Here is a 144179-nt window from a genome sequence, read left to right as displayed (position 1 = left end):
CCATTCATAGTTTCAGAACATGTATAAGGAAAATAAGCCGCTTTCTATATTTTGCTGTTCAAGTGGTCTTAAATCCAATTCAAGGTGCTAAAAGGGTATTGACCTGCAGATGCCCTATATAATGGACAGGGAACTGTCCTTTGCTATATCACTACGCAGCTATGATAGTGTCCTAATTGTAAGCTAGGTAGGTACTTTGATTAATTCCCGAGGGGAACTTCTTTTGTTACAGCAGCAATACAGCACACAAGCAATAAAATAAGAATAGAAGTAAGAAATAAAGTATGAATAGCATTTAGCTGAATTATACATCCATAAATGTATCTGACAAATACATATTTATGTAACAAATTTACATATTATGTAATAAATACACATTTATGCAACAGATTTACATATTACACAATTATATACAGTATGGACATAGTTATACACAAGTGAATAATATAATACTAATAAGTAATAGGTGAGCCAGTCCGTGTGGGGTGGTGGGGGTGGTTAGCTCAGGGAGGCATTGCAGAGTCTGATGGCTGTGGGCAGGAAGGACCTCCTGTGGTGCACCGGGGCAGAATGAGCCTGGTGCTGAACGTGCTCCTGGCCAGAGTGTGATGGAGTGGATGAGAGGCGTTGTCCATGATGGTCAGCAGTTTGGACAACATTCTCCTCTCAGCCACCACACTCACAGGCTCCAGGCTGGTCCCCAGGACAGACCACCACCACACTCACAGGCTCCAGGCTGGTCCCCAGGACAGACCACCACCACACTCACAGGCTCCAGGCTGGTCCCCAGGACAGACCACCACCACACTCACAGGCTCCAGGCTGGTCCCCAGGACAGACCACCACCACACTCACAGGCTCCAGGCTGGTCCCCAGGACAGACCACCACCACACTCACAGGCTCCAGGCTGGTCCCCAGGACAGACCACCACCACACTCACAGGCTCCAGGCTGGTCCCCAGGACAGACCACCACCACACTCACAGGCTCCAGGCTGGTCCCCAGGACAGACCACCACCGCACTCACAGGCTCCAGGCTGGTCCCCAGGACAGACCACCACCGCACTCACAGGCTCCAGGCTGGTCCCCAGGACAGACCACCACCGCACTCACAGTCTCCAGGCTGGTCCCCAGGACAGACCACCACCACACTCACAGGCTCCAGGCTGGTCCCCAGGACAGACCACTCACACAGGCTCCAGGCTGGTCCCCAGGACAGACCACCACCACACTCACAGGCTCCAGGCTGGTCCCCAGGACAGACCACCACACTCACAGGCTCCAAGCTGGTCCCCAGGACAGACCACCAGACTCACAGGCTCCAGGCTGGTCCCCAGCTATCAGTGGATATCTGCTGTGATTGAGTCCTCACCGTCCTCATCATCGTAAAGTCGCCTTTGAAGCATGATGTTCGATTATAACAAACTAGTTGTGTGGCTTAGCCTTCCCAAATGTTGAGGGTCGTTTTTTAGAATTTAATACATAGAATTGGGAACGTTACATTCAATTTCATTCAGACTGCCTGGCACTAATCGCCACCATTTTCCCCTGGAGCTTCCACAGGAGGAGGGGGGTGGGAGGAGCGAGCTGCGCACTGAGTATGTTCTGTTTTGGCCCGCGCAGAGTGTGCGCGCCCTCCTCGGAGCCCCGCCTCCAGCGCGTGCGCGAAGAGTATGCCAGAAGCTTTAGAGCCCACTTTACACTGTTTACACAGCCTGTGATGCTTGTTAAAGCCGTGATCATTGTGGGATTATTACACCTGAGAGACAGACAGACCTGGACTCTGTACTGCACTCACTGTCATTGGCTGCTGCTATAATCGTATACGGTTATTGTTAATTTATTTTTGTCTTGAGATGACAAGTTTTGCACTGTGTTTCGAAGTGATAATAATAATAATTTCTCATGTCATCAGTGATGTCATCAGTGATGATGTCATCAGTGATGTCATCAGTCTGAGAGAGGGAGAGACATTATATTTGCCACAACACACTGGCTCTCATGCTATATTGCTTAATTATAAAACGGCTCTCTCAAATCAAGCAATCTGTTTGGTTCACAGCCATTGTATAAATCCAATAACCCACTCCAATAACCCATGGCCATGGGTTATTGGTTGCCATGGCAACTCTCTTACTAAAAGCCTTTGGTTACCTCAAAAAAAACAAATGGCGGAGACAGCTGTCAGATCCTTGTGAATCGATCTTCGCTTATAACTTTACTAATACTTCGCAGAAAATTATGTTTTGTACAAGAATAGACGCGGGCTAATGTCTTCTTTGCAAAAAAAAGGCTGTTAACCCCGCATTTAACCCCGTAACGTTAGTTGGTGTCGGGCTTTGCAGAAAGCACTCAGCTTCTCAGCAAGCGCCAGGATTGGCCAATGTCAACTTCAGTCTCCAGAACGATCCAATCAAATCACCCGCACGTTCTTGCGGTCCCGCCTTACAGTAGTGTTTCAACTGACTCTATCAGAATGCCATGCCAGTCGGACTTATAGTATTGTAACAGCCCGCTCCCGGGACTGTTAAGTGAGGAGGAGAAGAGGCAATACTTGGTACAGTCTTTATTCACGGTTCACACTCATAGCCCCTAGCTACACACACACAGCTCCTAGCTACACACACGTCCAGTCGGCTTCCTCGTATCTTCAGACTGGCTCCCCACCCGAGACCGGAAGTCCCCTACACACTGGCTGGTCCACTGCCTTCACGTAACGTCGTAATCGCCACCGACATGTCAAACTCTGGGTCGCTACAGTATTATTATTATTATTATTATATTATCATACTTGGAAACCGTTTTATAAAAGCAATATAGCACTCGAGCAGCGTGTGTTGTGGCATATATCCCGCTGCTCAGCATTTATATATATATATTTATTTTTTTGCATTTTTCCCCCCAAATCCGTGGCGGGCCAAAACAAACAGAGCCAAGTTTGGCCCGCGGGCCCCAAATTGGTCACCACTGCTATAAAGTGTTTGCGGCGGGGCAGGCGGTCAGACAGTATGGCATTAGCATTGTAGCTTGTAGCATAGCATTACAGTATATGACATCTTATATCGTTATCTGCAAGCTCTTTTTGCATTCTGTCTCTACAGGTCTGGCAGTGGATTACTTCAACGAGCGTCTGTACTGGGCCGACGCTAAACTCTCGGTCATCGGTAGCGTTCGTCTGGACGGCTCCGATCCCGTCATCGCCGTCTCCGGCCTCAAAAACAGTTGAGTTCTCTCCACGCTTGTGTCTGGGATCTGTTATAGGGTTTGAAAACATGATTTGGGACATGGATGTTAACACTTTCCCTGTGTTTATCTTTTCTCCTCTTTCATTTCATTTATTTAATGTGACTCATTGACCATGATCACATGGTATGGAGCACAAACAAAACATACAAAAACAATAGGCTACAATGGCACAAGGCATGGCTGCATATGTCATTTGAACAGAGGCAGGACATTCTTCAAAAAAGCACCTAATTTACACATTACTTTTTGTCTGTCTGATTGTAGTAGTAAGATCAGTTTAAACATAGATGGACAAGTTAAATAATATCTGGGTAAATATAACTCTCTGAAATTCAAAATAATTGCATTCTTGCATTCAAACAAAACATGATACTCGTCTCCCACACAGTTGTCACTACAGAGGTTACAGATCCTCATACTTCTATGCAGTCCTTTATATCTACCAACAACCTTGGGGATTCTGGTGTTATTAACCCTGAAGTTACAGATTGCATGTCTATGCCTTTGGTTTACATACAGCAGATAATTTTCCAGTTTGAGTTATTTTTTTAATTCTACGTACAAGTCACATGATTTCATGCTTCTGAGCTCACTTTGCCATTTCTGCATAAACTGATCCTTAAGACTTTGCTCAACAATTGTAGCTTCAACCAGTCAATCTCACACAGCTCACGCGAGATCAGGGTTTTCCCACAGAGCCGGCTGCTATTGGTCCGTGATCGGCGAGCTGCGCGATCACTGGACAGGCCACCTGTCAATCACTCCCAAACAGTGTTGGGACTAACGCGTTATTAAGTAACGCGTTACAGTAACTAAGTTACTTTTTGCGGTAACGAGTACTGTAACAAATTACTTCATCAGTAACGTAACGTACTTACAATTATTGCGGTTTAAACAGGCTCGTTACTCTTACTTCACAATTCTGTGCGGGACCTACAGCAGCGAGGGTAGAGAGGAAAATGCCTGGAGTCTGACGGCGGTCTGATGAGGAAGTAGGCTAATCGTGCGGCACTTCTATACTTTCTAATGTTACTGGACCAAATTCTGATAGTGAAATGGGTCATTTTGCGCGAGCTGTGTTGTGTACGGTAGCGGTGTTCACTTCACACAGCTCTGCGAGTCAGCAGCATGGAGCCCTCTCCTCCTCGCTTCTCTCAGGCTGTCTGTCACCAGTGCCCTGCTGCACCCAGGCAAGCACAGCACTCGTCTCTCACTCACAGATTCCCCTCGCGTTGGAGGGTGTTCACGGTGTGTTTTGCGTTGTCATGAAATGGCAAAAAAAATGCCTGCAAGTCTGCTGCCTTTTGGAGATGAACTGCTATTAAAGGCAGCCGCGACGAGCGGCTGCTTTGGGGCTCTGCTCTGTCCCTATCTGCAGGCAGCGCTGGGCTCTGCTGCTGAGTGTCACTCCGCTGTTACCCACAGTGTTTATGTTGTTCAGCAGCCAGGATATTATAGACTACTACTTATACAATTGTTAATTATACACTGCCAAAAGTGTACTGGCTACTTTTTGAAGGCAATAATAAATATGCCTCAATGCCTAAATGTTGTGTTTTCTTGTTCCACTACTTTTCGTCATAGTGATAATGGGTACAATGATCAAATTTGACAGTTGTGTTGTCCCACACTGTGCTACAGCAACCCCAAAATAATGTGTCTGCATTACTAAGAGAATTGAGTTAAAAAAAAGTAACTCAAAAGTAACTTTCCTAGTAACTAGTTACCTGGAAAGTAACGAGTAACTTAAAGTAACTGAGTTACTTTTCAGAGCAGTAACTAGTAACTGTAACTAAGTTACTAATGTAAAGTAACACTGCTCCCAAAACAGTATTTTTTTATCGGTTATTTAGGTTGAGTTACATAGAAATTCACCCCAAAATTGTCTTTTGAACCAGGCTGTAAACATGTTTATTTCTACTAAAAACTCCTGGGGCTGGCTCCCTTTTGGGCAAAATGTGCCCTTGGGTCTCATTGGCTGCTGTTCTTTACTTGCAGGCACTGCCTCCATAGTCATCCAGTGCTCCTGCTGCTGTTACTGGCACTGCTGGTGGTCGGCGCCATCTTGTGGTACAAGCGGAGAATGCGTACGTAAGTAGCTGTTTCAGAGGCCAACAACAAGCTGTTCACTTGAACTGTCTCCTCCATTTCTGGTCCGTTCCTCACACCTGTACTATCTAGCTTCTCTCTTTTTCTCTGACCTCTCATCTCCCATGGATAACTAACCGCTTATTTCCTGTCTCCCAGGTCTCTATGGACGGGCAAATCTCGTTCTCAACGCTTGTGGTAACTTTATAGAGTTACATACATGTAATGTCATTCACCTGTTGGTCCTATGACCCCCCAGATCCCGCCCCCTCCCTTCCCTAATATCCAGTCAGATTGGCCATGCTGTCTGTCAGTCCATGTGTCCATGCTGCTGGTCAGTGTAGAACCTGTCTGTTTGTGGTCCTTGCCTGCCATCTCCTGTTTGCCTCCCTCAGGGTTTCCCACCCAGCAACGCAGGGGTCTGTTGACTATGGAATATGGAATCTCTTTTCTGGTGATGCAAAGTCAATTGAACTGTTTTGCCCCCTCTCCCTCTCCATACTCTCCCCTGTTTACACTGACTACGTTTACATGCACACAATATTCCACTATTATTCGGAAAATGACAATATTCTGAATTTGATAAGGGTCATGTAAACAGCATATTGCAGTTGCATTTTCCGAATTTGCCCTTTTTCAGAATTTAGCATTTTCCGATTAAGACATCTGGGTTAATCCAGTATTATTCTGGTTTTCGGAGGATTATTTGATCATGTATACAGCACATTCGGAATATGCATCTCAATCAGGGTTTTTACCACAGTTTGCGACGCATGTTGCCTGTTTGTGGTCAACTGATGTGTGCTAGAAAGAGCTAGAACAAGCGATATAATCATAATAATCCATCATCTCTGGCATGCCAAAAGAAAAGCACACATTTCTGATCGGGAGGAGATGAGAAACATCGTTTTAAAGAGAGAGATATTTAAAGAGAGAGTAGTGCCCACGGAAGTCCACAATGCTTGCGAGCCTGCGAGGTAATAACGTAGGCTACTACTAGCCTACTTTTTAGGAAAGACTTGGATGCGCAACACCAAACTTTTCAGCAGCAAGCTCCTGAAATGGACCAAGAAGTGATGCTCGTAAGAATTAGGGATGGGCATCGAATTTCGAATTTTCGAATAATCGTTGTTATTATCAAGGTCGACTTTTATTATTGAAATTCGAAATTCGAAATTCGAAAAAAAAAAAATTGAGTGAAATGTTGCATTGTCTCCCCTGATTCTAAGTATAGTCAAATCGCTTGGTTTGAGCAAGTAAAACAATTTTTATAAGCATTTTAAGCAAGGTTTATGGAAAAATGAATGGCGGATGAAATCCCATGAAGAGGGAGAGGGGGTGACTTTGGCACCCCTTTGGCACTCAGACCTGAGCCTACTAAATATTTAATGAACCACTCATGATTGTCAAAACTGTTTTTTATTTTCGAAAATGTCAATGTCATGTAACATGTTCTTTACTTCAGTGGTGCAATGCTTGTTTGAGCTAAAAATCCACAGCAGAAGCTTTTTATATTAATTAATAAAGCCGTAGACTTAGAATCAGGGAAGACAATGCAACATTTCACTCACAAAAAAAAAAAAAAAAAAAAAAAATTTTTTACATTTTTTATTTTATTTTCGAATTTCGAATTAAATTCGAATTTGGCCAGCGAATTTCGAATAGTGTTTTTGCTAGAAATGCCCATCCCTAGTAAGAATAGTGCTGCTCTGTTTATTCTCAACAGAAAAACTCTGCGGCTCCGCCTACCTGCTTCTCTCTCTCTCCCCCCCCTCCCTCACGTGTCGGGGAGGGCGAGCTACGGCTGCATGTAAACGGGAACAAATAGTGGATTATTCATTTAGTCGGAATATTGTCATTTTCCGAATATGGGCAAAAAGCGGAATATTGTGTGCATGTAAACGTAGTGTGGAGTCTCGGCAGCTTACCCCCCAGCAGGTGAGCGGGGGAGGACGACCAGCCACCACAGTGACATCAGAGCCTGGGGTTCCCAACAGAGACGCTGTTTGGGCCGCGTCATCAATGAGAGGTATTTCCTAGATGTTGGCCCTTGCTGCTTCTTTGGTTGTCTGGAGGGGCAGAACTGTCTTCACAAAGCTGGCTCTGGATCGGAGCCTCCGTGGGGGTCCTACATGGCCATGTAAGGGGTGTCTAGTGTCTGTCTCCTGTGTTCTCCGTTCATCTTGAGCGATACCCAGTCGTCTGATGTGCGGAGGAGAGATGCCGGCTGGCGCATACAGGCACAGGACAGGTGTTGTCTTGACGCAGCCCGTGATGATGCGGCAGGTGTCATTCAAGGCTGTGTCCACCAGTTTGGTATGACGTGATCGGCTCCAGCATGAGCAGGCATACTCTGCTGTAGAGAAGCACAGGGCCATGGCAGTTGCACAGATTGTTGGTGGATCCGCGCCCCACTTGGAGTTCACTAGATTGCGTAATAATAATAATAATAATAAGTGTATGAAAGAGCGTCTATCTTGAAAGTGTGTGTATGAGGGGAATATATGTACAGTAGGCTATATATGGATATACAGTTATAGGCAGTTATTGTTATAGGCAGTATTAGGCTATAGTTATTTACATGTTTAAATAAGCTACATGTATAAACAATTCAGTCAGGTATTGCACAGTTATTAACGTGTCTAAATAAGCATCATGGATAATCAATAAGGTCAGGTATTGCACAGTTATTAACGTGTATAAATATCATAAGCTACATGTGTAAACAATCAGGTCAGGTATTGCACAGTTATTTGTGTATAAATAAGCTACATGTGTAAAAATCAGGTCAATCAGGGGAGGGTTATATACACAGGGGTAGGTGATACAGGTTACTGCACATTGGGTGTTCAAGCTTGCAGGTGTCTACAGTGATCAGAGTGAAGTCAAGTGATTCCAGTGTTTGCAAAAGTGTTCAAGTGAAGATTTTAAGTGTGAGGGGCCCTTTACACGAGGACAGTTTCTGGAAGAAATGACACAATAGCGTTTCCTTCACACCTTTTCCTTCACACCTTCTCCCTGTTTACATGAGCGCTGTTGAATTTTTAAAACACCGTAATGTACATGCCAGGTCACTGTGGCAGTGTGATGGTCAACGGGGCGTTGCTCGTCGCTCCAGAACTTGGAGAGTGCCGGGTCAGCCTATAAATACTTCCGCGACTTCCTTTTAAAGCAGCTACGAGCAAGATTTTCGATTGTTATTAAACAGTATAATTATAATATTGATGCATCACACCTTACCTATAATAGTAGCTGAGACCAAAGCCGTGTGAATCGGAGATTGCTCTCTTGATGATTATAGAGTCTGTGTCTGTCTACTAACCTCGCGTCACCAGGCTCTCTCTCTCCATCTGTATACCGGCGGGCCAGATAAACCCGGAAGTGAAACTAAATGGTTTACGGCAGCTGCCTGCCTTCAACCATTTCGCTCTGCCTAGCAACAGACCATAAACACGGAGAACGCCATGCAGGGGCTTGCTCTCTCGTTATATTCTAACAGTTTGTTTGGAAGTAATTTTGTCCACCTCCTCCTCCTCCTCCTCCTCAGTTTCTGGTAGCAGCAAAGCAGTTTATCCCTCCTCAGGTTCCAATTAACCACGGGGTGGTGCATGGGGGAACGGGCACTGCACTAGTTTGTATTGAATAGAAGAAGATCTGGGTTGTTAGCAGGAGCAGCGATAGCCACCATGGCTGAACAGACAAAGAAAAGAGCGCCACCTACAGAAACTCAAACTGCATCAACAGAAAATCCCAGGGAAAAGATGTTACACTGTTTGATTGGCAGGTGAAGTGCAGCAGCGCAGAAACACCACAGCAGTGAATGCTTAGCAACAAAGATGGAGACAAAAAAACAAACTCACAGATTAGAAATTAAAATGCTTCATGTGTGTATAGATTAGAACAAACTCAAAATGAGTCTTCATGTGTGTATAGATTAGAACAAACTCAAAATGAGTCTTCATGTGTGTATAGATTAGAACAAACTCAAAATGAGTCGTGGGCTTGTGTCTGATGACAAGTTGGGTCCCAATGAACTGGAATGAAAGAATCAGCACCTTCTCCCGCTCACAGGTCATCATGTCTCTCCCTGCAGGCTGCGTCTGTCCCCCAGCCCGCCCCCCAGCAGAGTGACAGGAAGTGGCTCCTCCTCCTCAGGGACACATTCTGGTACGGTCCACTGCAGCGCTCAGAGTTCCTCCGCCAAGAGGTGCCGCGTCCCCGACATGCATCACCCAGCAGGCCTCGGCCAGCGGACGCGTCACTGCGGACGAGGTGGACCAGGAGGGGAAATACGTCCGGCTCAGCAACAAATCAGATGAGGTGAGAGGAGGAATATGGTGGGGGGGCAAAGGTGTTTGAGACATCTAGGTTTAAAAAATTATTTATTCAAGTTTTGTGGTAGAACACTTGCTTTGTTTCCCAGTAATAAACACTGTTTGCCCTTGAGCAGCTCCTTGCTGCAGTCTGAATGTACCTGGGAGCAGGTACATTGATTACAGCTCCACTAGGTGAGATGTTCATGTCAAAATACATCCGTCTTATCAGCCTAAGGCCGACTTCAGATACAATCCGTCAAGATGTATACAGTGGTGTCGTCTACGTGATACGCAGGTATACGCCGTATACACACTGCGAAATGACTCAGATTTGCATATGCGCACTGGGAAATGCGCTATGATACGTATCGTTTTCAATTTCCATTCATAAAATTCACCCTGTGCGCTCTACGTGCACAGGGTGATGCACACTCTGTGTGTTACCCTACGTTCACACACAGCACCCAAGCCTTGCCTTTACCCACGCTTTTAAATAGGCGTCCTTTTTAGTCAATGAGGCTGTGTACACGGCTATTTTCAAGCCGACTAGGCGCGTGAAGGCAGACTTTTTCTGTCAAGCCATGAAAGAAAACGCAACAATAGGGTATTATAAGGGTTCGATTTTGGGACCTAAGTTATTTATACTTTATTTAAATGATATTTGTACAGTATCTAATACGGTACTTTGAAATGTGTTACATTTGCTGATGATACTAATTTATTTTGTTCAGGGGAGGACATGAAGGAATTATTGTTAACAGTAGAAAGGGAATTGATCATGTTAAAGAAATGGTTTGATAGGAATAAGTTGTCACTAAATGAAAACAAAACAAAATTTATGGTGTTTGGTGGTGTTATGGTTGATTCTGAAATTAAGTTGAATCTAAATGGAGCTGAAATTGAACGAGTATATGAAACTAAATTCTTGGGTGTAATTATAGATCATAAACTCTGTTGGAAGCCACATATAGAATATATTAAAAGTAAACTAGCTAAATCTGTTGGTATTCTGTACAAAACTAGGGATCTGCTGAATAAGAAATGTTTGCATATATTGTATTTTTCACTTATAGTGCCATATATGTCATACTGTGTTCTGTTGAGGTCTGGGGTAATGTATATAAAACAAATATAGATCCTATTATTAACCTACAAAAAAGAGCTATTAGAATAATAAATAAAGTTGGTTACCTCGAATCAACCAATCCACTATTCATAAGGTCCTGCACCTTAAAATTCGTAGATATTGTGTATATAAAAACTTTAGAAATTGTTTTCCGTGTTAGGAGCAAAAGCCTTCCAGTTTGTATTCAACATTTTTTGAAATTAAGAGAAGGAAATTATAATTTAAGAGGGTTATGCATTTTTAAAACGGTCAAAGCGAGAATTAATGTCAAATCTCGATGTGTTTCAGTTTTGGGAGTTAAACTATGGAATAGCCTTTGTGATGATTTGAAATTGTGTACATCATTGTTGAGGTTTAAAAAAGCCTTAAAAAGTAAAATAATTCAGGATTATAATTTACAGTAAATTCTGTCTTTCTTTCTATTCTTTATTTTGCTGCAGATATTCTGGGTTTTTCTAATGGATTATACAGGATAGGCAAAAAATAAGCCTGGGTTTCAGCCTATTCCTTTTTTCGGTCATTGATTGTATAAATTGTATTTGTGTGAAATGGTCTGATATGTACATGTATGATGATGTTCTCTTGCTGTATATTCACACAAATTGTTACATTTTGTTTGTGGTTCATTATAACCTATGACCGAAAATAAACCATTCATTCATTCATATCCGTGGGAAATGGCAAAGTCAACTGAATTTCAAAATAAAATGGTGTTACAGCGTTGAGCAGAGAGAGAGAGAGAGATTGACGGGTGGCTATCACGTTCTCCCCAACAACAACAACAAAAAAATGGGTCGAATCTCCGCTCACTTCCGGGGGGGGGGGGGGGGGGGGGGGGGTTGTCAGAGTCAGTGTCAGAGTCAGTATACCCTCTGAAAAAAGGTAGACTACACCACTGGATGTATAGTATACTATAGTATAGTATACTATAGTGTATACTATACACTGTATAGTATACTATAGTATAGTAGGGCTGTCACTTTTTATTCGAAATTCGAATTTAACTTTGAATGTGGGGGAGGAGGGGCATGTTCGAATATAATTTGCCATGTTTGTTTTTTTTTATTATTATTATTTTTTTTTAATTAACCAAAATTAACCAACTGCTGCTTGCTGGTAATGTTAATCCCATGTCAGAAAAAGTCTCCAGATTTGTCGCGTTAGTCTCTTCTGAGAAAGATTGTCTCCAGGGTCTGAAAAGTTGTCTGGAGTTGGATGCAGCCAAGTTTGTGAGGCAGTGTTGTGACTGTGAGCGTCCAAGCTAACACAGCAGCGGAGAGGAGCTGACTGACTGGACCATGAGGACAGCTGAGGATTTTTTTTAAATATTTTATATTATATTATATATATTTATACGATGTAACCGGCAGGCGCGGACTGCATAATCGGGCATGTCGGGCCGATGCCCTGTGGCCTGGCCTGCAAATTATTATTATTATTATTTTTTTTTTAATTAACCAAAAAACTTTGAATATATTCGAACATTTTGCGGGCAATTCGAAGTTCGTTTGAACTTTATTTGGGGAAAAAGTGACAGCCCTATAGTATAGTATAGTACAGTACATTACAGTATAGTATAGTATAGTATAGTAATAGTGCAGTACAGTACAGTATAGTACAGTATAGTATAGTATAGTACAGTATAGTACAGTACATTACAGTGTAGTATAGTATAATACAGTATATAGTACAGTACAGTATAGTATAGTATAGTACAGTACATTACAGTGTAGTACAGTATAGTACAGTGCAGTACAGTATAGTATAGTACAGTATAGTACAGTATAGTATAGTACAGTATAGTACAGTATAGTATATTATAGTATAGTATAGTACAGTATAGTACAGTACAGTATAGTACAGTACAGTATAGTATAGTATAGACGGTTTTAACTTGACAACAAAAACATTCTAAATTGAACCCCCGCTCACTTCCTGTTGCAGTGTTTGCTATGGATATAAAAGAAAAAAAAACATTCAAGTGCAGGACTGACCATTCCGTGAAGACCGTCTAGTTAATAACCAGCCATTCTTGATTGATTGAATTGAATTTCCTCCAACTCTGTTGCTGTCACTCAAGGTAATGAGGTCCCAGCTGACCCACAAGTGGCTGTGGACCAGGTGGACGTTTTAAACCCTAGCCCTCTACTTTCTGCTGGGCCACGGACTCCGTTCAGAGGTAAAAGCACCTTCATTCCCCCCAACAAGAGAAATGCATCAATAGATACATACTGCAGACTAGTGGAGAAGGATGTTTCCCTCCTTCTAGGTAAAAAGAGGGAATACAAGGTGGCTAACAACCTAACAAAGGAGCAAAGAATGGAACTAAAGCTGTTAAAAGATGACAAGTCTGTGGTGATCCAGAGTGCGGATAAGGGTGGAGCAATTGTCATCATGGATCGCTCAGCGTATGACAGTGAAATTCAAAGACAATTAGGTAATACCACTTTTTACAGAAAACTAAGTCAAAACCCTACATTGGATTTTAAACGACGCATCAGAAATAAATTGGATCAGCTCCTCGAGATGGGGGAAATTACCAAACCAGAACATGCATTTATGGTGGTAGACTTTCCTGTTACACCGGTGCTGTACACCCTCCCCAAGATTCATAAATCTTACACTGATATACCTGCTGGCCGCCCTATTGTAGCCGCCATCGGCGGTCTAACAGAACACATTTCAGCATTTGTTGATCATTTCCTCCAACCTCTTGTCATCTCTCTTCCATCCTATGTTAAAGACTCTATGGAGTTCATTAAGATGATTCAATCCATTCAGCTACCAGACGGAGACTCCTTTGTTACCATGGACATTGAATCTCTCTACACAAACGTACCTTTTGAAGGGGGATTACAGGCTGCAGAGTTTTTCTTAAATAAAAGGACTGACTGCACCCCCAGTACTGAATGTATTGTAGACCTTTTTGAAATTGTGCTCACCTCTAACTTCTTTTTGTCTGGCTCTGACTTTTACCACCAGGTGTCAGGCACGAGCATGGGGGCTAAAATGGCTCCTAGCTTTGCCTCCTTATACTGTGGACTCATGGAACACAGCGGGGATATCCACCCCTGTGGATCGATCATGCATATGATTTGGCCATAAAAAAGACACGCTCTGACCTTTTAAAAAAAAGTGTAAAAAAACAGATGAAATTCTCTGTCACATGTGTCATCCAATACTCGGTCCACTCTACTGCTCTCAGATCCATTTTTAAAAAACACTGGCACATATTGAAGTCCGACCCTGAACTCTCTTCTATTTTTAAGTACTCGCCGCTCTTTGTAAACAGGAAAGGGAAAAACATCAGGGATCTTGTGGTCCGTGCAGATTCCAGTCCAATGAGAGGACCCAGTGGTTTTACACAGACATTGTTGCACCCCCTCCCCAATGGCAACTACCGTTGTGGCAGCTGTGCACAATGCAACAACACTGTAAAAACCTACTCTTTCTCCCATCCCCACACAGGTAGGACGTATCCCATCAAGAGTGTTATCACATGTGCTTCCACACATGTGATCTACATGATCACTTGCCCGTGTGGACTGAGCTACATTGGGAAAACAACTAGAAAACTGAAACAAAGAATAAGTGAGCACAAAAGCACAATACGGAGAAATGACCGGGATTATCCCATCTCGGTCCATTTCAATGACACTCACCATGACATTTCTACGTTGCGCTTCTGTGGTGTGGAGCAGGTCACCTTGCCACCTCGAGGCGGTGACCATGACAAACTGCTAAAACAAAGAGAATCTTTCTGGATCCACACGTTACAAACATTGGCACCAAAAGGACTGAATGATGAACTGCTATTTAACATGTTCCTGTGATCCCTGTTTACATTGTATTTTCTATTTTTCTACTATATATTTTAAATATTTTCCATTCCTCCTCAAGGAGCCAAGGAGCTTAAACCTTACATGTGTGGGCTGGGCACAGAACAGTCAGGTTTTTTCATCATAATCCCTGCCTACTGTGTCCTTTTCCACACGTGTATGAAATACTATGGATTATTTAGAGAAGTCTCTGTGTTCTCCCCTAAATTTATCATCTATTTATCTCTTGTTATTATTCATTTTTTTCGCTTGGTTACTGTGAAGCTCACTCTGTGTATAGACTATCTGCGTGCAGGTTCCCCCTTTAATTTTTCACTGCGGGGTCCCTGTTTCCCAGGATTTAATTGAAGACAGTCTGGCCTAAACTAACCACTGTACCATTATGCCTTTTTGTCTATTTATTATCATTGTCTTTCTGTCTAATTCCCTGTGAAGCTTCACCTTGTTGATTCACACACTGAAGTGTATTTGTAAAATGTTTATTTGTACAGATCACTCGATCAGTGTTGTACCTTTTAGGTAATTGACTCGTCTTGTCAGAGCTGAACGCCAGTCTCCGTGGGGAGCTTGGATTGGCTACAACGAAACTGCCAGCCCCTATTTAAGATGGTTTTCTCACCTCTGTTAAATGTTTGTTTGAAAAAGGTTGGTGACCGAAACGTCACAGTAAAACAAATTTGATTGCAACTTCACAGTGTGCGGGACTTTTTTTCACTTATTACGGACTTTTTTGTCTTTGCCCGACGCACCTGGCCTGAAAGATGTGCGGAGTTTCTCTTCAAAACGACTCATGGAACATGACATCATTTTTAATGAGCATCGCAACCTACATCTACCCTTCATCAGCAACTGGAAGACACATCATTTTTAATGAGCATCGCAACCTACATCTACCCTTCATCAGCAACTGGAAGACACATCATTTTTAATGAGCATCGCAACCTACATCTACCCTTCATCAGCAACTGGAAGAGGTATATTGATGACATTTTCTTTGTGTGGAAAGGATCTGAAACACAATACAAACATAATACAATAATAATTTTATCAATACCAACAGTCGTCATCTGAAATTCACAATGGAATATGACAGGCATAAGATTAACTTTTTAGACATTCTTGTATACAGAGATGCTAATAATCTGGGGTCCAACCTATACCGTAAAAGTACGGACAGAAACTCCATTCTGCATGGACACTCTTTCCATCCAATTCCACTCAAAAGAAGTCTGCCCATCTCTCAGTTCAACCGCATTCGCCGTATCTGTAGCTCTGATGATGATTTTCAAGCCCAGGCTGCTGACCTAGAAACTCGTTTCCAACAGAGACAGTATAAACATCAATGGGTCACACATGCACGTCACCGGTTTGAAAATGTATCACAAGCAGAGTGTCTCAGCCACACCAGATCCAGAACATCTGAATCTAGAGTTAACTGTATAATCCAGTATTCACCCCTTGGCAGGGAATTTCAATCTATTATTCAAAAATACTGGCACATTATAGAATCTGATCCAGCTCTCAAGTCCCTTGACACACCACCTCGGATCGTCTATAAGAGACCACCTAACTTAAGAAACCTGCTTGTGAGAGCCTACCTCCCACCTCCTACCCAGCCCCACTTTTTACAGTCTATCCCTCACGGTAACTACAGATGCGGCAACTGCACACAGTGTAACTTTACACACAAAGCCACCACTTTTACTCATCCACGTACGGGAAAGCCCTTTAACATCAAAGGAGTGATAACATGTAAAAGTAATAATGTCATCTATATGCTCAAATGTCCATGTGACCTCGCCTACATAGGCAAAACCACCAGACCACTTAAGACCAGAATCTCAGAACACAGATCCAACATCCGTAACAATGACATCAGAAGCCCAGTGGCTGTCCACTTCACACAAGCTTCTCACAATGTTTCTTCTCTTAGATATTCTGGCATTGAACTTGTTAAACACCCTGTACGTGGAGGTGACATCAACTCTCTACTACTTAAAAGAGAGGCCTTTTGGATTTTCACCCTGGACACTCGAGCCCCAAAAGGGCTGAATGAAGATTTTGACTTGCGGCCATTTTTGTAGTCATTTGTAGTCCTTTTGCAGGTGTGCTTGTAGGTGTGCTTTTGTGCTTTTGTGTGTGCTAATCTCATTATGTCCACATTGTAATGAATATTGCTCTGTCTAGTATCTCTGTCCTGTGTCATTTTCTTCACAGCTGTGGTATCGTCATATACTTTTTTACTACTACCACAATTTCAAAGTAGTAGAGACCACCTTGTAATAGTTCACATCACACTTTCTTCTTAAATATTACATTTCATTATGACGGTTTATACCTGATAACCCCAGTTTATGTGATATTCAAGTTGTTCTGAAAACTTCCATTATTGTCCTTTGAGACAATTATGTTTTGATATTGCCATTTGATTATGTGAACAAGTGCACTGTATGTTTAATTATATGTATCACATGATGTGTCAGGTGACCCCTGCGAGGGTACTTAAGGGGTGTGTCTCTACACTACATTTATGTCTGAGGAAGGGCTTTGCCCGAAATGTCACTTTTTTGTGGTCAAATAAATATTTGGGAGCAGCTGCCAGTGTGCGGACTCTATTTTTATTACTTATTTGCACTTCGGTCCTGCACCTGGTTTTAACCCTTCACTGGATGTGCGTGCCTTTTTTGTACTTTTTAGTCCACATAGGAGAAATACAATTTAATTGTTCAGTCTGTGGTAAAGCTTTTGGTCTTAAGGGACACATGAAGAAACACATGATAATAGTCCACACAGGTGAGAAACAATTTCATTGCTTAGTCTGTGGTAAAGCTTTTGGTTTAAAAACAAGCTTGAAAACACACATGATAGTCCACACAGGAGAGTAAATATTCAATTGCTATCTGTGGTGGAGGGAGGATTTGAATGTCAATGAGTCACCTGAATGTGAAACCAAGACCTTAGACATTTGTGTGTAATATAGTATAAGACAGGGGTTCCCAAACTTTTCAGACCAAGTACCACTATATGTACCCAACCAAATTTCCCAGGGACCACTTCCACTGCATTTTTGTTTGTTGCTGATTTGGTTTGGGCAAACACACACCTGCCAACATTAAGCTGTGAAAAAGAGGACCCCTTTGAAAATGTTTCTCCCCCCCCTCACAAAAATGTAGCCTAAATCTGGAGTGTACTTTAACCACCTTCCTGACAAGCTGGCATGACATGGTTGATTGATACCAACTGATGCTTTAGGTCTTCTAGTTTCATACACCAGTTTGGGAACTATTGACTTAGGGTGCAGAGAGCGCTAGTATCTGGGTCTGCAGGAGTGTTTTGACGTGTGCAGTTACAAATTAAAAAACGGCATAGTGTCCAATTTATTATTAAATAATAATAGTGATAGCCACTAACACGCATTTTGAGTTTTGAGTCAAAAGGGTGAGACAGGGTTTTGAGTTGGAAAAAACTTCACGTCTCAGGAAACGAAGGTTTAAATTAAAGATTAAAGAATAACATTGCCACTGTATCATTCTCTGTATCTTCTGTTTGTTTTTTGACTTGAAAAAAGTAATACAAGTTTTACTACATGTCCATCTTTGTATTTGATGTCACTCAACAGCTGTTTGGTTAATATAGTGTATGAAATACATTGCTGTCATTTGCACCAGAAATTAATTGGGACACTATAGTGGTAACAATTGATCTTTAAAGGGTGATTGCGATGGCCCAGGGATCAGCCAGGAGATCATGTGTTTGGTCGTGTGTGTGTGTGTGTGAGAGAGAGAGTGAGTGAGTTTAGTGTTATCATCAGTGATTTATGACATCACTGGTGACATCACTAGGTGACGTTTGTATCCCTGGGTTCATCTTAGACTTTAAAATGAACCCAGGGATACAAACGTCACCGTTGGGGGGGATCTTTGATGAGGGTCAATTTTTACAGTAACTAATGCAGCTTTATATACAGTAAGGACACGAGCTTTCATCAATAAAGTATGTTTTCTTTAAAGGGGCCCTATTATGCATTTCTTAATTTTGTATATGTTGTTACAATCTTGGATGGTCATATTAAACATAGGCTAAGCTTCAAATAAATAGATGAAAGTGTTTTAATGTTACCCCCATGAACCCCCCCCCCCTCCCCCATGAACTCTCGTAGACGAGAGCACATGGATTTGTGCGAGAGCATAGTTCTAGTGACGTCACTATCGCTGTACCCACTAGTGTTGCCAGATGGCAAATGTTGAATTATCGTACCAGAGGTTCAAAATTATCGTTTTTGGAGTGAAATTATCGTACGCCCCCAACCCCAGCGCGGGGGGACTGCGGCTGATCACAGGCTACTTTTTGGACTTGGCATGATTTTTCAACACTGTGATCTCAGCCTGCGTTGCAACAACAACAAAACACCCTGCACGTATTGGCAGCAAATATGTTGTTTGAAGAGATGATTGTATAAACAGATAGAGTGATAGACGTAGGATTTGTCTAAGTGTCACAAAATGATGAAATGATCGTACATTTGGGGGATTTTGGGATTATTGATCGTACAGAGGTCGAAATTATCGTACAAATACGATAATTATCGTACGTCTGGCAACGCTGTACCCAGCCCGGGCCCGCGGCGCGCGCCCTGCCCCTCCCTTCCCTGTTCTGACATTCCAGTACACTGCTGCCGACAGTAAACGCTGCTTTGCTGCTACTTTCCACTCGTCTCGGCCCTATCTGCCTTTCACGTTCTTTGTGTTTATCTGAGTATCTAGTAGTTCCTGATAAAAGTCCTGGTTAAAAGTTGTAGCGGTAAGCAGTTTAAAGTCAGTGAGTTTCTTCAGTCTCTTGGTGCTGGCTTTGTGCTGCCTGTGTGCTCGGATGTGTTATGCTAGGCTAGTTGTTAGCCTAGCCTAGCCTAGCGTACTCCTGTCTACTTTTCGTCATGCGAAGCAGACGTATTTTTGTTTGCCTTTCCAAAACAACAAAGTTCCAGACATCTTTAGTAACTTACTTAACTGAGGTTCGTGGGTAGTGTTGTTAGTTGTTCATGGTTAGACAGTATTAGTTTAGTTATTATTAGTTCTTGTCTCAGCATGCTAGGCTAGGAAATTTCAACAACGGGACAGTTAGCTAGCTAACGTTACTGGCTGCTTGTTCAGGTAAAAGTTAACTCCTTTTTTATGCTGTTCATTTGTCACATTTTGATTGAGTAACTAACCATAGTTGTGCTGACTAGGGTTAAAAGCTTTTCTGACTGCCCCGATACTGTCCTGTATGGAGAGAAGATGGTAGGCTACATTATGTCGAACTCCATTCAACAAATCTGGCAGTTTTATGTGACCGTGCTTCTCATAGAACATGGCTGGGGACCTCTAATGTAATCGTTAGGGCTCACTGGACAATTCGGCACAATGAGATTCACCATCTTAATCTAAATAAGAAGATTATGAGAATAACAGGTGGAACTATTCTAAAGGTTGACATCTTGTTTAAATGAGTGCTATTTTGATCATATATATGCCAAATTGATAAGATTTTTGAATAGGTTTTAGCAAGACCACCTCTCCATAAAAGAGAAGGAATCAGGGCAGACTTGCATATACATACAATTACAAACCTTTATAGAAACTTAACCCATTGATACCTGATGCAGCATTTGCGTGTATATCCCTCATTTGTGTGTGTATCCCTTTAAGACCGCGAACCGCGTTAACGCGGTTCGCGGTCTTAAAGGGATACACACACACTCAATTCCTGAATGCCTATGAGATCATCATTGTGTTATTTGATCCCATAGACACTCAACAATTGTCCCAAGATAGCCTGATATTGCTGTTTGACACACTTCAGATTAGACCAAAATACATAGAAAGGTCTGTCGAATGCCATTTATTTGTTTCTGACTCTAGGAAAGTGAGAAAAACAGTCAGCCTCCCCTGAAACTGTTTGGAACCCCCCTGGGGAGGCCTGCCTCCCTCTTTGAAAACCTCTCCCTTAAATAATCATCCTCTCTTTGAAATTCTCAGTCCTCTCCTGCTGCAGGTGAAGAGTCTCAAAGAAGACCTTCAGAAAGGTACATGAATTATGGTCTGACATCGTATGTATTTCACAGTGTGTTTGTCATGTACTGTACAAGCGATTAGATGAGACTAGATTATATAAAACTTTCATGATCTCTGCAGTGCTGAAATCGATTAGTCGACTGATAGGAAATTGTAATTTTGATAATCGATTCATCATTTTAGTCATTTATCATGTAAAAATACCAAACATTTGCAGGTTACAGCTTAACAAATGCTAAAATGTGCTGCTTTCCTCTGTTTCATATCCGTATGAAATTGATAATTTTGGGCTCTTGTGAAACTTCTGATGGGCAGTTGTCATTTTATTTTCAATACTACCGTATGTTTATTGGCTTTTGTTCATTTGAATAAACCGAACATCCACATTGAAAAAAACTAAAATAAAACCCTCCCTGCAATGACCAATAATATTCTCGGTACAAAGAGATGCTTAACATAATATCAAATACAGGTACCGTAAATTCCGGACTATAAGCCGCACCTTTTTTCCCGTTTTTTGGCCTTTTTTGGCCCCTGCGGCTTATATAACGGTGCGGCTTATCTATGGATTTTTTCAAAAAAAAAAAAAAAAAAATCTCTTTTTTAGCACTCTTTCTAACTATAAATCCTATATAACTATAATAAGTTTTAATTTCCTCTCTTGCCCTCTTTTCACCACACTGTATGACACTGTGTGCACTGTAAAAAACAACACAGGTGGTGTTGTGTTATGTTGTTTTGTTGAAATGTTAATAAATGGGAGCTTCCTCTACAATCCCCTCTGTGCATGAACCCTTACATATGGTAATTAAACATTAAAACACAAAAAAAAAAAAACATTAAAACACCCGCGGCTTATAGTCCGGTGTGGCTTATATAAGAAAAAAATAGTCAACTTTGAAGGTGCGGCTTATACACCGGTGCGGCTTATAGTCCGGAATTTACGGTACATGAAACACAATAAATTATATAAACAAGTAGACAAATTTAAACAGGAGTGAAAAAAAGAAAAAATCTGTCATCATCCTATGCTTTCCCCTCATTCACAACCATCTTGCTCTAGCTATAATGCAAATTACAAGTTACTTTCCATTAGGCCAGGCATGTTAGTCCAGGCATTTTACGCAAATATGTGGGTCAACCTCACACTAATTGCAACAAAACCAAACTCAACTGATTTTGTATCCTCAATATGTCCTCAATGAAGGAAAAAAAGTGTTAAGGAAATGTATGAAGGGAAAGTTTTGAAAATGACCTAAATATGATGGAAGCCTATGGAAGCCTTTTTTTTTTTTTTTTAATGTGCCATAAATCTCATCACTTATATCCTGTATGTGTTTTTTGCTTCAAGGAGGAAAAAAAAAAAAAAAATGTTAAAAAAATAAATAAAAAACGTTTTTGGTAGCATCATATGGGTAATTTTCAAAAATTTCCCTTCATACATTTCCTTAACACTTTTTTTCCTTCATTGAGGACATATTGAGGATACAAAATCAGTTGAGTTTGGTTTTGTTGCAATTAGTGTGAGGTCAAGTGACATTTTTACTGGACTATGTCCAAAGCCCGACCCGGGGGCCAATTGCGGACCGATTTTAAGTGGCCCTCGGCTTGGCTCTCAAAATCTACTGTAAATAATAATATAATAATACTATGTGGCCCTCCACACAGTATTAACAAGCAAGTTCAATTTGCATTTTCTGTTCACCTAACGATGACAGCACTATCATACAGTCTGTAGACAAGCACCAAGTAGGACCAACACAGGCACAACTAATGTTTTCAGATGGTAAACAAAATCCTTAAGAGTACAGAGTACACATGCAGTGAAATAAGGTGGCAATTTCTTCAATGCACTTAATCCAACTGTCAGTTTATTAGGATTAAAAAGGTGTCATTTGACCGGCGTAATATAAATCCTGAGCTCTATTTATACTGTAACAGTATAAATAGAGCACCTCTGGTGTTTCTAGTCTGGGTTTTGGGCCTGAAGGCATGTATCCTTCCAGAGATCATGTATCCTCCCAGAGCTTTCTAGCTGAAGATCCTTCTCTTATGCAGATAGACAAGAAAGGGAGTTGTCTTTAGAACCTGCTAGTAATATATCACAACATTTTTACAGGCAGTTGTCATTTGTGACATTTTATAGAATAAATTGAATAATCGAGGGGCCGAAGTGTTCAATATGAGAAATATGCATTGTGGCTATTTACATGGTCAGATATGGAGCTGGCGGTGACATAACAAACATTTATCATATCGCTGTTGTCATGTGAAAACCGTGTATCTCCAATTTTGGTTGATTTTCCATCTGCTGTGCCATCGGTAGAATATACAAATATTGCCGTTGCCCTTCACTAAGAATATCTAACTGATGGATATTTTCTCCTAATCTAGAGACAATCAGCGTGGACCAGACAGTGGCACAGGCCTTCAAGCTGCAGGCGTACCAGGATGTCATTGTGAACATCGTGGACCCTAAGGTAAATCTTCCCTAAGGTAAATTCTCTCTGCAGCAGCTCTTAGCGGCCTTTCTGCAATTAATTCTCTATGGTAAGGACACGCTAAGCGCTAAGCTCATCTTTCAAGGAACACACCGGGCGTTTAAGCGTTCTTGGCGGCTCGTGTTTTTTGATGGAGCGCTCTGGGCATATCAAGCTGAAAAAAGTTGAACATTTGGAGGAAAAGCACGCTGCTTGTCAGTCACTCCTCCTACCTCTTCTCCTGCCAGGGGGATCTTCAACCTCCGCTGCTGCCAGAATTGCCAATAATCTGGCTTTCATGTTTACAGTGCGAATAATCAACAACATGAAACAGACGAAACTAGCTGGCTACCATCCGTGTGATCGTTGCGTCCTGAACTGTACTGCACGCGACTGCAGGGAAAAACAAAACGAAGCACAAAAAAGCTCAGTGCGCTGTGTTTTGTGTGCAATGGAGGCGCTCTCCACATTATTTCCAACACGTTCACATGCGTTGTGTGTACTAATCTTACACCCCATTTACCAGTGTTTTTTAAATGTGACCTGTATCCGGATAAGTTATCTGGATAATGGTGGCATTTAAAAAACAGTTGTAAATGGGGTGTAAAAGATCTGAACACAATGTGAGCCAGGCTACCTCCCCCAATGTGGTCAGGAAGATCTGATCACATCCTGAACACGATGCATTTACACCAGAGGCCTGTACTACAAAGCAAGATTAGTGGTTTAGCGAGGTAACTTCAGGTTTAAACCTGGTTTAGCCATACTACAAAGCAAGTTAACTTCTTACCAGTGTTGGGAACGTTACTTTAAAAAAGTAATTAGTTATAGTTACTCACTACTTGTTCCAAAAAGTAACTGAGTTAGTAACTGAATTACTCTATAATAAAAGTAACTAGTTACCAGGGAAAGTAACTATTTGCGTTATCTCCACCTTGAAAATGCCAAATTTTCATGGATTGCTGCAAACCTGAGGGTACCCTCACGGGCCCCTCGGGCCGACCAAAACGGGCCGAGGCCGGGCTTGTTTTTTATTTATTTTTAATTAATAGGTCCGGGGTCGGGCCGTTTCAATAATTCAATTAAATAATGTTGTATTAGCGTACTCGCTTGTTTTTACACAGCGGAGCAGTCAGACAAAGAGGAGGAGAGGTGCACAGACACTCCCATAGCCACACACAGACCCTGTCCGTCCATGTACAGCGAGCGGACAGCTCCCGAACACACAGAGAGAGAGAGAGAGAGTCAGAGAGACAGACAGAGAGAGGCTGCGCAGGACGGCCGCGCGGCGACGCAGCACGCGGAACAGAGAGGGAGAGAGATGTGTCATTATATCGTAATATTGGCTTCGGGCCTCGCAACGGGCTGGATCGGGCACGGGTCTGCATGTCACGGGCCGGGGAGGGCTCGGGCCGAAATTTCAGCCCCGCGCAGCTCTCTACTCCGGACTCGCCATTTCTGCTGCTTCCTCGAATCTGTTTGGTGTGTCTGTGTGTGTGTGTCGCCCGTGTCCTGACTCCTGGCTCGTGTGTAACACTGGCTCCGATTGGCTACCATGAAACACATGACTCTGCCTTAGCCAATCATAATCGTTTATCTCGTTATAACCCACCCGGTCTCCTCACTTGACAACACTAGTGTAGGCTACGGGTAGTTTACTCAATCATTTCATAGTAACGCACCGCATTTAGCGTTCAGTAACGATAACGGCGTTGTAACGACGGAAACAGTAATTAGTTAGATTACCCCGTTACTGAAAAAATAACGGCGTTACCTAACGCCGTTCTTTTAAACGGCGTTATTCCAAACACTGCTTCTTACCAACATATATTTCCATAGCAACTTATGCTTCACACTTAACCTGGTCCGCAGCAGGTTAAGTTGCAAGGATAAGATTAGACCTTAGATACACCGCCCACGAACCAATCAAATCAGCAGTTTGGAAAAATGGCCAACCCCTTTCTGGACGAGTTTCCCATCAAGGAAGGAGCACGAATTGTAATGTTGAATTAATCAAGGACTAAAGCCTTGCACTTGTTGCAGGCTACATTTTAATTAAGCCCTACTTACCACTTTGGAATATGTTTTTATATATTCATTTTCGTGCTCTCAAGTAGCCTAGATACGTTGTTTGACCCCGCCGATCGATTGCAGCTGAATAGTGAGTGGAGAAATATCACTAAACCGGCATAAAAAGGTTACATAAACGTCTCCAAAGCGCACAGTGCCGTGTGCACAACGGAGCTGAGACTGACGTTGGGTTGGAATTTAAATGGTCATAGCCTACATGCTAGAATAGCCTACTACATCTAAGCAATTTAATATGGGATGACCTGCACACAGGCGATCCCATATTAAGATGATTCATATCTAGGCTACTCCTGCATTTTGCAGCTGCAACTGTGTTGCTTTTGGCCTGTATGATGTGATTGAACTTCATATTTCCAGCATCATTATATGAAATATGGAGATATGCGACTCTGCTGACAATAGCCTATAGCCTATATGTGACCACGAAATAGGCTATTTTTTATAAATGAAATCTATGCCCGCACGTACCGTGTCAATTCAGTTCAGAAGCATTTTTTATTTTATTATCGTTCTTTTTTTTATTGATTAGCCTATAGGAATTATTCAGTCAGTGCGACTAAACACATCATGAGATCATTATTATTCATTGAGCCTAAATGGTTTATACATACGGATTTTGGACTGAGATAGATTACTATTATTAGGTAGAAACCGCTCTTCAAAGAAATTACTGGTGTGGATAAAAGTGGTCACTTTAGACAGTCATTCGGGAACAGACTAATAATATCCAATGCAGATTTTTATTTGCGGATTCATTCAATGAGGAAATAGGCATGTCTGGCGCTTTGGTGGCGAAATCAAGCAAGCTGAATAACTTATGCATTTAGACAATCTGCAAATTTTTGCCAGCCCTCCTTTCGCCGCTTATTATGTGCAACAGTGTTGCCCTTTGTTTTTATTAGATGTTTAAAAACCTCATATTTCATGAATATGAGCGTTTGCTCCTCAAGCGAGAAATATGCGGCTCTGCTGCTGCTACTGCTTCTGTCAGACGCAGCCGATGACGTGTTTGGCGTCTCCATGTTGTGATTGGTCAGACGTTGGAGAGAACGCCCTTTTTATGTGCACGAGCTCATGTGCACGGGCATTTTCATGTGCACGAGCTCGAGGCTCGATTAGAAAAACCTGGTTCCACTAAACTAGTGGCAAACGAGGTTCGTAGTACAAGTTAACTACAATCGAGCTGATCTGGTTTAGACAAACCAGATCAAGGGACAGATCCTGGATCTTCTTATAGAACATTCGTAGTACAGGCCCCAGATAACATCCAGATAACTTCTCCGGATACAGGTCACATTTAAAAAGCAGGTGTAAATGGGGTGTTATAGTGTGTTTTCCTCACAGGATGTAACGCTGGACCTCGTGGAGCTGACCTTCAAAGACCAGTATATCAGCAGGGGTGACATGTGGAGGCTTAAGAAGAGTCTGGTGAGGCATAATGTGTGTTTAACATACCTGCATATAATATGGAATAGCTTGTAGATGTGAGCTTTTCACTTGTATATTGTTTATTACAGGTGAGCACCTGTGCTTATGTGACCCAGAAGGTGGAGTTTGTAGCATTATCAAGCATATTATGTACAATGTACATTGTGTTTACGTCAAGGCATTTACACTAGTGACATGAAGTAGGTGTACACTGGGGAATATGTTAACATGTATCTCTACAGTTTTTCTATGATCAGCAAGCACCCAACTGATAGTATGTGTAAATTAAACAAAAGGCAAATGTGCAATTTTTAGTGCTGAAGTTAGGGGGAAAAGAAGTTGCTTTGCTGAAGAAGGCCGTTAGGCTGAAACGTCCGTGTGTGTGCTGTACCTGGTGTTAAGCTGGAATAAACCAAACGAAAGGACATTTTTGTGTGCTGGCTCTCTCTCTCCTAACAAGAGGGCACGAACCTGCGACCCTCGTGTTGGTAGGCAGGGAATCTACCGCTACACTATCCAACCCTTAAAAAAGTCTTAATCGCCATTTGATGATGTACAACATTTTGTAGCTAGTGTGCTGATTGTGTTAAATGAACATAATATGGGGCAGTGGTGGCCCAATGGTTAGAGAAGCGAGCTTGTGACCGGAAGGTCGTCTGTTCAATCCCCAGGACCGGCAGGATAAATCTGGGTGGGGAAAGTGAAAAGGCAGCGCTTGCCCCTCCCTCATTACCACCACTGAGGTGCCCTTGAGCAAGGCCCTTAACCCCAACCGCTCCAGTGGAGCTGCTCAGTGGCCAGCAGATCAGACTGTGGTTGTACTGGTCAGCTTCCAGGTATGAATGTGTGTGTGAATGTGAACAGGGCACTCTGAAAAAGAGAGCATTGCTCTCAGTGAGACTCCCCCTGTATAAATAAAGGTAAAAAAAATATATACAGTATATATATCATCTTATATCGATCGCAGACCCCTGATTTGAATCGAAATCGTACTGTGGCAGACTTTGTGATATCAGCAAATATGGTTATCCAAAGAATCTATATAATATCGTATCGTGATGAAACTTGTGATTTACACCCCTATCGCTTTGAGCTCTTAAAATATATGGAAAAGGACTTAAAGAAGCTATTAAAAGGTATTGGATTTAACTTGATCATTCCTGCATATACCCTGGTCAGGTTCACTTGGATCTAGTGAACAGGGCATTGTGTTCCGTTAGATGTTGACCTTTTTGTGTGCAGGGTGGTGGCTCAGAACGAGAGGCAAGACGAGTGGACCACATTACTGGTTACTGTCAAGAAGCTCTTCATCCAGTATCCCATCCTGGTGCGGCTGAAAGAAGCAGCTAGTCATGTGACCTGACAAATGGGGCTGAGCTGGGATCATGTGACTTTAGTAACGGAATCCTTGCGTTTGTGAATTTATTTTGCCGACAGATGGCTTCCCCTCCGGTCACAACTCCACCGCTGCTCAAGGAAATTACCTGGAGGCCATTAACCTTTCCTTCAATGGTTAGTGCTCTTTTTTCCTCCTGATTAAACTTTTTTTAATTGCTTTTTAGCGTTTAAAACATATTACAATACTTACAGACAATAAGGAGATTTGACAAAGCAAAACAAAAGAAAACAAACAAAAGAGAGACAAAAAATGTAATAAAGAAAGAAAGAAAAATAGAAAAATGCACGTTCTTCTTGACAGTATATATCATGAAATAAACAATATTACATGACAGTTAAAGCAGTGGTTCTCAATGTGAGATCCATGGACCACCAGGGGTCCAAAAGAGGCTCCCACGGGGTCCCCAGCAGAATGGTGAACAGTCAAGCCTCTCCACTACTGTACCTCCACATCAATTAGATAATTATGTTATTATATTTATAGAGCATTATTTTATAATATTATAATATGATTTATTATAGAGCATTGGCCGCCCCGATCACAGCCCTAGTGCTATCCCTCCATTCACAACACAGACAGTCATGGGACTACAGGTAGCATCATGTTAAACAATACAAACTCTTCTCAGACCTGGCCTCATGAAATCACCATCAGCCCAACGTGGACCATTTTGGTGGTCCTTGATATAAAAACGAAGTTGAGAACCACTGGATTGGACAATGCACAGAGACCAGGCATGTACAGAGTATATGAGTATCAGTTGTCATTAGGTATGCGTCATCGGTATCAGCCAACGACATTGGCTAGTGCTCTAAACTCCGCAGCAGCACTCTTAACAGTCTCTTTCCTGTGTTACTAAAACCAAAATGCTCCAATTCACCACCTCTTCCACAGTTTTCGACAAGCACTACATCAACCGCAACTTTGACCGCACTGGCCAGATGTCTGTGGTCATCACGCCGGGGGTGGGCGTGTTCGAAGTGGACCGTCTGCTCATGATTCTCACCAAACAGCGCATGATCGACAACGGTGAGCCAACGATACAAAATAAATAACACTTTGAGTCAACGGATACAGCTATCATGAAACATATCGTCTCAAATGCTTTCCCCTTGTCAGGTATTGGAGTAGACTTGGTGTGTATGGGCGAGCAGCCACTGCATGCAGTACCACTATTAAAGGTAAGATATTCAGGAGACCCGTCACTCCGGTTGTATTCGGCGGTACGTCGTCTTTGCCTGCTGACTGATGATGTCTCCCTTGCGCTCTGCAGCTGCACAACAGGACGGTGCGGGGAGACTCTCGTGCCGGGGATGACTACAACCTGCCGCACTGGATCAACCACAGGCAAGACAACACGCTTGATGGGAACACAGGATTGATAGAGTTGAATCTAAAATGATGTGTAAAGGTGGAATTGCCCATCACGGGGGAAAAGCTCCGTTCATTTCCACACACCAGCTTCATTTTCCTTGAATTAAACATAGCTAAAAGCTGTTGTGTGGTGGGGCTGCGCAGACAATAAATGTAAAAAAATCGCCAGTTAAAGTTTTTTTGTACTCCCGAGGAAAACAAGAAAGCCATTGAGAATTGGCAAGAAGAAAAATGTGGATGTTGCTGTCAATGAAGTAAGTTGGAGTGTTCATCTACCGTATATACGATCTTTTTGTGCAACACCCGACCATGCACGTGACATAGGAGAACGCCAGGATTGGACGGGAGTTTGTGTTTCCCCCCCTTTTGGCTTCTGAATGATGACGCGTTACGCAGTGTCTCTATGGCCTTATTCAGGTAATCAGATTAAGCTAATCGGTATTGTCTTAATCGGGTTAATATGGAAATATTGCAGTACATGTAAACTTAGTCAATGTTTTGTTTTTATTTCTAGCTTCATGCGGAACGATTCAAGAGCAACAAAGACCACAGTAAGATCCCACTGTTTGTCTCTGGGCTCCTTTTGACTTTCTCCAAGCGTTCACCAGGTCATGATGTTCCATCATGTGTCCCCAAACCTCCTCTCTCTCCATGATCTGTTCCAGCTCTCTGTGCTCCAAAGGACTCTGAGAACAGCCTCCCCATACAGGTGGACTACGAGAACAGCCTCCCCATACAGGTGGACTACGAGAACAGCCTCCCCATACAGGTGGACTACGAGAACAGCCTCCCCATACAGGTGGACTACGACGCCCACGGCGCTCAGGTGTTCCGGCTTCCCGGTCCGTCGCGAGCTCAGAGGAGCACCAACTTCAGGTTTGTGACCAAAATCGCACCAAACGCCACACTTGTCCTATATATAGGTATCTATATATATATATATATATATATATATATATATATGTGTATATATATAGAGATATCTATAGATCTTTTGGACTCGTGAGACCTGACCGTGTGACTCATCTGTCAGGATTGGCTGCGACAAAGAGGGGAGCGGATGGAAGAGCTGGGGCTCGGCGGAGGCATCGGGGCGTTGCCCCCCGTTCACTGCGGCGGTCCTGACGAACAGCGCAGCCTGGCCTCCAACGACAGCCTGGGCCCCGTCTCCAACATCCTGCTGATCCCCCGCATGCCTCCCGCCCAGTATGAAGTCAGCAGCTCCCTGGGCTACACCAGCACCAGAGGTGATCCTCCACAGCTGGGCTTGTGTTGTCACTTACTGACTCTCACTCTTTCTCTGTCACTTTGGCTCTTCTGCAGTAGTATATTTAAGCAACGTAGGGTTAGTACCTTACACACTAGCAGCTAACAACACAGGCTAGCGTTTGTTGTCGTGGTCTCCCTGGTTTAGCTAGCAAGTTTGGTTGTCACAATTGATTAGCTTGTAAAACGCAGTTTTCTCAGCAACTGAGCCGGAAACAGATTTCACCATTGAAATCAGCATGAGTGTACATACATGTTGGTCAGCTAGTGTTTCAGTCACAGATAGGGCTTTCACACCGGCAGGGCTCCGTGCCGGTTCCGGTTCCAGAACCCTAATCTGAACTGGCCGGCGCGTTCAGACCGAAAAAATAATTGGTTCGGAACCTGAAAAGTTGGTTCTCAGCGGAACCAAAAAATAGTTGGTTTTCCTTGGGAACCGTGACATCATCAGTGGGCGTGTCTCATTCTAGGCTGTGAAAACGAGCAGGAAGGAGAAGAAGGCGGTGACAACACAGAGAAAAATCATTTGCAGTGGTCTGCTGAGGAAACCAAATGTTTAGTGGCGATTTGGGCATCTACCGAATCTCAAGAAAAGCTAGAAAGCAGTACAAGAAAGAGCAAGTCATATGCTGAACTTGCAGAAGAGAGGGCCAAGGCTGGGTTCACTCGAACGCCAGACCAAATAATTAATAAACTTAAAAAAATAAAAATAAACTGAAGAAGGACTACCGAATAATGTCCTCCCACTTTGGTTCCGCTTAAACTGGTGTGAACACGGGCTGGTTCGCCAGAAAGCACCAAGGTTCTGAGACTCCAGAACGGAGCCAGAGCCAGAACCAGAACCGTGTCTGTCTGAAAGCGCTATCAGTGGTGTTTTTGAGAAATCATTGTCACATGATGATGTGAAGAGGGTAGAAGCCACATCAACGAACTTGATGTGTGCAGCACTGCTTGATGTGTGCAGCACTGCTTGCTGTCTGCAGCACTGCTTGATGTGTGCAGCACTGCTTGATGTGTGCAGCACTGCTTGCTGTCTGCAGCACTGCTTGATGTCTGCAGCACTGCTTGATGTGTGCAGCACTGCTTTATGTCTGCAGCACTGCTTTATGTCTGCAGCACTGCTTGATGTCTGCAGCACTGCTTGATGTCTGCAGCACTGCTGTATGTCTGCAGCACTGCTTGATGTCTGCAGCACTGCTTGATGTCTGCAGCACTGCTTGATGTGTGCAGCACTGCTTTCATGTGTGCAGCACTGCTTGATGTGTGCAGCACTGCTTGATGTCTGCAGCACTGCTTGATGTCTGCAGCACTGCTTTATGTCTGCAGCACTGCTTTATGTGTGCAGCACTGCTTTATGTGTGCAGCACTGCTTTATGTGTGCAGCACTGCTTGATGTGTACAGCACTGCTTGATGTGTACAGCACTGCTTGATGTCTGCAGCACTGCTTTATGTCTGCAGCACTGCTTTATGTCTGCAGCACTGCTTGATGTCTGCAGCACTGCTTGATGTGTGCAGCACTGCTTGATGTGTGCAGCACTGCTTGATGTCTGCAGCACTGCTTGATGTGTGCAGCACTGCTTGATGTCTGCAGCACTGCTTGATGTCTGCAGCACTGCTTGATGTCTGCAGCACTGCTTGATGTGTGCAGCACTGCTTGATGTGTGCAGCACTGCTTGATGTCTGCAGCACTGCTTGATGTCTGCAGCACTGCTTGATGTGTGTAGAGCTGTCACGATTCCTCGAGTACCTCGAATAACTCGAATAATTAAATTGATCGAGGCCAAAATGATTCGCCTCGACACGCATCTGAGTAATAGAAGAGAGTGGGTAAAATAGAAATTCCGACGGAACCTTAAGGCAACACGTCAGAGCGCATTACGTCAGTCCGTCACTCTACCTGAAACGTCAACAAACGGGAGCAGCCGAAAATGTGGCTACACTTTTCCAAGATAGACTCAGACAACACTGGTTGCAACATTTGTGATGTGAATTGCAAAACTGGCCAGGGAAACACCTCAAACTTGAGGAAGCATGGTCAAACACAAGATATATTTACAGTAGCTAAATGCTGAAGACTGTAACGTATTACTAGATAGGCTGAGGGTGAATGAAGCAGGCAGCGCACCGCAGCTAATGTTAGCAGCACCTCCTCGGCTGTAACGTTGAGAGAGGCATCGACTAACATCAGATAACGTTATTTAATTAGCTAGCGTTAGCTGGATAAGTTGTTTCACTGCAGTTGTAGTTGTTAGATAACGGGGCTTTTCACTGTCTTCACAACGACTGCAAAACAGAGATCGCTAACGTTAACGTTAGCTGCAGTAATTGTCAAGGGTTCAACATAACGTATTTCCTCAGCCTGTATAGTAGCTATCAACATGAAATAAAAAGCATTTGACAGCTTAAACCCGTGGCTTTTTATTTGGAAGGGTTACATTTGCCGTAATCTTTATTAACATGTCTTAAAATGCATTAGAATCTTTTTATTTTTATTTTTTGGGGTTAAGATTTTTAAGATTTTTTTTAATGAACATTAGAGCAAATATAATACGAAAAGCCAAAGGGTTAAGCTCTCAAATGCTTTTTATTTTATGTTTCTATGTACTACAGAGCCTGAGATATGAAGGCTTTAGTGAATACCGACCGCTCTCTCTGAGAAGTTTGGACCGTTTTCTGTGAGAAATACAAAGCTCAACCTAACATTAACGTTAGCGGCTAATTTAACAGCATTTTGTGTGTGTGTGTGTGTGTGTGTGTGTGTGTGATCACACTAGCCTGTTGGTGTGTGAGAGAGTGAGTGTGTGTGAGAGAGAAAGAGTGTGTGTGTCATGCAGCTGTAAGGTAAATGAAGGATGTAAACTAGCTAGTAAGCCATTCATTCATATTATTTAACGGTTGCTGTACACTGGAAGAACTCAAACGTCAGGTTGAAAAGATGAATGGTGCCACTGCCAGTTCTATGCCATTTAAAAATCAAAATGTTGTTTTTTCTAAGAAAGAAACTAATGTAGTTGTTTATTTGAAGAGATTTATCTTATTTTTTGGTGTATATTTACGATAAGCCTTTGAAAACACAAAAAAGGGTTCTTATCCGATTACTCGATTAATCGATGGATTATTCGGTAGAATACTCGATTACTAAAAGAATCGATAGTTGCAGCTCTAGATGTGTGCAGCACTGCTTTATGTGTGCAGCACTGCTTGATGTCTGCAGCACTGCTTGATGTCTGCAGCACTGCTTGATGTGTGCAGCACTGCTTGATGTCTGCAGCACTGCTTGATGTGTGCAGCACTGCTTTATGTGTGCAGCACTGCTTGATGTCTGCAGCACTGCTTGATGTCTGCAGCACTGCTTGATGTGTGCAGCACTGCTTGATGTCTGCAGCACTGCTTGATGTGTGCAGCACTGCTTGATGTGTGCAGCACTGCTTGATGTCTGCAGCACTGCTTGATGTCTGCAGCACTGCTTTATGTGTGCAGCACTGCTTGATGTCTGCAGCACTGCTTGATGTCTGCAGCACTGCTTGATGTCTGCAGCACTGCTTGATGTGTGCAGCACTGCTTGATGTCTGCAGCACTGCTTGATGTCTGCAGCACTGCTTTATGTGTGCAGCACTGCTTGATGTCTGCAGCACTGCTTGATGTGTGCAGCACTGCTTGATGTCTGCACTGCAGCACTGCTTGATGTCTGCAGCACTGCTTGATGTCTGCAGCACTGCTTTATTTCTGCAGCACTGCTTGATGTGTGCAGCACTGCTTGATGTGTGCAGCACTGCTTGATGTCTGCAGCACTGCTTAATGTGTGCAGCACTGCTTGATGTGTACAGCATTGCTTGATGTGTACAGCACTGCTTGATGTCTGCAGCACTGCTTGATCTCTGCAGCACTGCTTTATGTCTGCAGCACTGCTTGATGTGTGTTGATGTCTGCAGCACTGCTTGATGTGTGCAGCACTGCTTGCTGTCTGCAGCACTGCTTGATGTGTGCAGCACTGCTTGATGTCTGCAGCACTGCTTTGTCTGCAGCCCCGCTTGATGTGTGCAGCACTGCTTGATGTCTGCAGCACTGCTTTGTCTGCAGCCCCGCTTGATGTGTGCAGCACTGCTTGATGTGTGCAGCACAGCTTGATGTGTGCAGCACTGCTTGATGTCTGCAGCACTGCTTGATGTGTGCAGCACTGCTTGATGTCTGCAGCACTGCTTGATGTGTGCAGCACTGCTTGATGTCTGCAGCACTGCTTGATGTCTGCAGCACTGCTTGATGTCTGCAGCACTGCTTGATGTCTGCAGCACTGCTTTATGTGTGCAGCACTGCTTGATGTCTGCAGCACTGCTTGATGTCTGCAGCACTGCTTTATGTCTGCAGCACTGCTTGATGTGTGCAGCACTGCTTGATGTGTGCAGCACTGCTTGCTGTGTGCAGCACTGCTTGATGTGTGCAGCACTGCTTGATGTGTGCAGCACTGCTTGATGTGTACAGCATTGCTTGATGTCTGCAGCACTGCTTGATGTCTGCAGCACTGCTTTATGTCTGCAGCACTGCTTGATGTCTGCAGCACTGCTTGATGTGTGTTGATGTCTGCAGCACTGCTTGATGTGTGCAGCACTGCTTGATGTGTGCAGCACTGCTTGCTGTCTGCAGCACTGCTTGATGTGTGCAGCACTGCTTGATGTCTGCAGCACTGCTTTGTCTGCAGCCCCGCTTGATGTGTGCAGCACTGCTTGATGTGTGCAGCACTGCTTGCTGTCTGCAGCACTGCTTGATGTGTGCAGCACTGCTTTGTCTGCAGCCCCGCTTGATGTGTGCAGCACTGCTTGATGTCTGCAGCACTGCTTGATGTGTGCAGCACTGCTTGCTGTCTGCAGCACTGCTTCATGTCGGCAGCACTGCTTGATGTGTGCAGCACTGCTTGATGTGTGCAGCACTGCTTGATGTCTGCAGCACTGCTTGAACACCCTTCTCAGACGTAGAGAATTGTGCAAAGCAGAGCCGGCTCTGATGAACCAATCGGATTGCTTGATTTATTTCATTTTCTTTCTCCATCCCATTCATCCACCCTCTGTCACTCCATCCTCTTGGTTGTCAGAATTGCTGGAGAAGATGATGGAGTCTCAGCGAGACTCTAGCGCCCCCGGCAGGTTCACGGTGGGAAGTGCTGAGTCCACGCTGCACATCCGGCCCGGAGGTTACACCCCTCAGAGGGCCCTTATAAACCCCTTCGCCCCATCCAGGATGCCCATGAAGCTCACCTCCAACCACCGCCGCTGGATGCACACCTTCCCTGTCGGTGAGACACGCACACACACACACACACACACACGCACACACACACACACACACGCACACACACACACGCACACACACACACACTAACGTGTGTGGGCCTCAGGTGAGGGTTGCTCCCCACTGAGCCTGCCCCGGATGATAGGTGAAGTGTACCCTTTCACACATGAGGCATGTTGCTTTCACACATGAGTAGCACCTCCGCAGAGTTTGTAAAGTAGAGAGGGGGCGGGGGTGGGGGAATTTGGGCATGACCACACAATGGGGAGTTGTGAAAACTAAAAATACATAATGGGCGATAACTGCCTAACATTCACGGCATATAATCGTTTGCACATAACGTTAGTAATTAATTAAACAACCCTACAACTCACGCCCAGATGCATCGATTTCCTCGAGTCGCAAGCACTACAAACAAAACACGTCTTTGCTATGTTCAGTCCTAAAATGCATCAAACCTACTAGAATTATACAGAATACAGGAAGCTAGACGTTTTTACCTTCAAAATAAAATAAATGTTGTATTACTTAGTAACAAAAAATCAGAATGTCGACTCACTACGGGTTAAAATTGACTTTTCGAAAGGAGCAGATATTCTTCCAGTTTATCTCCGTTCTGTATCTTTCGAAACACACACAAAAAAACATTACACGTGCATTTACTTTATTTAATTGCCATTATTGCGAAGGTTATACCCGGAAGTTTTCGTTTTATACTGCCTGACTTGACGCTACTTGGAATTTGCGGTTCTGCCATTGAATCTTCACAAACGCTGTGTAAACGTTAAATCAAAGGCATGGACGCAACCAGATCCAGATACCCTACCTAGCGATGTCCAATACTGGGAAGCGGGACGACCCTCGCGTCCAAAAATGCTTATTAAATGTGTGTGCTGTGCGAAGCAGACAGTGAGTGTTCATCGGCCCCCTTACTGTGTGTGTGTGTGTGTGTGTGTGTGTGTGTGTGTGTGTGTGTGTGTGTGTGTGTGTGTGTGTGTGTGTGTGTGTGTGTTAGGTACCCGTGTGAATCGGCCCAGATCCAGTACACCTACAGCCTGTGCCCTCCACACTCGGACACCCACTTCCTGTCCTGCTGGGTGGAGTTTGGCCACGAGAGACTGGAGGAGTACCTGTACAAGTGGAACTACCTGGACCAGTACATCTGCTCTGCTGGCTCAGAGGACTTCAGGTGGACACACACACACACGTGCACACACACACACACACACACACACACACACACACACACACACACACACACACTCACACACACACACTCACATTCTCTCTCTCTCTCTCTCTCTCTCTTAGCCTGCTTATCTGGTAATCACATAGTCAGAGAGGGAGATGGCCCAACTGCGAGTCGTTTCCTGTATCTGTGCCACGTGATTCTTTTTTTAGGAGACCAGCGACAGCAGGTCCTCCTGAGTATTTTTCACAAGCCACACATCTTCCGAACATTCTGACACTAAAATGGCATTTTTCAGACAGGGAAATGAGGAGAAAATGAACTTTGTTGGAGACCTGTCTCTGTCTCAGTAGCACACACCAGATCTGGCAACAGTAGCTCCTGCTGGATCTTGTAGGGGGTTTAGCAGCAAAATAATGCACAAGCATTAGTCGCTTTCACACACAGATCGAGATCCAGATCAATATTGCAGTTCAGAAGGCCCGCACCGCCAGCTACCTTGCCACAGAAATTGCTTTCACACAAGACCAAGCAGCCCTGCTATATTTCCACCTCGGAGTGCGTTTTCAGATAGCATCCAGCCATCCACCCCTCCCGGTTTGAAACGAGGGTGAACGACGGCCGCTGAGTTTCATTATTATAATTAATCAAAGTCCGACAAATTAAAATGATGCTGGTCACCAACTAAACCAACCAAAACATCGGCATGTAGCCTACACACAGCAGCTCTCAACAGCTGCTCTAAGAGAAAAGATGACAGTCGACAGCTCACCCAAATATGCCGACAATGCAGAAACTGGGAATCATTTAAAGTGTTCTCCAAGACAAGGTAAGCTACCGAAACATCTTCATATTCCACCTGCATTATTATGAGAGGACGTAGGCTACTGCGTGTGGATGCATGAATAGCCTATATTCTGGGGAGTTGAAGATCATTTTGCAGCTGTCCATAAAGCAGGCTGCAGATGGATTTCTCTGTGCGCACCTATTGCGAGAGAGATTATTCTTATAACCGAGGAGTCTATTTAACGCACAACAGGTGAGACAGACTGCAGATATGCTTTGGTTATCTTACTTCTGATAGTAGGCTGTTCCGTGTCGCGGCTCATACCTTTCAGGTGGAGGCGGAGTGGAGGGTGATAACGGCGCTATACGGATACGGATCACACTGACTTGGAATAAACCGCTGGTTTATTGTGTGGCAACAAACCACATTGACAGCTGATTGACAGGCTGACAGCTGACATGAAGTGAAGTCTGTACTACCGGTATGGAGCTCGCATTAGGAGCACGCTGATAGGCTTAGCTTGTAAACAGCTACGGTGGCTCGTAGTGGACAAACATCATGACATTGCGTAACGTTATAGCCCCCACATGTCCGTCAATTCGTGTGCCTGTTGATGAGCGATTTAAACAGAGCGACAGAGGGATTCCAAAGGGTTGAATCAAGCGACAGAGAGAAAAATAAATATCTCGGTGTGAACACAGCTTTAGGAGACAGGAAGTGTATAACATTTCGTAATGGGTCATCTGGTTGGTGTATTGAGTATCTTTGACATAAGCCGACGCTGTGTTCAGAATGGTTCACTCATTCGCTCACTCACTTCCCCATGTAGTGTTGATCAAATAGTGAACTATATACTGTAGGGAACCATCAAACAAGTTTTGGACACTACCTCACTCTTTTCCTTCGGTAAACATGACAGCATTGCATTGTGGTAGATGGGAGGAATTGTAGGCTACATTCTCTGTTCACTAGAAATTGCTCTGCATTGTGTTTTTTTTTTTACAGTGGACTATATTCACCTTATTCACCACGCCCACTTTTTCTCTCTTCCGCGTTAGACGCAATTGTATTTGTTCTTCCGGTTCAGCGCTAGTTGGCGGCCAATTTCAAAACAAAACGTCACTATAATAATGAATGAAGTTTGGCAACATTCAGAATTAAGCTACACTGCGGCCAACTTCAGTTACATGTTCATAGCGTTACTGCTGCGAGGAACCGATGGCTGTAAGGTTAGTTACAAAAGCACGTCGACAGTGTTTTCTCACTGCCAGTAGCCTAACTACAGTAGGGTTTGACAGATAGCTAGTCCGACCGGTGTCAGCGCTCCCGGTCCTCGCTGCTTGTTAAATATTTCTAAATAGGCGTTATTCTGATAAACTGGTCACATATATGTTACGTTCTCACCCGAAAAATATTAAAACATTAAAACTGTTCTTTTTTTTTTGCTTGAAAACAGCTTTTTGGCAAGTCTAAAAATGACTAGGGTAGGCGTAATTTACTTCCATGTCTAAAACCGGAAAGACAATTACAAAATGACGTCATGCAGAAGTGTCCTTGAATGGGCAAAGAATAAGGTGAATACATACATAGTGAATTAAATGAACAGTTGAGAATTCGGACACTAGTACAAAATGGCTAACACACTATATAGTCCACTATTTCTCTAATAGGGACCGGTTTTGAACAGGGCTAGTCTTTTAAAATGAGCCTTTTCATTTCCTGCTTGCCAAGTTTGATGGACTCTCTGAAGTTCTGGAGGACTCGCTTCCTGCTGCTGCCGGCTGGAGGGGCGACGCCACCGCTCCGACAGGATCATCAGAGTCAGTCTGTACACAGCGAGACATGTGGCCGCCCGAGTCAACTCTGCTCCAGTGCCAAGTCTCAAGTCTAAATGTAGAGCAGCAAGTCAAGTCACAGGGTACCCACGGGGTCTTACAAGTATTAAAAAGGCATTGAATTTAATATTGTAAAAATAAGGCCTTAAAAATATTGGATTTTGTTTACAAAGTATTGACAAAGAATTACATTTTGAAAGATGTATTTGGGATGAACAGAAATCCTCCCCGGGATGAAGAGGATTTTTTTTACTTCATTTTTTCCATTTGGAAAATGTCACCTGAGCAGACAGTCAGTGTGCACATCACTGGCAAACGGTGTGCGTTTTCTGAGAGCAGCAAGTGTGCACTCCGGAGTGTTCGGCTTGTTGATTCCTCGCCTGACTGCACTCGGCTACTCGTCTATTTTCAAGCCAAGCAGGTAGAGGTACTGGCTTCAAAACGAGCCTTTTGATAAAGCTATGTTAGCCTCATTGCTAATGTTAGCTTTCAGTTAAGTTATGACAGTTTGCTAACAGACTTGCTGTATCTGCACAGTTCTTGAGGGGTGTGTGGCTGCAGGCCTCCTCCGCTCTCAGGCCAGCTCACCTCAGGTCTCTTCTTCTTCAGTTATTTTGAACTCCCAGTAACGTTACCTCACACTCAAGGCCGCATTGCAGCGTTGTGGGACATTTCTCCCATATTCCCCGTTGCTTTCAACACACAAGTGCCAATATGATTGTGAATGATGGAGGCTATTTAGTGCTGTTTTTTGACTCTCTGTCTCTCTCTCCCTGTTTTCCCCCCACATCAGAAAGGCACGCCGATGAAGGGACTGCAGGTCACTAGTCCTCTGCCCCAGTATCCTCCAGAGCCTGTAGCGCCCCCGGCAGGCAAGAAGGGCACCTCCGCTTTATCAACCTTCCTGGAGCTGGAGCAGAACCAGAAGTGAGTTTGATTTTATTTTATTTTATTTTATTAATTCATGCTTGCAGTGAAGCCAGGGCCCCACTGAAAAACTGCAGAACTTTACAAATCACACAATTACTAGATTTAAAAAGATAGGCTACATACAAAAAACAATTACAGGGTTAAGAATATTTCAGGGCAGGGCAGCAAGGACAGGTAGCAGTCATGGCATTGCTGTTATTTGTGCGGCCAACTAAAGAGTCTCATTATATAGTCGAACTGCAGTATGCAGAGTTGAGTTTCTCAGCCTGTTGGTCTCTTGGCCTTGGGTTCAGCCAGCTTGTGCTGGTTCCTCAGTGTCTTGGCAGTGCAGCTGCCTCGTGTTGGAGGTAGCAGGTCATGCAGAGGGTGTTGTTCATCGTGCATGTCCCTGACCAGCTTCACTGCAGCCTCCTCCCTCCTGGTTTGGAGTGATGGTAAGGGTTGTGAGATGTTACCAGCTCTCCTTCTGATAATTTTACAGGCACGTGTCTGGACTCGCTCTAGCTCTGCCTGTTGTTTTTTTAGAGCATCCCACCAAGAGCACTGAGCTGTATTCCAGACACGGCCTGATGAGAGTGGTGTAGATGGTGATAAGATCGTCTGCTGGTAATCCGTGTCTCGCCATGACGGTGAGATAATGCAGCCGCTTGGAGGCAGTTTTTATTGCCTTCTCAATGTGAAGATCTCCAGTCATTTTTTGGTCAAGGTGGTATCCCAGATACTTTGTTGTTTACACAACAGGTACCTCCTGTCCCCCCAGCATCAGCGGGGGGGGGGGGGGGGGGGGGGGTTTGTGGTGGGTCCCGTGCAAAACATATCCGCAGCTCTACTGACTTTTTCGCATTCAGCATCATTTTGTTCTTTGCTGCCCACTCGTCCAGCCTTTGTGCCTCCAGTCGCATTGATGTGTCTGACATGATGTTGGATATGGGGATTGCTCTCGACAACCCGATGTCATCTGCATATCCAACATCAAGAGTGTCCTCAAACACAGCATCCCGGGTGGACATATAGAGGAGGAAGACATATGGGGAAGCTACCCCCCCTTGTGGCACGCCAGATGTAACTTCAATCCAGTTGCAAATAATCCAGCATGTTGTTCCATGAATCCCAGTCTGACTAGGAATACTTTGGTGCTGTAACGATCTGCTTCCCATCCAGGACTCTGGAGGAGCAGCAGCAGCAGCAGCAGCAGCAGCAGCAGGGGAAGACCTTAGTAGCTACCACCGACACTTCCAATGTCAGCACAGCTCCCACTTATGTGGACAGTCCCCGCAAGGTGAGTGTGTTTTCTGTGTGTGTGTGTCTGTGTGTGTGTGTGTGTGTGTGTGTGTGTGTGTGTGTGTGTGTGTGTGTGTGTGTGTGTGTGTGTGTGTGTCTGTCAATGACCTACAGTTTTTGGTGAAAAGTGGTGTTGTGTTCAGTGGTGATTGATTGCAGATAGAATAGTTGTTTGGTTTTGCTCTTGCTTTTGGGGTTAAGGTTTTGCAGACACATGAATGTATCTACGTTGATGTCATTTTATTGGCCAAAGGAAGCGTTGCACACTCTGGCTCCGTATGCATTTCTTTTCATGTGAAGTTCCGGCCCTCCAGCCTTCTTCAAGATCAACAGTACTGTAGTACCACAACAGGTACTGGGGATATAGAGAGCCAAAGTGAAACGTCACTTCCTGCTTTCTCCCTGTACCAGCGATGCGAAAAATATGAATGGCGGTGGACGGAGAATAAGGTTACTTTTTTGATCCCGTTTGAATCGTGCCACAGGGTGCCAACGCTAATTTTGTCAATTTAAAACGTAACTTTGCATGTCAAGAAAGTTGCAGTTTGTCGCTTCTCTTCATTGTATATGGATCATAGCGATGCACGGATGACATTAACATTGCTGTTATGGTCGTTAGGCTGTTATGGTCGATAACCGATATTTACCGATGTCGATATGATCTCTATAGGACGAATCAGCGTGACGTCACTTGACACACAGAAATGCGGAACCCCGCGGCGGATAATAGTATGAGTTGTGCCAAACAAACGTTAATATCTCAAAAAATATACATCACATCGCTTATATTTTGACATTCTGAGTGAGAGCAGAATTAGCTCAAGAGTTTGATGTATAATATATGCATGTCATGTTAAAGTTGTGTGAACTGTCGCAGTTTTTAAAATGTAAACAGAGTCAAGCCGGCTAGAGTCAGACACTCACGCCTCGCGCCACTTGGGCTCCATAGGGTTCCATTGCCGTTGCCACCCAGTGACACGGTTTGTTTACCAAAATACTGCTCGGCTGATCCCTCGTATAAAAAACACATTTTTACAATAATAAAATTTGGTACATAGTGAAAAACACATGTAAACACTGAATTTGAAAAAGTAATGCATTTATTTATTTCCAAAACATTTGAAAAAGTCCATAAATCATAGATTTACTGCATTGTTTCCTCTCCATGTGAAAATGTTGGCTGATACCGATAACTGACTAACATCTGCCGATACTGATATGATCGCCGATATATCGTGCATCCCTAATGGATCATATCCTATATGTTTTGCAGTCTTCTGCTGATACCTGCAGCGCGGAGCGGCATCCAACCCTCTTGCATACTCACTTTCCTCCATTCTCCATAGTAGCTCTGGGAGAGCTGCCCCCCAGTGATGTCATCGGCGTCACCGAATCCTGTGGTTGCAAACAACCTATAGGCTAGGCCAGATCATAGTCACACATCTGATGGTGTTACTGGTTAGATAATAGGCTCGTTTGAGATGAGCAAGTTCTGCGCAGATTCGACCAGCGCCTTGCTTGGCCCGTTGCATGATGGTTAGAAAAGTTGTCCGACTTGCTCCGCCTCCCCGACTGCGTGCAGCCACGGGACTCTCGTGAGAGAGAGGGGGGCGCAGGTTTGGAGCGAGAAGAAGAAGGCCAAAACGTCACATTAAAAGAAATGCATAATGGTGGCAGAGTGTGCGACGCTTCTTTTGACTCAAGTCTGCTTCCGCTGATCAGCACCTCACTGCAGCGTTTAGTGTGCGTTACTTTTCCTCTGATGTCATTTGATCTGCAACATGATTGGTGTCTGCTGGTATTTGGGGCTTTGCTTCCACCTGCTGTGTTTCCCCGTGTGTCTGCTCTCTCTCTCTCTCTCTCTCTCTCTCTCTCTCTCTCTCTCTCTCTCTCTCTCTCTCTCTCTCTCTCTCTGTCGCTGGGCTTTGGGTGTTTCATCTTGGCATCAACTCTTCCTGTTTGCTGACAGGACCCTGCCTTCATTTTGGATTTTATATATTGTTTAACGTGCTTCCTTACCATAGAGAATGAATTGTAGAAAGGCGCTGGCAGCTCAAATAAGGGCATTGTGTCTACACGGCCGCTAACACAGTAAAGTTGAGACTTCGTTCCATTGTGCTCCCCAAAATCAGCCCCCAACGACCCTGAGATTCAAGAGTCTCATGCTCTACAGACTGAAGCTTCTGGCATACTCTTCGCGCACGCGCTGGAGGCGGGGCTCAGAGGAGGGCGCGCGCACTCTGCGCGGGCCAAAACAGAACATACTCAGTGCGCAGCTCCAGGCTCCAGGCAGTCTGAATGAAATTGAATGTAACGTTCCCAATTCTATGTATTAAATTATAAAAAACGACCCCTCCACATTTGGGAAGGCTAAGCCACACAACTAGTTCGTTATAATCGAACAGCATGCTTTGAAGGCGACTTTACGACGGTGAGGACTCAATCACAGCAGATATCCGCTGATAGCCTACCACGAGATCTCAGGCACAGGCAGCAAAACCGACGCGCTGATAGAAAAATCTCCATGGACGCGCTGCGCTGCGCTCAGGCCTCGCCCCCCGACACGCCCCGTGCGATGTCGTCATAATCGCCGTGCGCCCTATGCGCTTGGCTGGGCGCAAAGAGTATGCCAGAAGCTTGAGCTAGCCGGGCTGCCTTGAGTTCTTTACAGTGCACTATATGTGCCTGCCTGCAACCCCTCCCCCTCCCCCACGGTCCATTCTTAGTCAATGACTGCGTTTACATGGACTTGAGTATCCCGGTTACTGTCGGGGTTTTGGAGTATCCCGTTTTTGTGTTTGCGCATGTAAACATCATATCCCGGTTTCAGAAAGCGGGATAAGCCCTTATCCCGGTTTTGAGAAAGCCGGTTATGCGAGGTGGAGTACTCCGAAAGAACCCGGGATACTGTTGCATGTATACACCTTATCCTGCTTTCTGACCGCAGCAGACTTCCTGCGCAGGCACGGCTTCAGTTCAGTTCATCTCCAAAAGGCAGCAGACTTGCAGGCATTTCCCCCCCCCCTCCATTTCATGACCAAACAACGCGAAACACACCGTGAACACCCTCCAACGCGAGGGGCTACCGTACACAACACAGCTTGCGCAAAATGACCCGTTTCACTATCAGAATTTCGTCCAGTATAAAGTATAGAAGTGCCGCACGATTAGGCTACTTCCTCATCAGACCGCCGTCAGACTCCAGGCATTTTCCTCTCTAACCTCGCTGCTGTCGGTCCCGCACATACCTCGTTTTACCTGGAAATACTCACGCGCAAATGTCAGTGCAATTCGACTTAAAAGTCTCACTTCTGAAGCGATGAGGAAAGAGTTTTGCCGAGTTTTGTATTTCGGTGATGAAAGAATTAAATGCTTGGCAGCTTAGATCAGAGTCCTGCGCGGGTCTGATTTTCAAGACCCGGTTCCGCCCGGCCCCGCGACGTGCAGTACCGACCCCGCTCCGCGAACCCGCACATATGATCAATCAGTACCGCAACCCACCCCGCCCCGCAGACATGAGACCCGCCCCCCGACCCAGAACCGCATATATATAATAACCGTTAATCTGCAGTGCAAACATTTTGTAGTGAACCAAACGAAACTGCCACCGTTTCACACGAGAGGCGAACAGCAGTCTTTCTGGCCGAGACTCGTCAGCTGATGTACGTTAATTAGCTTTTAGCAGCTGCTAGCTCACTAACCAGCTGGATAGCTCTGCTATCAGACACACAGACAGTTACAGCAAGCAAAGTGACTTACCAGCTATTTCCAATATGTCCGGTATAATCCATACTGCCTTTATGATTGCTGTTGGAGGAACGTAAATCCACGTTGGGATGAGACCTCTCCACTTTCACGCTATCCATCCATGACATGTTCTTGCCTGTTGCTATGAAAACAGCCAGTGTGTATGTTTGACTGGAAGCTAACGTTAGCCTACTATATTATCTGTCCGACTCGTATTGTCTCCAATCAATCACCTTGACCGCAGCTGAGTTTTGAATGTTTTGTGCAGTCCATATAGCGTCACACATTGCACAGTATGCGCATACTTGAAACGATGCCGGTTATGTAAACAAACTGCGAAAACGTGGTCAGAAACTTTTCTCCTGTTCGAGTCAGACCAGCTGCCAGACACCCCCCCTGCCAGACACACCCCCCCTGCCAGACACACCCCCTGCCTCCATCTGAGTGCAACAGAAAAACATACAAGGCTCATACGTTGTCGTTGTTCCACCCGCCGCCCGTCCGCATTTATTAATTTTTACCCGCCGCCCGACCCACCAATTTACAGAAGTGTATTTTTTACCCGCCCCCCGCGGTTTTTTGCGGGTACCCGGCGGGGCCCCGCGGAACCCCGACCCGGTGCAGGACTCTGGCTTAGATAGGAGAAAGCATCAAAATGCTGCCCTATTCAAGTCTGTAGTATACAGACTACAGGACGAAGGTGTTGTGACTCAAATTAAAGCCAAAGCCGCGCGCTGCGTGCAAACAGGGACACTCCACCATGAAGACGGAATCCAAGGGAATCCCACGTCTTTGCCCAAAAAAGGTGAATGACGTCACGTCACACGCACCCAATATAAGCAAATAATAATAATAATAATGACCCCGGTTTGTATTGTAACGATCACAGGCGCCTGCGCAAATAGCATGCAGTGATCAATAACCAGGATACTACTACTTATCATGTATACAGGGATATGAGTAACCTGCTTTCTCTCTCTTCCATGTAAACGCCATATCCCGAATATGATCAAAACCAGGATAAGCCTCATAACCGGGATACTCAAGTCCATGTAAACGCAGTCAATGAGGGTAGTCAGTGTATCAGGCTCCAACACTGGGTGCAGCAGGGGGCTGTGTGAAAAGCATGCATCAGTCTTCAGTGAGAGAGTACAGGGTGATGCTTCTTTAAGGGGATGCAACCTGACGTCATGCTGCAGCTGCCAATCACCTGGACACACACACACACACACACACACACACACACACACACACTGCTCTGTCTGTTTCACTCTCGTCTCTTCTTATCCTCTCTCTCTCTCTCTCTCAAAAGTCGTGGCTTATGTGACAGGTGTCAAGGGTCAGAGGGTACACTGTCACACGCTTTTTGGTTGATGATGGTTCTGAAATGTCTTGTTGAGGATGGGCCAGAAAGTGAGTTTTGAAATCCAGAAATGTAAATTGATTTCATCCACCCAGGCAGTGGTTAGAGGAGGCCATGAGAGAAAATGAGCCTGGATCGTGTTTCATCTTCCTGGTTGGCACCAAGAGTGACCTGCTGGTGAGTGTATGGATGATTTTTGATCACTTGCAATGAATGTTACCAGTTTTTTATATTTTCGTTTGAGCAGATTCTATCATTTTCTGCTTTGACCTCATTGTCTTCTCCTTCAGCTCTCAGAGGAACGGCACATGACAGAGAAAGACGCCATCAGGATGGCAACAGAGATGCAGGCAGAGTTTTGGGCTGTATCGGCCAAATCAGGTATGCTCACTCTCTTTAAGTCTCATAATTAAGTTACATTAAATTAAGTTAGGGAAGGGGGGGGGGGGTGCTTTAATCAAAGTCTGACAAGTTAAAATCTCCCAGACAAGAAGTCCAGTGAAATTATTTCCCTCTAAACACAATTTGAATTGTGATAGGCTCAAATTAAATTTCCACACATCTCCTTCTTTTAAATAGCCTAAGTGAATATTTTTATGATGTGTATGTTATATAGCATACCTGGTCATTATGCGGCCCATCGGGTATAAATAAGCATATACCACGGCCTGTCCTGATCTATTGCTTAATTATAAGAATGCCACCTTTTTGTCCATAATTGTTTTATGGGGTATTTTCATACTAATCAAACATGAGCCCAAAATGTTAATTCATACAAATGTTTAACCTGCACCACGCTCTTTAACTTTTATTGATTACAATGCATCGTGGTTGTATCAAATCATGAACCCAATATCGGAGATCAAATCAAACATATTTCCCTCTTAGGGGAGAATGTGCAGGAGTTTTTCTTCAGAGTGGCAGCTTTGGCCTTTGAGGACTCCATACTGAAGGACATGGAGGGAGGAGTCACACCCACCAGCATTGGACAAGGAAACGGTATCAGTAAGGAATCACCTTCATCTCATAACAAGCAGAGATGTTTGCCACACTAGTGTGGTCCATGAGTTCTCACATCATGACACACACCACCAGTCAAAGGTTTGGATGTTTTCTGTGAGTTCTGTTCCAAACTGTTGCACTAGAAGTTATAAATCAGAAAGACTACATACACTGTCGCCTAGGTGACGTCACTTTCTCTACCGGCAACGCTGAAGACCCGGCGACATGCCACGAGCTTCCACGAGCTATGTAGTTTTTATACGAAACTAACCCCTACGTTTCAGTTTGACCACAAACTGCGACTTTCTTGACATGTAAAGTTATGCTTTAAATTAGTTCAATGATGTTCATCATGTCTTCATTTATAAATAGACGTTTGTGTTTTCTTGTGATCAGACATAGAAAACACAAACGTCTATGCTTTAAATTGATTGATTGATTGATTGATTGATTGATTGATTAGTTTATTTGGTCATATTGTTCCAGAAATCAATAATCAATACAAGAATTTTCATGTGGATCAAACAGGAGAGGGGGTTGTATCATTTTTTAGTGGTCTGTACAGACCATTGGTCAGTACCACTAGGGGGTGCTAAAGCGAATGGTCCGGACCAGTTGGTGTGGTCCGTCACTGTACCACAGACCACTAGTGTGGTCTGTCACGTGGTCCGTCAGTGTTCCTTCTCCTCTTAATGCATCGCAGTCAGCGTACAGACGCTCTGACCATGGTCCGGACCATCAGTGTGTGGTCAGTCAGGTGGTCAGTGTGGTCTGTCACGTGGTCGGTCAGCGTTCCTTCTCGCCACAATGCATCAGTCAGCGTACAGACGCTCTGACCATGGTCCGGACCACCAGTGTGTGGTCAGTCAGGTGGTCAGTGTGGTCTGTCACGTGGTCGGTCAGCGTTCCTTCTCGTCACAATGCATCAGTCAGCGTACAGACACTCTGACCATGGTCCGGACCATCAGTGTGTGGTCAGTCAGGTGGTCAGTGTGGTTTGTCACGTGGTCGGTCAGCGTTCCTTCTCGTCACAATGCATCAGTCAGCGTACAGACGCTCTGACCATGGTCCGGACCATCAGTGTGTGGTCAGTCAGGTGGTCAGTGTGGTCTGTCACGTGGTCGGTCAGCGTTCCTTCTCGTCACAATGCATCAGTCAGCGTACAGACGCTCTGACCATGGTCCGGACCACCAGTGTGTGGTCGGTCAGGTGGTCTGTCACGTAGGCTACGTGGTCCGTCAGTGTTAATTCTCCTCTTAATGCATTGCAGTCAGCGTACAGACGCTCTGACCATGGTCCGGACCACCAGTGTGTGGTCAGTCAGCTGGTCAGTGTGGTCTGTCACGTGGTCCGTCAGTGTTCCTTCTCGTCACAATGCATCAGTCAGCGTACAGACGCTCTGACCATGGTCCGGACCACCAGTGTGTGGTCGGTCAGGTGGTCTGTCACGTAGGCTACGTGGTCCGTCAGTGTTAATTCTCCTCTTAATGCATTGCAGTCAGCGTACAGACGCTCTGACCATGGTCCGGACCACCAGTGTGTGGTCAGTCAGCTGGTCAGTGTGGTCTGTCACGTGGTCCGTCAGTGTTCCTTCTCGTCACAATGCATCAGTCAGCGTACAGACGCTCTGACCATGGTCCGGACCACCAGTGTGTGGTCGGTCAGGTGGTCTGTCACGTAGGCTACGTGGTCCGTCAGTGTTCCTTCTCCTCTTAATGCATCAGTCAGCGTACAGACGCTCTGACCATGGTCCGGCCGTGGTCGGTCAGGTGGTCAGTCAGTGTGGTCTGTCACGTAGGCTACGTGGTCTGTCAGTGTTCCTTCTCCTCTATGTGTGGTCGGTCATGTGGTCTGTCACACGTGGTCCATCACGACAAATCCCCCCCAATATTTAAGCCTGATAAAATGTGCCCCCCCCAATAAATTGATGTACAAAAATGAGAAAACAGAGATTTACTGCGCGATACAGCTGTTCGTGGCATTACCGCGGAGCCAGCGCTCCTAGGGGAGAGCAGAGCAAGGAACTAACCATTCTACTAACACGGAAATCGATGTAAGGGGTATATATACCACTCCCATAACATGTGTGTATCACTCATAGTCTATTTTTAATTTATCTTCATTGAATGTTTCAAAACTGCATGTTTAAATAAGAATAGACTAATTATTATTTCCACCCACCACTCATTTATTTTGGTTAGTTACTTTCATGTAAAAAGTTTGGAATGAACAAGCGGGGAGAAATATGCAAATGTATTTGTCCAATGTGGTCTAATGACATTGCTCTCTGTCAGAACTTGTTTGGATGTCCTTGTTGGTCTTGTTAGTTATGCCACCACTCTGTGTGTCTGATTAGGGGCAGTTCATTCATTCATACTGTGAGCTGCTGTGCTTTTGTTGATGGCTATTGAAAATTGAAAATATTGGAAATGAAATGGCTAAACTTAAATCTTGGTTTGATGAAAATAAGTTATCGTTAAATTTGAAAAAACTAAGTTCATGGTTTTTGCTAATAAAAGAAAGGATGAAGTCTCACTATCTATTGATGGAGTTAACATTGAGCAAGTTTCTGAGTTTAGGTTTTTGGGAGTTACAATGGATGAAAAATGTACATGGAAATCCCATATATCATTATGTTAAAAAAAAAGGTGTCAAAGAATATTTTTATTTTGAACAAAGCTAATGTGTTAGATTGTAACACAATGAGAATGTTGTACTGTTCACTTATACTGCCCTATTTTAGTTATTGTGTTGAAGTGTGGGTAGCTCATATATAAGCAATATAATGCCATTGTTTTTATTACAGAAAAGAGCAGTTAGAATCATTCACAAAGTTGAATTTAGAGAACATACTAATAGTTTATTTATTAAGTTAGGGTTATTGAAACTTAATGAGATAATAGAACTGCAGACATTATTAGTTATATGTTTAAAGCCAAAAATAGGGTATTGCCAGAGAACATGCAAAAATTGTTTGTTTACCTCAGAAGATGAAAGTCACAGGAGGAGGTTTGATTTTAAGCATCAAGCTACTCGGACCACTTTAAAACAAATGTGTAATTCTGTTATTGGTGTAAAACTTTGGAATTCTCAACAGAAGGACCTAATGGGTTGTACAAGTATTTTTCAGTTAAAAAAGTTTTTATAAAGAGAGACAAATTAGACATTATGCACTTGAAACTTAATTGGATGTTAGTTTTATTTGATTTAAGCTTGCAATCTTTTTTTTCTTTTATAGGTTATTTTTGTTTATGTTGTTGTAATCACGGTGTTGATGGTGTAGGTATCTGTAAATGACAGACCATTTAAGATTCTTTGTGTTCAAATAAGGGGCAGATACAAAATAAATTATATTCTTCTTTCTGCTCCTTTTCAGTCATGAAAAGCATTGATTTCAAACATGTATTTTGATGTATTGTGTGACCAAATTTATATTGTACTATTGTGCATTTTCATGACAGGAACAAATAAAAAAATGAAATGAAATGAAAACTAATTACCGGTAGTTCAGTTAGTTAAACCAACTTCTCTTCAAAAGTACTTTGAATACTTCTCAATTGACTGCATAAAGTAATTTTACACTTGAAATGATTGGCTACAGATTCCAAACAGCCGACAGTGGTGAGAGTGTTGCTAGCCGACATGTCAAAGGCTTTTGACAGAGTGGACCATGCTAAGCTGCTACAACACCTGGTCGACATGAATCTGTGCCCAAGACTCCTGGCCTGGTTACACAGCTGCACCACAGGAAGGAGCCAGAGGGTAAAGGCCAACGACACCTATAGCTCCTGGACAGAGGTAATGTCTGGTGTGCCGCAAGGAGGGGTGGCCTCCCCATACAGTACTTATTCCTCCTGTACATGTCAATCCGAAAAACAGCCTTCAGCGACACTCTGGACACTGGGTATGCTGATGGTATGGCCGGTCTTTCCCGGGCCATACCACTGACCAACATCTACAGCGACAGGTCAATGGAGATGGAGGCCAAGCAGCTGGATGACTGGGCTGCAGATAACATGGAGCTGAATGGAAAGAAGTCTGTGGAGATGAGAATTTGTTTCTCCAAAAACCCTCTGCAGCTGCCCCCTCTCTTCCTGGGAGGACAGGAGGTTCCCATCGTCACCACAACCAAATATCTTGGTTTCCACCTGGACAATGACCTCAGCGGCAACACTCAAGTGGAACAGTCAGTCAAGAAAGCTTCAAAAAGGTTACACTTCCTGACTGTGCTAGCCAGGCAAGGCCTACCCTGTGAAGATCTGGTGACCATCTATACCACCCAGGCCTTGTCTGGAATATGGAGGAGTCCTAGTGGGATGCAACAAAAAACAGACAGCACAACTGGAGAGAGTGCAAAGGAGAGCCATCAAAATCATCTCCAGAGGCAATCTGATTCAGCCTCAACTCCCATCCCTACAAAGCAGGAGAGAAGAGGCAGCAATAAAACTGGTCAAGGACATGATGAACACACATCACCCACTGCACGACCTGCTCCCACAGGACAGAGCCAGCTGCACTGGCCGGACACTGCGGAGTGGCAGACAGCTCATGACCTTCTTGGCCAGGACAAAACGCCTGAGAACAGCAACCCTGCCCACTCCTGTGAGACTCTTTAACACTCAGTCTTAAGAGACTCTTATGTCTGTGTTTGATGTATTATTGTGTTTCTATGTCCTGAAAATGTGACCTGTGACCTGTGATATGTAATCTATTTTTATAATCTATTTTCTTGTTTTTAGCTAGATCTTAACAGTTCTGTGTGTAAATTCTGCTTTTATTCAGTGAATACTGTGAGCAAGAATCAAATAAACTCAAACTCAAACTCAAATCAACCCCCCCCCCCCCCTTTTTTTTTTTTTTTACCCAAATGCATTCTGGAAATAAAGGTGTATGCTACTGTTCTTTCTTTTGTTCAATTCTTTCGGATGTTTTTAAAGGTCCATTTTCATGTACAAGATTTTCCATTTCCTGTTCGTCATTAGTGCTAAGATGTGTAAGGGAAATTAATTTATGCTGCTGTAAGGCCTTGGACCATGGCATATAACATATATCCATATAATATATATGGAAATAACAGGGAAGCATCTGTGGAAGTCTTGTTTTCATTCAATAAAACTGCCTTAAAAATCTAACTCAGAGTGGGATACTTACAACACCAATATCCTTTTGATCATAAATTGATCATAAATTACCATTATATTGGTTGATAAGCCTATGATACATATAATCTCAACAGACAACAAAGTATAGAGAGTGATTTCCATAACAACAACTGGCATGTATTTGGCTCATAGTCATAAGGATGTCTTTTGCTTTAACTTGTGTGTTCTGTATGTAGCTTAAATAATCAAACATCAAAGCTTAATATTGTCATATCACAGCAGTCATATAGCCTAATAATCTATATAATTATATTTGATGATTCACTATTTTTTATTTATTATTATTATTATTATTATTATTATTATTATTATTATTATTATTATTATTATTATTATTATTGTAACAGACTGTTCTGTATGTTATTGTGTACTCTTATTGTGAAGTCCGGAAGAGGAAGTGGACAGTTGGTTCACTCTCTGTATCTCTCTCGCCCCTGACCAAGTAAATGAGTGGCTGCAGCTCCCAACAACAAGCGGACTCATTTCTTCACCATAAACAATATATAAAGAACCCAAAACGCTCGGTTACATTTGTAATATCGAGTGGACGTTTACATTGAGGCCATCGGCCATTGTTGATGACGTTTCACTGTGCGACACTCAGTTACTCCATGTCAGAAATAAAGATGGATGCATGTCGTATACCAGTCAAACTTATGTCTGTTTATTAGACAATTATATGTCAATAGAACAGTAAACATTACATTATTATTATTATATTGATATTATTAATTTAGTAACGTTACTTAGTAACGTTAGTAAATGCCCAACAATGATGGTCATTGACGCATGCATTTAGACGAGAAGGAACACGGACCACGTAGGCTACGTGACAGACCACAGGCACACATGACGGACCACACATCAAGACAAGTGGTCGTGTACACTGACTGACGATGCCTGACGACAAAGAACACGAACGGACCACGTAGCCTACGTGACTGACCACACAACCAGCTGACCGACCACACACTGATGGTCCGGACCATGGTCAGAGCGTCTGTACGCTGACTGACGATGCATTATGAACACTGACGGACCACGTACTAGCGTACGTGACAGACCACACAACCAGCTGACCGACCACACACTGATGGTCCGGACCATGGTCAGAGCGTCTGTACGCTGACTGATGCATTGTGACGAGAAGGAACGCTGACCGACCACGTGACAGACCACACTGACCACCTGACTGACCACACACTGATGGTCCGGACCATGGTCAGAGCGTCTGTACGCTGACTGATGCATTGTGACGAGAAGGAACGCTGACCGACCACGTGACAGACCACACTGACCACCTGACTGACCACACACTGATGGTCCGGACCATGGTCAGAGCGTCTGTACGCTGACTGCGATGCATTAAGAGGAGAAGGAACACTGACGGACCACGTGACAGACCACACTAGTGGTCTGTGGTACAGTGACGGACCACACCAACTGGTCCGGACCATTCGCTTTAGCACCCCCTAGTGGTACTGACCAATGGTCTGTACAGACCACTAAAAAATGATACAACCCCTGCTGTCAAACAGGACCAAAAGGTGTAGACTGAAGCCGGGGCTTATTATGTCTACCCTTTTAACACAGTCTCAAAAAGCCTTTGTAGTGCAAAAGAAAATATTTAGAGAATGAAAGAAACGAAATAAAGAAAAATTAAAAATTAAATAAAAAATGTTACTCAAACTGGCGTTGTCTCGGCTAAGAAGCATCGAAATTCCATAATATATAATGTTATATAGATATAAACATATATCTATATACATATATATATATATATATAATATGGCTATACCACTGTTTTATATTTATCTATAATCTTGCATTTATACATATTTTTGAAAGTCTTAAGTGAGTTGCACAGTTTCATTTCATCATCAAAATTGTTCCACAGGTTCACCCCTTTTACTGAGATGCATCTCTGTTTCACATTCGTTCTTGTTTTTGTTTTCATAAACATAGATGTTAAATCGCATCTGTTGTAAATTGACAAGATTAACGTTGGCACCCCGTGGCACAATTCAAAAAAGTCAACGTTATTCTCCGTCCACCGCCATTCATAATTTTTTCAGCGCTGGTACAGGGAGAAAGCAGGAAGTGACGTTTCACTTTGGCTCTCTCTTGTGCTAGTGGCATTCTCTTCATCTCATGAGACCTTCAATCATATTAAATATAATCAAGTAAGCCGAATCTCAAGAACTCTTACTTGAATTTATTCTCTATCGATGATGTGAAGTGTGATGATCTTTGTGGCTGTTTGTGTCACCAGGATCGGATCGGGCCAACCCGGAGCAGACCGCTGCCAAAGACACCAGCAGAAACTGCTGCTGATGAGAAGACTGTTACTGTGAGCTTCGGCTGTGGAAAATAAAGTGTCTGACCATCTAGAACTGTATTGTCATGTGCCTTTCCCCATCACCTTTATTAACTCATAAAAAAACTGCCATGTATTGTGGAGATATGTATTATTAGGGTTCAACCAATAGGAGCTTCTGAAAGCCGACACAACATCGATATTTTTGTATTGAACCTTTTTTATGCCCCCCCCCCCTCAAAAACCTTCAACATATGCAGTGTTTGGTCAATCGTTATATTCTTGTCAAGGTGAAAAAGCCTCTGAAATAATCCATGTTGTTGCATACTTGTGTGGGATCTGAATCGGGTCAGGTTCATGTCTTCCCATAGACAACCAGTGTAGTATTGATCACTTCTACACGTGGAATCTGTATTCCAGGGGTCCACGACTGTGGGCCTCTCCTCAGATGCCCTCCCCCATCACAATGATGTTATTTGATCCCATGGCCAGTTGGCCACTCAGCAATTGAGTCAAGATAGCCTGGTATTGCTGTTGACATACTTCAGATACACCCAATAGCCTATATAAAAAAAGTCTGTCTGAAGGCATATATTTGTTCCCCAAAACTACTGTATCTTTGAACTATCTCTTTAATCAAATCACACACATTTAGGCTATTCTATGTGACCTTTGATAAGTTACCGTATGTAATAACTAATGTCATATATTTTTCACTGCCATTCACTGAGTCTTCCTGAAACTGCTTGGAGCCCCGTGGGGAGGAGGCCCGCCTCCCACTTTGAAAAGCCCTGATGGAATCAATCAAACTGCATCATATAATCATATCAGAGGTGGAGCACACTGACTGGACCAGATCCCATTTGTAATAACAAGTCTAGTCTAAGCTCAATATATTGATGTAATAGTGTGTGATAGAGAAAATTTACATCACATTAGCCTTTATTTGGACAATCACTAGTTATTAATATATTCATATACATTTCCATTTTAGTTACATATAGTTATGACACAGACATACTTCATATTTAGATGACCTGTGTACATACACAGATAGACATCATATTTGGATAACCTGTGTACATACACAGACAGATGTATTTAGATAACTTGTACCTTGCATTTGCAGCTCCTCTCTATCGCACACTGTGCCACGGTGCCCTCTACAGGGCCAGAATAACAGATTGGTTGAGTCTACACTACAGAGTAGCCTTCAAGTGTACGTCAAGACTGATGTAATCTGATGTGTGTCCTATATCTTTGACTTTCTGTTCAATGTATGTAAGCCTGTGTATCCATCCGTGAATATACAAGAGTGCATCTCTTGGCCAAGATCTATGTTAAATACATCATATCAGACGACTTCTTCTGACTCCTGGCTCCATTTCATTTCAACTGGTTTTCTTCAAGTGGTTCACTGTTTACCTTTTGGCTGTGGAATTTCATTCTCTAACAGTGTGCATGTTATATATTTGAATCTTTCATTGATTACTTTCATGATAGTATGTGTTTGTTTATACAGTATTGTTTATTCTGTGGAATTTTGTCTCGCCCATTCATATGGGTTGATTTAGCTCCTCATACTATAAAGGTGGCATAAAGGATTATACTGTATGTATGAGTTTGAATCATACTGTACATGTTTGTCTCCGAGTAAGAAAAGTTTAAAGTCTATATGCTGCTCAAAGTATAAACTGGACAGAGAAATATAACATAATTACTTTTTTTTAATCAACACATTATGATGTAATGGAGCAGATATAGAGCTGATAATAGCCTACATTCATGACATCAGTATTTTTTGTCAATAAAACATTTTATTGTTTAATAAAGTCATTTTTATCATGGGACTTCAAGCTGTCTGAGCTGTTCTGATTCCAGCCATGCAAGACTCATAACCGTTATAATTATTACCTCCATCATGGATAAGGACTCCGTCTATCTAGCCAAAGACTAAATAAATATGAAGATAATTCACATCTTATTCTGGCCTATTAAAACCCTCTCTGCTAGCCTGGAACGATGGACAGTTTCAATTGGAATATGGATGGATAGTGAGCAGCTGTACATCCAAGAACGAATATAGAGAGCCAAAGTCGACGTCACTTCATGCTTCACCATGTGCACGGTAGATTTTTTTTTGATCAGTTTTTTTCCCTAGTGAAATGTTCTATGGTCTCTCTTGATTCCAAATATAGCCTAGCTGAATCGTTTGCCCAAGCAAAACTATTTTATAAGCATTTTACGAAATGTAGATGGAAAAAAGAATGGCGGATAAAATCTCTTGGTGAGTATATGCCTAAACCGAAAGTGGGCGTAAATAAACGTACAGCCTGGTGCCGCCAGGTTATCGTAATCAAAGCGATATTTGGCTACAACCCCCTGCTGCTTTTTGGTTGGCTGATTATAAAGCGCAATTGAACATGCTGCTTCCTAATTGGCTAACGCAGATTCAAACGACAGGCGGCACAGCCAGTAGGCACCTGGTTGGCACCTATGTGGCACCGGGTATGCTTGGCACAAGTTGACGTCAGAGCAGTGAGGAGAGTTAACGTTAGATGACCAGGCTACGTTCGGCAACTTGCGTGACTGACTGCTAACACAATTCTGCAAGCGAGACAAACTGCTAAGTGTAAATACTTAGTTTTTTTCCTTTAACCGCGGCGAAGTAAGTTTGATTTTAGGTCCGTGTTCACCCGGTGTTAGCGAACTAAATAATAACTTCGACCGAAGTGTGGAGAGATGGAGACTGGAGTGGACTGCCCGGCCGGTCGCCGCAGTAAGTAGCGGTTAATCAACTCAAACACATTAAAATACACATAACTGAATGTACCCACAATTCAAAATGTTCAGTTAAGTGGGTTTGATGAAGGATATGGTGCACATCAGCTAGGTTTGATTACAGTGAACAAGGCCATCTTTGCAGCCCGCCTGGCCCCGGCGGGTCCGCGGCCATTGGCGCTAACGTTAACGTTAAGGTGTAATGTAGCTTCTGCTCAGCTAGCATCTGCTAACTCCCTGCTTTTATCACTTCCAGAGTTCAGGAGGTTCTTCCAGCCGAAGGTCTCGGTGAACCTGGAGGAAGAGACCGTCTTCACCCCACCACCAACCTTCAAACTGACCGTGAGTAGGCTGCTGACTCAGCGATATTTTACATCTTTAAATTGAAACGTTAGCAGAGGTTAGCTAAACTCTTTCTTACAGGCTAGCATAGCATGATGTAGATAATGTAAAATACAACCGTGGTTGTTTGATAACCACGGTTAAGCCGGACCCCAGTTCCAATTTGACAAACTGGGGTTCGGGGACCGCCACGGGTCCTGGAGGGAGTTCCAGGGGGTCCCCAGCAAAATGATGAATTCAACTTCACCATTTTATTTACAACAAGTTAACACACTAGAAGAATGACTAGGACATTTTTGTTATCTCTCTATCTAAATAGAGATCGTTTCCTCCAAATCAAAGAATACAAATACAATTAATAGTATTGTAGCTACTTTCATTGGGTTTTTTTTCTTTTTTTTTTTAACTTAATTTTTATTTGGTTTACATCAACATTGTACATCATTGTATTCCTTCGATTACAGTTGTTTACTTTTTCCTTTTCCTTTTCCAGCAGTGTGCTTATTGTACACATTATCAATGTATATACACTCATAGCTTTGTAATGACAATAATAATGACCATCAAAACTGAAAACAAACAAATAAAAAATAATAAACCTCCACTCCATCATATACATATGTCCAGCAGCGCTTCATAGATAGGGAGAGCAAGAGAGAGAGAAGAGAGAAATTTACTTCGGGGGAACTAGTGATTGTATGTAGGGGAGAGTGGGGTGAGTTGTGCCAGTGGGGAAGTTGTGCCACCCCTTGTATCTAGAAAACCATAGAAGAAATTGGTCATTTGACCACACATTTTCGAAGAGGCATCCATTTTACTCACTCTGCAAAGAAGGGAGGCAGATGGCACAAGAGCTAAGCACATTTAAGTTCAAAAAACTGTTTTTTGCCTCTCAAAGTAAATTTTTTATGATCAAGGTTTATTTATTGTTGTGTCTGAACAATTATAGACAAGCTTGAAAACATTTCACACATGTGTTAGTGTTTTAGTAAGCTACAATATGAGGCTATACTGTTAGCATGATGTTAGCTCCAAACCAGCTATATAATACAAGTTTGTTAAAATGGTGGGGATGGGGTGATTTGTGCCAAAAGGCCTGGGTTAAGTTGTGCCAGTGCAGTTGCAGTTGATTTAGTGAAATTTTATTTCATTTTGTTCTTAAATGTTTAAATAGACCTTGTTGAAGAAGATTGCAGTATTGGCAAGTGTAGCCTGGCTCTGTGATAGTTGATTTTGTTCATTTTGAACATCATTTTTATTTCTGAAAATGTTAAATATGTAGGTCAACTGCTGCTACCGTTTAGCCTTGTTTAACCCTGTTATAGTACACTGGACTTTAGTGTTATCTTTATTTTGTCTTGCTTTGATATAGCATTACAGTATATGAGATGAAAATGTTCTGTTTTACTTCAGTAATCAATGGCACAATTTACCCCAACGTATTCTCTCCAAAGGCACAACTTACCCCGCACCGGGGGCAAGTTGTGCCAAGAGACCACTTTTTTAAGAATAGCCATATTTTTTTAACAGTTTATTTAAGATCCAAAGGGAGTGTTCCCAGTGGTGCACAACATCCTGAAATATATTTACATATTGTGGTTGGAGGCATTACTGTCATGCCCTCACTTTAAAGACACCTCAAGTAAAAAGTGGCACAACTCACCCCACTCTCCCCTATGTATGTATGTGATATCTATCAGAAATGTGTAAGAGAATGGAAATTAGACTAGGGGGGCGTACAGCATTGGGTAGTCATTGCATTATTAGAGTCATGACAGGCCCCCATCTTTTAACAAAAATTGGTTTCTGAAGCCTTAGTGTGTAAGTGATTTGCTCCATCTGGTAAATATCCCACACTTTTTGAATCCATATATTGTATGTGGGGGGATCTGGTTTCAGCCATCTTATAGTAATACACTTTAAGGCCATGTACTTTATTTTGAGTGATTTTCATTTATTTAGGCCAAATTAACTTTGTATGGCCTCATAGGCTACTATGCATGTAAGTGGAAAGGCTTTATTGTGAGGAAGACTAGGTGAAATGTAAAAAGTAGTAATGGAGTGGACTTGTTTGTCATTACTGTTGTTTTTCCTCATCAGAGACGGGCTGTGGTCCCCTCCGTCAGCTCCTCTGGGCCCCCTAGGCAGGCCATGAAGAGACGCAGTGATGAGTCCTTTGCTGACCAACCTGCTAAGAAAAAAGCTCTCAAAAGCCAGGTAGAGATCACACACACACACACATTTTAATTTCTTTATTGGATTTTCGATTAGAGACATTAATCGTATCAAAACCCAATAGTAGCAAGAGTCAATGCAATACAATACAAGATCATGCTCACAATGTTATCTGTAGGCTATAGACATAGGCAGATCAAAAAAGAAACATTAGACTAAGACTATGGGTATAAGTGACAGCGTCTTTTCCAAATGAAATGACTGCCAATGATGGCAGACACAGAGCAGTACTTGGCCAACTGTTTTGCAGCTTTTTTTGCCAGTCCAGCAAGTTGGAGTCATCGCATACACATTTTATCCACGTCAAATCCACGATACGGTCGTGGCGTGCCGTATACAGTCCCTTGAAAGCGGGGCAGCTGTTCATAATGTGAGCAACTGATTCCGGTTGTTGATTATTGTGCAGTAGACAGTGTGAATCGTGTTGTGATGGGTACCAGAGGGCAAGGTTGTATTTGGTGGGCAGAAGAAAAGTAGTAATGGAGTGGACTTGTTTGTCATTGCTGTTGTTTTTCCTCATCAGAGACAAGCTGTGTGCTCCTCCGTCAGCTCCTCTGGGCCCCCTAGGCAGGCCATGAAGAGACGCAGTGATGAGTCCTTTGCTGACCAACCTGCTAAGAAAAAAGCTCTCAAAAGCCAGGTAGAGATCACACACACACACACACACACACACACACACACACACACACACACACACACACACACACACACACACACACACACACACACACACACACACACACACAGAGGTACTGAAAGCAGGTAGAGAACCACAGTGCAGGGTGGTCACCACCAGCAGAGCAAGATGGAGGCAGTCCCCTGCAGGAAATAGGCCACGTCCATCACTGGGGAAAGCTCTCCATTCACCTCCATACACACCAGCGTCATTTTCCTTGAATTAAACATGGCTAAAAGCAGTTGTGTGGTGGGCTGCGCAGACAACAAATGTAAAAAATCACCAATTAAAGTTTTTTTTTTACACTCCTGAGCAAAACAGGAAAGCCATTGAGAAGAAACATGTGGATCTAGGCTGCAAGGAGAGAGGACTGAGCCAGTTCCTCTATAAAACAGATGAGTTGTGTTCATGTGTGATGAGTTTCAGGATATTTTGCTCTGTATTGACTGCCAGTAGGCTACAAGGTGCAAAAGTCACGTGAAATCTCACTGAATTGTTATCTAACATATCAGAGTTAATTTAGCATCAATCCATACAATCAGTCAGTCACACTAGTCTGAAAAGCATATTGCATTTCAGATGTTTAAATATGAAGTCAAATTAATATCAGGATATTATCTTGCTGGTGAAAATGTCAAAGTATTTCACGTCAGGCCACTGTGTGGGATCATTTATATCCAGCTTTATTGGAGTAACAATAATGAAATTGGACAGTTTGTTTTGTCAATGTACCTTCTCCTCTCTGTGGGAGGCAGTGTGCTGAAATCATTCTTTGACACATTTGTCTGCTTGAAAACAGGATAAACCTCGTCAGACTACTGTCCATATCTGTTCATATTTCCACGGCAGCTTTTACCTTTGACAAGCCATCCAGGTTTCCCCAATGGTGGGCGTGGCTTTCAAACTGACGTGCTCTGCAGTGTCTCTATATACAGTAGTGTGTGTGTGTGTGTGTGTGTGTGTGTGTGTGTGTGTGTGTGTGTGTGTGTGTGTGTGTGTGTGTGTGTGTGTGTGTGTTAGGGCTGGGCGATTTTGCCTAAAAATAAAATTGACGATTTTTTCTCTCAAAACCCGATTTTCGATTTCGATTTCGATTTTTTTGTAAAACTACAAAAGACACAGAATTATTTCAAATATGTTGTTTTTATTTCAAAGATTAGCAAACAAATGCATTTCCCTATTGGGAATAAAAGTGCAAACCTGGCTTAAGGCTGGTTTCACACCGACGACCCAAGCCTTGCCTTGCCTCAACCCACGCCTACGCCGAGCTGGGCGTGAACCTGTTACACGCTTTTGCGATCACACCGCACGCCTTTTGCACGCCGAACCTGGAGCCGAGTCACAAGCGCCTCTCCTCTCTCCCGACTGTATTTTTTCACGTGTTGTCCAGAATTGTCATGGGTAGCCTCTAGGTAAAATAAATCGGATATATTTAATGTTATATTGATGCTGGATATGTATAACCAGGTCTGACTATAGTCGGACATTTTAGAGAGGTGATCTTGCAAGAATATGTGCTGGCAGCCTGGCACAACAACATTGTCCATCTTGCTTCTTCGGTCGCTATTCTCTCTCATGAAGATTTGTTTGCCGACAGGGAGAAAGCCCCACGTGATAGCCACCCGTCAATCTCTCTCTCGCTCTCTCTCTCTGCTCAATACTGTTGTAGAAACTCCATTTTATTTTGAAATTCAGTTGACTTTGCCAGTTCCCACGGATATTGTCGCGTTTTTCTTTCATGGCTTGACAGAAAAGCCTGCCTGCACGCGCCTTGTCGGCGTGAAAATAGAACTCTCGCCTATTCGATAAAATCGGCAAGGCACAGGCAAGGCGTGGGTACACGCAGGGTTCACGCTCAGGCGCCCGGTGTACACAGCCTCGTTGACTAAAACGGACGCCTATTAAAAAGCGTGGGTAAAGGCAAGGCATAGGCAAGGCGTGGGTCGTCGGTGTGAAACCAGCCTAAGGCAAAGATCAATCCCCCTTGGGATTAATAAAGTGACAATTAATGTTTACCATCTGTCTTTGCTCCGTGCTATCTTCTTGTAAACTCAGAGGACCCCTGCTCTTGACCAAACAACGATGAATCCCTTGCGATTATTAAAGTGAGAACCTCACTTTCACCAAACTTCACTTAAAAATAAATAACAGGTTCTGCTTGATTAAACAAAGATGAAGTTCCCTATTTTGGGAATAAAGTGACAACCTTAACTGTCTTTCACCAAACTTAGCTTTTAAAAAATAAATAAAAGGTTTCTCTATCCTCTTGATCAAACAAAGATGAATGAATAAAGTGCAAAACTTTTTGTAAAATAAGTAAAGCTTGGAAAAATGCATTGTATCCCTGAGGCAAAAAACACTTTTGCAAACAAAATGAAACACGTTAGTTGCATCATGCTAACAAAATTATACATGAGAGGTAGAGGTGCTTCTGTAATGTCACTCACTCTTACATTGTTTCAGTCAGTCAGTCACATTGTTTCAGTCAGTCAGTCAGTCACATTGTTTTCAGTCAGTCAGTCAGTCAGTCAGTCACAATGTTTCAGACAGTCACTCATCACATTTGCAAGTTTTTTGCAAGGAACACGAGCCTGTCTACGGAATCTGGCTTGAGGGATGCCCTGTGGCATGTTACAATGTTCCCTCCAACACTAGCCACGAGCCTCTCTGACGCGGCACTCGTAGCAGGGATTGAGAGGTATTTCTTGGCTAGCTTGCTGAGCCTTGGGAAGTTTTCTTCGTGTTTCTTCCACCACTGAAGTGGATCAGCATCCTCGCTTACCTCAGGGATCAACAGGTAGGTTGCCAGCTCAGTTTTAATTTGGTCTGTCTCTGACAGGGAGGAAATGGGCACTTGCTTTTTCTGGAAGAAGCTTGCCAAGCTCCTCCTCTTTTTCGGCGCAGGGCCAGGCTGAGCTGCTGCTGCTTCTTCTTCTTCTTCCTCCTCCTCCTCCTGGCGCACCTGCACAGCTGGGCCAGGCTGTGCTGTGGTGTTGTCAGTGGCCAGAGACAGCAGCTCTGTGACAGCTCTCTTCTTAATGTGTTCCACCTTGTCATTGTCAATGTACGTCGTGCGGAACCTGGGATCCATAAGTGAGGCCATGTCCAAGAGTGCATCTTTGACAGGCTCACTGTATTTTTCAAGCATGTACCTCAGAATGTTTCCTTTGATTGTTTTTGTGAGCTCAGTGTCATCGTTGTCTGGCTTGAGGAGAGTGCTTCTGAACATGCTGAGTGTTGGTTTGATGAAAGAGACTGTCACGTAATTTTCCCCAGACAGAGCATCAGTGAAATCTTGCAGTGGTTTAACAGCTTTATTCACCGACTCTAAAACCTCAAGGTCTTGCCAGGAGGGCACGAGGTGCCTGCATTTCTTGTCTGACCCCAGGACACGTGCTATGGCTTTCTCTTGTTCTAGGACACGTTCTATCATCTGTTGCCTGGATCCCCACCTCGTTGTGGACTCTGTGATGAGCTGATGAACGGGTAGACCGAGCTCAGTCTGTATTGCAGTCAGATCTCTTCTTCTTTTCCAACTATATGAAAAAGAACTGACAACCTTCTTACACACCCCGATGGCACGATCAACCCGTGGGTCCTTCACACCGTTTTCTGTATAAAAAGAAATATAGAAGAAACAGACAACACTGTGACATCACATGGACTACAGTCACATAAGAGGCTAGGCTATTTCCAGAGTCCAGATGTCTATTTTTGTTTTAAATTTTGTTTCACCTTTCAAAATGTTGATGCATAAAAGGACACACACACACACACACACACACACACACACACACACACACACTTTTATGTTATACTATTATATATGCTGTAATGTAGCATGTAACTATGCATGTGTGCATTTTGAGGAAATATGTATCTTTGATTGAAATGAAATACAAATATTTTTATACAAGTCTTAAAATCACCTTTTTCATACTAGTAGTAATAATTTAAGTAAGTAGGCTAAGTAATTAAGAATGTTGGTTATTGCTTGATTGCTTCATTAATCTAGCAATCAGTAAGTTATTTTTAAAGCACTACAGTTCAGATGCAGCTATGCATTGCCATTTTAGACACTTACCGATGGCGTTGTGCAGTTTGTGCCCAAAGCACTGTAGGTTGGGCCATTCATTCAGTTGCAGAGCCTTTATGATATTGGAGCCGCTGTCTGTTGTCATGCAAACGAGACGGTCTTCACTCAGGTTCCAGGACTCAAGTGCTTCACTCAACGCCTGGGCGATATCTTCGCCTTTGTGGTCATCTGGGAAGTAAGAGGTTTGTAGGCAGATGCTTTCCAGATTCCATTCGTCAGTGATAAAATGCGCTGTCAAACTCATGTATGGCTCCATAGTCCGGCTGGACCACATGTCCGTCGTAGCAGAGTAGAATGGCACATCCTCCAGCTGCTTTGTCACTCGTTTACGTGTATCGTTGTACATACGGGGCAAAACAACTTCACCAAAATGTTTTCGGCTTGGTAGCATGTAGCGGGAGTCTAACACTTTCAGCATGTGTTTGAACCCAGTCTTCTCAACAGTATATATCGGGACCATGTCTTTTGCAATGTGAAACGCCACCGCATCCGTAATCATTTTCCACTTCGCTTCTGTCTTGGCATATGGGACACCACGTGAAAATGAAGCCGCTAGCGTTACCTGCTTCGGAGCTGGTGGTGGTGTAGCCGGGTTACCGTGTGCAGCCCGCTGTGCAACACACTGCTCTCACTCCGGTGTGTGGTTTTTCTGTAGGTGTTGAAATAAGTTGGTCGTGTTGCTGTCTTTAACAGCCACGGCTTTCAGACACACTTTACAGCGGGGAGTAGTTTGATCTTCATCCGAAACTTCAAAGCCGTACCATTTCCACACAACTGACTTGCTTTTGCCCTTTTTAAGAACAAAATCCTCGCTTCCTTTAGCGAACGCGGACATGTTTACATTTCTTTTCACGTGTGTCTGGAGAGGGGTAGAGAGCTCTCGGGCCGAAGGAGGGGCGGACTGACGAGGAAGTTACTACGGCAGCCCGGAGACATGAGAGCCGTACCGTAATTACCCTAGTTAAAGTGAAAATCGATTTTACGATTTTCATTTTTTTAACATCGTCCTAACTAATTAATTCGATTACGATTCAAAATCGATTAATCGCACAGCCCTAGTGTGTGTGTCATATACCATAACATGGTATGTGTGGAGAACAGCTGCCAGATCCTCCTTACAGTGTTTTTGATTGCTTTGTTTTGAATTGTTCTTCCTAACAGTCTAGGGGTGCGGATCCTGTACATAGGGGGAAAGCTACAGCAGCTGGTCACAGCAAAGCTGTCCTTGGAGAGCTGACCAACTGCCCACGCAGAGCAGTTAAGGCAAAGGTAAAGCTATGAAGCAACATGCTTTGTGTTGAACTAGCTGACAATAGACCCTTCTCACGGGGGCCATTTTGTGTCGAGAAGCCAGGGTAAACACAGGTGCAAGCAAAACACTAATGAGGGTTTCCAACTTCCATGATTGTGAGAAGGGTCTATATGCCTGACTTGCTGGTCGCTGCACGAGCAGCACCTCCTCTGGTCGATCGGGGGCGCCTGTTCAGGGCGGAGGGGAACTGGTGGGAATAGCGTGATCCTCCCACGTGCCATGTCCTGCCAGTGAAGCTCCCCGCTGTCAGGTGAAAAGAAGCGGCTGCTAACTGCTTCCCCTCGTCTCGGAGGAAGCATGTGTGTGTCTATGGCTCTCCCCAGATCGGCAGAGGGTGTGGGGCAGCAACCGGGGCAGCAGGGGGAATTGGCCAAGTACAATTGGGGAGAAAATAGGGGAGAAATCAGAAATAATAATATATAAAAAAACAAACAGTATGCCTGACTCTGAGTGAACTTTGTTCCTTCAGAAGACTGGACCAGTCAAAGAAGACCCGCTCCCCGCTGTGACAGATGTGTCCATGACAGAGGAGGAGGAAATGATGTGCCAGGCTTTCTCAGAGACGCGCCCCATTGAGGACATTGACGAGTGCGATGCCGACTTTCCAGAGCTCTGCTCGGAGTATGTCAAAGACATCTATGCCTATTTGCACCTCATTGAGGTAATACTCTGCTTTTGATTGATTGATTGCTTGATTAATATAATAATTAACTAAAATTATTTAAAAAAAAATATATATAATCTAATACCACCCTGATTAGTCTATTTTGAGCTGCCATGCTCGAGTGTGTATTTTCTATGACAAGTGGTTCTGTCTCACTCTCCACAGGCTCAGCAGGCTGTGCGAGCAGAGTACATGAAGGGCTACAAAATCACTCCACACATGCGAGCTCGTACAGTTGATTGGATGGTCCGTGTCCACTCCCGCTCCCCACTCGTTCAGGAGACGTTGTATCTCTCAATCGCCATTTTTGATCGTTTTCTACAGGTACAAACTTGTTTTAAAATGTTTTCTTTTTTTCATCTTCTGTGAACTAGCAGTAGCAGCTAGCTAACGCTCTTCTTATTATGTGCTGCAGGTCCAGGAGGTGCCTCGTAGCGAGCTGCAGCTTGTCGGGGTGACGGCCTTGTGGCTCGCCTCAAAGTACGAGGAGAACTGGAGTCCGGAGCTTGCAGAATTTGCCAGCAGCACGGGCAATAGATTCACAACGGCCCAGATTCTCAAGATGGAGCAGGGGATTTTGAGGAAACTCAATTTTGACCTGGGACGCCCTCTGCCACTGGACTTTCTTAGGCGGGCTTCAAAGGTTGCAAGCGTGAGTACATATATATATATGCCAACCACCATAAATATATATTTTGTCTCCTGTCTTCATGTAGTTGATGTCATCAAGGCAATTAAAGTGACTGTCTTCTGTATGTCTAGTCCTTTTTAGAGACAGAGAGGGTGGCAGAGTACCTCCTGGAGTTAACTCTGATGGACTACAACATGGTGCAGTACCATCCCTCTGAGGTCGCTGCAGCTTCCCTCTGCCTCTCCCAGCTGCTCCTTGATGGCCTTTCATGGGTGAGAAGTCTATATAGGCCTACAGATGGATTCAAAGGTTGAGTTATGAGTTCAGAAGGTAAATGACAGGACTGATCTCTCCTCTCTTGTTGTGTTGCAGACTCCTCTACAGCAGCACTTCTCCAACTATGACGAGGCCCACCTCAAGCCAGTCATGCAGCTCATTGCAAAAAATGTGGTGACTGTGAACGAGGGAAAAACAAAGTTCCTGGTGAGTTGGTTTCCAACAGTGCAACAGTCTCAATAAGATGACGTGTTGTTTTTAGCATGAGCTAATAATGTCTCAATACTATTATTATTATGAATTTCCCCAAGGGGATAAATAAAGGATAACTTAACTTAACTTAACTTATAAGATGACGTGTTGTTTTTAGCATGAGCTAATAACACCTTGTGTTTCCCTCCAGTCTGTCAAGAACAAATATGCCAGCAGCAAGCTGATGAACATCAGCCTCCATCCTGAGCTCAACAGTAAAGTCATCAAGAAGATGGCTGCTCCTCTGATGGACAATCCCTTGAGTTCAGCTCAGGACAGAGCCAATCAGATGACGGCAGACGCGGAGAGATTCACAGCGGCTGAGTGGATTCCGAGAGAGGAGACACGACCTCTGAGGGTGACGCTGAAGAAAGGAGAGACACAACCTGTGAGGGTGACGCTGAAGAAAGGAGAGACACAACCTCTGAGGGTGACGCTGAAGAAAGGAGAGACACAACCTCTGAGGGTGACGCTGAAGAAAGAGGAGACCCAACCTGTGAGGGTGACGCTGAAGAAAGAGGAGACCCAACCTGTGAGGGTGACGCTGAAGGAGTCTGCAGAGAACCAGGAGACGGCTCGGCCATTTCACTTTGCCAATGACGGAGAGCGCGAGGCTTTCTTCCAGAGAATCAGAGCCAGAAAAGCCAAACGCAGCAGTTTTTCAAGATCCTCACATCCTCACAAAATCCTCACATTTCCTCGCAGAGCTGGTAGGCAGACCCAGCTGGATGTGTGCATGTCATGTGAGCTGGTAGGCAGACCCAGCTGGATGTGTGCATGTCATGTGAAGCACGAAGGTGTACACTTCATATGTATATTACACTAAAATGTAGACATATATATATATACATGTATGTATATATATATATACACATGTATGTATATATATATAGACAAACCTTTTTGTTAAACTTTTTTTTTATTGAAGGAAATGTATACTACACCCATATATGTACTGTGAAGTAGGAAGCAAAAAGGAAGAAGATATGCTCTTGCCATGTTGTTAGAGTGACTTCACCTGTGTACTTTAATGTGCTGCTAAAAACTGCTGTATAACAGTAAGAGTTACAGGTTAGAGTGACTTCACCTGTGTACTTTAATGTCCCATTTAAAACTGCTGTATAACAGTAAGAGTTACAGGTTAGAGTGACTTCACCTGTGTACTTTAATGTCCCATTTAAAACTGCTGTATAACAGTAAGAGTTACAGGTTAGAGTGACTTCACCTGTGTACTTTAATGTGCTGATAAAAACCGCTGTATAATAGTAAGAGTTACAGGTTAGAGTGACTTCACCTGTGTACTTTAATGTGCTGATAAAAACCGCTGTATAATAGTAAGAGTTACAGGTTAGAGTGACTTCACCTGTGTACTTTAATGTCCCATTTAAAACTGCTGTATAACAGTAAGAGTTACAGGTTAGAGTGACTTCACCTGTGTACTTTAATGTGCTGATAAAAACTGCTGTATAACAGTAAGAGTTACAGGTTAGAGTGACTTCACCTGTGTACTTTAATGTGCTGATAAAAACTGATGTATAACAGTAAGAGGTACAGCTTAGAGTGACTTCACCTGTGTACTTTAATGTGCTGATAAAAACTGCTGTATAACAGTAAGAGTTACAGGTTAGAGTGACTTCACCTGTGTACTTTAATGTGATGATAAAAACTGCTGTATAACAGTAAGAGGTACAGCTTAGAGTGACTTCACCTGTGTACTTTAATGTGCTGATAAAAACTGCTGTATAACAGTAAGAGTTACAGGTTAGAGTGACTTCACCTGTGTACTTTAATGTGATGATAAAAACTGCTGTATAACAGTAAGAGTTACAGGTTAGAGTGACTTCACCTGTGTACTTTAATGTGATGATAAAAACTGCAGTATAACAGTAAGAGGTACAGGTTAGAGTGACTTCACCTGTGTACTTTAATGTGCTGATAAAAACCGCTGTATAATAGTAAGAGTTACAGCTTAGAGTGACTTCACCTGTGTACTTTAATGTGCTGATAAAAACTGCTGTATAACAGTAAGAGGTACAGGTTAGAGTGACTTCACCTGTGTACTTTAATGTGCTGATAAAAACTGCTGTATAACAGTAAGAGGTACAGGTTAGAGTGACTTCACCTGTGTACTTGAATGTGATGATAAAAACTGCAGTATAACAGTAAGAGGTACAGGTTAGAGTGACTTCACCTGTGTACTTTAATGTGATGATAAAAACTGCTGTATAACAGTAAGAGTTACAGGTTAGAGTGACTTCACCTGTGTACTTTAATGTGATGATAAAAACTGCTGTATAACAGTAAGAGTTACAGGTTAGAGTGACTTCACCTGTGTACTTTAATGTGATGATAAAAACTGCTGTATAACAGTAAGAGTTACAGGTTAGAGTGACTTCACCTGTGTACTTTAATGTGATGATAAAAACTGCTGTATAACAGTAAGAGTTACAGGTTAGAGTGACTTCACCTGTGTACTTTAATGTGCTGATAAAAACTGCTGTATAACAGTAAGAGTTACAGGTTAGAGTGACTTCACCTGTGTACTTTAATGTGCTGATAAAAACTGCTGTATAACAGTAAGAGTTACAGGTTAGAGTGACTTCACCTGTGTACTTTAATGTGCTGATAAAAACTGCTGTATAACAGTAAGAGGTACAGGTTAGAGATACTTCACCTGTGTACTTTAATGTCCCATTTAAAACTGCTGTATAACAGTAAGAGGTACAGGTTAGAGTGACTTCACCTGTGTACTTGAATGTGATGATAAAAACTGCTGTATAACAGTAAGAGTTACAGGTTAGAGTGACTTCACCTGTGTACTTTAATGTGCTGATAAAAACTGCTGTATAACAGTAAGAGTTACAGGTTAGAGTGACTTCACCTGTGTACTTTAATGTCCCATTTAAAAACTGCTGTATAACAGTAAGAGTTACAGGTTAGAGTGACTTCACCTGTGTACTTTAATGTGCTGATAAAAACTGCTGTATAACAGTAAGAGTTACAGCTTAGAGTGACTTCACCTGTGTACTTTAATGTGCTGATAAAAACTGCTGTATAACAGTAAGAGTTACAGGTTAGAGTGACTTCACCTGTGTACTTGAATGTGCTGATAAAAACTGCTGTATAACAGTAAGAGGTACAGGTTAGAGTGACTTCACCTGTGTACTTTAATGTCCCATTTAAAACTGCTGTATAACAGTAAGAGGTACAGGTTAGAGTGACTTCACCTGTGTACTTTCATGTGCTGATAAAAACTGCTGTATAACAGTAAGAGTTACAGGTTAGAGAGACTTCACCTGTGTACTTTAATGTGCTGATAAAAACCGCTGTATAATAGTAAGAGTTACAGGTTAGAGTGACTTCACCTGTGTACTTTAATGTCCCATTTAAAACTGCTGTATAACAGTAAGAGTTACAGGTTAGAGATACTTCACCTGTGTACTTTAATGTCCCATTTAAAACTGCTGTATAACAGTAAGAGTTACAGGTTAGAGATACTTCACCTGTGTACTTTAATGTGCTGATAAAAACTGCTGTATAACAGTAAGAGGTACAGGTTAGAGTGACTTCACCTGTGTACTTTAATGTGCTGATAAAAACTGCAGTATAACAGTAAGAGTTACAGGTTAGAGTGACTTCACCTGTGTACTTTAATGTGCTGATAAAAACTGCAGTATAACAGTAAGAGGTACAGGTTAGAGTGACTTCACCTGTGTACTTTAATGTGATGATAAAAACTGCAGTATAACAGTAAGAGTTACAGGTTAGAGTGACTTCACCTGTGTACTTTAATGTGCTGATAAAAACTGCAGTATAACAGTAAGAGGTACAGGTTAGAGTGACTTCACCTGTGTACTTTAATGTGATGATAAAAACTGCAGTATAACAGTAAGAGTTACAGGTTCGAGTGACTTCACCTGTGTACTTTAATGTGCTGATAAAAACTGCAGTATAACAGTAAGAGTTACAGGTTAGAGTGACTTCACCTGTGTACTTTAATGTCCCATTTAAAACTGCTGTATAACAGTAAGAGTTACAGGTTAGAGATACTTCACCTGTGTACTTTAATGTGATGATAAAAACTGCTGTATAACAGTAAGAGTTACAGGTTAGAGTGACTTCACCTGTGTACTTTAATGTCCCATTTAAAACTGCTGTATAACAGTAAGAGTTACAGCTTAGAGTGACTTCACCTGTGTACTTTAATGTGCTGATAAAAACTGCTGTATAACAGTAAGAGGTACAGGTTAGAGTGACTTCACCTGTGTACTTTAATGTGCTGATAAAAACTGCTGTATAACAGTAAGAGGTACAGGTTAGAGTGACTTCACCTGTGTACTTGAATGTGATGATAAAAACTGCAGTATAACAGTAAGAGGTACAGGTTAGAGTGACTTCACCTGTGTACTTTAATGTGATGATAAAAACTGCTGTATAACAGTAAGAGTTACAGGTTAGAGTGACTTCACCTGTGTACTTTAATGTGATGATAAAAACTGCTGTATAACAGTAAGAGGTACAGGTTAGAGTGACTTCACCTGTGTACTTTAATGTGATGATAAAAACTGCTGTATAACAGTAAGAGTTACAGGTTAGAGTGACTTCACCTGTGTACTTTAATGTGCTGATAAAAACTGCTGTATAACAGTAAGAGTTACAGGTTAGAGTGACTTCACCTGTGTACTTTAATGTGCTGATAAAAACTGCTGTATAACAGTAAGAGTTACAGGTTAGAGTGACTTCACCTGTGTACTTTAATGTGCTGATAAAAACTGCTGTATAACAGTAAGAGGTACAGGTTAGAGATACTTCACCTGTGTACTTTAATGTCCCATTTAAAACTGCTGTATAACAGTAAGAGGTACAGGTTAGAGTGACTTCACCTGTGTACTTGAATGTGATGATAAAAACTGCTGTATAACAGTAAGAGTTACAGGTTAGAGTGACTTCACCTGTGTACTTTAATGTGCTGATAAAAACTGCTGTATAACAGTAAGAGTTACAGGTTAGAGTGACTTCACCTGTGTACTTTAATGTCCCATTTAAAAACTGCTGTATAACAGTAAGAGTTACAGGTTAGAGTGACTTCACCTGTGTACTTTAATGTGCTGATAAAAACTGCTGTATAACAGTAAGAGTTACAGCTTAGAGTGACTTCACCTGTGTACTTTAATGTGCTGATAAAAACTGCTGTATAACAGTAAGAGTTACAGGTTAGAGTGACTTCACCTGTGTACTTGAATGTGCTGATAAAAACTGCTGTATAACAGTAAGAGGTACAGGTTAGAGTGACTTCACCTGTGTACTTTAATGTCCCATTTAAAACTGCTGTATAACAGTAAGAGGTACAGGTTAGAGTGACTTCACCTGTGTACTTTCATGTGCTGATAAAAACTGCTGTATAACAGTAAGAGTTACAGGTTAGAGAGACTTCACCTGTGTACTTTAATGTGCTGATAAAAACCGCTGTATAATAGTAAGAGTTACAGGTTAGAGTGACTTCACCTGTGTACTTTAATGTCCCATTTAAAACTGCTGTATAACAGTAAGAGTTACAGGTTAGAGATACTTCACCTGTGTACTTTAATGTCCCATTTAAAACTGCTGTATAACAGTAAGAGTTACAGGTTAGAGATACTTCACCTGTGTACTTTAATGTGCTGATAAAAACTGCTGTATAACAGTAAGAGGTACAGGTTAGAGTGACTTCACCTGTGTACTTTAATGTGCTGATAAAAACTGCAGTATAACAGTAAGAGTTACAGGTTAGAGTGACTTCACCTGTGTACTTTAATGTGCTGATAAAAACTGCAGTATAACAGTAAGAGGTACAGGTTAGAGTGACTTCACCTGTGTACTTTAATGTGATGATAAAAACTGCAGTATAACAGTAAGAGTTACAGGTTAGAGTGACTTCACCTGTGTACTTTAATGTGCTGATAAAAACTGCAGTATAACAGTAAGAGGTACAGGTTAGAGTGACTTCACCTGTGTACTTTAATGTGATGATAAAAACTGCAGTATAACAGTAAGAGTTACAGGTTAGAGTGACTTCACCTGTGTACTTTAATGTGCTGATAAAAACTGCAGTATAACAGTAAGAGTTACAGGTTAGAGTGACTTCACCTGTGTACTTTAATGTCCCATTTAAAACTGCTGTATAACAGTAAGAGTTACAGGTTAGAGATACTTCACCTGTGTACTTTAATGTGATGATAAAAACTGCTGTATAACAGTAAGAGTTACAGGTTAGAGTGACTTCACCTGTGTACTTTAATGTCCCATTTAAAACTGCTGTATAACAGTAAGAGTTACAGGTTAGAGTGACTTCACCTGTGTACTTTAATGTCCCATTTAAAACTGCTGTATAACAGTAAGAGTTACAGGTTAGAGTGACTTCACCTGTGTACTTTAATGTCCCATTTAAAACTGCTGTATAACAGTAAGAGTTACAGGTTAGAGTGACTTCACCTGTGTACTTTAATGTCCCATTTAAAACTGCTGTATAACAGTAAGAGTTACAGGTTAGAGTGACTTCACCTGTGTACTTTAATGTCCCATTTAAAACTGCTGTATAACAGTAAGAGTTACAGGTTAGAGTGACTTCACCTGTGTACTTTAATGTGATGATAAAAACTGCTGTATAACAGTAAGAGGTACAGGTTAGAGTGACTTCACCTGTGTACTTGAATGTGCTGATAAAAACTGCTGTATAACAGTAAGAGGTACAGGTTAGAGTGACTTCACCTGTGTACTTGAATGTGCTGATAAAAACCGCTGTATAACAGTAAGAGGTACAGGTTAGAGATACTTCACCTGTGTACTTTAATGTGCTGATAAAAACTGCTGTATAACAGTAAGAGTTACAGGTTAGAGAGACTTCACCTGTGTACTTGAATGTGCTGATAAAAACTGCTGTATAACAGAGGTACAGGTTAGAGTGACTTCACCTGTGTACTTTAATGTGCTGATAAAAACTGCTGTATAACAGTAAGAGTTACAGGTTAGAGTGACTTCACCTGTGTACTTTAATGTCCCATTTAAAACTGCTGTATAACAGTAAGAGTTACAGCTTAGAGTGACTTCACCTGTGTACTTTAATGTGCTGATAAAAACTGCTGTATAATAGTAAGAGTTACAGGTTAGAGATACGTCACCTGTGTACTTTAATGTGCTGATAAAAACTGATGTATAACAGTAAGAGGTACAGGTTAGAGTGACTTCACCTGTGTACTTTAATGTGCTGATAAAAACTGCTGTATAACAGTAAGAGTTACAGGTTAGAGTGACTTCACCTGTGTACTTTAATGTCCCATTTAAAACTGCTGTATAATAGTAAGAGTTACAGGTTAGAGATACTTCACCTGTGTACTTTAATGTGCTGATAAAAACTGCTGTATAACAGTAAGAGGTACAGGTTAGAGTGACTTCACCTGTGTACTTTAATGTGCTGATAAAAACTGCTGTATAACAGTAAGAGCTACAGGTGTTAGAAAAGAACAGACTTGAATCATATGCAGCTCTAGTGAGGCAGCACCTTATAGAATATATTTTAGTTCATAGATTTGATTTCTTCAAAACAATAAACTTTGACTTTATCAATTCTAACTGCGATCCAGTGTGAGATTTTTGACATTTCCCCCAGTATCTTCTATCATTTTTCAATAAAAAGAAAAATACAGTCTTTGGTTCCATTCTGTTCTTGTGAGTCATCAAGAACTTGTGATAACGTAAAAATACAGTTTATGTAACATTGCCCCCCCACCCTCCACAGGCCCAGCTTCTGTTGGAGTGCTGTGTTGGTCGGCCTCAGGTGGTGGAGACGAAGCAGAAATTGGGCTTAATACAGCAGCATACAGCCTTTCTCTTTCTTGTGTGTAACAGTTACATTCCATGAGTACGTGTTTCACAGTTTGTTGATTTTTGCATGTCGCACGCAATCCATCTTCATGTTTTCCCATCTTTGCCAAGTCCCATGCCAGTCCACAGTGCCCCAGTCTCAATCTAGTCATCACAACTGTGTGTCTTCTCTCACTCCCTAAATAACAATGCTCTTTTCTTACACTATTTTGTATATCAAAGTAGTGCCGCCCCTTCTTTTCATTTTCCCACTCTTTCTGCCACACAGCTGTTATTCTTCTTTTGATAATGGAGCTACACTCATACGTCCCAATGGGCACTCTCAGATCGACAGCTTTCTTCAGGGACTTTTTAGCTGCCATGTCAGCTACCTCATTCCCTTCCACTCCCACATGGGCTGGCACCCACAGAAACCCCACTGAACCTCCAGCATGCTCAATCCTATACAACAGAACCAACAGCTCCACTACAAGATCTGAGCGGGCTCCCAGGCTTCCTCCCCTCAAAGTCATCAGAACTGAGGCCGAATCCTGGCTCGGCCTCACCTCCTCCACCCACTGCAATGCCCATATTATAGCAATTAGTTCTGTTGTATACACTGAAACCCCCTCAGACAGTCGTCTAGATCAGAGGTTCTCAAATGTTTTTCAGCCAAGGACCCCTTACAAGATAGAAAATATACCGGGGACCCCCTCATTCTGATTTGTGATTTTGGGCTAAGCTTAATTGTTTCCACGGTAACGTGCTTGACTTTTAATTTGATAGGTTTGTTATTAGAATGTAATCCATGAACCATTTTAGATTTAAAGCATAAGCTATTTTCGTTGAACTATGAAGATTTTGCACACACACATTCTTTTTTATTTTTTTTATTACATTACGTCATTTAGCAGACGCTTTTGTTTTGTCCAAAGCGACTTACAATATCACAATTTGTCAACAGTACAGAAAACCACTATGCAACAAAATCAATTACAGCCAAGATATTTTGATAGACTAGCACCATGTAGGAAGTAGTTTGAGAAGGAATAAGTAAAAAAAAAAAAAAGGGGGGGGGGGGGGGGGTTTTACCTGAAAACTTTTCGCGGACCCCCTGGCAAAGTGCCACGGACCCCCATTTGAGAACCACTGGTCTAGATTTCACAATTTCCAAATCTGGAATGTAAAATGCAAATCCAGATTTTCCAGTTTTGGGATCTTGGGCCCCATCTGTATAAATTTGGAGATAATGTTCCCAGTTGTTTTTTAGCCTTCCCCCCACTACTTTACTATAATCTGTATTCTCATGTTTTCTTATCGTTTCTAAAACAGTGAAATCTATTTCTGGTGTAGGCAAAAGCCACGGTGGTACCAGTGAATTATAGGGGCCACCCCTACCTGTCCCGACTCCAGCTCTTCCATCTCTTTATTAACTTTGAAGTTCTCCCCTTGGTGTCCCCTTAGTTTACTTATATATTGCATTGCTAGTTTTGTTCGTCGTATTCCCAATGGAGTTTCCCCCATTTCTACAAGTAGAGCTGGAATTGGAGAGGTACGGAAGGCCCCACAGCAAACTCTCAGTGCCTTTGCCTGCCCTGCACGACCTCCACTTTCTTTTTCTTTTTTTCAAGATTTGTTTTATTTTTTGTACAGTTGCTCATTCGTTGACAATATTACATAAACATCTCTGCTTGAGCACACGCACATTGCGTAAAATAAAACAAGACAAACCAAACAAAATAAACAAATAAATCCCAACCCCATCCCTCCCCCCACCCATCTCCCTTGTATGGATCTCTACATACATACATACATACATACATACATATATACATATATACATACACACATACATACATACATACATACATACAAACATTTTCTAGCATTCATTAAAATTAGGTTTGGTCCAGGTAGAGATGCTAATTAGCTATGGTCACCTGTTCTTAGAGACGGTAGCATATCGATAAAGGGCCCCCAAATTTTCTGGAAGGTTGCAGGTTTCTTTCTTACATTATACAATATCTTCTCTGGAGTACAGTAAGACACGAGCTCGTTAATCCAGTGTCTCTGTGATGGAGATACTTGTGATTTCCAGTTGATCAGTATGCATTTTTTAACTGCAGTACTACCAAGTAGGATAAAGTATTTCTTGTACTGGTTCACTTCAGCAGAGCTCATGTCCCCCAATATCCATAATTTTGGGTCCTGTCCAATTTGAGAGCCTACTATCTCTGAAGTTAATGTAATAACGTACTTCCAAAACTCTTCAATCACGGGGCAGCTCCAAAGCATGTGTAGGAGGTCCTACCTCCAATTTCTTGAGAGATGATTTGGCTGCTGTTCCATAACATAAACACCCATAGTCTATTCTTGATCTTATCATTGCTCTGTAAATCATTAATTGTGCGTCCTGACCTGCACCCCATGTACTTCCTGAGAGGGACCGCATTACATTGACTACCTTTTCACACTTTGTGACTATGCTGTCTATATGCTTTTTCCATGTTAACCTTTCATCAAGGTGCACTCCCAAACATTTGAATTCTTTTACCCTCTCAATTGTCTGCCCATACATAAACAAACCCTGACACTCAGTTTTCTTATTACCAAATACAACATACTTTGTTTTTTCCACTGATATCTTAAATCCCCACCTGCTTCCCCAATCAACTATTTTATTCAGTGCTTCCTGCATTCTCTGTTGTGTGTTTAATATTTCTGCCTCTTTTCCAGACTGCCCCATCATCTGCAAATACGGAGAGTCCAAAACCAGCCCCAATGTCGTGAAAGAAAATCAGCTGTCTTCTTCTGTTTTCTCGTTTTATGGCGGTTGGCAGAGCTTTTCGTGCATTACGGCCACCTTCTGAAATTTTGCAGTAATGATTACATGGAAACTAATGAATCCTGAATTTCCCATAAAATACAAGCGCTAAAACACAATAAAAAAAAGAGGTGTGTCCTATGTGTCATTACACACAACACAATTCAATTACTTTTCCAAAACTTTGTATGTAACTACTTCGATTACTTTTCCAGGTCTGGAAAATATGATTTTGAAATTCTACGACTTCCAGGTTTTCCATGACTGTGGGAACCCTTGTAAGGAGGTTTAAATAGATCATGTGAACGGGACAAATATCTTAACCTCTTCAATCCAAACAGAACATTCTGTGCAGCACCGATAAGAAGAGCAAGGCAGTAACACTTATCATTTATTCGTTTTGAATCTTATCTTACATACAAATGTTACATAAATTGTTACTTTTATGACCCCCCCCTCCCCTCCCCCATCCCCGAACTCAAATTCCAACAATGTATAATCAAAAATATAGAACCGAATCGAATATTTCTCTCAGTTACAGCCTATATGTCTATGAAATCAAGTTGTCAGAGGAGAAAGCTCTACACCAACTGCAAAAAGAACCATTTCAAAACGAGCCAGGATGAACAGCAGGTGTGATGTTGAGTCTAACACCTCACAGCTGGGAAGGGAAGGGGGGCGGGGCCAGGATGAACAGCAGGTGTGATGTTGAGTCTAACACCTCACAGCTGGGAAGGGGGGGCGGGGCTGGACAGAACAGGGCAGTGGGGCATCCTTTTAAGAAAAACAGAATGGTGGATATAACTTCAACAGACAGATATACAAAAGAATAACACTATGATCAACAGTGTTTACAGACTGTCTACAGTATGTACTGTATGAGAGTATTATGCACAGAGGTGCGTGGCATGCTTCCTCCCCCTATGCGGGATACGATGAGGTTATTCTAATGGCTGCCCACAGCAAACCCCAATACACCTCATCATGCCCATCAGAAATGTACACAGTATCAAAGCATCACATTGGCAGGCAGCTACTGAAAAGCATGAGCAACAGATGATCCGTTTTTTTCTTCTTTTTCTTTTTTAAACTCTCTAGATTTACAAAAAGAAATGGGAAAATGCGTCCGAGTATAAAACATTCAACAGAGATAAGAAAAGGCCCGGGAATATTGATTCCAGAACCCCCACAATTAGTACAACGGTGTGGGAGTCAGTGCCACTTTGGTGACAGGACTCAATAAGCTCAGCGGTCCAAAGTGCGCTGGCCAAGGCTTCACTGAGAGAACATACATTCAAGAGTGTGCAGCAATGTTGTAAACGGCGCAGGAAGGAACGCAGCCAAATGCAACCCAGAGATGTGACATGACTGACTTACTACCGTGCCAAGAAAAATATATAGTTTAGCACAGCAACACCTGAACATGTGCTAACACTGCAATCTCTTGAATATACCCCCAGATGACCACCTGCTTTGTGGTTCAGGTCTTGGGTTAGTGGGAGGGTTGAACGCTTACTCATTATTGTCGACGGGATTCCTACACATTTTTTTACTAAGAATGTGAATATTTACCAGCCTCCCATTTCAAATGTTACATTTTTCTGCTAAATAGCTGGTCGGAATGTCTCGATGCACTTTTCCACTGGGCACTGCTATCACGTTGGGTTTTGTAATAAGGACATTTTTCGTTGACTTCAAAAGGTAACGAGCTATACCAATGAGCAAGTTTCACATGAACTACTTTACCAATCAAAAACCCATTTATGAAACAAAAAAAACAATGTTTCCAGAACCTTTAGAAAATGTCAAAATTTCTATTAATTTTCCACCATCTGAGTTTTTCAGTCTGTGCTGGAGTGTGAGATCAGGTAGGTTACTGATAAGATCAGGTAGGTTACTGATAAGATCAGGTAGGTTACTGATAAGATCAGGTAGGTTACTGATAAGATCAGGTAGGTTACTGATAAGATCAGGTGGGTTACTGATAAGATCAGGTAGGTTACTGATAAAGACATTTGACAGCTGATGCCAGGGAGTTGCAGGCTGCACGGCCAGAATTTGAGCCACAAATCTTTTCGCTGTAACTGATTGACACAGATAAGAACGCCTTGAAGCAGAAACAAGCCCCTGAACACTGGACTCTGCAACATCAACTAAAATTCAAAGGCAATTAACCAAAAGGCAAGAGCTAAGAGCAAATATAAATGGAAAAAACTGCCGATTAAAAGAAAAGGGAAAAAGTATGGCCAAAAGCAAAGTGCTGGAAAGGGATTGGCTGAGAACTATGCTCATTAACCAATAGAAGAAGCTTCTCTCACTTCCCAAAATCTGAGGATTTCTATTGGAGTCTTCAAAAGTCTCAACAGATGCTGCACTTTGCTGGTCTGTCACTACCAACTATTTAGGGCTGTAGCAAACCACAAAAGCCATATATGTCACCCTCCATATGCATGCACCTGGTGTCTTATGGCATATACATGCCAGATTTTTCTGTCAGAGTGATGCCTCTTCACATCATTCTGTCAGAGACATACCTCTTCAAATCATTCTGTCATTCTATCAGACATGCCTCTTCAAATCATTCTGTCAGAGACACGCCTCTTCAAAAATCAGGAGAATATGGTGATGGTATACTTAAGGCCTCGTCTTTCCCCAAATCTGTTGAAGAGCCAATGGACATACCATAAGGTGTGATGATGAAAGACAACATCTCACATAACACCTTACAACCCGTATAGTAGTAGTGTCCTGGTTTTGTCCCAGCTTGGTAACAGCAGGACCTAAGAGGGTAGTAAGGCACTACGTGAGACACAGCTCTGCTCTCTCCGTGTCACATTCAGACACTTGACCTTATGGCACGCGGGGGCCAGAATCCGTGTGGCGACTAAATCAGAAAAGTGGAGTTGTTGTTTATGGACTTGTCACCTCCTGCCTCCTGGAGGTATAACGAGGGAAGAAGCCCAGAGGAGCCTAGAACTCAATGCTGGAGGACGACTCTTCCATGTCGGCTCAAATCAACGCACTTATCGAGACTACAGATCACGTCTTGGCCCTTTAAAGCTTTTGGATTCTCTGAATCCAACAGCACTGGGGGAAACTGTGCAACTGCTGTGCTTCTGTACACAATCTTAAAAACAGGTTCTCTCGGGGCTAGCCCAGATGCTAACGTAGTATAAAATCATCGTGGACGTTTGTCTCATGACGGTAGCAAACATGTTCATCAGCCTCGACGTCGACTGCTGACTGCTGCTTGCTCTCTCTCTCTCTCTCTCTCTCGGGTCTGTTTGGAGCGGGTTGTTGTTATCAGTGCACACTTCCTCATAGGCTGCGTCCCATAAGGATGACATCTTTGGGAAAGCCCTCCATCTTGGCGACCTCAAAGCAGCCCAGCTTACTGTAGAAGTCCAACATCCTCTTATCGCTTTGACGCACCTCGCAGAACGCGCCGTGCGACCCTGGAAGTGAAAGACAAAAAAAACTGACGGAAACAAACGCCAGTCAGCAAAAGAGGGTGGGCAGAGGGATTTTAACACTGGCATCAATTCCAGTTACTGACTCAGTGGCCATTTTCAAAAAGAAAAATATGTAATAAAACATATCTATCTAATTGATTCCGGTTGATCTCTCTCTTCGTCTTGCTCACACACGCTTCCTGTAGTTGTAGTAATAAGTAGTAGCAACAATGGTACATTGCCTTTACATATTGAAACAGGCAGATACAGAGGGACGGCGGAGGAGGATAGGATTTGTGAATATTGTGAGTTGAAGGAAGTGGAGAATGAATTTCATTTTATTTTGTATTGCCCATTGTATCATGACTTACGAGAGATACTATTTAAAAAAGTTCACTCCCCTGAGCTAAACTTGTTAGATTTTGAAGAAGGTGCCATACTTGAATTTCTCTTTGACAACATCTTTGCTTTTTCCGAATACATTTCTCATGCGTGGGATAGGAGGAAAAAGATGACATATGATAGATAATTCATATATTTTACTTACTACACATTGTAGTTAAATCGGTGTTTTGCTGTTCATGCCGCGTGTGCTGTGTGTGTGTTTGTATGGTTTTGTATTGTTTATGCACCGGAATCGATATGGTAATTACTTTATGTTGATGTGTCTGATAATCCCATGTGGGATGGGTCATGTAATTTGTCCTGACACGTAAATAAAACTTTCATTCATTCATTCATTCAACAATGGTAAAAAGCAGCAGCAGTAGTGCTCATTACCGTTGGCCTTGATGGAAGACAGCAGACAGCCCATCATGCTTTTAGCCACACTGGGGTCAGTGACCTGGGCGTGGATGTCGACCTTGATGAGAGAGGGGAAGTTGGAGAGGAACGACTCTGGAAGACAATCGTCCTCTTCGTGGAAACTCAGCATCATCTTCTACAAGGAGGACAGATAAGACAAGAGATCGTCATGTCCAACTGAATAATGGCGTGAATTCAAGAGTATGAAGACGATGAGGTAAGAGAGGTGCATTTGGAGTCTACCTCAGCGTCTGAGAGGTCCTTCTCACAGTCCGGTTTGAGGTATTTCTCTTGCATGAAGGGGATCCAGTTCAACTTGCACTTCTTGAGGAAGGGCCGGACGTCCACGGTACCGAGAGCGTAACCGCAGATCCCTTCCTCGTCTTCGAGCACAAAGCCGTAGTTTGGACTCAAAGTCAGGAAACCTCCTACTAACCTGTCGACACATAGTGAACATTTAGTCAGCCATATTGATTTGCACTGCAGAGAAAAGCTGCAGGCGAGGCTCTGGTGAGCAGCTACTGTGGACCAGTGTTGTAGTGCTCGAGTCCAGGACTCGGACTCGGGACTGATTTGACTCGACTTGTACTTGAGCAGTGAGCACTGATGACTCGGACTTGGGGTCGAGCATTCATGCATTTGAACTCGGGAGTTGGTGACTCGGATGTGTTGATAGAGCCTTTTTTTATATATACTGTAAATACCTCCGCCACAGAGTTGGTGGAGGTATGTACCCTACCGAGTGCCCTCTAGTTGTTTTTGCTATTGTTTTGTAATAGGCCCTAATAATTTGACTCAAACTCGACTGTCTCTTTTTTGGTGATCAGGACTTGAGCACTGGGGACTCAAGACTCGATTTGGCCTTGAGATATAGTGACGTGACAACAACACTGCTGTGAACATTTTAGGGCTGCAACTAACGATTATTTTGATAATCGATTAATCGGTAGGGTTAGTTGTCGATTAATCGATTAATCGGATTAAAAAATGCACTGATATTGTTTCCATCCGTTTATTGAAAAACAACTTTTTTTTTGTTAAACAAAAACTCACCGGGCTTTGCTACATCAAATAGCTTTGACAGGGCATGAACGAATACAAAATACATACAAATGTATGGTGTAAGTGCAAAAGATATCTTCATATCTTCTTAAATAAAGTGCTTTAACGCAGTGGTTCTCAACTGGTGTAGCCTCAGGACCCACTATTTTCCTTGTCATGAAGTCGCGACCCAAATTTCGGATTTTTTTTGAACCACTCAAATTAATTGCACAAAAAATAGCGCATTAATTTAATACACAATGCCTTCATGCACTGTTATAAACTTCAAATGAACAAAAAAGTGCAACAGAAGTGCAACTAGGGCTAAAAACCAATTGAAATAAGGCAGACTTGAATTACAGGCCTATATGTTTTTAAATTTAAACAAGTCAAACTGGTCATGCTCAGAAAGTCTTATTTGAACTGTACGAAATATGAAATAAAATGCAGACTTATCTTGAATTACATGCCTATATGTTTTTAAACAAGTTAATAATAATAATAATAATAATAATAAAACAAGTTAACCTGGTCATGCTAATCCAGTTTCAATAGTCTGAATTTAACTAATATGAAATAAAAAGGAATCACAGGCAGGCTATATAATAATATATAAACCTACCTGTTCTCCCAAGCCTACAACCTCCCCTACCCCTGACCACCTCCTCCAAACCATAGCTCCAAACCATCACCCTCCCCCCCCCATCCTCCCCCCTCTTCCTCCCTCCTGTTATCTTCCTCCCCTCTGCTTCTCCATACTACCTTGCCCTGAACCGCCACTGTCATCTGTATCTGTTCCCTGTAACTGTTGCCTGTTACTTGTATCTGTTGCCTGTTTTGTTCCCTGTTGCTTGTCTCTTGTTCTCTGTTAAGCGTCTTTGGGTCTGGAAAAGCGCTATATAAAATAAATGAATTATTATTATTATATGATTTTTAGTTAAACTGGTCATAACTTTTAATTAAACTGGGGCCATGCTAATCCAGTTTCAATCATCTGAATTGAACTAAAATTAAATATGAAATTAAAAGGCAGACTTCTCTTGAATTACAGGCAGAGCATATGCTTCAGCTTGTTAAACAAGTAGAACTGGTCAGGCTAATCCAGTTTCAATAATCTGAATTTAACTCAAATGAAATATGGAAAAAAAAAAAAAAAAATTGCCAAAAGGGCAACGAATCGATAATCAAATTCGTTGCCAACGAATTTAATAATCGATTTTAATCGATTTAATCGATTAGTTGTTGCAGCCCTAGAACATTTACTAGTCTAGAATATAACTGCATATCTTACCGGTCTCCTATGAGGTCAGGATCCTGCTCAGGGAAAGGAAGTTCTTCGATTCCTTCAGAGTACATCTCTTTGCAGATTTTATAGACAGATGTCTGCAAAAAGACAGACACAACGTATATATAATAATTGAACCCATTATGGCCTCCAACAGTGCATCTAACGTCAGATTAGCCAAGCCCAGAAAATGCTACATCAAGAAGCTAGCTAAAGCTCTCTTTATTCAGCACATACATCTGACGACATACTTTCAGCAATCATACATGTAAATCATGCAGTGCTTCTAAGCATTTCTGCTTTGTGATACTCAAAAACAAAGGAACCCCCCCCCCCACACACACACACACACAAACACCCGCATATCTCACCTGATCTCTGGGGAAGTATGGCCTTATGGAATAGATTTTGGAGGTTGGCGTTGAGGGTGGAGGTTGGTAGAAAAGATCATTTGCCCCATCTATTGGTAACAATCGCTGTGGGGAATCAAAACAGAGCGGTTCAGTTTCCAGGTGAGCAGGTGTTGTGCTGGCCTTGGCTGACTGCCTCACAGCCTATTTGCTGCAGTTGAGCTACTATCAGACCAAGGGGAAACTGGGGAAAACGGTCGCTCTGGACTGAGAAATATTGTAAAAAAAAAAAAAAAAAAAAAAATCATCATATACAGATGTAACATAAAATGACCCATGTCCCTTGTTGATCTGACAGTGGACCACAGCAGCAAACATCACACAACACCTTTCTGACTTTTGCTAAAAGAACAGAGGACAACAGGCAATCCACATTTCTTTGTCAAATCAAATGAATGAAAATGAGGGTAGCGCTTTGGTCTGAGTAAGGCTTTTCCTGGCTGAAGGAGATGCTCCTTTCCCTTTTGTTAAAGCATCACAATAGATTTCGCTGCGCAGGTGGCAGGACCCCCCTGTTGAGAAAAGTCATGATGCGTGCGCAGAGAAGACAGAGAGAACTCCAGGAACAAAGCCAAAGAGGTCAATGGAATAAGACTTATCAGAGATCATTCCCTCATAGCGGATCGATCGATCGATCGATCGATCGCCACTAATGAGTCTTGCTACTCTCCAAAGTTGGAGATATTAATTTTTAGTGCTGGTACAATTAGTGTGTTTGTTTGTTCATAGAGTTTTCCACTTGTGAACACGCTTGCGTTCTCGCTGGCGCGGTGCGATGCGCGTGCTTGCGCGTGCAAAGGGTTGGGGGGGGAGGGGGGTTTGTGTGTGTGTGCTGTGCTTTCCTGCAAAGAAATGAGATGTCATGCTAGCTTGCGCTGTTGTGTGTGCTACGGAAAAGCAGCATCTCCTTTTGGGCAGCCGCTGAAAGAAATCCAAATAGAAAAGTCCGTTAGAAAATGCGGCGCCAAAAACATTGGCTGTAACCTCTCTTTTTGTGTGGATGGATTTAAGCAACTAAAGCTTACGTGTGCAACTCAGGGGAAATCTAATCTAATTTAGGCTTAATGCATTTTTTTGTAATACTTTTTCGTATTGTAGCATTGCGGTGTGGCTAACAAGCTAGCAGAAAGTAGGCAGGAGACAGACATTCACTTTAGCTCAGCCGAGCGTATTTAATACCTGCCGCAGCGTACAGTCTAACCCCGGAGTTGGAGGTGTGCCGGGCGAACGTGACAGCTGGCCGGTAGCTGTCGTTAGCGTCAGACCCGCTTCTATCAGCTCACTTCCAGTTCAGCAGCTAACGTAGTGACATGCTCTACTGTCAGACCGGTCACAACATCCTGGAGTCCCACTCTAACTCTTCCCCGTATTTCCAACCCCGTTCCTATCCGGCCAATACCCATACGGACACACCTCCCTCCAAACAGAACCTCCGAACACAGTAACGTCCTTCCCACTCCTCCCCAATTCCCCAAGTCCATCTCCCCGCGTTACACAGCCCCCCCCTTTTAATACTCCTCGCCCCCGAGGAGATCCACCTCATAGTCCCCTAAACGCGGGGGAGGCCTCCTCCTTCTCCTGGGCCTGGCCCTCCTTGAAGTTCCCTCCCCCCCAGTGTCCACTTCCCCCGTCCCCGCTCCCAGACCCGTACTCGGACTGTCCACTTGCAACGGCTCCGGGGCCGCTTGCAGACCCCCCGGGGACTGTTGAGGCGCCAGTTGACCCCCCTCCCCCGGTGATTGTGGCGGCGTCCTGTTTGGCCTCCCATCAGCAGCCTGGCCCGTCCCTCGGTACGGTGCCAGACGATCGCGGTGCAGCACCACCACCCGCCCCCGCGGAGCCATCTTCGTCCTGTAGGTCACCTCCCCCATCCGTTCCAACACACAGCACGGCCCGACCCAGTGGCTTTGCAACTTGGGTGATTTCCCCTTCGTCCTCTTCGGCCCATATACCCACACTAAGTCCCCTGCCCGGAAATGCGTTCCCTTAGTGTGCAGGTCATATCCTCTCTTCTGCCGCACTCCAGCCATCTCCGCTTGCTTCCTAGCAAACTCGTGCGCCACTTCCAATCTCCCCTTCAGCTGAGACGCATACTCCACGCCTGCGGGCACCTGAGGCGCGTCCGGCGGCTGTCCATATGCCAACGCTGGCGGCGTTCTGAGTTCTCTCCCCAGCATCAGCAGGGCGGGGGTACATCCTGTAGTCTCCTGGGTTACCGAGCGACATGCCAGAAGGACCAGCGGCAGCTGTAAGTCCCAGTCTTTCTGATCTTTAGACACCACCAGGGCCAGCTGTACCCCCAGGGTGCGATTGAACCTTTCCACCAACCCGTCGCTCTGAGGGTGGAGTGGTGTCGTACGGGTCTTGTGTATGGACAACTGTCTGCACATCTCTGCAAACAGTTTCGCCTCAAAATTCCTCCCTTGATCCGAGTGTAGCTCAGTGGGGACCCCGAACCGGCTGAACATCCCTTCAATCAGCACTTCACATACTGTAGCTGCCTCCTGATCAGGAACAGCATAGGCTTCGGGCCATTTTGTGAAATAGTCCATTGCCACTACAACGAACCGGCTACCCCGCGGGGTGCGAGGGAAAGGCCCGAGCACATCCACGGCCACTCTGTCCATAGGGGCCCCCACCTGATACTGCTGTAATGGAGCTCTGCTTCGTCCCGTGGGACCTTTGCGGGCCACACAGGGGTCACATTTCTGGCAGTATGCCTGCACATCCCTCCTGCAAGTGCTCCAATAGAATGTCTCTCTGACCTTATTGAGCGTTTTGTTCTCCCCGAAGTGTCCCACCCCCGGACGGCCGTGACTGAACTGCAGCACTTCTTCCTGCCGGCCCTTAGGCACCACCACCTGCCATTTCTCCCGGCCCGAACTCGGCTCCTTCCACCGCCTGCAGAGCACACCATCCTTCAGCGCCAACCCCTCCCATTGTGACCACAGCCCCCGTAATGAAGGACCTGCGGCTGCAATGTCGGGCCACTCTGGTCTCCGATTCTCCGCCAACCACCCCAGCACCACCCTCAGTTCCGGATCAGCGTCCTGTTCCCCGGCCCAGTGTATCGGGTCGTCGAGCCGCAGAGCCATACAGAGTTCTGCTCTCCCCTCCCTTGCATCCGCACGATTGCAGTGAGAGCAGTCGGTCCCGCACGGCCGTCTCGAGAGCCCATCTGCGTTGGTATGGACGGTTCCTCTTCTGTGCTCAATAGAGAAGTTGTACTCCTGCAGCTTCTCTATCCACCTCGCCACTTGTCCCTCCGGCTCCTTGAAGGACATGAGCCACTTGAGCGATGCGTGGTCTGTCCGAACCGTGAAGTGGATCCCACACAAGTAGTACTTGAAATGCTTCACTGCGTCCACCACTGCCAGCAGCTCTCTCCGGGTCACACAGTAGTTCCTCTCTGCCTTATTGAATGCCCTGCTGTAATAAGCGATCACTCGTTCCCCCTCAGGGGTGACCTGGGCGAGCACCGCTCCCAGGGCATCTCTGCTCGCATCTGTATCCAACAGATACTCTCCATCAGGATCCGGAGTCGTCAGCACTGGGGATTGACACAGAGCGGCCTTGAGTGCGTCGAATGCCTGCTGTTGCTCGGGGCCCCAAGTGAAGCGTACATGATCCTTGGTCAGGAAATTTAGGGGCGCCGCCACCGTCGAGAACCCCGGAATAAATCGTCTGTAGTAGGCCGCCAGACCCACAAACGACTTAACCTCTGATACACTTGTTGGCATTGGCCAGTCCCGAACCGCAGAAGTCTTCTTCTCCACTGTACTCACTCCCTCCCCGCTCAGCTTGTGGCCGAGGAAGATGAGCTCTCTGCGCAGGAACTTGCATTTCCCCGGGTTCAATTTTAACCCCGCCTGCTGTATCTTGGAGAAGGCCAGGCGAAGCGCCCCCAGAGCGGTGTGGAAGTCCGGTCCGTGTATCAGGACATCATCAAGGTAGATCTCTCTGTTCTGTGCGGGCACCTCAGCCAAAACTCTGTCCATAAGTCTTTCAAAGGTCGCTGGCGCGTTGCACAGCCCGAAAGGCATCACTGTGAATTGCCATAATCCCGAGCCTGTGGTGAAAGCTGTCTTGGGCCGGGCAGCAGCTGACAGTGGCACCTGCCAGTATCCGCTCTTTAGGTCCAACGACGAGAACCAAGCGGAGCCCCTGATTCCATCCAGTGCATCGTCGACTCGGGGTGGGGGGTAGGAGTCTTTGACGGTCACGTCATTCACTGGCCGGAAATCCACACAGAAACGCAAATCATCCACATCTTTCTTTGGCACCATGACTACCGGTGAGACCCATGCGCTGTTTGAGGGCTCAATCACTCCAGCCGCCCGCATTTCCTCCAAACACTTTTGTGCTGCTGCCTGTCTTTTCAGCGGGATACGTCGCGGCCGCTGTCTGATGGGGTGAGCCTTGTCCGTGTCTATGTCGTGCTCAATCAATTGCGTCCGGCCCAAGTCTGTGGGGGAGGTGGAGAAAACGGACCGATACTCCCAGAGCACATCGTGCAACTGCCGCTGCTCCATCTCCGAGAGTCCCTCTCTGTTCTGTTCCCACATTGTCTTTACGGCTTCCTCCCGGGGGTCGGGAGTGGGGGAAACCACCGCTCCGCACACGGCCACTGTCTCAGCCGCAGGAACTCCAATCGGTCGGTGCCTCCGCTGGGGTAGGGCCTCCCATGAGGGCTCTGCAGGGGTCTCCTCTTCTGGAGGGGACATATTGAGCCCCCCCTCATGTGTTTGGTCCCTCATCAGAGCATCGTGCTCCCCCACCGGCTGCAACGGCCTTTCCTTTATATCCGCTACGTGCTCTGTCTGTGCTTCCCCCGGACACGCCCCCATTGAGGCTGACTCTCTTAAATCCCCGTCATCCCCCGTTTCTGCGTCCCGGGCCCCCCCCCACAACATAGGCAGTGGTGTGCCGCCTTTAAATGTCACTGTCCCCCGTGGCCAATCTACCACCCCCCCATTAACCTTCATGAAATCAAACCCCAGAATGCACTGTTCACGGATATCGGCCACCCACATGCGACATGGAAAACTCTGTTCCCCTACCTGCACCACCACTGCATGCTGACCCAGTGTGAGAGCCCTGTCCCCCGTCGCTGTGAGGAAGGGGCGGACATTAGGATTCACTTGCAGCTCCTCCCCTAAAAGATCTGTGCGAATGAATGTTCCCGAAGACCCGGAGTCCACTAAGGCCATAACATGCCTCCCGTTGATTGAAGCCTTCACCCTTGCTACTTCAGGCCCTTGAGGGGCCCCTGTGCACTCTTCAGCCAGACAGTTGTTAAGGCCCGGCGACGGCAGAGAATGTGTCAGGTCCGGGGCGGAGTAACCTCTTCCTACTCCGCCCCCCTCTCGTTTCCCGGCGGGTGCTCCCGCTGGAGTCTGGAGTCCATGGCTAAGGGGCAGCTGTATTGGATGTGCCCCTTCTCACCACATCTATAACAGACACGGTCCTGTGCCTCTGTCCAGCCACGCTGCGATTCTCCGTCCGTTCTGGGGTTTTGAGGGAACTGTGCCTGTGCAGAGGGTCTAGCTGGGGGAAACAGTGATTCTCCGTCCGTCCTGAGGGCTTGAGGGAACCGTGCCTGTGCAGGGGGTCTAGCAGGGAAAAACTGTGATTCTCCGTCCGTCCTGAGGCTTTTAGGGAACCGTGCCTGTGCAGGGGGTCTAGGTGGGGGCAACTGCTGGGGTCTCCTAACCCGTCCTTCAGTGAGTACCTGCTCCACTTCCTGTGCGCGCTCCAATGCGCTATCCCACGAGAGAGGGTTGCTGAGGCGAACCTGCTCCCGCAGTCTGTCAGGGGTCAGTCCACTGATAAAAGCCTCTTTGGCTAGGATGAAACGGTGTTCCTCGCTGAACTCTGGGAATGCCTTACGGGCCAGGTGGCGTAGATCAGCTGCATACACGCCCAGCCTCTCTCCATCCCCGCGTCTCCTCTCGTTGAACTGTTGGCGGGCAGCAGATTTGGATGTAGGCTCCCCAAACTGTCGCTCTATTGCCTTCGCTATTGCCTGGGGGTTGGCCAACTCCGTCTCAGAGAGATCCAACAGGACCCGTCTCCCCTCCCCCTCCAGGGCTGCAGCCAACTGAACCGCGCTCTCAGCCTCGCTCCACCGGTTAGCCCTGGCTATGAGCCGGAATTGTGTCCAGTATGTCTCCCACCCCGGACCACCATCATAACGACCCACTCTCACTGTGTCCCCCCCCCGATAGGGCGCTGCGGCGGTGGCCGGAATTATCCCGGCCAGAGCCCCCGCCAGCGCACTGGTGAATGCACTAGTCAACATCGTAGTGTTGTCTGTCTGCCCGTTGTGGGAACAGGCAGGCTGGTTAGGCGGAGGAACGGTGTAGCTCATATTGACAGTCTCAGGGCCCCCAGCTCGGCTAACAACCGGGCTATAAAACACAGGCTGCACGGGTGTGCTGTGAATATTAAAGCCGCCAGGCCTCCCCCCCGCACCATATCTCACCCCCCCCGAATGTCCAAACATACCCCCCTCATGTCCATTCTCTGCATCCCCGTTATCATTCGCTCGAGAAGCTCCTCTCCGCTCCCCTACCTCCACACTCCACCCCTCTGCACGTAGCTCCTCCGTCCATTCCTCCTCTTCACCCCGCTCCAGGCCAGCCGGCCGTGATGCATCCAGCAGCTTCACTCTGGGTTCTGGTTGAACAGATGACGGTACTCCATATCCCGCCATGCTTTCTTCTCTCCTCTTCTATCTCCTCTTCTTCTCTTTGCTTATATTTATTATCTTCGTTTTTATTTTTATTTTATTTTATTATTTTTTCTTTCCTTCTTCCTCTTTCACCCTCTCTCAGCCACTGGTTGCGTGGCCAGGGAAGAGAAAAAAAAATCACGCCTCGTTCTTTCTCCTCCAATTTACTGATACTTTCTTTTTCTTCCTCTCTTTTCTTTCTTTCTTCTTAAATGTTCGTTATTCTTTAACACTCCCTCCTCCTTATCTGCTTTCTGTTAGCCACAGGCGACGTGTGTAAAAAAATCCACACTTCTGGCACCAATGTAGCATTGCGGTGTGGCTAACAAGCTAGCAGAAAGTAGGCAGGAGACAGACATTCACTTTAGCTCAGCCGAGCGTATTTAATACCTGCCGCAGCGTACAGTCTAACCCCGGAGTTGGAGGTGTGCCGGGCGAACGTGACAGCTGGCCGGTAGCTGTCGTTAGCGTCAGACCCGCTTCTATCAGCTCACTTCCAGTTCAGCAGCTAACGTAGTGACATGCTCTACTGTCAGACCGGTCACAACATCCTCGAGTCCCACTCTAACTCTTCCCCGTATTTCCAACCCCGTTCCTATCCGGCCAATACCCATACGGACACACCTCCCTCCAAACAGAACCTCCGAACACAGTAACGTCCTTCCCACTCCTCCCCAATTCCCCAAGTCCATCTCCCCGCGTTACAGTATGTTTAAAATAATCACTTAAAAACAAATGACTTTTTACCCTGTGCTTTAGTTTACTAATATGTCAATGAAAAAGTGTCAGGACAAAAAAGCTTCATAATTATGTTATGATGGTCTTGCAAGAATCTAGCTCATTCATGCAGAGGGACAATGACCAAAGAGAGGGCGCCATTTTAACACCATATAAGGACATAATGGGTGTGCCTTGATGTTTCAGTAAGTGCAAGTTGCTTCAGTTGAAGAGCATCAATATTGAGCAGGATGGTGGATATCGGAAGCCAAAAGCACACAACTCAAAGTCTAAAGCTGTAAGCTTCAGCTGCCATCACCCCACTCATCTCACCCACTCGTGTGAAGTCACATTGTCATGGTGTCTGCCTCGTCACATGACCAGGGAGCATGCGTCATCCAACCAGGAAGACAGAATGAGAGGTTAGTATGATGATCACCCCTTGTATCAGGAGGCCTCTCTCATCTTCTCATGCAAAGCCACGACCAGGACAGCCCAGAGATGGGTTGTTACGCTGCAGGGGACCCAGCCTGGGTAGGAGGATATCTAAAACACTTGGGTTCATTGTGACTACGTATAGTAGTGCTGCTGCTAGCAAAGTTACAGCAGCTGCTTGTCACAAATTCTCTACAGCTACAAAGGTGGAATGGCTGTGTAACAGTGGTGACGGGGACGCCCTGTCATGTGACCAGACAAATGCAGCGCGCGCGGGTATGACACCTAGCACTGTTGCTTTCAAGTATCAACCTCACCCTAATGCCTTAAGACACTTCCTCTGATGAGAGCTGGCACAGCACAGCACACAAGATGCACCCACAGGGGGGAGGAACTCAGAACTGGCTTCCCTCAGCATTCCCAAGTGAAATAAGGGACTAACAATTAATTGCTTCTCAGTGGATACTTCCAAATGAATGATCTACCAAGCCTGCTTAGTCTTCTCGATGCAGTCACCGTTAGGCAGCAGACTTACAACTCTTGGTCTTGCTTGGTCCAACCAAACATCTGTGCTAGGCTTAGCACACTGACCATAACTATTCACCTTATGTAGCCACGCCCATTGTGTGACCGGTTGTGTGGTCGTGTGATGACTTCCGGCAAAGAAAGAGAAAAAGAAAAATGACGGCTGCTCCAATATCATCTAACTCTGAATTAACTAATAATTTAGCCAATTGTATGTAATATACAAAATAAAAGCAAACGGCAATGTCTAAGAAAGCAAAGCCATGTAACTGGCTCGTTAATTCTCGCATTCCAGGGAATTACGTTAACGTCTGCGGGTCTTATTGACGTTAGTGGCTCGAGCTGCGCTCGGAGGAGAGAAAACTATCTGAAGCTTTCTTTGTTGGAGTCCAGGTATGTTTTACAAGAAAGTGCTCGTCATTGTCGACGATAACGTTATCTGACCTGGTTAACAGTGGATACTCCGCTTGCTTGCTGTGGACCGAGCTCAAGGTAGTAGGCTACGTTCTTTGTTTTACCCCCTGCACTGTCCGCTACAAACACAACTCTCTTCTTCTGACGTTCTTTTGGAAGTGTTAACACGACCCGGAAGAATTTGGCCCGCCCCCCGCGCCTGAACATAAGGTGAATAGAGTTAAAGCTATCTGTGAGAAGAATGACGATCATGTGTCACGGTCAAATGTCAAAAGCCAGGTGTGAGTTCTCCTGAGTAGGTGCATCGGGGCTGGTCTGAGCCATCTCTACTGTATGAGCCTACTGATAGAAACAAATGACAAGTTAGAGAGAAGCTGTCAGAGAGAAACATTTGGGAGTTAAGACTTATCACTCAAAGCTAAATCGCTGCGCAGAATGTGACTTCATCCGGAGGGGAGCCGTGTTCTTTAGATATTTTGAATATCATAAATATCCATAATAATAACAAGAAATAGCGATATGGTGATGTTGTGTGTGACTGTCTCTGAGACTGACTATGGTCAGTATTCCCAGATCCAATCACACTATTGCTATACTTCTAATGTGTAGGGGGTAAATAAGGGCCCTGTGTTCTCATGTGTAGGGGGGGGTAAGGGCCCTGTGTTCCTGCTCATACATACCAAGCCACTGGACAAAAGACTTGACCAGAGAAATGATGCTCTTGATGCCCCAGATGTACGTGTACAGGTCGTACAGGATGCTCCGGTTGGGCGAGTTGGTCAGACTTGTGAACATGTGGATGACGGAGCAGCAGATCTCCTCAAACTGCTCGGCCCTAGATTGCCACTCTGCCACCTGCGGCACAAAACAGTGATTGGAAATGAGGGGAAAAGTTGTGGAAAAAAACAGTTGGAATACGAGTACATGTAAATAACGGGCGACAGAGGGACAACGGTCTAATCCGGTGATTCCCAAAGTGTGGCCCGTGGAGGTACTGCCTGGAAAGCCATCCTGGATCCTATGAAACTAGAAGACATCCATTGGCACCGACCATGTCCTGCTAGCTTGTCGGGAAGAGGGATAAATAACGCTGCAAATGTAGGCTAAATCTTGGTGAGGGAAAAACTATTTCAAAGGGGTCCCTTGACCTCTCACCTCCAAGATATCCGAATGAAAATGGGTTCCAATGAGTCTCCTGTTTACAGATAAGGTAGCATTTTTCACAGCATTCATAGCTTGTGGACTGATTTTTTTTTCCCCTGTACAGTTTTCTCAACAAATGTGTTCTGATGAGTAAGCGAGGAGAAAATGTTGGCAATCTGGCTTTTGGGTATTTTGTCAAATGTTTTATGTGGATGGATTATTAATTTCAAGTTCACATGTCATGCTCGTTTTTTTAGATTTTTTTTTTTTGCCTTTTTGCCTTTATTAGATAGGACAGTGGGCAGACATAAAAGGTAGGGAGAGAGAGAGGGGATGACATGCGGCAAAGGACCTCGGGTCGGATTCGAACGCGCGTCGGTCGCGCGAAAGACCGAACCTCCGTGGTACACGTGCTACCAGGTGAGCCTCAAAAGCACGTTCACATGCTCTGTTAACAGAATAAAAAAATATCGGGATATAGTTCATCTGAAGTCTCGTGTGTTGATCAGAGTTGTGATTAAAAGGGTTGGGTGGGCCCCGGAAGATTTTCACATTTCAAAGTGGGCCGTGGCATTCTTACGTGGCTGGGCTTAATGGCTGGGCTAATCTATTTACCCAATACACAGTTACTACAACATGAAGCTCGTTATGTTTCATCTCCCGCCACAAGCACACCACCCAATGGGCAGTATATTGTAGTGCCTAGCACCATCCCCAGGCCTGAATAAGTTCCTTGTCAATAATGGAACAGTTCTAGCAATTCGCTTGGGAAGTTCTTGGTTATCTGGGACCCGTTTCTGGCCTATTTGGTCGAGGTTAATAGCGATACGTGACTCGCCTAACTGACCTCTCATGGACCCTTTACGTGGGATCCCACGGATCTTGCAGGCACATAGGCACCTTACGCGGCTGGTAGTGCCAAGCTGTAGTATTGGAATGTGAATTATATGTTTGTTTTTCTTTCTTTCTGTGTCTGAGCCTTTTGTTCTTCACGTTTTGAAAATTGCAAAATAAAATATTAAAAAAATATATATGTAAGGGATAATGTATATTGAGGCGGTGATTACGGGGGAAATAATGACCGACAGGTGATGATTGAGCCCGACGCGCAGCGGAGGGCTTAATATTCACCTGAAGGTCATTATTTCTGACAAAAATAATTATTCAAATAGATTTTTTAATAGCGTTTTCAACGACAAAGCGGTTTCATTCGTAATTGGCACACAAGACACCACAGCTGCAACTGGTTGGCCTAATTAGTAGTGTTTGCTGACAAAAAGCTCTTATCAACTGATTAATCCAGGTGTGGCAGAGCAGCGGTCGTTTGTTGAGAAATAATGACCGGTGAATCTTGTTGATTGTCTGATTGACCAATCAGAATCGAGTATTCAAGAGAGCCGTGTTCTAAAATAATGTAACAGTTCTCTCAGGGAGGGATGAGGCTCAAACCCACCTTCTCTGGCTCCTCGCCCTCACAGTTGACACTGACGATGCTGCTGTTGGCCCTCAGCCAGTTGAACTCCTTCAACATGTGCACGGCCTTGGGTCCGTGCTCGTAGGGCAGGTAGAAGAGCTCCGCCAGCAGACCCAGGTCCTCCAGCGTGAGGGGCTCTGCTGTGAACAGGGGCTTCTCATCGGGCCCAGGAACAAACAGATCCTGAGGAAACTAAAAAAACAAGCCATCGTGGGACTTTCTAGCAGAAAGGCGTTTTTGTATTCAACTGCAGTGGATGCACACATGGGTGGGGAATCACCAGGTGTCCAACAACACGATATTATCACGATACTGAGTACTGCAATATTGTGATATATTGTGATTTATTATCTTTTGTCGACTGCAAATTATGTCACGAAAGGAAAACCTTGTGTCAACATCTCTTTTATCTAAGATAAAGTTTCCAGTCTGTTCATCTCACTTCAATCATTGTTATTGCAACAAAATTGCCATGCAGACAGACTGACCAACACGTCATAAATGTTGCATGCACCTGATAATTTAAATGATAAAATATTGCAATACTTGGCATTCGTGCGATACAATATATTGCAGCACAAAATATCACGATACTATGCTGTATCGATGGGTTGGACCTGGGGCCCAAGTGCAGCATTGGGCAGGAGAAAGGAAGCATTGGCGTTCTGTGCTATCATGCACGAAGAGGATGAAGTCACTAAGTATGCTGTTTGAGGCTGTTTGAGCAGCTCATCTGTTTGCATGGGAGCGATATCACTTCCACAGTCTTCCTGGATGCACTCCTCAGGAGACTTGAACTCTGCCAGGCTCTCCTTGTCTGTATCCATGGGCTTGAGGTCCTCAGCCATCTTGTCGGCCAGGATGACAACGTGTTTGCCCTCTGCGTCAGCCTCGGCTTCTGTCTCGTCCAGCTTCTCCACCACCATCTCCATGGGTTCCTCATCGGAATCTTTCTTCTCCACCTCCACAACAGACGGGAACAATGTCAAAAATAATTCTCATAACCTTTTCCACAGATGCACACAGAAAAGATTTTGTCGAGACCCACAGCGCATGTGGGGTGGGGAGGGGATCCAGAAATTGGGGGGAGAAAGTCTCTTTTATTTATTTCCTATTATTAATTACATACTACCCAATAAAGAACAGACATTATTTGTAGCCATATGTTTTCTCAAGTGTAATATCACACAGGGACAGAGTGAACAATGTCACACCTGTCTGAGTAAGCAGAAGTTGCCTCTTGGTGAGCACAGTGCAGTGACTCTCTATGGGGTGTAGGGCTGCAACTAACGATTATTTTCATAATCGATTAATCTGACGATTATTTTCCCGATTAATCGATTAGTTGTTTGGTCTATAAAATGTCAGAAAATGGTAGCAAATGACGATCAGTGTTTCCCAAAGTCCAAGATGACATCCTCAAATGTCTTGTTTTGTCCACAACTCAAAGATAATATCAGTTTACTGTCATACAGGAGTAAAGAAATCAGAAAATATTCACATTTAACTCATTCTCTGCCAAGGACGTACCCGGACGTACTTTTAACAATGGCGTTCTGTGCCAAGGACGTACTCGGACGTACTTTCATATTTTGGTTGTTTACATTACATCAGACACTTTCCCAGCCTGTGACATTGTTTCAAGTCAAACTGATAAAAGGAACCCGCTAGTTTAGTATTTATAGTATAGTCACCCATTTAGCAGTAATCTATTTAGCAGTAGCTAGATGAAGAGAGGCGGTCGCCGGCGTGGCCGCAGCCGCAGCACTGCTGGGCGTCCTCAAGGCCCACACTTGGATTCCCCTGGGCCCAGTTCCAGCACGCACCGCGGTCCACGCCAGCGGACAATCGAAGAGACCATGGGGCTTCGTCGTCCCGTGCCCCTGCCCAGGGTCCAGATGGAGCCTGTGGTCGAAACAGAGTCCGACCCAGAGTTCTCGGATGGCGACGATGGCGAGGAAGACGCCGGTGTTTATTTTGTTGTTGCTCCACGACGGAGCGTCAGGGCGACGAAGGCTCCCCTTCACAGCGTTCTGATCCGTCTGACACAGATGAATCGGAGGAGGAGGGAATGGGTGCCACTTCGAGAGAGCGATGACGATGGTAAGAAATAGCCTATTTTTTGTATCGCGTTTGAGATGAAATGATCACACACAGCCGTCTGTGTCACATAAACATTTCAAAGTTTACAGCACTAACGTAGCTATTGTGTGATCTTCTGTGCTAAGTAACGTTAGTTATGAGAGGTAACGTGACAGCAGGTAACGTTACAGCACTCGTTATTCCTGTGTGTGTGTGTGTGTGTGTGTGAGAGAGAGAGAGAGAGAGTGTGTGAGTGTGACCACATAAGGGTTCATTGGTTCCATTTGTTTATGCTTTTATCAAGCTAAGCTAAAAATCCACATGGCAACTGTAAAAGTAAATTATTTATTTGATTTTGTGCACATATTTATCATACTTTGATATTTTGTGTTTTCAGACTCTGAGTCGATGGAGGCGCAGTCCAGTCCTAGTCCCAGTCCTGTGTGTAGTCCTACACCACCTATTTCGGAAAGACCATGTCTCGAAATAGGTTCCAACTTATTCTGAGGTTCTTCCATTTTACTGACAATACTGTAGCAAGGAGGCTGCGGCCAAGCCTCATTTGTCAAGAAACCCCAGGGGCCAGACTCTCTCTCTCTCTCTCTCTCTCTAGGCTCTTTCACACCGGCCTTGAAAGCCGAAAAATGCACGGAAAATAGGATTCGCGCCTCCGATGTGAAAGTCGTGAATGCGCTTTGGTGGACAATTGTTTTACGCCTTTTGTCCCGCGACGGGAGGTAGTAACAGTGCCGGGTTACCTGGCAACCCGCCTCCACTTGAAAGGTCGTCGCAGCGAGCCGGAAAAGGTGGGAATGGTCAGCTCATTCATAAAAAAATTACAGGGGAAATCACCTCATGTGATCAAGAAAAGTGCAGGAGTGAAAGTAAAAAAAGTAGCCTATACAATCATGACTGCAGGGACGCCAGGAGGAATGCTCCGTGCGGTTAGGCTTTATGCTCAAACGATGTTGACATTAGTAGGTAGGCTACAATTAACGGATATAATAATAAGCTTCAGAGGGCTATAGCTGTCTGTGGCGAGTTGGTCTGACTCAGACCAGGTTATTCCCTCTCGAAATCAGCTCTGTGCATTCCCTTACAAAAACTACTAACGTTATTAGTCATGTGCATTTATAGCCCATACTATTCCCCCGACGAACGTTATGCAGACTGCAGCTGTTTGATATGCGGGCGGTCGTGTATCGTTTCAATTTTAGTAGGACACCATATCGATCTGCCCGCCCACCTTGCGAGTGCGGCGGCGGAGCCCGTTTTGGCGAGTCCGCCCACCATGCGAGTGCACCTATCCTCTCCCAGCTCAGCGGACTAGGAGAAGGGAGGGAAGTATTGTTGTTGAATTAATTCGTTCATCATACAGTAGCCTAGGCTACACTAACCTATGAAAATATTTATTTGGGCTAGGAGGAGCTGGAAATCCCTCCGCTCGCCTTTCAATCCGGGAGCAGGGGATTTCACCTGAAAGTACACCACAGCACGGGAAAGTGGCCGTGCTGCTTGGCGCTGTGTGAAAGCAATTTCTGTGGCGAGGGTGCGAGCTTTGCGGGACTCCTAAACGGCAATTTTTGCGCGATCTGTGTGTGAAAGAGCCTTCTCTCTGTAGCCGCTCACTGGGCGGGATGGACCGACACAGCTCCCTCAAATACATTCTCTTATTTTTTATTTTTTTATTTGGGAAAACAAATACTGTATATGTCTGATGTGTCACTGAGGCAAAAAATAAAAGGCTCAAAAGAGAATTCTGCTTGAAACGGTGTCCTTCACTAAAAACCTCTTTTTCTCCTATTTCTCTTCCGAGGAGGGCATTTTTAGTGAAAACAAGCTAACTTCCACTGCTTGTAACTAAACAAGGAAACATGGTAGAGTTTCAGTTTTTTACAAGGGGTAAGAAGAGAGTCTCTGCTTTATTGTGAGATATGTTGTGTAATTTTATTCCTAGCACAGAATATTCTGTGGGTCCTGGAAGATCAGGAAATATGCTCAAAATCCTGGCACTGGGAGCACACAGACCGAAATGACCCTGGCAGAGAATGAGTTAAGAACCTGGAATCAGAGAATTTAGACCTTTTCTCTTAACACATTCACTGCCAGCCATTTTTTTTTTACTGTAGGTAGCTTCTGCCAAAGGTTTTTTTTGAGGATTCTGGCTCATCTTACAAGAGCCGAGGATTATTTTCTGCTTGGACTTTGTGAACACAAAATATCTAAAAAGTACTAATAGAATGTGTGCTTTCTCTGTCTAAAAGAGTTAGTTTGTAGAGTTAGTAGTTATGTAGATATTAGCCGTTGAGTACAGCATGGTTTCAGCGTCTGAGACAGAAAGCTGAGATAATCGCAGTTTTGTGAAATTCAATCAAACAGTCACTTTAACCATTTATTTTTGGCATCAGTAACACATAAGACATCTAAACAATATAGTTCTGAACAGTAATTTCCTCCATATCAGCACCCGCACCCCCTCTCCTTCAAACTCCTCCCTCCGTGGGCGTGTCTCTGGTGGCTTTCAGCAGCGTTTGTCACAAGCGAGTTTCTGCTGCCTGTCTGAGCAGTGAGCAGCCTCCCTCCCTGGCGAGTCTGGATGGGGCTTGCTCGTTTCTTGGGTTTTCGGTTGAGAGCTTTGATGAAGCTTTGTGCGATTCTAGGCTTTATGCTGCGTGTTTCAAAGTGTGTTTTGCACCGAGTCTATTTTTGGAACCCCCCACCGTTGTGCGCCACCGTTGTGCACCAGCGTGAAAGCGTTTTCGCCTACAGTATGAGAATGAGGCTCGTTCGTTTCTGGGTTTTCGGTTGAGCTCAGCTGGAATGAAGCTGCGTGCGATTGTGGGCTTTCTGCCGGTGTTTCAAAGTGTGTTGCACCCATAATCTATTATGCAAATTTGCAATCCCCCACCGCCAGCTCTCAGCGTGAAAGCGAAAGCGTTTCCGCCAATCCATTTTACAGTATGAGAATGGTTTCCTCGCGCGTTCCCCTGCAGTTTTGGCTCTGCTTTTTCTAGTCTGGAGAGCACTGTCGCCCCTTAGTGGGTCGGTGGAATGGGTTGTACACGTTCGGTGGCTCCCATATTTTTATAGGAGACGTGGGGGGCGTTGATCCACGTCCCACCGTCAATTTTTTTTTTTTTTTTTTTTTGACGACTTGACTCGTCAATGGCAGTCAACCGTTGGATTTTTTTGACGAGTCAACTCGCCATTGGCAGTGAACGTGTTAAAATTGTACTCAAAACGATTATCAAAATAGTTGTCGATTAATTTTCTGTCGATCGACTAATCAATGAATGGTGGCAGCTCTAATGGGGTGTGTAAAGCTCACCTCCTCCTCCTCCTCCTGCTGCTGCTGTTAGGATGACGTCATCATTCCTACCTTGACGTCGTCATTCCTACTATGATGTCATCGATCACTGATGATGTCATGATTCATAAGCTTCTTTCATGCCTTTCGCTGGTGATGTCATAACACAGGTGATGTCATATTCACAGTCGTCATTCCTACTATGATGTCATCGATCACTGATGATGTCATGATTCATAAGCTTCTTTCATGCCTTTCGCTGGTGATGTCATAACACAGGTGATGTCATATTCACATCTATAAGGGCCTGTTCCGGCAGGCTCTCGCGAGTGATTCATAAATTCACATCAAGGATCATACCAATCTCTGCAACGTCTGCAACCTGCAACTTCTGCAACCAGCAACTTCTGCAATCTCTGCGACCGTTCCCAAAACCTCGAACAGTGCAGCTCCAGCTATCAAGCTATCAAGTTCCACAACTCCCCTACTCTTGGAGAGTGTCTTGCCCCTCAACTACCCGCGAATAGATCCACATGTCTGACACCGATCCTGACAGTATGAATCACTCCAAAGTGGATTTAGCGGGCAAATTTAGCCGTTTAGCGATCAAGGAGGACCCACTAGGCGACCAGTCGAAGCAGCGCCGGAGTGAATGGCTGTTGCCCCCCTCGTTTGCTTTCCCCCCCGGCGTTTCCGCCTCGACCTCTTGGGGGGTTCCTCGTCAGACGCCAGTTCCCCCGCCGCCCGCTCCAGGTGGCCTACCAGGCGACTCAACGAAGGGTCTTGTCATCGAGGAGATCTTACAAGCCGTGGTTACCATGATGTCAGACCTGCTTGACACCCAGAAAGTTCAGGCTTCCAAGGCCGAGGATCGGTACGCCCTCCTGGTAAAACGGCTAGATCGTCTCGACGGACTAAACCCCCCTGAGGGTGTCATTCTGCAGACTTCCGCTCCTCCTGCCCCAGCTTCCGAGGGCACTGTCGTCCCGGAGGTTTCCAGACCTGCTACCCCCCCCCTCGCTACTGCGGCCGTTGCTTCTAGCTCTGCCTCTCGGCCGCCTCCAGCTGCTAAGGGCATATTCTGGGGGGGAGTTCGCGTCATCCCAGAGCAGGGGCAGCCACATTTGAGTCCCAGCAGCCATCTGTACCGTGATCTGACCGGCAGGGTTCGCATCACACCAGAGGAGAGGCAGCGCCGTTTGGACACCCGGAGCTGCCTGTACTGTGGTCGAGCCGGGCATTACCTCTCCGCCTGCCCCCGGCGTCCAGTAAGTGGTCCCACCGCTCGCCGGCCCGTGGTACTCTCAGTGGATCAAGACTCTACGTGTCCAGCCAAGAAATCTGTACGGTTGGGTAGCGTTCCCTGCAGGACCCAGGAGTGGCAGTGTGTCTCCAAGAGGGTTAGGGAGTTGGAGAGGACTGTCGATCGTCTCATGGGGAAGTTCAATCGCTGCCTGCAGATCGGCTCCGTCCCCCCGCAGGGGGCCTCCGAGTCTGCTGGCCCTGAGGCACAACCTATGGACCTGCCCCTCGCCGAGTCTGAACCCGTACCTGAGGCACAACCTGTGGACCTTCCCCTCGCCGAGTCTGAACCCGTACCCCAGCAGCAGCCAATTCCTGTCCCTGACCAACACGTAGGTTCCAGCCTCATGCTGGGAGGCTCCCGTAGTGTCGCCAGCCCTCGGTCAAGAGCAAGAAGAAATAAGAGGCGTTTAAAGGAGGAGACGGTGGGTGACCCCCCCAAACTACAGGTCGGGAGGGCAGGCCTCGCTGTGTCAGATCCCCCTGCGGCTCTGCCTTCGGTGACGGCGGCATTTGACCCTTTTGATGGTCTCCAGCCTCCCGTGTTTGGATCGTGCCCCGGGGGATGGCCGGCCCCAGAGGATCCACCGGACCCGGTGGAAGTTCTGGCTACGTATCGGTCCATCTATGGCTTCGATATCCTGTATTAGGGAGGAGCACCTCCACTGTCCTACACCCCCTTTGGGGTCTGACCACCTGCATCTAACCACCTGCTGAAGAGCACCTCACTCTCTTACACCCCCTTTGGGGCCTAACCACCTGCGTTTAACCACCTGCGGAAGAGCACCTCCACCAGAACCTACGGATTTTTTGTCTCCCAGATGCCATCCTTGATGGCCTCATTGGACGCCAGGTGACGTCCGTTGAGGGGAGGGTACTGTTAGGATGACGTCATCATTCCTACCTTGACGTCGTCATTCCTACTATGATGTCATCGATCACTGATGATGTCATGATTCATAAGCTTCTTTCATGCCTTTCGCTGGTGATGTCATAACACAGGTGATGTCATATTCACAGTCGTCATTCCTACTATGATGTCATCGATCACTGATGATGTCATGATTCATAAGCTTCTTTCATGCCTTTCGCTGGTGATGTCATAACACAGGTGATGTCATATTCACATCTATAAGGGCCTGTTCCGGCAGGCTCTCGCGAGTGATTCATAAATTCACATCAAGGATCATACCAATCTCTGCAACGTCTGCAACCTGCAACTTCTGCAACCAGCAACTTCTGCAATCTCTGCGACCGTTCCCAAAACCTCGAACAGTGCAGCTCCAGCTATCAAGCTATCAAGTTCCACAACTCCCCTACTCTTGGAGAGTGTCTTGCCCCTCAACTACCCGCGAATAGATCCACATGTCTGACACCGATCCTGACAGTATGAATCACTCCAAAGTGGATTTAGCGGGCAGATTTAGCGGGCAAATTTAGCCGTTTAGCGATCAAGGAGGACCCACTAGGCGACCAGTCGAAGCAGCGCCGGAGTGAATGGCTGTTGCCCCCCTCGTTTGCTTTCCCCCCCGGCGTTTCCGCCTCGACCTCTTGGGGGGTTCCTCGTCAGACGCCAGTTCCCCCGCCGCCCGCTCCAGGTGGCCTACCAGGCGACTCAACGAAGGGTCTTGTCATCGAGGAGATCTTACAAGCCGTGGTTACCATGATGTCAGACCTGCTTGACACCCAGAAAGTTCAGGCTTCCAAGGCCGAGGATCGGTACGCCCTCCTGGTAAAACGGCTAGATCGTCTCGACGGACTAAACCCCCCTGAGGGTGTCATTCTGCAGACTTCCGCTCCTCCTGCCCCAGCTTCCGAGGGCACTGTCGTCCCGGAGGTTTCCAGACCTGCTACCCCCCCCCCTCGCTACTGCGGCCGTTGCTTCTAGCTCTGCCTCTCGGCCGCCTCCAGCTGCTAAGGGCATATTCTGGGGGGGAGTTCGCGTCATCATTCCTACTATGATGTCATCGATCACTGATGATGTCATGATTCATAAGCTTCTTTCATGCCTTTCGCTGGTGATGTCATAACACAGGTGATGTCATATTCACAGTCGTCATTCCTACTATGATGTCATCGATCACTGATGATGTCATGATTCATAAGCTTCTTTCATGCCTTTCGCTGGTGATGTCATAACACAGGTGATGTCATATTCACATCTATAAGGGCCTGTTCCGGCAGGCTCTCGCGAGTGATTCATAAATTCACATCAAGGATCATACCAATCTCTGCAACGTCTGCAACCTGCAACTTCTGCAACCAGCAACTTCTGCAATCTCTGCGACCGTTCCCAAAACCTCGAACAGTGCAGCTCCAGCTATCAAGCTATCAAGTTCCACAACTCCCCTACTCTTGGAGAGTGTCTTGCCCCTCAACTACCCGCGAATAGATCCACATGTCTGACACCGATCCTGACAGCTGCCCTCTTTTGGCCATGGGGTGTGCGTCTGGGTCGGGGCAGAGGGAGGGCAGGGCTGGAGACATGACGGGCTGCTGGAACACAGTGGTGACTGTCGTAGGGGAGCAGAGAGGGGGGGCACTCAGGGACAACACGTCTATGGTTGAGTTTTGGGCACCGCTGTGAGGCACCTGTCGACCTGGAAGACAAGAGCAGAGCCTCATGGCACGGTGTTCCCTCACCTAACGTAAAAAATAGCATTTTAAGACGATCCATGAAATATTATGAGCCTGTTTTCAAGATGCCAGAAAAGCCATAAGCATGGAGCTGTGACACTCACTGCACAACACACAGACACAACACAGGCCGTATGGGAGGTAACAATGGGGGCTACTCTTACTGTTGTATTGGTGAGGCACGCCAAACTCCACGAGCCACTCTGTGAGGGCCAGTTTAAGGGCGAGCTGAGGACTGTACAGCAGGTCTGTCTCCAGTTCCTCATCGCTGCCCTCGTTCTCCAACTTATGTATCCCAATCTGGATGGACACTGTGCTGTCCTCACCATCCGCTGGGAAGAGGACAGAGGAGGAGGAGAGAGAGAAAAAATGACAGCATTAATATACAGTCCTATTACTATACCAGATGATGTGTGGCACAACCTCATACTGTTTGAACAAACCACTATTTATTTATATATATATATATATATATATATATATATATATATATATATATACACACACACACACACACACACATATATATATATTATATTATATATATATATACACACACACATATTAATTATAATATGGGTTTGTAAACGTTCCCATCATACTTACTCATGACCACATCCTTGCGCACCCCGTTCATGTTGGACTTGTACCAGGTGGCCAGGGTGTGGATGGGAACAAAGTTGGACTCAAACTCGCAGTTGGGGTTGGTGAGGACTCCCTTCAACCTAGGGATGAGCTCGGTGGTGCGGCCCTTGTACGGACCCAGGAAGAGCCTCTTCTGGTCATAATCGTTGGCGTGGATGTTGTCCCAGATCACCGGGGATCTTCTCAGGATCTTAGTCACCTCCTCAATAGACTCCACTGTGATATCTTTGGACACCACCTTGGGCCCTGGAGAAAGGACACCACACACAGGGATTTATCATGTGAATCTTTGAGGCCATTTACACCTGGCGTTAACATGCGTTTTCTGTGATCAGATTGCAATCAGATTGTGTTTTATGACTTGAAATGCCAGGTGTAAACACCCCCAAAACGCATTGAAGAAGGATTCCAATCTGATCGGCCAAACCACCTCCGGAGGTGGTCAGGGATGCATTGTGTACACATTGAACTCAAGTGTAAATGCAATGTGTCCTCTCAATCTGGATACAGCATCTTTATGCAGATTGAGAGGACAACCATTTCTGCAATCAGATTGCAGAAAACGCATGTTAACGCCAGGTGTAAATGGCCTCTTTGACTCCAAGTCATGAACACTAATGTGCATATGGTTAGTAATAATAATGCTGTTGGCCAACTGCCAATAGATTGCGTCTAGGGCTGGGAAATCTGGGAATCCATCATTTAATTAATATATATATATATATATATATATATATATATATATATATATATATATAATTTCACAGTAGCAAGTAGTATCAAAACTTCTTCAGTCAAATACCTGCATTCAATCATTTTGTACACGGATCTAGAAAAAAAAACTCTTTATTTGGTTTTGCTCACAGCCAATCACCACAAGTCTTCTTAGATGTAATGCAACGTGTGATTGGCCCACTCCCACAGCAGCTACAACTCATAAGGTCTGTGGTGGTGAAGTCGAGTGTGTCACATGTGACAGAGAGTTGGTAGTTTGGCGCCGAAAAAGGTATCGAATCGAGTTCTCTATTGGTATCGGTATCAGTGTAAGGGGACCGGTCCGGTAGGTGCTGGTATCGTAATTTTTTAACGTAAACACACAGCTGCTCATGTTCTACACCGGATATTGCTCCCAGAATTATTTTACAGCGGAGGTGGATAAATAAAGTTGATTTGATTTGACTTGACAGAAATATTAAGACAGACTTATTGTGAGGTAGGAAAGTTAGCCACCAAATGTATGGTTTATCATACATTTTCCACTGGCCCTGGAGGTCAGCAACCTCGGCCGCCTCTATATTCCTCCACTGGACCAATGCATTAGCCAGGTCAGCCTCCTTCTTCTGGCTCCTAGTGAGGGGGGAAACCACCATCAACAAATAGGATTCACTACAGCAGGAGACTTGACCCGCCCCCCCAATATAAGCTGTTCTCTCTTGCATCGCACCAAACTCCATTCAAAAATCTGGCAGTTTAAAGCTGCACTTGCTCAGCAACAAGGTAACATACATGGTGATGAACATCACTTCAGACCTTTATTATGATCTGTTAGGAACCACTCCTCAATTCAGCACACATGGAATCCACTAATTAGCACTTATTTCATTGTCATTTAAACTTTAAATCTTTTCCCACCCAAATACTAAGTGATGAGCAGGCAGCATAGTGGCTCACTTTCATGCCAACAATTTAGATTGTAGTACTAGGTATGTAGGTACAGTATGTATGTATTTATGTATGTATGTATGTATGTATGTATGTATGTATGTATGCATGTATGTACAGTATGTATGTATGTATGTATGTATGTATGTATGTATGTATGTATGCATGTATGTATGCATGTATGTTTATTGTTTCGATTAAACAAGGCGTTGTTAAATTGCCAGAATGTGTTGTATGAAATTTGGCATGTATGCTTCTTCTCTCAAGATAACAGTTTTTCTACTTTACATCCATGTATTGGTGCTTAACAATGATTTGGAATTGCCAATTGCAGAGTGATGAAATAGTTTCTTAACCTGACTCCGCCAGATGGGGGCGGTATTGTTCACAAATTCACCATGATGTACGTTGTGAAACAAATGTGAACCAACCTACATCCATCTGGCAGCGTCAGGTTAAAGACTACTAGGCCAACATGCCATGAAACAAAACCTCGCTCTGAGCTAGACAGGAATGCCTCCTTAATGTATTCGCCATGAGTGAACGGTTTGCCATGTTTTGCAATGCAATGAGCAGTGGTGTTTTTTTTTAGCAGTGACAAAGGTTTTGAGGGTGTTTGTTTCCCGTACCTGGACACGGAGCGTTTTACAGATTCAGCCTTGTCTGTCTCATCCTTGAAGACGTTCTCGTGTTTCGTGTCAAAATGGCGTTTAACACTTGTCGTTCGGCACACAACACTTTCCAGACATAAGGTGCACACAGCACGGTCATTCATATGCAATAACCCCCAGTCCTCTGTCGGCTGGAAAGGCCTGGATCTTTTAAAGGGCTGCCCTGTTTGTCTTTAGCGCGTAGCACTTATCTGAGTTCTGCTGCTGGTCAGCTGCGTATCTGGAATGTATGGAATGCAGGAGGCAACCAATCAGAGGCAGCTAAGTACACTGTGGCGCTACCGTAAAGACCCTAAATAACAGGCCGCGCAACTGCAAATGGTTGTGAAATAGGTAATTTGGCAAGGCGCGTCAACATTTCTACAAAAACACTCAAATGCTGCTGTGCACTGGCGTGCCGACCCATGAGAGCAACTTATGATTGATTGTGATTCTTCAATGATCAGGTGTCAGAGAAAAGCGGAGTATGATGGGGAGACAGACAGATTGGCCTAGTGGTTAGTGTGTGTGTCTAACCGTAAGACAGACCATCCATCAAGGTGAGCCTGGAGGGAGGGAGGTGAGGGGGTCTGGTGGTGCCTTCACGTGCCGCTCGGATATATAATGAACACTCCATTAAGTGAATGAACAAACAACTATCACTAATTATTTAAATAGAATGCCAAACAATAACATATTACACATACATAGGCCTACATAGCCTACTACGTAATTACATTAGATACATACATACATACACACACAGACACACATACAAGTGCGCACGCAGGAGCCCATCAATTTCGGCCAATTCTGAAGCCCGCCGGCTGCGGTTGAAGGGAAAGAAGAAAATGTTCATGACCTCGGTGAACCTGGAGGCCCTGGCCTGCTGGAGGAAAGACTCCAGCTGCAGGGTCTCGATCTGACAATGGAACCCTTTTCTGACACGGTATTGGCTTCAAATTAGAGTACGCTGTCACTTCACAGATCAGTGCTGCTGTTGGATTCATACATTTTCCAGGGATTTTTCCATTTGAAAAAAAAAAATCAAAATGATTTACAAAATTTTTCCATTAATTATCAGAGGGTTTCATGGTCCCAAAAGTCATAAAACTTCTACCAATGAAGGATCCTTCAGCTGCAGTGAAAACATGAATGATGAGGTTACTTTGTAGGTGTAATGGATATCAAATGTATTTACACCTACCACATATTTACACTGTAAATGCATATGATGTAAATTACTTGGAACATTGCTATTACTATTTAGTATTTGGCCAAGTTCATACACGGCCCAAGAAACATCATACCGGAATGAAATGTTGGGAGCGGGGGAGTCTGGTGCAACGCACAGGTCCTGGACCTGGTGAGACGTAGGAGGAGCCCGGACAGGAGTCAACCCACAGAGCCCAGTCCCTCCAAGTGCCAGAGCCTCCCGGTCCCGGCACGGCAGAGTAGTTCTGTCTTTCCCTAGAGGGCTGACCGTGGGTAGCTACTGGGACGTAAGTCGGGGCTTGATCACCCCCGGCTGGGTCACCTGGGTGAGGGTGTCTGATGTCGCAGTACCCGAAACATCCTATGACCCCAGGGTACATCACTGATGATACGTCCCAGTTGCATCCATGTGATGTTTTTTCTATATATATATATTAAAAGGTTCCTTCCATTGGAAATCTCAACTTTAGGAAACATCTAAGACGATCATTTAATAATACTGACCGATCCATTTAGATTGTGATTTACACATAGCCTTTATAATACTGACCGATCCATTTAGATTGTGATTTACACATAGCCTTTATAATACTGACCGATACATTTAGATTGTGATTTACACATAGCCTTTATAATACTGACCGATCCATTTAGATTGTGATTTACACATAGCCTTTTGCAGTACGGTCGATATGGAATCCCTCAGTCTGTGGTTCAGATGTTCTCCGCTCAGCTGAACTGGTCTGCACGGGAGACTGCCTCTGCCATGGACCTGCTCAGACTGTCTCTGCCATGGACCTGCTCAGACTGCCTCTGCCATGGACCTGCTCAGACTCCAGCAGCTCCGCAAGCAGCAGCGCTTGGCAGTGAGTAGCCACTCATGGAAGGAACTCTTCAATCTGTCTTTAAAGGGACAGCTCACCCTAAAATCCAAAATACATATTTTCCCCCTCACCTGTAGTGCTATTTATCCATCTAGATTGTTTTGTGTTAGTTGTCTAGGTTTTGGAGATATCAGCCGTAGAGATGTCTGCCTTCTCTCCAACACAATGGAACTGGATGGCACTCGGCTTGTGGTGCTCAAAGTGCAAAAAGAATACATTTGAAAAACTCAACAGCCATGTCTCTTTCCAGAAATCATGACCCAGTTACTCAAGATAATCCACAGACTTGTTGTGAGCAGTTTTATGTGGGAACAATTTTGGACTAAACTACACCTGATAGCTAGCTGCTGCTCTGCTGCTGCTAGTTTCATGTGGGAACTAGTTAGCAGCTAATGGGTGTAGTTCGGTCGAGAGAAAATAGATGACAAATAAAAACAACATAGAGAAGAGAGACTATAGGCCAAACTGGCTTTGTTTTCTTATTTCCTTCTTGTTTCTGTTGCATTGTGTGCTTTGTACAGATTGTCATTTGGTTTTCTGAGGTAGAATAAGTCCTTCTAGGCTTTCCTGTCTCTACCTGCATATTATTTTCTTGTTTGTATTTTGTTTTTAATCCATTTCCGTTTTTATTGTGTGCAAATAAATAAAACAAAATAAAACTGTTACTGGCTTTTCTAGAATAATGGTTACTGCAATTGACAGCAAGCTTTCATGTCACAAAAATCAATACTGCCAGACAAAGTATTACAACCCTAGAACGGGTTGTCCATCCAATGTGGCTCAGAATAAAGGAGAGCAGTGGGGAGATGGTTTGATTGCCGTTTTAAAATGAAGGTGCACATTCAAACCCACATGCTCCAGCAACTGTTGGTGCCTGCTGCACAGGAAGTGTGTTTTTTAGTTTTAAAGGGGAGCTAAGCCCCCAGAATTCAATACAACAACTGGAAGAAGCAGTGTGAAATACAATTCAAATAATAAAGGGAACTGATACAAATATATTTAATTCATATTTACAGATTTATTACGTTATAAAGAGACATATTACAAAGATACCATAAGACACCATAAAAAATGGTGGAACTTTTTTTTTTTTTTTTCATACTCCAATCTGCAAAGCATGAAGATAGGGGGAGATGATACCATTTGCAGAGAATAGCGAGAAATAATGGTGGAACATGACAAATAAAATAAAATAAAATAAATAAAATGTGTCAGAAGCACACACAAAAAAAACAATTCCACGAATACAATAAGATTATTAATAACAGTTGCTTGATGACAACAAGTATAGAGAGAACATATTAACAGTTACAGTAGCCTATGCACCGTTGCCAGAGCCATTGGTTGTTGCAATGCATACAACAGCTGTCCTCATTGGTTGTTGCAATGCATACAACAGCTGTCCTCATTGGTTGTACGTAGCCTCCTCCTTGCTTATCTATCACCCTTTATTTTCCCAGCCAGCTACGAAACTTGCGTTACCCCTCGATAACAACAAAGACGATGGGATTTCAACCCCTGCTGGCTGCATGTAGTCATTACAAAGATCACATCGCTCTAATTGTTGAATTGAAATATACCAGACAAGCATTCATTTCGCACTTGATGATATAAATGAAAAGGGGGGTGTGTGATTATAGACGGACGTATCGTCGTCTGGCAGTGACCTGCCTCCTTGAGGCAGCTGGCTCGGGGTGTTTCAGGGGGGGAGGCAGTGTGTTTCGGGGGCAGGCAGTGTGGTTTACTGGTAGCTTCTTCTTGCGTGGTCTCTTGGCCCGGGCTGGAGTGTTTTCATCCCCAGGGCTGAGAGGACGCTTGGCTGAGGGACGGGACACAGGGCTTGGCGTTGGCGTGGACGGGGAGAAGCACAGGCCCCGGGGAGGACAGCAGATCACCGGCTGTTGAAGAGGGGGAAATACAATTCAGATTAGATTAGATTTCACTTTATTTTCGGACAAAGTCCGAAATTTGTCCCAAGACACTTTCCCATAAATACAACTAGAACGACCGCACCACGGATTTATGCCTCTGCCATTAGTTCATTCTTGAGTCCAAATCGCCATTTGAGGCAAATTGGAAGAAATTCCATCAAGGCGCTCCTGAGATGTTGCGTTAACAAACTTGGAAATGGCGTTCGTGAGGTCAGTGACCTTGAACTTTGACCACCAAAATGTAATCAGTTCATCCTTGAGGCCAAGTTAATTGTTGAGGCAAATTTTATGAAATTCCGTCAAGGCATTCCTGAGATATGGCGTTAACAAGCTTGAAAATGGCGTTCGAGAGGTCACAGTGACCTTGACCTTTGACCACCAAAATCTAATCAGATCATCCTTGAGTCTAAGTCGATGTTTGAGGCAAATTTGATAAAAAATCCTATTTCCCCCGGTGGCAAATGTTCACCATAGAGGCCTCGTTACTTACAGAATCTTGTCCTGTGTTGTTAGACACCAGTGGGGAGCTGAGCAAGCTGGCCATTCCCGGAGTCATCCCAGAGTGCTTCTGTGGGTGAAGATGGGACGTTGTCAGACAAACATTAAGCAAGGGTATTTTGTGAGCAAAATAATACAATATGACCATATATATACAATATATATTATATATATATATTAGGGGTGCACCGATCGATCGGCACGCAATCTGTATCGGCCGATTTTGACCTCAAATATGTGATCTGCTGCTGCAGATATTTCTTTATTGTCGCCGATCGCATAGCTGATCATGCTGCACGTGAGAAACATGAGGCAGCCCATTTTCATGTCTTCAATGTCCATCGTTTAACTTTCATATTGTGCTCTAACGTTTATATCATTGTGTTGCAAAGCACACGCTTTGCTTTCGTCAGCCGTACTTTCCGTACTATAAGGCGCACCTGAATATAAGCCGCAGCAGCTAAATTGAATGATTGTTACATATATAAGCCGCACTGGACTATAAGCCGCAGGTGTTTTAATGTTTAAAACTGGTCAGGAGGCGTAGCGCCTGCCTGTAACAGAGATCTCCGTGTCTTATCAGCGGAGACCGTTTTGAGTCCGATGAACAAATCAATCAAAAACACTTCACTACGTCCAACATAGGCTACAAGATTCGTTTCATTCCATTGAATTTGGCAGCGCGGACGAAACATGGGTGGAACGAAACATGCAAATTACATGTTTTGCATCCTCATCGTCGTAACACAGCCAGTTCTCCATCTTTTGAAGCATGATGTTAGATTACAACGAGCTAGTTGTGTGGCTTAGCCTTCCAAAATGTTGCCGTTAAGTTTTTAGAATGTAATACATAGAATTGGGAACGTTACATTCAATTTCATTCAGACTGTGTTTCTGGCTCAATCGACATTTTCCCCCCGGAGCGAGGGAGGGTGAGAGGAGGGAGGGTGTTTTACAGTAGTGGCTGATAGAGCGTAGTGGCACAGTGCTCCAATCAGGTCGCGAGGCACATTTTTTGCAACATCATCCAATCAGGGTCTCGCTCTCGTAATGTCTGTCTTGCTCTCGTTCTGTCTCTCGTACCAAAATCCATAGATTTAGGAGGTCCCCTAGTGGCCGTTAGCTGTAAAAATCCATAGATAAGCCGCACCGTTATATAAGTCGCATTTTATATGTAAAATGGAAACTGTTCTATAATAGACTGCTATAGCTGCTTACAAAATAAATAAATAAAAACGTGATCGGTGCACCCCTAATATATATATACTATAGACTATAAATATACAACTAGGGTCACTAAGCACCTCAATGTCGTCATCCGGCACGTCCAGGAAGCAGTTGTCCTCATCGTGGTCCAGAGGGCTGGTGAGGCAGAAGCCTCTCAGATACATGGGAAGAGGGGAGAGCTGGACAGGAAGAAACAGAAGAGGGTTAGACTCCCGGGAAAATATATTTGAGAGAGATCTGCTGGCTATTGTAAGTCTGACTGTTTCCAGGTCCATGTGTGGCTTGATCATTTGCAAGAAAATGTCTTATACATTCACATTTTACATTTTACTTTCATAGTTCTTTTCTGGATTTTCGCCCATTTTCTCCATAATTGTACTTGGCCAATTCTCCCCCTGCTGTCCCACATATTAATGCAATGATCCACCTCCTCTGCCGATCTGGGGAGAGGCATAGACTAGCACATGCTTCCTCCGATACATGTGCAGTTGCCAGCCGCTTCCGTTCACCTGACAGAGAGGAGCTTCACCGGCAGGACATAGCGTGCGGGAGGATCACGCTATTCCCCCTAGCTCCGCTCCTCCCCCGAACAGGTGGCCCGACTGACCAGAGGAGGCGCTGTTGCAGGGACCAGGACTTTATACCCCACCGGCTTCCCACCTGCAGACACGGCCAATTGTGTCTGTAGGAACGTCTGACCAAGCAGGAAGCACCACTGCCGGGAACTGAAGCCACATCTCTTGCATCTACACTAACCCAGATATGGTCTTGTACATGTATTGTGCTTGGTGATCAAATGTGATTCTTATTCGTGTGTGTGAAGGCAGGAGTTGACGTACCGTGAGAGCCGCTGCTGTGAAAGCAGTGTCTCCACTGTTGAAGGAGGGCATACGGCGCCGCGACACCGTCTTGGTTGGTTTCTTGAAAGCAAAGCTCTCCTGTAAACTGGTGTGTTTCAGGGGGGACGGAAGTGCGTTTCGGGTGAAAGCAGTGCTGTTTAGTGGTCGCTTCTGGAGGCGTCTGTACTGCTCCGTCTTGCTGCGCTCGCCGGCCCAGGTGCGACTCTTGAGACGAAACGTCCTCAGGTCCTCTTTGAAATCTTCGTGATGCATGGGACGATATGACTCAGGTTCACATCGAGACTGCAGGCGAGAAGGAGACAGATATTCAGACGACCAAACAACAAGATGTGTTCAAACTACAATAAGGTCAAAACAAATGTGAATTTTTGGGGCGCAAGATTCCTATGAAAATACCCCCCACCCCCAAAATAAATAAATAAATAAAATGAAATTCTAATGCACGTGCTCCATAAATCATGTTATCTGCCCAGCCATCTGGGCAGATAACACTTATGACATCACTCACCCAGCTGCTGTACAGCACTGCTGTTCTGAATGAATGAGCCCAGCTTGAGACCAGATCATAACAGCAGTGCTGTACAGCAGCCAGGCTGGCAGTGATGTCATAAGTGTTATATGCCCAGATGGCTTCATGTGTCAGCTGCTTTTTACAAAAACCAGTCTAGATGCAGCCATGTGTGAAAAAAGAGAGAGAATCCTATTGCTACATACCAGTCCCGCACATTAATGCAACGTGGTCTCCAACCTGCACAATGCTCTTTAAAGTATGCAACTGAAGTCCTTTGACAAAATGAGAAACAGATTTGGAAACACAAACCTGAAAATGAGGGAAGAATTCTTTGTATCCTCCCTTGAGGATGTAGAGTTCGGGGTAGTGGAGATTGGGGTAATCGTTCATGTTGCGGTCGCTCTCTCTGACAAAGCGGCACATGCGCGGGCCGCGCTCCGAGGAGAACTCGCAGTGGAAGACGATGAGGACGCGTCTGTCCGGGGAGGACGCCGTGATGGGTACTCTGAGGAGGTAGTCTTCCACCTGCTGCTCCTGGTGTAGGTTCACAGCTCCCTGAGACAACAACAACAACAGCTACTTTACTCACAATGTACAGGAAGTTATCTGATGACATTGGTGCACAGGCGTCAAAACAGAGTCAACACTCAGTAACAAATAACAGGGGGAACAGGACCTCAGACCCAGTAGACTAGAATAATATAGAGATGGTCATACATTTCAATGTACAGCCACTACATGAAGTGGTTAAATACAATGCCAATCTGGGCACAGTCTGACGCCTCATAAGACAGACGGCTGATCATATTTGGGGAGTTCTGGTGTAGGGCGGTCGCCCCCGGCAACACTTCCACTTCCATGGGCCGGGTATGGGTATTGGCAAGGACCTCACGATACGATGCGTATCAAGATACATGGGTCGCGATACGATTGTATCACGATACATTGCGATACAATACATATTGCGATATATTGCAACACTCTACACAATTTACTCAACAACAAAACAAGAAAACAAAAAAAGAGCTAAAAATACAACACACTGTGTACCACCCAGGTAGTGTAATAATATATACATCACTTTATATTGATAACTTAGTGGACAAATTGAGTGCAAACTATTGAGTGTTGAGTGTGTTACTGTCACTGAACACACTGTTCAGATATCGATATGGGAAATATCGATACAGTATCGCATAAAAAATGTCTAAATGCCTTTTCAGAAGCCTTTCCATCCTACCAAGACATTCCTGCACGAGACGAGACAGTCAAAACAAAGTGGATTTTCACACCAGTCCTTTACTATAGTCTTATAGTATAGAGGCGGACATGTTGGCAGACGCTCACCTTGATGTGTCCGCCCTCAAACTCGTAGGGGTAGCGACAGTCGATGACGATCACGCGTTCCACGAGCTGACTGAACTGTCCACTCAGAGCTGCCACCATCTGAGGACCACAGAGGGGAAACTTTAATGTCACGTTTGAAATACTGCAATTCATTCAATACAGAATAAAAGACCGATCAAACAAAACAGAAATAGACAAATACTCTACTCACCGTCTCTGGGGTAATGTACTTGAGGTCCACATGTTTACCGCCCACTGTGGGAAGTACAAAAGGCTGGAAGAAGAGGGGAATAGGGTTAGGAAAGTAATTATTTGATGCAATTTAGTTATTAGGGCAGGAAACACAGCTGAAACAATAGAAGGATCTTATAAGCACACATGCGGCCCGCGATGGAATTGCATTCTTTTTTTTGCTGAATAAGTGTCCAAATGTTCATGTCATTCTGGCCAATACTCCACTTCTGTTATAACATTTCAGTCTGGAATATGGAATATCTTTCAATAATCTTTAAGACTAAAAGGCTCAAAGTAATCTCATGTGTAAGAAATGACTGTTCTACAGTCATTTCTTGCGGCCCTGGGGCCTAGAGTCTAGAGCACACATGAGCAAAATGCAGCCCCAGGGCCGGACTCAAAGAAAAACAAAACACCCCCAAAAACTCAATAAAAGGCAGAATTATGTTAACACATTCACTGCCAGCCATTTTTTTTTTACTGTAGGTAGCTACTAGCTTCTGCCAGAGGGTTTTTTTGAGGATTCTGGCTCATCTTTCAAGACCTGAGGATTCTTTTCTGCTAAGATTTTGTGAACACAAAATATCTCAAAAGAACTAATAGAATGTGTGCTTTCTCTGTCTAAAAGAGTTAGTTTGTAGAGTTAGTAGTTATGTAGGCATTAGCACTTGAATACAGCATGGTTTCAGCGTCTGAAAATTTAAGCTGAGATAAATAGCTTTTTGTGAAATTCGATAGAACAGTCACTTTAACCATTCATTTTTGGCATCAGTAAGACGTCAGACATCTAAACAATAGTTTTGAACAGTAATTTCCTCCATAACAGCAGGAAACACCCCTCTACTTCAAACTCCTCCCTCCGTGTGTGTTCTTCTTGGCTGCAGCGGGCGTGTCACAAGCGAGTTGCTGCTGCTGCTGCACCTGTCTGTTGGCGGCCGCTGGGCAAGTCTGGATGGGCTCGCTCGTTTCTTTTGCGATTCTGGTCTTATTTATGCTGCGTGTTTCAAAGTGTGTTGCACCCATAATCTATTATGCAAATTTGCAATTCCCCACCGCCAGCAATCAGCGCGAAAGCGAAAGCGTTTTCGCCAATCCATTTTACTGTATGAGAATGGTTTCATCGCGCGTTCCCCTGCAGTTTTGGCTCGGCTTTTTCTAGAATGGAGAGCACTGTCGCCACTTAGTGGGTCGGTGGAATGGGTTGTACACGTTCGGTGGCTCCAATAATTTTATAGGAGACGTGGGGGGCGTTGATCCACGTCCCACCGTCAAATTTTTTTTTTTTTTTTTTTAAGCCGAGATATCTCGTCATTGGCAGTCAACCGTTGGATTTTGTAAGCCGAGATATCTCGTCAATGGCAGTGAACGTGTTAATAAATCTGATCTGCTACAGCCGTTGGATTTGTATCACTATTATATCAGGAGATTAACAAGAAATGACCAATCACAACGGGAGAGAGGGTTAAAAATAGGGAGACTCCCGTGAAAATCAGGAGTGTTGGCAGGTATAATCTCCAATGTGTGGCCCTTCGCTTACTTGATGTAAGCCCACCCCTGCCTTATAAGCCTTACCTTGGTGAAATCTCCTATCAGGTCTTCATCGCTGTCATCACCGTCCAGCACCGTGTCAATCTCCATCTGACAGGACTGAAGGTCTGACGTGGACTTCTGGAGCGGAGAGCAGCCCTGGATAAAGAAGAGAAATTACTTTTTAAAAGAGACTAGAAAGCTTGAATAATGCACTAACAAACTAGGTTTTGCAGTGGCTCTGGGGGGGTTGCAGGGTGATTGTCAAAAGAGAGAGAAAAAAATCTCTCCCATCATTATTAAAGCTCCCATACCAAATGGCTTAATGTATTATAAAGCTATATCAAGTATAAAAACTATTCCAGTGAGTGAGTGAAATCAGTGTGTGAATGCATGCCATGCGCACTGTCATTGGGTTGGGTTGTGGTGGGAGAGAGAGAGGGGGGGGGGGTCGCTAAACCCAGCCTAACAAAACAAAAGGTGACACAGTAACAAGGTGTTTTCAGCAGGGATACTGTGAATTGTCTGTGTGTGGACGTGTGTTACAGATCTACCTGCTTGCGTGACTGTCCTTCCTCTATGAAGCCGCTTTGCGTCTCAGTTTTCTCCAGCTCTCTCTCTGCATTCTCAGGCAGGACCATCTCAAAGTGGTTCTTGGGAAGAGGGCGTGACATCAGGCCCTGCTTCAGCATATTTACCATGCTTTTGGCGTATGCAGGGTCAGTCAGCTGCTCTTCACTGTTGATATTCAGTTTGTCTCTCAGTGGCGTGCGGCCGCGGATCAACCTCGGGGTCGTGGCCCCGCGTAGGGTCATCGCTCCTCTGGCCTGGGGGGTCATGTCCTCAGACCCCTGACCCTGCCCGGACGTTCTACAGAAGATGAAATGACACAAAATTAAAAAATAATTAAAAAATAATCCTGAATAAAGAATTCAGAGGAAGCCACCTCCGTCAAATCTCATGCCATGCAGTGATGTCACTGGTCCACACTTTAACACTCAATAACTGTCAAATTAAATGACAGACTTCAAAACCGTTTAGTTTTCTGATATACTACTGATGTTCTAATGATACAAAGCTGGTTGAAAATGGGCGGAGTGTTCCTTTAAGTGTCTTATTTTGGTATGAAATAGGTGACTGTCACCTAAAGGTGACTAGTTTGCATTCCTGTAAAATGTAATTTTGGTCCCTTAAATGGATAGTTTGGATTATTGTTTTTTGCTCCCGTGGACAACATTTAATTTAATTTAGACAGAGACAAACAGTTTCGACCCAATCTGGATCTTCGTCAGTGTCATGTGAAGCACATACATTTTAGGAAGTGTTTTTATAGGGACAGGTACATGGTGTATTCTAGGCCTGCACGATATGAGGAAAATCTGTGATGTGCGATAACATTGTTCAATATAGCGATGACGATACGACTGACGAAGGGTACGCCCACCGACAACGACGCGGAAATAAACAGCAAGCCGATATGCTGCAGATTTGACGCAGAATATTATGAAACATGGAGGAGGAAAGGGAGGAAACTGCGACTACAGAAAAAGAAAAGGAAATGCAGCTACAACAAGGACTGGGAAACTATTTATCCGTGGGTGAAGCCAGTGCAAGGCCATTCTCAGAGAGTTTTTTGCGACGTCAGTTTTCAGTTTCACATGGAGGTGAATACGATGTGAAATGACACAAACAATGCGAGACTCACAAGAAACGTGTTGCTCAAAAGGAGGCTTTCCTGTCTATGGATACGTTCCTACTGAAACCCAAACCAGATTCCAACACAGATAAGGTAACAGCAGCTGAAGTAACTACTGTTTACCACACTGTGCAACACTGCCAATCATACAGGTCAGAAGACTGTGGCAGTAAGCTAACGTCGGTCATTTTCCCAGACTCTGAGATTGCAAAAAATGTTCATGTGGTCGTACAAAAGCAGCGTCCATATTTACAGATGTACTTGCCCCTGCCTCTGTGGAGAGTTGCTTGAAAGAATTAAAAACGCCAGTGGTTCAACTCCCAGGTGACAAAAAAGCCCACACGCCATTGTTTTCAGTGGCTTCAGATGCTTCTAATCATGGTACTACAAAACTCTTCCCACTGTCTCTGAGATATTGGACACCAGAGTTGGGTTTGAAAAACAAGATCATTGACTTTTTACGAGGATAGCGATGAGTCATCTGCTACCATACACCGCCAGATTACAAGCAAGTTAGAAGAAAAGGGCCTGCAACTGGACATGATTTCAGCATACACTGCCGATAATGCAAGTGTAAACTATGGAAAAAACAACTGTGTTTTCCAGAAGCTAAAGGCAGACAACAGTGGCATCATTAAGGCAAACTGTACGGCCCACATAGTACAGAACTGTGCAAAACATGCTGGAGACAGGTTGAACATTGACATTGAGTCTGTCGTGAACAAAAGATTCAGTCACTTTTCATCATCTGCAAAACGTACAGAAGAATTGAAAGCAGTGTTCGCCTTTGTGGAAGAAGATGATCAGGTTGTACGGAGACACGTACCCACAAGATGGTTGAGCCTGTGGCCTGCTGTCAAGAGGCTACATGACAGCTGGGCAGCTATCAAGAGCTACTTCTTGTCACTGGGAGAGGATCAATGCCCAAAGGCACTGTGGCAGCGGTTTAAAAAGCATCAGGATGGTGATGGGCAACCCCTTGAGCTACAGGTCTACCTGGCCTTCCTCAATAATGTGCTGAAGATCTTCTGTGATGTTGTGCTGCAGTTGGAGAAAGAGGATGGGACCGTCTGTGAGCTATATGACATGACGTTCACTCTCAAGACAAAGCTCCAACAACGCCAGATGGATTCCTTCTTTGGAATGGAGACTAGTGCTATCCTCCAACAGTTTCCAGACCAAAAGGCAGCAACAATCAAAGATGATATTTCTAACTTCTACAAGGCTGCACTCAACTACGTTGAAAAGTGATATGACTTCACAGACAACAACTAGCAGAAGAATGTTGCAAGCTTGGCAGTGGAGAGCAGGTTCACATTCTCCCAGCTCAGTGAAGCGGTGGAGGGCCTACAGATAAGGGGGAAAGTGGACATGGATGAACTGTATGATGAGTACTGTGTCTAGAGATGCTGCGATCCGATCATGTGATCGGATATCGGCGCGATATCAGCCAAAAAACATGGATCGGAATCGGATCGGATTCCAGCGAAAATGACCGATCCAAGGCTCCGATATAAGCACTCCATTCCATGAATCCGCTCCAGGATTTCTATCCAGCATGCAGCAGCAGCAGCACAGAGGCCGCGTTGAGCCTAGGATGGCCAGGGCCAAAACGTCAGACACACCCGTCCTTAACCTATGTGCGATTCGAAATCACGCGTCCGCACCAGTTTGACAGTTTCAAATTATAACAAAACAACCACTATTGCAATTTGCAATACATGTCCCGCAAGGTTTCTGAGATTAGGGGAAAGTCTGAGCTGGCGTTACGCTAAACCAAACGTGGGGATGAGGCAGTGGATTTGTTTTGGCGTTAACGTTAGCTGTTGTGATGATGGCTAACGGGGCTAACGTTAGCTAGCTGGTTAGGCTAGTTGCAGGGCAGCGCTCCACAAGCTTGTTGTGACCAAAACCCCCGCATTTAAAGCATTTCATACTCCCAGAGCTGGCGTAAACCATAGAAAACCTCATGCATTAGCCTACTCAAAATGAAACGTCCAGTGTTTGTGTCTCCAAAATCAACTAACGCTAAACGTTACATGCAAGCTAACGTAGCTAGCTGCAGAGCACTCATGATCTATAAGGAAAACAAATGCGCACATAGCCTACATAATTGTCAACATCACATACATGTATTTTCTTTAATCTAGACTACAGGCATCATTTTTCAGTCAAAAGTGAAACGACACAGATATGATGGCGTATAGTGAGGCTTTCCATGCCTCACTATAGAACTGGCCCCATGCAAAATTCAGACCGCTTATATGTTGCCGTCATGCCAATAAGAGTCTAAATGTAATTTTTTATGTTTTATCTGCAGACTAAGCAGCTAGGCTTTCGGTTCTATAAAAGCCATTATTTTTTGTATTGACTATTGAGTGATACACTTTACTAAAAAAAATATTATATCACAATAGTGATGTCAGATTTGCTTAGGTCAGAGCTATGGAATATTAAATCATCCATCCCGCCCAGCCCTAATTTGATTGTTATGTTTTAGTTTTACATCAAATGAATTAGATGAACTAAATCGTTTACATACTATATTACCAAAGCACACACATACATACCTAACCCTAAAAATGTTTGTTGCCTGCTAGCTATCAGACAGCATATGAGACTTAAATATGTGCTGTATCGGTATCGGATCGAAATCGGTATCGAATCGGGTATCGAAATTTGATCGGAATCGGATCGGTTTTGAGCTAAAATATCGAAATCGGATCGGAATTGAAAAATCTCGATCGCAGCATCTCTAACTGTGTCACTCTGTCATGCCAGCAGGTAATTGTGGAGAACAGCTCCTGTTGTGAAGAAGTGGTCAACCTTGCTTAAAAGGCACAAAGACACCAAATCTGTCTGCTGTTGCATCCTTTCTCTTCAGCATTCCCATTACCAATGCTTCTGTAGAAAGTGTTTTCCCTTATGACTGCAGTGTGGAGCGACCAGAGGAACCACAGAGTGACTCTGTATAAGTAAGGGCCTGTGTCCACCTAGCGTCTTTTCATCAGCTCTGCTGACGCTAATGTTGAATCATATTGTGTAGTGTTACTTATACAGTCACACAGCATCATAGCACTCTGTCTGTTGTCTGTCTTGCTTTAGCTAATGTTGAATCATATTGTGTAGTGTTACTTATACAGTAGGGGTGGGGGAAAAAAACGATTAACTTAAAGGAACACTCCGCCCATTTTCAACCAGCTTTGTATCATTAGAACATCAGTAGTATATCGGAAAACTGTAAACTGTTTTGAAGTCTGTCATTTAATTTGACAGTTATTGAGTGTTAAAGTGTGGACCAGTGACATCACTGGTCCACACTAACTCAAATTAATAACTCATTAACTCAAATCAACTCTCAATAACTGTCAAACATTCTGTCATTCATCTAGTTTGACAGTTATTGAGAGTTGATTTGAGTTATTAATTTGAGTTAGTGTGGACCAGTGATGTCACTGGTCCACACTTTAACACTCAATAACTGTCAAATTAAATGAGACTTCAAAACAGTTTACTGATATAATCAATCAACTTTTATTATCAGACACAAGGTCCATAGAAAAACACATACATGAACAACACTTTAGAAAAAAAAACACACAAGAAAGAATTAAGATCTATAATAGAATGCACCTATACCAATAGGACCACATTCGTGAGTTGTATCTCACAGCACTAAACACAGGGTTGGTTAGCAGTACTATGATGGCATTCTGGGACACATTTAGTCTGCCGATAAATTTATACATTAGGTTTCTAAGGAGGGCCTGAAAAGTGTAGACTCCTGCCTTACAAAACAGGTCACTTGCACTACTCCACCTAGGTTTTTTTCATCAAAATCCGCATACAATCGTTATATGCAACCTGAAGCTTATGTTGGTGGCTCGCTTTTTTGAAGCTCACCCACAGGGGGGGCAGTATAAATGGGGGTTCAGTAGGCTCTGAAAAGGTTCATCTTTACATCATCAGAGCCTGAATGAAATTTCCTGACCAGCATGTTAGCCTGCCCATATAGCACACGCCGCTGTCTATACATGTCCTCATCATCAGACATTTGGTCAGTGATGAAGTGACCCAGATATTTTGTTTTATCACAAACAGACAGAACATTATCTGACAAATAAAGGCAGGAAAAGTGAGGTCCATGCATGGACAGTACAATATATGGACCAACTGAGCTATATGTTTTTGACACGGCAAAATGAAGCTCACTTCCCGATATTGTTTGATTTCGTTTGATTGGATGAATGGATTTTCCTGTTGCATTGTGGGAAATCTGTTCAAACCTGGAGCCGGGAAAACAGGAAAGGGCGTGAGCGTGGACGGGACTCGGGGGAGGGTTTCCTCCGCCACGGCATCCATCTTGTTCATGTTATTTTCCCTGCTAGCCGTTAGCTTGGCTAACAAATGTTGCTAACGTTAGTTGCTATTGCTAGCCTTGCTCCATTGCTGTCACAGTGAATACAATAGCCCGAAGAAAAACCAGAGTATTATTTCCTCCAGACCTCGCGCGGCGTCACCAGCCTGCCGCTTGCATCTTCCACAAAATCGAGGTAATCTTATTTTCTAACGTAACGCTAATTGCATAGCATGACATTAACGCTAGCTACATGTCCATTTGTCATTACAGGAGGACGTTAGACTAGAGTAGCATAAGTTAACGTTATACAACGTTAAACAGTATTGCATGCTGCACAGATTCGGACGTAGACAGAAAACAAACGCAGTTCTGTTTACCTAGGTTACCTCTTTGAGATGAGGCAGACTCAAAGCATACTCATATGATCTACCAGATATAGCGTTATATATCTAGCTAACGTTAGATGAGGGGGAACAAGCTGGGGGTTCAACTCCTCTGGATAGTTTATCCACCTCTGCATTTACAGTATTTACCAATCGCACGTAGTGTTGGGTAAGCAAACGTTAACGTTATACAGTGATTAACAGTGTCTAATTCGTTTCTTCCAGGGGTAGCTGCTGTCCAGTACCAGATGGGACACACAACAGAGGATCATGATTTGTGAAGATCAAAGCTATAATATTCTGTTCTCCTGAGATTAACGCTAAACTATACACGTTACTGCTGATCAGTTGTTTCAACATAGGAAATTGCAATAACATAGGAAATTGCAATAACACACAAGCCAAATGCTGACATGAGAGATTTGCTTTGAACAATTGTAGCTAGTATCTGCCAGTGACCGGAGAATATTGTTATATTTGCTTGTTTTAATGCTTTTGTCAATAAACATTGTCAACAAAGATAGCCTTGTTGTATATTATCATGTATAAGATTGTTGATGTCGAGTGAACACAAACCGAAGATTGGACCAGAGGACAGGACGACGGAGAAACTTAACCGACCAGCAGTCTGAGTGCTTCAATCAACGAATGCTTTATATTTATTGAAATGAAATATGGTGATATCTGGTGGTCTGAAATTACTCTCTCTAGCTAGGCTAACTGGCTCATATTATGTCATATTATTGTAACGTCTGAATCAGCGTTTCATAACAGCCTTACGTTTATAGCCTGGATGACGTTAGCTAATGCTACCCATCCTTCCATTGGTGTTAGACGTTATATTTTTAACTGAGCTTTGCGGAATTACCTCAACACAATTGTGTATCAGCTTTAAATGTCCAATATATACAGCGTTACACAAACGACCAGCAGCATTCAAATGTGCAAAAACGTTATATTTATTGAAATGTGGTGATCATGTCACAAGTCACATTACATAACAACTGGCTCATATTATGTCATATTATTGTAACGTCTGAATCAGCGTTTCATAACAGCCTTACGTTTATAGCCTGGATGACGTTAGCTAATGCTACCCATCCTTCCATTGGTGTTACACGTTATATTTTTAACTGAGCTTTGCGGAATTACCTCAACACAATTGTGTATCAGCTTTAAATGTCCAATATATACAGCGTTACACAAACGACCAGCAGCATTCAAATGTGCAAAAACGTTATATTTATTGAAATGTGGTGATCATGTCACAAGTCACATTACATAACGATATAGCGTTAGGTGTTCTTTTGATCAACAGATTTCGGGGGCTCTATACTGTTGCTACGTTGCTAGCTAGCTAGCCGCAGATCAGCTCTGAAGCCCCAACTTCAGAGCTGCCCGTCCACTAAAACCCGATTTTGATATAGCGTTTTAGGTGTTCTTTTGATCAACATACCTCATCACGGGGATCTATACTGTTACGTGTGTCTACTAACATCATTAAAATATCATAAGGGTAACGCTGTTTCTGTTATTTTACTTTTAATATCTGGCTACGTTGCTAGCTAGCTAGCTAGCCTGCCTTGGCAACTGGTTGGAATCATCTGGTTTCCTGTGGCTGGTGTAAATCAAAGAAAATCCCGCCCCCAAAGTTATAATTTTTATCGGCTCTTTTACTCGAAATGGGACCATAATTTAGAAAACGGAGCCCAGGAGAGCATGAAAAAGACTTGAAATTGTTTATTCAGACCATAAGCTCATTCGGAAAATGTTTATTTAAGACACAGAACGAGAGAGAAGTCGGCTCATTTTTACATTGGAGCCAATGTACGTGTCGTCACTTCCGGACCTGACGTGCGCCCCCCTGCGGACTTTTCGAATTAATGGAATTCCAGAACTGGCTTCATACATTCCCTAGTTCACTTGCCCACTGGGTCCATGTCTCCCATTGTTCTACAGATCATGACAACACTCTTTTTAGCATTGTATTTAACGTCAAATTTGACACCATAAGCAGAACATATATTCAATAACTGTTGGAACCCAGCACTGCTGGGGGGAAAGATTGCCAGATCGTCCACATACATAAGATGGTTAACCAGGGTGTCACCAATCATACACCCAGTCCTACACAGTCTTAGCTGGACAGATAATTCATCCATGTACAAATTAAAGAGAGCAGGGGAGAGTAACCCCCCCTGCTGGACCCCATTACCAACACCAAAGGGGGTGGAGACTCTATTTCCCCACTTCACCTGCATGCTCTGATTGTCATACCAGTAAGACAATATATGTATTATACTGCCAGGCACACCCCTTTCACTCAGTTTTAAGAACAGTTTCTGATGATTGACTCGATCAAAAGCCTTGGAGGCATCAATAAAACCAATTAACACAGAAGAATTCTGCCTTCTATACAGTTCAACAGTTTCTTTCAGGGTGTATATACACAGATCAGTACTAAGCTTAGCCTTGAAGCCAAACTGATTGTCTGTAGTAGAGATAAAAAGGCTCAACCGATCAAGTAAAATTATTTCCAGTACTTTGGAAAGCACACTGGCTAGTAGGGGTGGGAGAAAAAATCGATTCACTTAAGTATCGCGATTTTTAATGTCACGATTTTTTGGATCGATATTTTATTCAAGAATCGATAATCGCAAAAGCAAAAAAAAAAAAAAAAAAAAAAAAATTTTTTTTTTTTTTTTTTTTTGGTGCTGCAGTCAGGCCACTCACTGAACAGCAGGTCAGGTGCCGCCTACTGGTTTACTAGTGGTTGTATTACTTTATTAGTTAGTCTGAAGTAATAATTACACTTCAGGGTTAAAGTGGGTGCATCTCATTGTAAAATTGGACTTGGCCCAAATTAGGCTTCAAACGGCCCAAATTGGGCTTCAAACGACCGACATTGAGCTTCAAACGGCCCAAATTTCACGCGCGTCGGCCCATATCGGCCTGGCCTGCTTGGTATCTAATGCCCAGCCTGAATTATGATCCCAGTCCGCCCCTGTTTTTAACTATATCGCCCAGCCCTACTCATGATATACAGTCTCTAGTGTATGATTCAACTTTTCCCATGTTCTAATCTAGTGTAAAAAAGCAAACAAACTGAAAAAAGAAAAGAAAAAAAGAAACAAAAATCGCAATAAATCGTAATATCGAATCGCAATAATCGTAGAATCGCAATACTTAAGAATCGCAATATAAATCGAATCGGCACCCAAGTATCGTGATAGTATCGAATCGGGAGATAAGTGAATCGGCACAGCCCTACTGGCTAGTGCAATGGGCCTATAGTTATCAAGGCTCCCAACCTCACCTGCTTTGTCCTTGATAACAGGCACAAGAGTAACAGACAACAGGGAATCTGGCAATCGGCCATGAGACCTAAGGCCCGTGAAACAAATGGCAAGCAGAGCTGCAACCTTAGGGCTAGCTAGTTTAAGGTGCTCCGCAGTGATTTGATCTACGCCACTGGCTTTGTTCTCAGCTAGCTGTGTAATAGCTTGGTAGACATCCTTTGCTGTACAGGACCCCGCATCACCACCCAGCGAGCATTTTTCGGTTGAAAAGACGTTTAAAAAACGTTTAGGGTCAACGTTGAAAAAACGTGCAAGGAAGGTTTGAAAGTGAAAGTTTTTTCACCCACTATTTGCAGACGTTTATTGAACGTTCAGATTTAGACCATATTTCACCAGGATCTTAAAGTAAAAGTTCAGCAGCGCACACGAGATTCGAACCCCGCTTTCCCACATTCAAGCCAGTCCGAGCGCGCTGAGCTATACATTTTCTTATACTCTATAGAGAGCTGGGCACATATATACTCTATCTCGCACACAACTTGTAGACTACATGATTGTCCACGATCGGGAGTTAAGTTATTTTATGTGATGTGTACCAGACTATTATATTAATGTAACAGACTAAAATTATGTTGTGTGTGTGTGTTGTCTATAGGCTGTAGCCTATGGCTTCAGAGGTTACTTCATTTAACACCAGAGACTGAGGAGGTACACAGAGCCTCGTACAGTCTGTTACAATAACATAGTGCCCAGAGCACCTCGTTCCGCACTTGGTGCAGACCGGTGCAGACTTGCTTTGGTCGTCAGTCACGGTTAGTATAGCTAGCAAGTAAGTACTTGCGCATGCACGTTGCGGCAGGAACTGAATTCATTATTTTATAGTATTGCGCTAAACTATTAACCATAGTTGTGTCCTGGAAGCTTTTTGCTGGCACCACATAGCCTATATAGTCCCATATTTATGATATTTCATGTGACATAAAATGCGTTGAAATGTAGTTTTCGTATAGACCAGATTTCAACTCTCAGTTACACAATAAAATGGACAAATGCCAATCCACACACTATCAATATTGCCTCTATTCCAAGCTACAACAAATGTTTAACAATATGATGAACCAAATTGTGTTTTTTTACACGTTGACGTTGTAACCGCATTTTAGCCGGTTGAAAAGAGGGTGAAATTAGGTCTTAGACGTTCAAACCCAATATCACCCAGATTTAAACTAAAAATCAACGTTGAAAAAACGTTTTGTGCTCGCTGGGCATTAGCAATGTTGCCCACATTGTAAGGAGGGGGAGCGGTCAAGTTGGCCACCACAGGACCCTTCTTGCGAGGTTCATAGTAGCGCCTGACCACAGAGCCTTCAGGCCAAAGATCAGGCTTGTACATCTCAGAGACATCATTGCACTCTGCACTTACTTTAAAGGAGCTGTATCGGTTGCTCACAGTTAGCAACGCGGCCAAGTTTGTCCCCAATATACTTAGCCAGCAGCTCTGCTTCAAGGTCAGGGGAGAACCTTGTGGCAAAGACCCGCCTCGTCTTGACCACTCCAATGTCTCCCTGATGCCTCTCCCGATAGCCCACAAGCAGAACCAGCTGAGCGAGGCGGCATGCAGCGTGTCGGTGGACCGGCTGGAGCTAAGCTCTCCCAGCCCCCACGCCTTTTAAACCTAACCTCCCAAAAGCTGGTGTCGGCGCACCATAACCGATGACAACTGTAACATTTGACAGGCAATACATTCTCGGTGACAGCGCACCTGTTGACAGCACACAGATTAAAACATAATCAACAGCAGCACATAGACAACGTTATGTGATCAGACGGGCGCTCGTCCTCCTCCACCTCTCTCAGTCTGTGTCACTGGGTGGAGGTGCTGCTAGCCGCGGCCAACACTGGCTCATGCTAACGTTAGCACGCATGCTAACTTGCTAGTTTAATTGGCTAGCAGTAGCTAACAGTCGGCGTTAACCAACTATCTTGTCGTCATATCGGCCTATTTGCCTTCGTTAACGTTGTATTCACTCTAGCTAGCTGTAGTTAGCATTAACGCTAGTTAGCCTACTTCTTGTGTCACGTAGCCAACATTCGTCGGCCCTACATTTTGACATGTTTGCATTGTATAAACGTATCATTAAGCTTGATTTCCGTCGAGTTAACACAATGTACTGATAAATAGCTTACCTGCACTGCGTTTTCTCATGCTGCGGCATCTCTCCTGCGTTTCTCGACTCTCTGTAGCTAGTCCTTCTTCCGTCTTCTTCTGCTTCTTCTCTCGACTGCGCAGCAGCACTCTCTCTCTCTCAGGTCAGGTCAACACTCTATGCAAATGAGCCGTTGCAGGCAGCATGCATCATCCAATCACTGCGCCCCATGGAATAATCGTTTGTTTTTTAAATATTGTTAGCATAAACCTCAGTACCGTAACTCCTATACCGTTTGTGCTATTGGAGAAATCTCGACAGTTCTAGAAAGAGAAGAAGCTGCGCTTTCTCCCCATATACATGACATTACGGTAATCCATTGGAACCACGTCGTCAGCAGGGCGACAAACAAACAGGGAAGTGAATCATAATCAGAAAGACTTTAATGATCCCCGGGGGGAAATTGGGACAAGTTGCAGTTGCTCGCACTCAGGCATGAAATATCCACATAACACAACATAGCATAACACAGTATCACACAGTATCTCCTAAACGTAAACAAAAACTTTCAACTTTACTCAAATAATACTTCTCAATATCATGAACTAGCAGGACTAATAACAATATGTATATGTAGCCTATAATACAGAGGTGGATATAGGCTATCCAAGGTGCGCATTTACGCATGCACTTTCCCTCTGCAGCTCTGAATTTACTTGGGGGTAACCGTAACCCCCACTATATTCTTGTGTGCAACATTACCTTTCTTATGATATGCAGTAATTATTTTCATTTCATCTAAAAGTTGTGAACGTTTTTTTATGACATCACTGATCAGTGGGACAAAAATAGCTGGTGTATTTTACTAGGGATGATTGATTTATGATGATGTCACAGTGGGATTTAGGACATCACAGATGATGTCACAGTGGGATTTATGACTTCACAGTGGGACAGAGAAACAGAGCCCCAGCCCCCATCACTGATCAGTGGGACAAAAATAGCTGGTGTGGGTAGGTGGATGTCATGCAGTCAATTACATTTATATTTTATCTTATCTTATGTCTATATTTTTAGGGTGCCTTGACTGCCTTCTGCTGACCAGGAGCCAGCCGATGAAGAACCAGGCCCTTCCTGGAAGTGTGACGTGTGCACTGTGGACCTGTGTCTGCGGCCAGACAGGAACTGTTTCAAGGAATACCACCAAGGAAAAGGCCAGAACACGTCTGGAAACACAGACTTTGTTGGACATTGTAAATAGTTTGTATAGTTCCAATTTTCAGTTTCCAAAAAAAAAAGTTTCAATTTCAGTGTACATGTACATGTGTACCTGTAAATGTGAAATCAGTTTGTGCAAAAGGCACAAAAGGGATTTTCCCTGATGAGGAAAAATAAGCAGAATAACCTCTTTCCAGAAGCCCCGGGGGCACAAACTTTACTGACAGTTGGATAACAAGTTCATTTTCAAATTCAAATTGTGTAAATGTTTACATCTGTGGAATTATATTAGAATTATATGGCTTTCTATACTAAAAACCTCTCAAATCAATCTTCATTTTTTGTTTCTCTTCCATTTAAACTGTTATTACACACTCAAGACATACTGTGAAATGTAAATAACTCCAGATAATGAAAGTTGAACTGATTCTGAAAATTGCATTATTAGATCTCATAGGTGTTTGTAGCTGCTATAGGTAAACATTACTGTTTGTAATGTGTCAATGCAGTGCATTGCAGAGGTAGCGCTACTCTCAACATCATTCAGTTCACTGGCCTTCCATGCCTTTAGTCCTGTCTCAAAATTTGATGCATGTTTTTTCTTCTGACATTTTTGACATGTTGAATTTTAGTTGGTTATATTTGTTCACCATATAGAGAGGCAAAGTGACCGCCTACTTCCTGCTTCAGCACTGTACCAGAGATTTTCATCCGCCATTTATTTTACCATACACATTTCGTAAAATGCTTATAAAAATCGTTTTACTGGTTCAAACCAAACAGAGAGCAGGTTTAAATAGGTTTAAATAAAAATGCTGCAGCTGCAAACTTACTGTTTAAACTTGAATTATAATTGTTGTTTTTCTTTGTTCTTTGATGTGAATTTATGGCTTTTTGGCACCTATATGTAACCTTTTAAGGTTGAGATAATTGTATTATCATTATATGGTCCAAATATTTCAGTAAAGCACTTGAAACACTTGAAATATTCTTGCTTGGGTGGTATCATTCTACTTGAAATGATGGTAAAATGTATTATTTTTAGTAAAATAACATGTCAAATTTCGGCCGGGCATCTGCACCCCTTCCTATCTAGGATGCATCCCTAGTCATCTTGTTCTGGAACCGGCCCTGAGCCTACATGTGTGTAATTGCAAGACAATCCAGTAACAGAACCCAGCTGCATGATGCTGCCCCCTGTGTTGAAAAAGAGATGCTATCCAAAATGGCTGCCACCCTGAGGCGCTTGGCATGCAATGATGCTGTCAAATCAAATAGGCTACATTAACTGTGACCTCATACTGTAGTGATGCCATACTGTTGTAGTGATGTCATACTTTGTAGGCTACTGAGTCTTATCTCTTTTTTTTTTACATTTTTTAATGAGAATGCAAATACAGTTACATTATTACGTCAGACACCATCTCTTTTCTATAAGGAACAAAAGAGCAACATCAACACCATGTGACGGATAGGGGGACAAAAACAAAACAACACAACAATAACAACAACTGAAAAACACACAAAAAAACACGTCAGTGTACGATATATGGATTGATCGATACAACAATACTAGTAATAGCAGTAATAATAACAGAGAAAATAATAATAAAGAAATATTGTTACATAAAGCCCCCAGCCCTCACCCCACCCACCCCAAACCACCCCCCCAAAAAACGTGGATCCAACGATATGACAGAAAATTAAAAAATAAAGTAGTGTTCAACATTATTTTGTAGTGCCGGAGGAGGGAGGACAGAGGCAGGATCCTGATTTACTTCACTTTAATCTCCAAAGCAAATCGGTGCAGCCATTTCTCTTGTAGCATTTCATACAACTCATTCATTTCCTGTGTAACACCAACATATAGCCGGCCACAAACCAAGTCAAGTCAAATAGATCTACCGTACTTGATCCTTTGTGATATATCTAATCCTCTCCACTTCAAGGGTTCTGACAAGATCAGCAGGCCACATGTTCACGTTAGGACTGTCCTTACCCTTCATAACATCAGTAAACATGTCTTTGCAGACATGAGGCAATATTAACAAATCGTCTGTGAGCTGATGAGAGATTATTTAAGGTCTCAGATATATTAAAAATAATAGTTTGAGAGTCAGGCTCAATTGTTGAGTCAAGAACTTGAGAAATAATATTGAAAACGTTATACCAATATGTTTTAATCTAGGACAATGTATGTAGCTGTGTGCAAGAGTGGCATTATCATCTTGACACTTATCACATATAGGAGAAACTGAGGGGAACCATTTATTGAGCTTTTCTTTGGAAAAGTGCAATCTATGTACTATTTTGAATTGCATAAGGCAATGTCTAGAATTGATGGAGCATCCATGAATTTGGCTTAGGTATACTGAGTCTTATCTGATGACAACAGTCTTTTTAGATGGAGGCTAAATGTTAGCAGCTCAGTAGCTGTGACTGTTTCCATACTGGGGAGTTACTGGATCATTTAGCAGCAGTCGGCTGCTGTCTCATGTTCCAGTTTGTGTTGACAGAGTTCATTAAAGGAAAAGTTCACTCAAAAATGAACATTGTGTCATCATCTCCTCCCCCTCATGCCAGTTGAAACACAGGTGAAGTTTGTCCATATATAACACACAGGGAGGTTGACAGCACAGAACCAGTCCCCATTGACTTCAGCTGTAGTCATGTGACATCCTCATCATCAATGTTGTATAAATGTTAATTAAAAAATATGTTTATTGAGTTTACATTAGAGGACTCAGCCCCAGCAGTGTGACAGTGCCCCCTCTGGACAGATTATGTATCTCCCTCTGAACTGATGAGGATGTCATGTGACTTGATGTTGGTCTCTAAATATTAAGCTGATAAATCATCATTATGATCTGTGCCTCTGCTCTCTGATTTTTATTCTCACTCTGGTTGCACAGGTACACTTGTGTGAAAGTCTTAGGCCAGCAGGGGGCTCCACAGGACATCACATAAGGAAAAGCAGCATGTGATGAACAGCATAAGAGAGCAGAAACACAGGCGTCATAATAATAATATATATTTGAAAAGAAAAAAGCAACATAGAAGAATATTAGCAATGTTTCTGTTTTCATCGAGGTATCACAAGGTTCATTTGGTCTTATTTAATAGACCCACTATACTGAAATATAACAAATACATGTGCATGCATAATATTCTTTGAATGCATGAATCATCCTTTGGTTATGATCCACAAATCCACAAATAAATAAACAACTCTTATGTTTTCAGAAACATTTCATTTATTAATCAAACCCTATTTCATACAAGTGATGGTATCACAAGCATTGTATAGCATGTATCAGCAGGTTTCACAAAGCCACAGTTTAAGTCTAGTGGCTAGCTACTAGATTTATCTCCTCTCTATCTGTTGTCTGTCCCCTTCGCCCTCTCCAACTGCTCTCTCGCTCTCTTTTCACACTTCCAAAGGAACAATCAACAACGTAAATAAACATTTTACTTTGAAATTGGTTTTATTTGACGAATGTCCGGTTTCGGAGTTCCTGTCTGCCCCGATCTGATCTGTTCAGCTTGACAGAGTCGCTCACGGGCAAAGAGGGTCCGTGGACAAAAATAGAAATCTAGGCTATCCTGTGCGCCCTGAGCGTCCGAGGAGCTGCGCGCAATTCGGTGTGGACTGACAGATCTGTTAACATGGTGTCCTAATGAAAGGTCGCGCCGCGCAGCAGGAGACGCTTGCGGTGTGTTTTCAGGCTCCCCTCCCCCAACCAATCCCAGGTACTTTCCAGGGCTGCGCGTACTGTCTCTTTCTACCCCCGACATGCGCATCTGTCGTTGCGCCTGCGCGAAGTGGGCGTGACTAAGAATGAGCGTTTGGTTCAAATAAAAAACGCTAGACAGCTCATTTAGGATTTCATTTTCATGAGAACCAGACGCGTAGCTAACTGAAACAGCTCACCTACATTTTGCGTGCCTGCATTATTGTTGTGTATCAACGTGATTTGGACCATGGAGCAGCAGGTAAGAGACAAGTTTTATTTGTTTTTCTCACTTTATTTTGTCAAGTATTTCTCAAAGACTGAACAGGTGTTCGTCTTGGATAACACTGGGAATCTGTATGACAAGCTAACTTGGCTACCCCTCATATCAGTGGGTTAGTTACTGCTGAACGCTGGACAAGACAGACTTTTGCAGCTGAAAGCACGACGGACATTTAACTGAAAAGCTAACGGCGGCAGACTGGTGGCTAGCTAGGACTTAAACATGAGCAGTAGTGGTGGTGTATTTAGCAACAATAACGTTCTCGAAACGTTAAGCTTGTTGTGTCGACTACCCAGAGAAGTACGTTAATGTCGGCTCGCCTGTGTGTGTGTGTGTGTGGGGGGGGGGGGGGAATCTATGATCACCCTACCGGAAGTGCTCGGCTCGGGGTCCACAACGGGGCCTAAGCCTTACCCTGATTCATATTTTTAATGTCTATCATGTCTGAAAACATCAGTAGCTTAGCGTTAGCTTGTTAGGTCTCAAGGTGTGTTTAGCAGGAAGTAAAGCAGGTGTAATCAATCAATAACATTGTTGATGAGGGCCTTGGCACTGGAACATGGAACCATAATTAATGCAGGTTACACCTGCTTTACTTACTCAATTTCAGATGGAGCATATGGACAGAAAGCAGCGACTTGCCATGCTTCTCCAGAAGCTTGACAAAATTAAAAAGTGTCTCAACGAAGGTAAGTGTTAACCCAATTTCCCTTGTCATTGTGAGATTAAAATTCACCGGTTTCCATTTGATAATGATTCTAACACCTCACATTATTGTTAGATACCGACAATTTTAACCAGGTCATCAGCTCAAACTCTCCCGAGAGTTGTCAGAGATATCTGATGGACCTGGAGAAGAAAGGGGACCCTCACCTGGATCGTAACCATCTCAGCAGGCTCATGGCATTGTATAGCAGAGTGTTCTCCAATATGCCAGTGGGAAACCACGGTCAAAATGACAGCTATGCCAGGATGTTGGTCAGATATGCAGAGCTGAAAGCGTGAGTAGCTATAATGTTTAACCTACTCTTTGAAGACCTACTTTAACCTCTTTCAGCCTCTGATTGCATGCTGAAATAATCAACCAACATATGCTTATCAAATAACAGTTTGGTTTCACCTCTTTTTTGTTCTACTAGAATCCAAGATGTCAATGAGGCAAGAACCCACTTCAATATGGCGAGATCTCAGGGAAAGGATTTTGCATTTGTCCACATCTCTTATGCACAGTTTGAACATTCTCAAGGTAAAGAGAGATGTCATTTGTTGTTGAATATATCAAGTAATATATCAACTTATTCTCATGACTTGTGATATTATGTGAGATGTTTCAGTGAATGCTGTCTTTATCTTCCCAGGCAACCCAAACAGAGCAATCTTCATTTTGCAGAGTGCGATTACACTGGACGCCAAACCGAAAGCACTGCTGGAGGCTGCCTTACGAAGGCTGAAGACAGGAAAATCACAACGTGTCTGTTGTGAGGAACAGACAAGTGCCTCAGTGCCTCGCCCCTGGGAGGACGAGCCAATGGTGCCGTTGGACTTCCTCCCGCTGAGTGTCTCCACCCCGGTCCTGGGGGCCTACAGCAGCATCTACTCGCAGCCCGCAGCCGCCTCGCCCTCGGCCCCTGGGCCCTTTTCCACCATCAACCTCTCACAGCCCGAAGATGACATCTCCACCACTAGGGGGCTCTCCTGCGCCTCTGACAAAGGTACATTATTTGTACAAAGGGTTTTCTCTCTTCACGTGTAGGCTTGTGTGTCTTGGAAGGCTAGAGTGGTGCATCAGAATATACCTTTAACAGATCAGGCCACCACTTTTTGAATGATCCACATCTCACACGGTCTCAATGTGACCAATGGCACATTTAGAAATTATGAACAAATGTTATCAACTGGGTGTTAGGCTAACGGTAGTGTAGGTGACTATATTTCTGTGTGTGTGGAAGGGAGTTGGTTCCGGGACGGCAGATCTTGGTGTGGAATGTGTTGTTGAAAGTGTTGTGAGCCCAATTAATTCATCTGTGATGGGAAGATTTCTGCTCTCTGAAAATGTCAGACTAGATCCTCTGTGTTGTGTGTCGCTTTCTCTGCAGATGTCCCCACCTCCAAAACAGCATTGATTCCCCAGATGTGGTCTCCAGAGACAGACAGAACCAGTTCTGGGCCCCAGTCAAGCCCTCTGGCTGTGAGTATACACGCACGCATGCACACTAGGGCTGCAACTAACGATTATTTTGATAATCGATTAAATCTGTCGATTATTTCTTCGATTAATCTGATAGAAACAAATAGAACGTAACTAACTAGCCGGTCAGCTAATGTAAACACAAGCCAGGGAGAAGTTGAAAATATAATAGCAGACTATGAATTGGTTCTCTCCTCGGCCGGCCTCTCATTTCATCCCACTCTTGGTTCCTCCTCTCTCTCCTCTCATGTTAGCAGCAGCAGCAGCAGCAGCAGCAGCAGCAGCCCGGCCTCATCAGGCGGCTGACAGGCACAGTAAAGAGCATGGTTACTTCCTGGCTGCAGGACTACTTCAAGAAGGAAGATGCTGCTGAAGGGGGAGGGGCTGTGCATGGGACAGAGCAGGAGGAGGGACCTCTCATTGACGGACGGGACCCCCCAGAGCCCAGCACCAGTAACACTGCAGGTGAGGGATCCAATCAGTCCCTTGAGCTATCACATATATAAAGAAGCCATGGAAATGTAGATCCCCTGTGTATTTGCTCATGCCCACCTTTGGTTTCTCTTCCTCACAGAGCCCTCTGTGATGTCTGGACCCCCGCTGAGCCACGCCCACCTCCACTCCCCCCCATTGGATAGCTCCCCCCTGCCGGTCCTGGGGGCCTCCATCAGCCTCTTCTCACAGCCCTCCACGTCCTCGGCCCCTGCGCCCTTTTCCACGGGTTTGGTCAAGGAGATCAAGGACAACCTCCCGCAGCACGACGATGACAACGTCTCGACTGACAGCGGCGTTTCTTCTCGCCCCTCTGACAAAGGTACAGCACAGTTGCCTAGTGGTCTGAGTGTCCGCCCTGAGACTGGGAGGTCGTGAGTTCGATCCCTGGCCGAGTCATACCAAAGACTATAAAAATGGGACCCATTTGCCTCCCTGCTTGGCACTCAGCATCAAAGGGTTGGAATTGGGGGGTTAGATCACCATGTGATTCCCGAGCACGGCGCTGCTGCTGCTCACCGCAGGGTGGGGTAAATCTCCCGTTCTATCCATTCAGCAAAGTTAGAATTTAGCTGCTAGCCCAGCCCAGGCAGACACGATCAGGGATTTAACCACTGCAGTAAACACACATCTGAACAGACGTCTTGTGTTCTGCTCTAGAACCCCCAAACCTGTAGTTTAGAGCCGCAGCACCTTCCTTTGGTGAGTCAGCCCATTGAGATATATGGGCGGTTTTACCCCACTCGCGCGCCAGGCGCCAGCCATATAACATTTTGTGGGCGTTCCCACACATGCCACACATGATGACTGTCTCTAATGGAGGGTAAATGAATGAGAAAATGTTATCAACTGGCTGTTGGGTTAATTATACGTAGTGTAGTTGACTATATTTCTGTTCAGTGAGAGCGGGTGTGGAAGGGGGTTGGTTCCGGGACGCCAGAACTTGGTGTTGAACGTGTTGTTGAGTGTTGTGAGCCTATTTAATGCATCTGTGACGGGGAAGATTTCTGATCTCTGAAAATGTCAGACTAGATCCTCTGTGTTGTGTGTCGTTTTCACCAAAGTGCATGTTTCTCTGCAGATGTCCCCATGATGCCCCTGCTGTCATCTGTAGAGACAGACAGAGCATGGAGCTCTGGAGAGACAGACAGAAGCAATTCTGGGCCCCGGCCTGCCCACGCCAGTCTGAAAAAGCCTGCTTTCAACCTGCCTGTCATTGGACTCTCCACCAATGTGAGTGTTTAATTTCCCTGCCAGCCAAATAGTGAGTTTCCTCAGTGAGTAAAGGTTGTTTACAGAGAATGCATTTGAACCACAAACAAAGTTTTGCATTTATATTGATATTCATGTTTTTTAATTGATGACTACATGACTTAGATTTTCCCGGTTATATTTTGGATGCAAAAGTAGCTCATCTTTCAATTTATTTGCCTTTTTTTGGGCTGATCCGATACATGACACGCACGCACGCACTGTATTATACTTGAATACTGGGAGGATGTGTCCTTTATCTCACCCTGTTGTATCTTTGCTTTCGTCATGACACTATACACCTTATTTAGCCCCGCCCACTTGAGCCAGTTGTGTTATGACTTCCTGTTCAAAACAGCATCTGTTTGACCTGCTCACTAGTACTGTACTGTCACAGGAAGTGTCAACACAATAGGAAGTAACTGGCTGACCTCTGTGTTGGAACATAAGGTGAACACAAAATTACATGGAATAGAGCTCAGCAGTCATGTGACCTTTCTTGCCCCAGAAGTGAATTCATTTTCTCCAGAGACATTTAGAAAAATCCTTAGATAACGAAAGCCAACCAGTCTTCCAGAGAGAATCGTGAGCGACCATAAAACATTTCACTTTCAGCAAAAAATAAAAATAAAAGCAGGGGGGGGGGGGATTTTCTATCTTTTTTCCTGCATTTATTTTTTTGTTTTTGCTGAAAGTGAAATGTTTTATGCTCAGTCACCATTCTCTGGGAGACTGGTTGGCTTGGTCCAAGCCTTAAAACTTGTTATATATATAAAGATTTTTCTAAATGTCTATGGAAAAAATGAATGAGGAATTCACTTCTTGGGCAAGAAACCTCACATGACTGTTGAACTCTATAATTGTCACGATTTTGCGTCACCCCATCCGTGGCTGTACCCCATCTAGCCACAACCCAGGTATGGCTGACCGCGCGACACACAGCGTCCTGGGCCGGATTTGCCCTTGTTCCTCTACCAGTCCTTGGGGGCAAGCCAAAAATTGAATGTCAGACAGTGGTGCTGTAGGATCAAAGTCAATGTGACATATGAATATTGATTTGCTTGTTTGAGAGAGTGATTACATGACTGTCTGATTGATCTGTAGGCCCCAGTGAGGAGGCAGATGGAGGTCAAACCTGCTGATTCCCAGCTCTGTGGCATGAGCACCAGAGCCAGACGCATCCTTCAGTCCCTGGAGCGCACCTCACGCCCTGGAGAGCTGACCTACAGACCACTCGGAGCCAGACGCATCCTTCAGTCCCTGGAGCGCACCTCACGCCCTGGAGAGCTGACCTACAGACCACTCAATGCCCTGGAGCGCACGTCACGCCCTGGAGAGCTGACCTACAGACCACTCAACGCTGTGAAGACGAAGGTAAAGTTACAACATGGCAAAAGCATGATTAGTTTGTGTTTGAGAACCATTACAGATGTATTACTCTCAAGTAGGGCTGGGTATCGCCACTGACTTCCCGATATGATACGATTCCGATACACAAGGTCCCAAGTCCATACGATTTACGATACGATTCGATATCGATATTTTAGTTACAATACCAGTTTTGCTTTGATAATGGAAGAGATTCTCAAATAACTAATGCTGCAAATTGTACAAGGAACCCTCTAACCTGGTGCATTATTAAAAAATATTAATATTTACATTAAGAATTGACCATAAAGCAAGCAGTTACATCATGTAATTATTTTTTATTTAAACATGACCAACATAGTCATTTAACATCTTATCTCTCTTTACAGTCTTCTGTCTCTTTCTTTACAGTCTTCTGTGAGAAGACTTCCACTAGATTTCCACTATACAACAGAATCATTGAACAGCAGCATGTTGTAAACAGTGTTTTATAAAGTATAAATTCTTTGTAAATAAAATAAAATAAAATACAGCTCATGAACATTTCCAGTTCACAAACATTATAGTGCAAACAGATTTGAGGTCTGTACATCTGGCTCATGGTGCATGCACAATGCACATGTAGCCTACAGTATTTCTGTTTTTGTTTAAACTACAAACATAAATAAACGTCAACTTGAAACTATGTTTTAACTACCACACACAGCCTATAATATTATAGCCTATGTTTATTATTATTATTATTTTATTTTTTTTGTGTGTGTGTGTGTGTGTGTGTGTGTGTGTGTGTGTGTAAAATGCATTTTAAAATATCGATACTGGGATTTATGTATCGATACTTGTTCCTTCACATGAATATTGATTCAACATCGATATATCGTTTTTTTAACCCAGCCCTACTCTCAAGTCATTTTGATGTGTTGTACAAAGGCTGTGTTGAAGTTTCCCTGTTTATCGCTCTCTCCTCCAGGTGACATTAAACAGCTGTTTACTGCTCTCTCCTCCAGGTGACATTAAACAGCTGTTTACTGCTCTCTCCTCCAGGTGACATTAAACAGCTGTTTACTGCTCTCTCCTCCAGGTGACATTAAACGGCTGTTTACTGCTCTCTCCTCCAGGTGACATTAAACAGCTGTTTACTGCTCTCTCCTCCAGGTGACATTAAACAGCTGTTTACTGCTCTCTCCTCCAGGTGACATTAAACGGCTGTTTACTGCTCTCTCCTCCAGGTGACATTAAACGGCTGTTTATCGCTCTCTCCTCCAGGTGACATTAAACAG

General features: G+C 44.1%; 2 protein-coding genes across 2 annotated transcripts; one reads left to right on the top strand and one right to left on the bottom strand.

Moving 5' to 3' along the window:
- Positions 1-58345: 58345 nt before the first annotated feature.
- Positions 58346-79497, top strand: LOC310770617 (G2/mitotic-specific cyclin-B2-like; the record flags this gene model as incomplete). Its single annotated transcript, XM_083663365.1, has 11 exons — positions 58346-58382; positions 58641-58726; positions 60827-60943; positions 61485-61601; positions 67515-67706; positions 67875-68033; positions 68125-68361; positions 68472-68612; positions 68713-68823; positions 69020-69619; positions 79444-79497. The coding sequence occupies 11 exons, from the start codon at positions 58346-58348 to the stop codon at positions 79495-79497; spliced, it is 1851 nt and encodes a 616-aa protein (XP_083519491.1).
- Positions 79498-82849: 3352 nt separating this feature from the next.
- LOC310770616 (protein O-GlcNAcase-like) lies at positions 82850-121322 on the bottom strand (the record flags this gene model as incomplete). The annotated part of the gene is made up of 23 exons (XM_083663364.1): positions 82850-82986; positions 83764-83923; positions 84031-84223; positions 86120-86211; positions 86485-86659; positions 96024-96202; positions 97944-98147; positions 98681-98926; positions 107065-107255; positions 107457-107624; positions 107899-108183; positions 109202-109284; positions 110229-110336; positions 111026-111171; positions 114094-114246; positions 114770-114847; positions 116082-116183; positions 116844-117146; positions 117685-117930; positions 118723-118821; positions 118934-118996; positions 120529-120642; positions 121038-121322. 23 exons carry the CDS (start codon positions 121320-121322, stop codon positions 82850-82852), a joined length of 3810 nt encoding a protein of 1269 aa, XP_083519490.1.
- Between the last annotated feature and the right edge of the window lie 22857 nt (positions 121323-144179).

This window comes from Poromitra crassiceps (assembly GCF_964638095.1).
Source record: "Poromitra crassiceps genome assembly, contig: HAP1_SCAFFOLD_135, whole genome shotgun sequence".
Lineage (NCBI taxonomy): Eukaryota > Metazoa > Chordata > Actinopteri > Beryciformes > Melamphaidae > Poromitra > Poromitra crassiceps.
This window is presented reverse-complemented; position numbering and strand designations above follow the sequence as displayed.